The 119,989-nt window shown below is 43.8% G+C and overlaps 1 protein-coding gene and 3 long non-coding RNA genes across 4 annotated transcripts; 2 read left to right on the top strand and 2 right to left on the bottom strand.

The window, feature by feature from the left end:
- Window positions 1–5,460: 5,460 nt before the first annotated feature.
- On the bottom strand, window positions 5,461–25,386 carry LOC309328350. Its single transcript, XR_014150805.1, has 3 exons — window positions 25,309–25,386; window positions 6,698–6,821; window positions 5,461–6,195 (listed from the first exon to the last, which is right to left on the bottom strand). It is a non-coding gene; the product is annotated as an uncharacterized lncRNA (long non-coding RNA).
- LOC309328324 lies at window positions 6,830–10,529 on the top strand. Its single transcript, XR_014150776.1, has 3 exons — window positions 6,830–8,503; window positions 8,865–9,062; window positions 9,724–10,529. It is a non-coding gene; the product is annotated as an uncharacterized lncRNA (long non-coding RNA).
- EPOP (elongin BC and polycomb repressive complex 2 associated protein) lies at window positions 19,328–84,533 on the top strand. Its single transcript, XM_081837862.1, has 4 exons — window positions 19,328–27,228; window positions 66,923–67,021; window positions 75,599–75,706; window positions 83,885–84,533. The coding sequence occupies exon 1, from the start codon at window positions 25,298–25,300 to the stop codon at window positions 27,194–27,196; it is 1,899 nt and encodes a 632-aa protein (XP_081693988.1). The 5' UTR covers window positions 19,328–25,297; the 3' UTR covers window positions 27,197–27,228; window positions 66,923–67,021; window positions 75,599–75,706; window positions 83,885–84,533.
- Window positions 78,367–80,425, bottom strand: LOC309326549. The gene is made up of 2 exons (XR_014150331.1): window positions 80,348–80,425; window positions 78,367–78,588 (listed from the first exon to the last, which is right to left on the bottom strand). It is a non-coding gene; the product is annotated as an uncharacterized lncRNA (long non-coding RNA).
- Window positions 84,534–119,989: the final 35,456 nt, after the last annotated feature.

A 119,989-nucleotide genomic window follows, 5' to 3' on the forward strand; every position in this document is an offset into this window, starting at 1 on the left:
ATCTCATAGCTGACAAATTAAGCAATTAACCAACTCTAGGCCAAACCAATCAACCAACTAGAAGGATTACTGTTAATCTCTTTTCCTTAGGGTGTCCCTATTTTCAACGGAGAAATGTTGGGGGGTATGGAGTTACCCGACTCCCAAGCCGTCTGAAGGCAATCCTGTACAGTGAAGGGGTTTTTTTCAACATTTAATGTTTTATTATGTTTTTATATATGTTGGATGCCGCCCAGAGTGGCTGGGGCAACCCAGTCAGATGTGTGAGGTATAAAGAATAAAATTATCATTATGGAATGGGGCGTCCCTATTTTCCTCAGAGAAATGTTGGGGGGCATGCTAGGTATATTTCAAAAAAGGAAAGGGTATGAAAAAATCTGGATTGGGAGAAAGAAGGTAAAGTGTGGGAACGCATTGATTTGGAAGAGAAGGGGAAGAAGAGCTTGCTATCCACATTACATAACAATACAGAGGAGTTCTGGATGTCTGGGTGACCTTGGGCCAGAAACCCAATCTCATCTACCCCATCCATGTTCTTGCTGCTCCTAACCGTGAACTCAAGATGGTGGGTGCATCTCAATTGTAGCCAAAAGGAGAGCACTGAGAAATATTACTGTGCTTGGGGGAACTTGTGTTTCTTGTTCCTGATCAGAAGGATGCAGCAGATGAGGCGTGGCTGCAATATCCATACAGAACATATACAGAAAATTTAAAACACATGGGTTTCCCCCAAATAATCCTGGGAAATGGTACTCTACAGAGCTGCAATTTCCAGCACTCTTAACAAACTACAGTTCCCAAAATTATTTCAGGGAAGCCATGAGTCCCTGCCTCTGCCCTGCCTCCCCTCCATTTTTCCTTTCTCCTCTCTACTGAGGCCTTCCATAGAGAAATGTTTGGGGTGGGGAGAAACTGGGACAAGAGCTAGAATGATTCAACTGAGAATGCCATGGAATATAGATTGGCACTTGTGTGTGTGTGTAACACACTTGGAGGGAATAGCTGGCTGGAACCCTAAACAGAAGCAGCAGAATGCACTGCAACATTTTGTTGCGGCTTTTGGTTGGCATGCATACTTATGGTATGATAAAGTTAAGATCAATAAGGCCTTTAAGAACCATATTGTCAGGAAAGCAGTGTTTAATGTCTGGACAAAATACAAAGACTTACTGGAAAATAAAACTCCAAGGTGGCTCTCACCTCTGGAGGCTAAGGCCCTAAAAAGACCCAATATGGAGGCTAAATGGCCAAAATATTGGGAAATATTAGAAAAAGATGGAGACAATTGGAAATTGCAGAGTTTAGAGAAAATGAAGGATAAGGTGCGAGACTGGTTACATTATGCTCAGATTAAAGAAGTTTTTAAAAATGATAAAAAGTTAGGGTTCCAGGTGGAGAAATCGAAGTTAGAAACTGAATTGTTAGAACCAAAGACTAAGGTATTATCTAGAATGTATAACTTGCTGTTAAAATGGAATACACAAGACGAAATGGTTAAATCGGCTATGATAAAATGGGCACAGGACATTGGGCATAACATTATGTTTGAGGACTGGGAAAGGTTGTGGACCACTGGGCTGAACTTCACCGCATGTAATGCTCTGAAGGAAAATGTAATGAAAATGATATATAGATGGTACATGACCCCAGTTAAACTTGCCAAAATATACCATTCGTCTGATAATAAATGTTGGAAATGTAAAGAAAACGAAGGAACATTCTTTCACCTCTGGTGGACATGCCCTAAGGTGAAGGTCTTCTGGGAAATGATATATAATGAGCTGAAAAAGGTATTTAAGTATACCTTCACTAAGAAACCAGAGGCCTTCCTTCTGGGTATTGTCGGCCAGAAGGTGTTAAAGAAGGACCGAACATTTTTTATGTATGCAACAACGGCAGCAAGGATACTCATCGCAAAAAACTGGAAAACTCAAGATCTACCCACACTGGAAGAGTGGCAGATGCAACTGATGGACTATATGCAACTGGCCGAGATGACTGGCAGAATCCGTGACCTGGGAGAAGAGAAGATGGAGGAAGACTGGGAGAAATTCAAGAAGTATCTACAAAAACATTGTAATTTGGTTGAATGCTAAGAAGGATGCTAGATTATAAAAAACTGGCCACCACTAAATTAGATTTGAAATTTGATGATAAGTGAGACTAAAGAAAATATAAAATTTTTTGGAAGAAGTGCTAGATTATATTTGAATGAGTGGACATGAGATTGTAAACAAGTTGATAATTTGTTTGGAAAAAACTTTTAACGATGTAAATGGGAGCGGGAGACGTGAGGGAGCCCAAAGAAGTGATGAAATTATGTCTGTGATAGAAGTAAGACTGTTTATTATTTGTGCATTTATATTTAAAAACTTTAATAAATATTTATAAAAAAAAACAAAACATTTTGTTGCGGCTCCCATTTGTGATTTACCACAGACGAAGTCCCCACTTTGAAGCACTTACCGTATAGAAATCCTCCTCCTCCTTTTGGGCTCACAATTGTAAAAGCATGAGACAAAAGGAGCTGTAAGGAAAGAGGAAACTTTGCACAATCTGGAAGAGAGTGAAAGAAGGAAAGAGTGGTAAAGGAATTAAAACAAAAACAAAAAACCTGAGAATAGGTGTGCGGGGATAAGAAGAAAAGTCAAATCAAGAGGGAAATACGAGAGAGAGAAATTGGTTTTTTAATTTATGAAAGTGAGATTGGGAAGAGGTCAGCCGAATATTGAGAGGGAGAGAGTTTGCCGTGTAAGGGGCCATGAGAGAGAAAGCATGGAGAGGAAAAACAGCACAAGGGAATGCAGGCTTAATGAGAAGATTAGTATTTGATGAACAGAGGAACCGAGGACAAGAACAGGGAGAAAACAAGAAGCAATGAAGGGAGATAAGGAGGAGTGAGATCATGGCAAGACTGAAAGGTTAAAAGAAGACTTTTGAATGTGATATGGAACAATAGAGGAAGCTGGTAATGGGAAACAGATAGAGGTGAAACACTCGAAAGAAGAAAGAAAGAAAGAAAGAAAGAAAGAAAGAAAGAAAGAAAGAAAGAAAGAAAGAAAGAAAGGCCTAAATGAGTAGAAGGGTTGAAAATAGAGATAAGAGGTTTAAAGCGAGAAATGGGAAGCTAGACGAAACACTGCGGTACAGAAGAGAAAATGATGGTCTGTATTAAAATTTTAGTTGATTTTTTTTTAAAAAAGGATGAATACAAATTCTGGAAATGTTATATGGCAAAAATGTGAGCAAACAAAGGGGGTAGGGAACAAATCACTGGTAAGACCCAAATGCTTTGGCCACTTCCAACCCATACATATAAAACGCTACAATGCCACTTGAATAGTGTTATAATAATTTTAAGGTCTTAGATATATAATAAATGTTCATAAATGTACCAAGCAAACATGTTGTTAGACTATTCCTCTCACAGAGCTACAGTTCTCCAAGTGGCTTAACAGTCAATCCTGGAGGAGCATCTCCACCCCCATCGTTCAGCCCAGACACGGAGCTCCAGCTCTGAGGTCCTTCTGGCAGTTCCCTCACTGCGAGAAGTGAGGTTACAGGGAAACAGGCAGAGGGCCTTCTCGGTAGTGGCACCCGCCCTGTGGAACATCCCCCTGTTTGTTGTCAAGGAAGTAAACCACCATCTGCTTTTTAGAAGACACCTGAAGGCAGCCCTGTATAGGGAAGTTTTTAACGTTTTATTGCATTCTTATATTTTACCGCCCAGAGTGGGTCAGGTGAACAGCATTTAAATAATAAAATTATTATTATCACTTATCCCTCTTCTGAGGGAAATCTGGAAAAACGGTAGCTCTGTGAGGGCAATGGCCTAACGACTCTCAGCAACCTTAGCGCAGTGCAGCCCTCCCAGGATTCTTTAGGTGAAGCCATCAGTGTCAAAAGTGGTATTGCAGTGCTTAAAATATAATTTTGTGGATATGGCCTGTGCCCTGGATGTACAGTGGTACCTCGGGTTACATACACTTCAGGTTACAGACTCCGCTAACCCAGAAATATTACCTCAGGTTAAGAACTTTGCTTCAGGATGAGAACAGAAATCGTGCAGCGGCAATGTAGCGGCAGCGGGAGGCCCCATTAGCTAAAGTGGTGCTTCAGGTTAAGAACAGTTTCAGGTTAAGAACAGACCTCCGGAACGAATTAAGTAGGTACATAACCTGAGGCACCACTGTACTTTCTTTTATCCGTCCTGAATCTTCCAGCTTCAGTGGGCATCCACGAGTTTTAGGGTTAGGAGTGAGAAAGAAACACTTCTCCGCAGTTCTCCTTCTCCAATGCCATGCAGGGCTTTATAAACTTCTGTCGCGTCGCCTCTTACTCCCCTCCGATGTCTTTGCCTGCCTCCCTCATTCCCCTTTCCAACGTCTTCATTCTCTCGCTCCCAGGCACTCGGCTCTTCTCTCTTCCTTCTTGCTCTCTTCCTTTCTTTTGGCCGCCTTCCCTTCCAGCAACCCAGAATCCTCCAATCCTGGCCTTTCTCCCTTCCTGCAAGTGGAGCTCTTCTTCACCTCCTCTGTCATCCGCTTGGCACCTTCTGCTGGTGTATTTAAACGCCTAATTAAAAACTCTACACTCTCGTTTTTTTCTCTCTTTAACAAGCAGGCGTCTTTTTTCTACCTCTCTTATGTGTCTTTTACTTGTAACTCTGAAAGCGAGGTCTCTTGTTTCTTAGTGTATGTATGGTGGGGTAGGATACTTTTTTTTTTAATTCTGAGGGCCACATTCCTTTCTCAGGCAAGCTCCTGAGGGGCCACTGGTGGGCGGAGCCAGGGGCAAAAGTAGGTGGAGCAACCAATATTCCTTTACCTTTCCACAGTGGGCTAGTTTCCATACATACTTGCATATATGCCTACACACACACACACACACACACACACACACACACACACACACACAATGATGTGAAGCAAAAACTTACTGAGCTGGACCCATGGCATATTCTGTGTTTCTCACACTGCACTCTTATATGTACTTTCCTGGTAAATAAACACTGCTGGACTCCAAAGGGCTTACATCCGAGGAGAATTTGTGTAAGATTATGCTGTGTGCTGCTCTGGTGCCGGTTCGCCAGAGCAGCTTCGTCATGCTGGCCACGTGACCCGGAAGTGTCTGCGGACAGCGCTGGCTCCCGGCCTCTAGAGTGAGATGAGCGCACAACCCTAGAGTCGGATACGACTGGCCCGTACGGGCAGGGGTACCTTTACCTTTACTATGCTGTGGGTTAAACCACAGAGCCTAGGACTTGCTGATCAGAAGGTCGGTGGTTCGAATCCCCGTGACGGGGTGAGCTCCCGTTGCTCAGTCCCTGCTCCTGCCAACCTAGCAGTTCGAAAGCACGTCAAAGTGCAAGTAGATAAATAGGTACCGATCCAGTGGGAAGGTAAACGGCGTTTCCGTGCACTGCTCTGGTTCGCCAGAAGCGGCTTAGTCATGCTGGAAGCTGTACGCCGGCTCCCTCGGCCAATAAAGCGAGATGAGCGCCGCAACCCCAGAGTCGGTCACAACTGGACCTAATGGTCAGGGGTTCCTTTACCTTTACCTGTGCTGGAATCCCAGTCTAACATTGGTGTGTTTTTAAAGAGTCCTTTCATACATGGTTTTTATCATCATTTAATCAATTCATTACTGTCCTGAGAGTACCCCCACCACAATCACGAGGCAGAATATGCTTTCAAAATTTAGCATTATCATTTGTTTGTTCCTTCATTGAAAACTGTATTTGTATGCCGCTTTTCCACACACACACACACACACACACACACACACACACACGAACACACAAAATTGCTCAATGCACATCACAACAAAGGAAATGTGAATGTATTTCAAAATCAAGCAGCACAAAAACATAATAGTAATAATAGTAATAATTTTGTTATTATTTGTACCCCACCCATTTGACTGGATTGCCCCAGTCACTCTGGTTGGCTTCCAAGAGAGATTAAAAACATAACAAAACATCAGACATTAAAAACTTGCCTATATAGGGCTGCCTTCAGGTGTCTTCTAAAAGTTGTATAGTTACTTATCTCCTTGGTATCTGATGGGAGGGCGTTCCACAGGATGGGCACCACTACCGAGAAGGCCTGGTTCTCTGTAACTTCACTTCTTGCAGTGAGGGAACTGCAATGTCTTCTAAAAGCTGTATAGTTGCAGTATTTATCTCCTTGACGTCTGATGGGAGGGCGTTCCATATAATAAAACAATGACACAGTAGGAAATATAACAGCATATAAAAGCAACAGAAATTCAGTGCTATAGATATAACAAGGTTGCATCGACAACATCCAATCATAAAAAAATAGCAAGGGAGCTTGACAGTTTCACCCTGGTCCTAGAAAAACCTCTCCTGTGACGTTGCTTACAGTTCCTCTCCCGCAGCAACTTTTTATGGGGCTTCCAAAGATAGGCAATGGGGTAGCTGGGAATACCGTATTTTTTGCTCTATAAGACTCACTTTTTCCCTCCTAAAAAGTAAGGGGAAATGTGTGTGCGTCTTATGGAGCGAATGCAGGCTGCGCAGCTATCACAGAAGCCAGAACAGCAAGAGAGATTGCTGCTTTCACTGCGCAGTGATCCCTCTTGCTGTTCTGGCTTCTGAGATTCAGAATATTTTTTCCCCTTGTTTTCCTCCTCCAAAAACTTGGTGCGTCTTATAGAGCGAAAAATACGGTACCTCTTCCATGATGTTGTTGAAAAGGATGGCCACTACTCTTAGCAGCAACTTGTTACGGATTGAAACAATGCAGCCAGGGAGCGCATGACATCAGTCGAGCCTGGACCATCTTGTTTGTTAACAGCTAAGAAAAGAAAGCTGTGTTACATCAATCAGGCCATTGGTTCATCCAGCACAAGTCCCACACTGCTGTTTCAGGAGGCGTGGAGCCTGCAGGCACCTGAGCCACTGTGTCATTCCCAGGAGAGACATGTGGCTCAGGTGCATTGCAGGCCCCAAGGTAAGTGCCCGCAGGAGTGTATCAAGGGTGTGTGTGTGTGCAGGCGTTGTATATGTGATATAACGTTGTGCCACCAGATGGCAATGTGGAGTCCCATTTTTCTCTACCAGTTTTCCCTGTTTAAATGTACACTTTAAACTCAAATGCTTCTTTGATGTGTCTAGATGCAGCCTAAGTTCATCTAACTCAAAGGCTTTTTTCCCAGCTCTGCCTGAAGGTGTATCTGCATCTCTCTCCACCCATCCTTTCTGAGATCCCTTTAAATGTTGGAAAATGACCACCATGTTTCCTCTCCCCACCCTTCCTCTTTAATCTCTCTTTTTAATATCATCACCATCACATTTATATCCTGTTTTTCCTCTGTGGAGTTGAGAGTCATTTATATATGTTCTCATTCTCCTTCCCATCCAGGTCCAAACCTGCTCATCTTCAGAGATGGACCACAATTCATGGTTTCAGGGCCAGAACAAGACATTTTGGCACCTGAGGAGAACCACAAAATAGCGCATGCATGCGCCAGAGAAAGTCTATATCAGGAACAATCCAATGCAAATAACTTTATTGAACTAGCCATTGGCCATGAGAAATCTGAATCAAAAATAAATACAAGCAAATGGGATGATGTGCCACAAATAATAGTCTCTATTGAGACCTCTGCGTTTCCCTTACAGTTCAGTGCTATATTGCCCAGGGTCTTCTTTCTGATCTTTTTGGCTGCCAAAGCAAAAAAATGACTTCGTGAGTCACTGAAACGTTTACATTGCTAAGAAGCCATAGGACCTTCTCTGCCAGGGAGAGACATCTTTCCTGTATGGATGGATGGTAGGGCGAGAAATTGCCTGGGTCCGATATATAGCGGGCAATATAGTAAATAGTGCAAGATGTCTTCCACCTGCGTTGCCCACATATACAGAATCTGTGTTTGTATGGTACCCTGCGGTATTGTCTGTCTAGGATGGCGAAGAGCGTAGCTTGAAAACGACGCTCTGTAAAAGTGAATCTTAGTGAGGCTGGCTGGAGATTCTGCAGGTAACTGGTTCTAAAATGAACCATTTTTAGTAGGGGGAACAGGGGAGAGCATTTAGATGATTTGGTTGCTTTCAGATCACGTAGTGATTCTGTCCAGTGACACCAATCCCTTAATGATAATTTGTCTGTCTATATAATCTCCTCTAACTCGTGGAAATAATAAGAGTTCAAGTTACGTTGGATGTTAGATTGACACCATCGGTTGTTCTCCAATTCCGCATAGCACCAGGCTGGCAAGCGCTCGCATGGCATGGAGGGCAGTCTTTTCAGGTAATTAAATCAGCTGTACAGTCAGCTGTACCAGAGAGAATAAAGATCTACATTGGGAAGCCCGTCGTCTTCACAGTTTTGACTTCTGGATCCTTGAGTCACCTAGTAGCTCTCTGCTGAATCCTTCCCAGCTTGTCCCACAGTATACTTGGAACTGTGCTGTGCAGCGTCAATCACATAACTCCCAAGAGATGTTTCCTTCCCAAAGCCCAGCAGCTGATAACCAGGTACTGTGCTGTGCAGAGTCGATCTGAAACATTTCCAATGGGCACGTGCATATATTGGTGAAAATCTCGCTTCCTTATCCTGCCTTTCCCAAACCCCACCTCCTGCTCTGTATAGTTTCTCCTCCCTCCCTCCACTTCCCCAAACTCCATAAAGTCTCCCATCGCACATCTGAGCTCAGCTAAGCTGGCCTCGAGTGCTCTAGGGGTCAAAGGGTCGCTGTGGAGGCAGTGGGGGTCAGTGTATAGCCATCCCCGGGTCAATAGGCAACAGATCACACTCCGATTCCAAATCGGGACTTAAAGAAGACAGAGAAATGAGGGAATCCATTCAAGCTAAGAACAACCTTGTCAATCAAAACAGGCATGAGAAATACTGAGGAAAGAAAGAAAGAAAGAAAGAAAGAAAGAAAGAGGAGGAAGCCATACCCTAAGCAGAGTGGGACAAGATGAAATTCTGCCCAGAAAATACACCCATTCTCTTCCCACCACCATTTCAAAACTTTAAAGAATTCTCAACAATATCTTGCAATATTCTCCCCCCGCCATTTTATTTTAAAAGGTACATTATAAATGGGAAGGAGATGTAGTGCTTAGAAACAATTAAATCTCTAAATCAAAACAGAACTTTAATTGTACCGATTGTAATTCTTCTGCACAAATTTATTTCAGGGGCTGATTTAAAATACGATATATCCGCCCTCAAAGAGATAAGGGAGGCTTTGCATTTTACAACATTAGTCTTTAAAAATGTGTTGGCACTTTGAGGATAGTTTCAATTCTGCAGATGCGAAACAGTACACTTTCTTTTTGTTTCTGGTTTGTTTTTGTTTTTTTTAAAAAAACCACAACTATAAAATCAAAAGAAAGTAAACAAGGACGTACAGATCTGCCTTATATGGGAATGCTGCATTATGATACATAGGAAACAAGAATCACTCCCCCACCCCAAAAAAAAATATTCTCCCTTTGGCTGACTTCTGTTAAAACATACAAAACTCATCAGTTCAACAATGATAGCAATGTCCAGAATTCTGGAAAACCAATTTACTAAATGTTGCACTATTTGTTTGCATTCTAAATTGCTTGATGCATTTAGACTGCCATTCTCAGAGCACTTATTAAGAAAAGTCCTGTTAAATCCAGTGGAACTTACTTCTATTAAGGCATGTTTATTTCTCCATTTAGAACATATTTTAATAAAACATTTGTTACCTTTTCAGATGCACACAAGCACCTAAAAAGAAACCAAGGCAGAAAGCCTCAGTTAACTGGAGGGGATACAGCAACAAAGTACATTCTGAATATAAGAAACTGGGAGTGGTGGATGGGAGAGAATACCGTTGTGATGAAAGGAATATTCCCTTATGACAATTGAACATATGGTTTAGAAAACTTCTAAACTGTCTTCCCACCCAACCAGATGCAGGCAGTCAAGAATCCTGGACGAAGATGGAAGGGCGTTTTCACAAGTGATGCAAACATCTGGGTCAGCAAGTTCCATTTGTTCATCAAATTAAGAAGCAAGGTCTGTGTGAAAGCACTTGCAGAGACACAGCTGTGTATGGATCTAAATTTTCATGATGGAAATAATAAAAAGGCACCATCCGTCTGGAAGTTCTGCTGCAAAAGCTGAACTGAAATGAATGGGAGTTGTGTGCAGGAGTGTGCCTGCTCAGGAGAACTCTCTAGCAGACTGGGCCCAGGGTTCAATAAGAAAATTAACAGGGTGTCGGGGGGGGGGAGGAATACATTTTCATCTGGACTCAGTATACAAAGTCGAGAAACACTACCTCTGAAGTGAATGTATTTTCTAGTCTATATAAGTTTTTCATTTTACGTACAGACATGGGAAATATGAAAACAAAGAGCCCCAAGGCGATCTAACGTGTCTCTTGTGAATGCAACCCAGGTAGTGGAGAGTGATCAGGACACTTTTAGGATTCTGTTGTAATTCAAGTTATGGAACAAAGATAACTTGTTAAAATCAAATTAATGATTTCAATGGAATAAAATGCCTTAGACGTTTCACCTGAACCTTTGCATTCTCATCTGTCTGTGTGTATACACAGAAACCTCAAAATACAATTTTCACCTGAAAAAAAAGAGTTGCAAAGAAAAAGGTCTGTTTTTATCATTCTTCATAATCTGCAAGCCTTCTCTTGCAAAAATAAATGTTTCTTTCTATAAGAAGCTGAGGCAAAGCTTTTTTTTTTTAAGCAGAGAAACAAATCACTGTGTAATATGGAAAATGTCAAAGGGAGGCAGAAAAATGGTACAATTTTTCCCCCTGTCTTGAAGACTGATGCATGAATGTTTTTCCTTGGGAATGTACAAACTCATTCTTTTTAAAGGCGGGTTGCTATCATTTGGGGAGGGGAAGGCAGAATAAAGCTATTTCTGTTGGGAACTAGAGGAAAATACAGAAATGAATGAAGATAAAAATAAAATCCTATTGGAAAAAATGGGGGAGGGGAATCCCACAGAATTTAATGAACATGGCTGGATTTTATATATATGGTAGAAGTATTTATGTTAGTTATGGAATTCGATTTGGTTATGGAAAGAAGCTGAGCTACATGGACACAATTAAGTCGCCCCCCCCCCTTTTATTCCCTTCAGGGGATCTATACAGAAAAGTTTCTCGAGTATACAGCCAATTGTTTGTAAAATGGAAGAAAGGTGGTGTGGTAGTTCACCCATATGCTATTTTGTCCCTAGCATGTACACTTGGAGTGCCTGAGGTTTCGTATGGGGTAGCCATCTCCATGCATCACGCAGTTACTACTGGAAGCTTTTCCTCTTCCTGCCAAACATTTTTGCACAACAAATCTAACGGATCCACCTTCTGGAATCCCTTTTCCAGGTGCAGACTGCATTCAGCAACATCTGGACAAATAACGAGGCCATTAAACCTGATTTTATATATTTCACGTTGATGTCAGCATTCAACCCATTTTGGATAGACACCGCAAGACTTCCATTTAACCGTTAAGGAGGGCTGAATGCTGATATTCACATTTTAATACTGACCGAATTTTGTGATTGTGGATTTTGCAATGTAGTGTCCTCTCTCTGTGGGTGGGGGTGGGGGGGACACCCGCAACACATTTAGGAGACTGTCAACGTCCACAGTGGTGTGTGAAACCTTTGGCTTCACCACTTAATGATCACCCCCACCTCAGACAAAGCCTGAATATGTGTGAACTGCTATTCATCTCATAACTCCTGCCTCTCTCTTCCTCCCTTCCCCACTATCAAAATGCGGGTTGTAAGCTCCTTGGGGCAGGGCTCTCACCTAAATCTCCAGCTTTTTTGAGGGGTGGGTGCTTTATATTACTTTGCAAGGTGCCATGTAATTTGATGGCTCTATAACAGCAATTCACCAGCCGCCGGTCGTCTTGGGTCTTTGGACAATTCACCCATATTGTCTTGGCATATTAATATCATCCAGACTCATTACATGTTTGGATACTCACTGTAGCAAACACATTACATTTCTAGTAATGAATTGTGTTGTGGGGTGCAACAGCCCAGAGAAGAGAGCTCTCATTTGGTTGAGCTAAGATAAAAATAAAAAGGTTTTGCAGAGCAACCTTACACACATATTCTCTAAGGAGCAAATCTCATTCACACACATGAAGCAATTATATCTGAAACTCTTGCTCCTATATTAAGCATTCAGAGAACAGAGTGCCAGAGTGTCTTGATTGCCAAACTCATTTATGATTAATGTTGTTGTTGTTGTTGTTAAGTTTTTCTTGCCACCCTTCATAGGAAGATAGCAGTGGTTTACAACATAAAAACACACATACGTAACATTGTAACAAATGCAAAAGTCTCAAGGCCACAATCCTTTACTCACCTGGGAATGAATATCCTTGAACTCAATAGTACAGGATTGCATTGTGGATCCTGAAAAGGACTGCAATTCATTCTGAAAGTGCCTGCAGAACTGAATTTGATACTAAAAAGGACACTTGGCAAAGCTTTCAAACTACCATGCGGGAGGTGGGTGGTGCTGAGGTCTAAACCACTGAGCCTCTTGGGCTTGCCGATCAGAAGGTCGGCGGTTCGAATCCCTATGACGGGGTGAGCTCTTGTTGCTCTGTCCCAGCTCCTGCCAACCTAGCAGTTCGAAAGCACACCAGTGCAAATAGATAAATAGGCACCGCTGCGGCAGGAAGGTAAACGCCGTTTCCATGAGCTCTGGCACTCGTCACAGTCCTCTGTGTGCCAGTAGTGGTTTAGTCATGCTGGCCACATGACCCAGAAAGCTGTCTGTGGACAAACGCCGGCTCCCTCAGCCTGAAAGCGAGATGAGCGCTGCAACCCTATAGTCGCCTTTGACTGGACTTAACCATCCAGGGGTCCTTTACCTTTACCTTTCCCCCCACCCCATGCACTTTAAGTCTCACCGCTTTGGCACAGTCTCCTTTGAACTGAAATGACATAGCTCAATGGAGCTTTCATGTACGGGCTGAAGATGCGTATTTTCCTCCCAGCAATTCCCTTTTCCTTCTCTTCAAGCAAAATGCACGACTTCCTAACACCAGACTTTGATATCCATGCAAAGCTTCCATTGGACCTAATGGCACCAAATTCCGTGTTAAGTGTTTACAGAGCTACAGCCTAAATCTTCAAGGTTTCATAACAAGAAAATGCCCTCCTAGGAGAAGGAAACCTCAGGCTCCAGGTGTGGGGAGACTGAACACAGCCCTCCAGGCCTCTCTGTCTGCATTTGCCTAGCTAGAATGCCTCTTGCTTGCCTTGACCGAAGTGTAGAAACTTTCTCACTTTTGCAAGGGTGCAATGGAGCCTACCACACGGGGGTATGCATCACACACATTGCTCCACCCACTTTTCCTTACAGCCCTGCCCACCAGGGGCATGTAGCCCCTAAAAGGCTGCCAAGCTTGAATGCCTTTTAAAAATAAATAAAAAACAAACAATAAAATCATAAGAAAGTAAACAAGGACATACAGATCTGCCTTATATGGGGATGTTGCATTCTGACACATAGGAAACGAGAATTCGTTTCCCCAAAAAAGTTAATTCTCCTTTTCGCCTGCCTTCTGTTTTAAACATACAAAACCCAACAGGTTTCCAATGGAGGAAAGTGACCCTAGAACTGAAAAAAATTAATAAATCCCGACCCTGTTCTAAAAGCAGAGTTAACTAACCAAGGGATTGTTTCCTGGCTTCCTTCTGATCTGAGGTTGTCATCCTGTGACTGAGCCATACCTCTTCAGACAACGATCATGTCAGAGATAAGGCTATGCTGTATTTCCCCCCGATGTGAAGTTTTCCATGGGAAAGGGGTTTCATTTGTTTTTGGGGAGGTCTGGTACGGAAGAGCATTTGGGTGTTATGAGCCACCCACCCTCCCTCTGAAAATAGTCCAAATACAGGTTTTCCCAACTTCCTATGATTCCCATAATTATTAATTTTATTTCCAGAGTGCCCTTGCGTCCTGCAGAAACCAAGTCTGAGTCATTGGGAATTCCCAGAAAGGTCTAAAAAATTTATCTGGGTGTTTTTGATGAACCTGAGGATGAGGTTCCCTGGAAAGCATTGTCACTGCAAACCACACTGGTTTAACCTACCTGCTCTGGGCAAGTTCCAGACACGGAGCAGCTGTTCCTTTGGAATATCTTAGCAGAAAATAGTTTAGAAAAATGCCCTGCATTTAGCCATTTTAATTAACGCAAGAGAATGTAGACACAGTTTGAAGGGATGAAATTGGGGGGGGGGGGGGAGAACATGGAAGATGTAATGTTATTTTTTATGATACTGAAATTGACCACATGTGTACTTTGTGCAGAACTCTGAACTGGAGGGTATTAAAAATAGCACCATCTTCTTTGGCAAGATGCAGCTGCTTGCCTCAAGGTGAACTCTTTCAAAAAAGGAGATACATTTCACACGCATCTGAAACTTCCCTCATGTTGAAACTTCCCAAATCCAGCCCCGACAGCATTTTGAAGCTGAGTCTGACATCCAGCCACATCATGATGGATAAAACTGTCCAGCAACTTCTTATTTATTTTTAAGTTCAAAACTTCTGGGACTTTCTCTCTACCTCATCCCTTATCCCTCTGACAGGAGGCATGCTTTTATAATATCCTGCAATTGGGAATCGTTTATATAAAGTTCCAGGATATGAAATTTTTTGCATACCCCTTCATGTGATGAAGAATGAGAAGGGAGATCCTGATCTATTGATAGATCTCTGAGAGATTTGAAGTAGATTGGAGATATTATTAATGGCTGGATGGATGGCACAGCCATCCCACCTTTTTCTCGAAGGAGCTCAAGTTGGCATACATGGTTCTCTCCCTTGTCATCTGATCCCCACAACAACCCTGTGAGGTAGGCTAGGCTGAGAGGCAGTGACAGGCTCAAGGTCACCCAGTGAGATATATAGCTGAGTGCAGGGATGCCAATTTCAATAAGATATTGGGGTTGGGGACAGGTAAAGCACTGCTACACATAATCTTTTGTGTGTGTGTTTTGGAGTTTTATTTATTTATTAACATTCTTATGTTACATCGGTAAACATTATCATATTACATCACAAGGCTTATTCTAATATAATTTTCAGCATGTATACAAAGTTAATACAGTGGTACCTCAGGTTACATACGCTTCAGGTTACATACGCTTCAGGTTACACACTCTGCTAACCCAGAAATAGTGCTTCAGGTTAAGAACTTTGCTTCAGGATAAGAACAGAAATCAGGCTCCGGCGGTGCGGCAGCAGCAGGAGGCCCCATTAGCTAAAGTGGTGCTTCAGGTTAAGAACAGTTTCAGGTTAAGAACAGACCTCCGGAACAAATTAAATACTTAACCTGAGGTACCACTGTATACCTAAAAAAACAAGGACAAAAAACTATTCCAAAATCATGTATGCACCAACACATTGGACTTCCTGTCTATCCCGTTGTATATTCCTTTTTTACAAATGAATGTACTCTTATTATTGTATATTTCTTTACATTTTATCTAATACATTCCTATATCAACATGTACCAGTCTGCTGACAGAAAATCCAAGGAATGTGCTGCCCTCTTGTGCCACCGTCACCGCACTTCCACCTTGTTCCCAAAGCAGTCAGTCACTCCCCCTTTGTTCCTGATGTAGATCTTCATTCCTCCCCCCCCCCCCCCGTTCTTGATGTAGGACTTCAGTCGCCCCTTCTTCCCTGGCGGGTGGGTGAGGCACTGTTTCATGGTTCGCCTCAGGTGCCGCAATGTCTTGAGTCAGCCCTGCCTATCTCAAATCAACTCCATATGTCGGGAACCCAGAAGCTCAGGGACAGAGGCAGGGATTTGGGGAGATGTGTGCAAATGGCAGCACAGTACCAATTGGCCTGGAAACTGGGGACAATCTGGGGAAGGGGGAAGGCCGGGGAGGCAGCTGTCATGTGCATATGCCTCAGTCCCACCATACAAGTTGCACCACGACCCTTTCACGCCCATCAATTAACTTGCAGGGCAGGAGTGTATTGATTGCCTCCCCTACCACAACAATCCTGTGAAGTTGGCAGCTATTGTTCTTATTTTACAAATGGAGGCAATGAGGCTTACAATAGTCCCCTGCTCCCGTAAAGGCAGAAATCTACTTGACGACCCACGTTTACCACAAATCTTAAAATCCCACTGCTTTTCAACATGTTCAAGATTTTGTTCATCCTGATACAAACCCTGCAAAAAGAATCACCTCTATTACACCCATTTAACAGACCAGAAGACTGACGCCAGGAGACTCAAACACCATCATTTACTTATTTATTATTGTTCCATTTATATACTGCTTTTAAGACCAGCTTAGGCTTCTGAGCTGTTTATGAAGTATAAAAACCAGTCACACAGAAGTTAAAATATAAACATTCTTAATTAAAATACACACCCAACAAATCCACAGCTCAAGCAGTGTTTTAGACCCCATTTCTCAAATCCAAAGTTATTGGAGCAGTCTATGTGGAGAGGTGCCTTAGCTGAGCACAAGAAAACCAGGTGGTGAGCCAGAGGTGAGGCACAATTGCTTAAAAAAGCTAAATCAATCTTTATGGTTGCATAAAGTGAAGTGCAGTACCTAGATTACAATACGTAATCTAGCTCCATTTTGTTCTGTGCTGGTCAGGCTGCCTCTGGAGTGCCAATTCGAGATCTCAGTGCCACATTTTAAGAAGCACACATACAAAAGGGAATATTGAGGGTGGGTGGGGGCCTGGAAAACAAGTCCTCTGGGGCATGGCTGAAAGAGCTGGGAATGTTTAACCTGATGAAGAAAAAGTTAAAGGGAGACATGGTCATGGCCCTTCACACATCTTTGGTGTAGCCACAGAGAAAGTAGAATAATAAAATCGTAAGAGTTGGAAGGGACCATGAGGATCGTCTAGTCCAGTGGTTTTTCAACCAGGGTGCTGTAGCATCCTGGGGTGCCTTGAATGATGGCCAGGGGTGCTGCAGGCAACACTGGCCTCTGTCCCTCTTTCCTTCCTTTCCTTCCTTCCTTCCCTGCTCTGATTCCCTCTGACATTTCTGCCTCCCAAAGATTTGCACAGCTGTTTATTGCAGCAGCCCTGGCTACAAGCTCCCCAGGTGAATGGTGCCTCTGGAAGGCTCCTCTCTTTGGGGTGGGGGCAGCTCAAAGACCAGGGATGGCAGCGGCTTCCCGGAGGACTCCCAAGGAGAGGGGAGGGAGGCAGAGGGAACACTTCACAAGGGAGGGTGTTCAAAAAAGAGTAAGAGGCTGCCAGCTCTGCAGGCAAGGGCTGGCATAACTGGGCTCCTGAGCCCCACAGGAGTGCCACAGAAAGAATGTACCGTATTTTTCGCTCTATAAGACGCACCAGAGCACAAGACGCACCTAGTTTTTGGAGGAGGAAAACAAGAAAAAAAAATATTCTGAATCTCAGAAGCCAGAACAGCAAGAGGGATCGCTGCGCAGTGAAAGCAGCAATTCCTCTTGCTGTTCTGGCTTCTGTGATAGCTGCGCAGCCTGCATTCGCTCCATAAGATGCACACACATTTCCCCTTACTTTTTAGGAGGGAAAAAGTGAGTCTTATAGAGCAAAAAATACGGTAGTTGGTTAAGGGAGCCATGGACTCAAAAAAGTTGAAAACCTCTGATCTAGTCTGAACCCTTGTAATGCACGAACATGCAGCTGTCCATGATGGGGATCGAACCTGCGACCTTGGTGTTATCAGTACCACACTCTCATCAACTGTGCAGACTTGCTTTCTGCTGCTCCAGGGGGCAATGGGTAGAAATGACAGGAAAGCTTTAGATCAGGGGTCAGCAAACATTTTCAGCACCACTGTCCCTCAGACCTTGTGGGACTATATTTTGAAGGGAAAAAATGAATAAATTGCTATGGCCCACAAATAACCCATAGATGCATTTTAAATAAAAGGACACATTCTATGCATGTAAAAACACACTGATTCTCGGACTGTCCATGGGCTGGATTTAGAAGGCGATTGGGCCGGATCTGGCCCCTGGGCCTTAGTTTGCCTACCCATGGTTTAGACTAAGCAGCAGGAGAAGCTTTCTAATAGCAAGAGATGTTCAACAGTGGAACTGCCTGGCTCAGGAGGTGGTGGACTTTTCATTCATTGGAAAGTGCAGGTCAGTTGGGCATCTGGCAAGAGGTTTGGTAGCTGCATCCTCCACTGAGCGAGGAGCATGGTGAGGCAGGAATGCTTCTGTGACTGCTCACAGGAGTGTTTCCCCAACTCGATTCATGCACATATTCTGCTTTTCCCATTTGATTTTCACCACTCCTTCAAGATCTAGTATAACAGAGAACTGAGAGACAGGACCTATGGAACTATGCTGCCCCTGGGTTCAAATCATACCTCTCCAGAGACACTAGATGGTTTTGACAAAACAGTGATTAACCTCAGCATGTTCCATCTGTAATAAGGGTATAACAACAATGACTTACGTTATGGGGTGCTTTCAAGGATGAGCAAGATAATGTTATAGTGAACACATAAAGCGCTTTATAAATGCTAAATACTACTGTGGTTGTATAAGTGTCATTGGAATCAACAGGGTGAATAACCCATCTAAACTTTGCAGGTTTCTCAGTTGTATAACTCATTCAAGTCACACCAAGGCCTGAAAACCACCACCATTCAGAATCTGGACTAATCTCTTGAGCTGCTGTGGTTAATGGACAATTTAAAGGGACACAGCACTTGTGCTGTTTTGGGTGGGATTCTTAATCCCAAATTCTGCATGAAAATTGGCCCCCACCCTTGCCCACCCACCAAGACGTTTGCAAGAAATGAGTGCATTTTAAAAGAACAAGTTGTCACTCTCCATATATTTTTTGGAATGCATGAAGAACAAACACGGAGGTGTAAGGAACTCTTTTTACACTGTTGCAAACATATGCAAGTCAGCCATTTCCGTATGAAACATAGCAAAATACGGGTGCATTGATTGACTCTCTTTATTAAGGAACTTAACGAATTAATCATAATGAGTATGGCTTCATTTGCAGCTCCCATCTCAAAACCAGGTGAGCAGCCACACAATCCTATGTCCAGTCAAAATCGATGAGCCTCACTCCAATGGCAGCAGCTTTAGGACTGGATCAAGGTTTAAAGGACACTGTAAAAATCCACTTTCCAGGTGAGCTCTCTGTTAAGGTGAACATGAGCCTCTGGCATCGATGCTTCGGCTGTTCCCAAGTGCTTGCAGAAGGAGGGGGCTAAAATTTGACCCAAGATCGACTGCAGAAAACTTTTGACGGCTGGCAAAGAATCCTGTGGAATCCTCAGTTAACAGTCTTGGGAATGATTTAAAAAAAATGGTTTCCTTTAGCAACGGCCAAACGTGACAGGTCTATAAGGGAATGACACTCTCCTGGGGTAGATCTGGATTAGCACTGAAGAGTATGACAGCGAAGTAATAAACTCACACAAAACATCTCCTGCGGCACCCGAGGGCCATTTCATAAATACTGCACAGGGGGCAAAGACAGGCTTCACACAAGGGGACTGCACTCAGATGCAGACAATCACAGCTCCCAGCAGAGGAGACCTGTATCATGCAGCCTTCACCGTATTCTCACACTTACATGTTTTTAAGTACACACTTGAAGCAAACTTACAGGGAATCCGCCAACTCCCACCAAACAAAAGCAGCAGCAGCAGCAATTCTTGGATCCCGAATTGGTCCCGACTGGCTTATTGCTACAAGCAAAATGGATGTGACAGATCTGTGCGTTCCAGCCCAGATCTGTTCTGAACACAAAGAACGGGGTGGCGGTCCAGTTTTATGAGTAAATGTCTGAACCAGAGGAGAGGAGCTGAACGTTACCTTCTTGTGTGCATTGCTCCAAGCTGCTCCCCACCCCAGGATCACCTCTTGTATTGGAGCCCAGCTGCATGCAGAAAAGGGGAATCTGAGCATCGCTGCCTGTGCATCCCCCACTGTTTCATTCTGTTTAATATCCACCTGCTTTCTCTGTGCATGGGGCATAGTTGGGTTTTGACACACAGACCTGCTCCCATCACGTCCAGTTCGATCCCTTCGTAGGTAGCCGTCATTGCTCTCCGTGCACAGAAAAGGAGGTTGTCCTGAATTGTGTGTTGGCAGAAGCTCCCCAGGGCGAGAGCGGCTCTATTAAACACATACCAAGCATGCAGGTTGAAATCAAGGACGGCTACAAGTGCTTCAGTTGTGGTGGGGCAAAACCTTGTGCTCAGATATGCACTTGAAAGTGTGCACAATTAAGAGAGCCAGGGGGAAGGGCGCATTTCTCTACCTGCCCGTCTCCAAAAGTACAAATTACAAGGGTTCTCTCTCTCTTTTTTTTTAAAGGAAAACAATCCCATGGAGTTTAAGGCAGTCCAGTGTACGGCACAGCCACAGAGGAAGCTCTCCTGCACAAAATGCGCTGAAATAAGATGGCACTGCAAAAGTATGCACATTTCAGGAAGGCTTGTGCAGGAGACCTTCCCAGAGGATTCTGCCCACCGTGAGCAAACCAGCATCCCTCCACCCTTGTTTTACTTTGATTAGGCTGCCTGCAATTTGAGCATTCTGCGGGAATAAACAAACAAACAAAAACCCAATCAGGGATCCTCCTCTTCACATCTGCAAAAAGGAGTGGGGAATCTTATTTTAAGATGCCCATCCAAACCTCTGTGTCATGCAACAAGTAGAACCCAAATGGATGAAACAGTCAAACATGAACACATACACACACGCAAACACACACAGAGAGAATTTTTTCTTCTGGGAGAATTAGAGGCGGATTTTTATTTAGGGGAACATGGTCATTTTCTTAACCAATGAAAGATTTCTGAAACCTTCATCTTTGTTAATGGCATAAAGGCATCTCCCATTTATTTCCGTTGGTTTTTTTTAAAAAAGCAGCAGAAACAAAAGTCAGAGGTTTTGGGTCACTGACATAATTGATGAGAAATACATGCAAATAAGGTCACATGCCCCTTACTTCAAATCTCTCCCTTCTTCTTTTGCGCAACTCATAAAGTTGTCAGCTATCAGGGACTCCTCCAATGGTTTGGTATATTCCTAATCCAGTGTTTCAAATTTTAAAGATTGTGTTCCTAGCCACTGCCATCCCTGCCCTAAACACACAATTTGCTTGGAAGCTAATAGTGCAAATCAATAAATATGTACTAAGAAGCAAATCTCATTGACTCCTGAGAGCCCTACTCTCAGGTAAGTGGGGACAGCCCAGGCCTTGTTGACTGAAATGAAATTCCTGAAAGTAAACATATATAGTATGTATTGTATCCTTAAGGAGAAAATATTTCCAAGGGAAGGACAAGCTACAGGATGACAAAAAAGTGTTTCAGTTTGCGATGATTGGAACTGCTGCGTTTTTCGGTTTGTGAATTCTTGAGAAAAAGAGATTCAGATTTTTATTTTTGAAAAACATATAGCAAGGGCAACATTAATAGCCGCATTCAAAATAACAACATGCTTTTTTTTAATGACATAGCTCACTTTATCCTGAAGGTTGGTGAATTCCGTTTATTGTTAATTTTTTTTTACAACAACAAAGCACTGTTGAATTCAGATCCAATCTAGGGATGTTAAGTCCCCATATCAAATCTGCATTGCTGGGCTGGGTGGGTGGGGGGCAGATCCCATTACAAAGGGAAACAACAACATGGGTAACAATAGCAGAGAAAAGGGGTCAGATACTGAAGTGAATAAAAGATATAGAGGAAGGAGTGGTTGGATAATCATGATGTACAAAGGTAGGCAGCGTGGAATAGATATGAGAGACAAGGAGAGACAGTAAAGACAAAACTGATGAAGTATGGTGAAGGGACAAAATCTGGGGATTTCTGCACCTAAAGACAATTTTACATAGGGAACCCCCCCCCCTCAAAGGTGACACTTTTCCTCTGAGTCCATTTTACCAAATCAGGAGTAAAAGAAGGGAAGGGTACAGTCCAGAAGTTCTCCTGCGCAAATACCACCGCCCCCAATCTTAATAAATGGAGCTTGTGCAGGAGAACTTCCCGCTGGGTTGTGCCTTCACAGAGGTAGAAATCAATGACTTAAGATCAACTTCCGAAACAAAAACTTTTTTTTTTTTTTTTTGGCAATACATGCAAAGAAAACATTTCCCTCGGAGGATGTTTTAAAGAAAGGTGGAATTAAATGAAAGTACGTAGATTAGTGGAAAGGGAAAGCATGCATATAAATTTAGCAGCAGCAACAACCAAAGGATGCCGCCTTCCCACCGGAAATCGTCAGGCTAACTTGAAGAGAAACAGTGCAGTTAAACAATGGGCTGAAAGGTGTTTAGCTGTGTACTGGATTGTGGCCCCTGGCTCCTTTCCAGAGAAGTCAAGGAGAAGCAGAGGGTTACATCATGCCCACCGCAGAACATAAGAGCAACTGCAACACCCATTTCCTCATAGAGGCAAGTGAGGAATTACCCATGTGCTACAAAAGGGTTGGGATGTGCAGCTCCTTGTTCTTTGCTCAACAGTCTTCTTCACACTTGGTACGGAAAACACACACTTGGAAACCTATTCTGGCACACCAATTACGTTGGCTGCCCCAAGATCTACGGATGAAGGGTGGCATACAAATTTAATAAAATTAATGAATTAATGGTACTTATACATCTACGCATCCTGCCCTGCATTGGACAAAACTGTTGCTTAAGCATCCTGACGGTTATGATACCCTGAGCATATAAAATATATATATTTACCTACTTGAAAGCAAATTCCATGGAAATCAGTAAAAATCCACCTCCAAGAATTGACAAAGGAAGAGATTCAACTTCAAAAGACCAGATTGCAAACTAGCTTTCTTCAGGCACAATTTTATACAGAAGCGAATACAGCTGGTTATTTTATATAAAAACAGGATCAATAATCATTTCTGACCCCACAGAATGGAACGAACTATGATTCTTTGATCTCGGTTAATTCCGACAACCTGTAGGCTTAACAGAGGCAAATGCGAATCATATGCAAAAACTGTATATCAATGGCACTTGACACCTTACAGATTTATAAGACATATACACATCAAAGTGGAGAGCATTCATAGACAATGCTGAACTTTTTACATGTCTGGTGGGAAACTCCCTATGTTTTTTCCTTTTTCTTTTTTAATGGACCGGAAAGAGATTTTATGGAATATTTAGAAGAGAAATAGAATCAAACCTGCCCTTTCAATTGCAATGCAATTGTGGCTTGGATATTTTAATAGTTAAGACCAAGGCTTTGTTTGTGAATCTTTTGTACAGCAACTTGTTTACTGGCAAAATACAGGAAATCACCTAAGATGCTTAATGGTTGCAAATGCAATGGGCCATTGAATCAATTGAGAAGTCTAGAACATACTACAGAGAGCTGAATTTGAAAACATTTGGTCAGTCTTTATGTAGCAGTGTAGGCATGAAAAGTGTGGAGGTATCTTTTGTACCTAACCACCAATTTTAATTTTAATTTTATTTTTTTTGGGGGGGGGGTCGGGGTGGCAGAAATGGCAGTTGTGAAAAGATACAATTCCATGTAAGAACAAAAACCTTTCTTACTTCAAAGAAAATAAGCTGGTTTTTCACTCTGGTTATTTTGTTTGTCAAATCTCTTTACATACTGTTTGGAGCTAGAAAATGCAACCCACAGATTTTTACATAAAACCCACAGAATCAGCGCCCTTAGTTCTTGCACAGCTCCCATTCACTTCAAATGACATTGGAACTGGACAACTTCCTGCTGTATTGCGACACATATATTGTTATAAGTAAGTAACAAAACGGTTGCCTCCCCAATACTCTCCTATTTCTTAAAAAAAAAAAGGTGAGGACTCAAGAAGAGCTCATTAAAAAACACAATTCATTCAGAAGGTTGGCGAAAGGAAGAAAACATATCTGGGAAAGGTACAAAGAGACAAAAGATTCATGGGGGGAAAACAGTAATGAAAGATGCTTAAATAATAATAATTATGTTATAGAGGGTGTAATTATTGCAGAGCAAAAAAAATATTGATCTGGTTTTTAAAAGAGCAAGCCATTCTTGTGCAAACTGATGGGTGCCTGTCATTCTTAAGCTTAGCGGGGGGGGGGGGGTTAAATAAAATTCTAAAGGCTATCACCCTCTCCCCAGTCCAAAAAGCATTCCCAAAGACAGAAAGCTATCAAAGAACATTGTATTTGCCTCCCAATACAGCAGCTTTTTAAAAAAGCCTATCACAATATATAATCCTAGCTAGAGATTTGGTAAGTGGGGGAGGGGGGCCTTCAAATGTAATACAGTTGGCAAGTATTAAAACATTAAAAACGTTCGAAGGAAATATCAGATACTGCAGATTTTATTTTATTTTTTAATGTAAAAGCAGTACTTTGAAAAGATTGCAGAGATTGTGTAGAGAGCAACGGCAGGGAAATGGCTGTATGGGCTACATACGTAGGCACATACATAAAAATCTTTTCACAACCTCCGCCTCTCAATTCACATGTATATACGAAGCTCCTCTTACTTCTTTGGACAGTGTCAGATCGACTCTTAAATGAAAGGGTTTTTTTTATATGAGGGTTTTACGTGGGGGTGGGGGTGTGTGTTCGATGTTGGGGGTTTTATGACATCACCAGGTTAAAGTACCCAATCAGCTCGCGCTCTGGAGAAAATTATTTCGTGGGGTGTTTCCTATAATATACTGTACTTCCAAGTCTGTCTTGAAGAAAGAAGCCAAAGGGGGGTGGGGGAAAGGTGGACATGACAAGGATTTTGGTGTGCAACCTGGGTGCTTTTAAAAACCTCTTTTACGGGTTGTGTGTTTTTTTTAATGTGTGTGCTACTGTCTCTCTTTTTCTTCGGCTGTGGACTTCGTTGGTTTTAAAGATCTATCTGCAAATTCAAAGGAGAGCTTTTTTTTTTAAAAAAAGAGGCACGCTGAGAGGGGGGAGATTCCTTGTTTCTTCCCTCCCTCCCCTCCCCACCAAACACACACCGCTGGACTAAGATAGGAAAGGTACCAGGAAGAGGAGGAGGAGGAGGGAAAGGACCATGGCAAGACCACAATCTTCTCCTTTGCAACCCTCTCTGGATTTCTAGAGTGGAGCAAGAAAGAAAGGCAGCGAGAAAAGGCGGCTCTGGAGCCTCAAGGGATGCCTTCGAAAGGAAAATTCATCACTCAACGGCGGCGGGTTGATTTTGGGGGGTAGGAGGGAGCATGAGGAGGGGTTGGGAGAGGAACCCCTCTTTCTAGCTCCCCCCTCGCTGGTGGCTGCGAAGCCCCCCCTTTCTTTTACGAATAAGCAGATAAACAAACATGTTCCTGACCTGCGGGATGGCTCCTGCCGCCGCCGCCACCGTGGATTACAATGGAGATTTCCAAGCTGGCTACCAGGAAATCGACGGCATCACTTTGGGCTACTTGCAGATCAACGGCACGCGGATGTTCGCCCTGACGCAGGTCTTCAGCGACCTGTTTAAGGACATCCCGAGGGCCACCGTGAGCAAGAAGATGGAAAGCCTCAAGATCCAGAGCCGCCGCTGCGACCTGAAGGAGCTGCGCACCCTCAAAGCCATCCAGTCCGTGCCAACGCGCGCCGTCAAGTGCTCGCTCATCTCCAAGGCGGACCTGGAGGCCCTCTGCACCTCTTGCAAGGCCCTGGCCCCCAGGAAGAGGAAGAGGAAGAGGAAAAGCAAGAGGAGGGAAGCCGGGGACCTGTTCAACCGGCCCCGGTTACTTCCCGCGTACGGCGCAGCCGACGGCGCCTTTCGCGCCAACGTGGGCTCCGGCTGCGCCAAACGGGACGCGCTCTTAGGGGCCCCGTTCGCCAGAGGCTACGAGAAAGCCGCGCCGCTGCCGAAGAGCTACAGCCGCAGCGGCCGAGAGCAGCTCCTGGCCGGCGTGCTGAGCGCTTACCCCGGCGACTTGCAGCTCCTCCACTCGGCCGTCAGGGCGCCCGGCACCGGCCAAGCGCCCGGCGAGGCGGAGGCCGGGCGCACCAAGCGCTCGGCTTGCGGGTGCCTGGGCAAGGAGAAGGGTCGCTCGGCATCCTTCGCGGGCCCCAAGAGGCAAGGCACGTCGGCCGGCTACTCCAGCGACTCGGATTCCAGCGGCGCGTCCAGCCCGGCCAGCTCCAGCGACTCCTCGGAAGAGGACGACGAAGACGACGACGACGACGACGAAGAGTCATCTTGCAGCAGCGAAGAAGGCAGCTCCTCCGGCTCGGAAAGCAGCTCCCTGTGTAGCGGGGACTCGGTGCAGAGTACCCGCTACAGGCAGGCGGCGCTTCCTCGGATCCCACCCCAAGCTGCCTCTCCTCAAGCCCTCTCTGGCGTAGCCAAAGCCTTGCGCCCTGACCCGAACTTACTCTTCTGGGCCAGGACGCTGCGCGCCTCCACTTTGGAAAGTTTCAAGCCGGCTCCTACCACCGCGCCAAAGGTGCCCCCGCGTGAGGACCCGGAACCCGGAGTCAAGCAGGAGGCGAGGAGCTCTCGCGTCTTCCCTGCCCGTCCCAGCAGCCCCAGCGAGGGCCCGCAGCCAACGCGAGGCTTTCGGGAAGCTTCGGAGTTGCGCGCCCCGGAGCGCGAAGACTTCTCCAAGGACGCCGCCTTCCTTTGCTCCAGGGAGGACCTCCACCTTGGCGAGCCGGACAAGGCTGAGGAATCAGCTCTGCACCAGGACTCCAAGGAAGGGTCCGGGAGGGAAGCTCAATTCGACAGGCTTATCAGGCAGTCCAAGCTGTGGTGCTACGCCAAAGGCTTCAATGTGGACGGGAAAGGTTTGCGCAGGGCCGAGCAGGCCAAAGGGAGTTCCTCCGCCTCCAGAGCCGGCCTCCTCAGCCTGGCCAAAAGCGGCAGCGACTTAGAAAGGAACGCTAAACGCAGGCGTGTCGAGCAGGAAAGGCAGGCCAAAGGGAGGCCCCCGAAGATTTCGAGGAAGACGACCAAAAAGGGGGCCACGCCGCCTTGCAAACGCTTGCTCCACACCAGCCCGGCTCCTGCCAGGAATCCGTTTTCTTTGATGGGTACCTTTCCCTGTACGCCCGCTTTGGTCGTCGGCTCTGATGGGGATCTGTGTCCTGCGTCCTCTCTGTGCGTAAAAGACTCGTGCGCCCTCTCCAAAACGCACCCGCTTTGGACCTGGCAGCTGGGGGGCAATGCCATCCCCGTGCCCCCCAGCCTGAAATTCCGGGGATACCGTTTAGAGGACTTCTAGATGGAGGATATAAGCTGGTTTACGTGCAACAGGTTGACTTTTTTTTTTTTTTTTTTTTGGATGGGGGACGAAGCGAATTGAATATGTAGCCAAAAAAAAGAGATGGAGAATCTGATATTGCAATCTGAAAAAAATTATTTACTCGGCTGTAACATTTTTTGTTTCAGTGGCCTTTAATTCCAAATAAGTGTGTTGGTGACAGCAGCTTGTGATCTTAAAACACAGTTTCTTAGAAGTAGGTTCTACTGAAATCAGTGGAACTTATTTTCAAGTAAATGTGTTAAATAGGGTAGGAAGAGATCCGACTTTCCAATCATGATTACTTTTTTTTTTTAAAACCTCAAGGATGCCTTGACAAATGGAATTTCTGGCATTCCTTTACTTTAAAAAGAACAAAAGCTTTGTTTTAAAGAGCTTTCTCATTCCTCACTTTCTTCAAAAGATCCCACAACTTCTGAAATGTTGAAATTTGAACCTTGGTTGGAAGTAGGCCTCAAGTGTGGAGTAACTGATGATTTAAAATTAAAAAAAAAAAAAACCACTCACATAAAAAACACAGCAGTACTGAAAGAGTGTAAAAGAGATTGGAGAACAAAATTTGGTGTTGTGTAATTTAAAAAAAAAGATATTTATGGTAGCAATACTTTGGCTTAATATGCACAACATTTTAATATGGGGAGGGCAGAAAAGGTCTGTTAGGGGGGAAAAGACACAAAGGAAGTTTGGGGCATAGCTGACCTCCCCCTTCCTTTTAATCTGGAGTGGTTTGCTCCATGCAGAGAAATTTAAAAGAGTTGTGGGTGTGTTGTGAGGAATGAGAAAGTTTCAAGGCAGCTTCCCCTCCCCCTCCCCAGTGAAAGACCCTTCTCTTCTCCCCCTCCCTCATTTGCCAAGTTAAAAGTATACTCCCCTCCCCTCCCCCACCTTTCTTCCTTAATTTGGAAGAGAAATGGCATGGCCTTTCAACCACCGCACATTAAACTCATCAAAGCATCACTCCTCCCCCCCCCCAGCCTCCATCCGTTTCCTGATTAAAACTAAAGCAAGACAAAAGTGACTGTTTTATCCCCAACAGCAGAATTTTGCAAGGGGATTTTTTTTTTTTAGTAGAATGGAATTTCCCCCCCTTCTTTTTGCCTGAATTTGGGATTGTTTGTGTGTGCGTGTTGAATGGTGCAAAAAGTGATTTTAAGCAAAATTAAGTATATTCTACTGTCTACTGAAAAGGTGCAGAAGTGGGTGACGCAACTTCATTTGGGAAAAAGAAAAAAAAGAAAAATAAATCCCTGATCTTGCTTGAACCAAAAGAAAGAAAGAAAGAAAGAAAGAGAGGGAGAGAAAAGGGTTACTTGAAACAGTTGTGTTTTTTAAAAAGGAGGTTGTTGTTTGTTGCCTAATAGAACCCTGACTTTTAAGTAGCCTTCGGTAACATTCTGTTTATTTAAAAATTTACTGGAAAAAGAAATTGGATCCAGGGGCAAATTTGCAATGAAATGCAGATGGACAATTTGATCTCCAAAGTGGAATGCAGAAAAAAAGAGATTCTCCCCCCCCCCAACCACACTGTCAGAGGAAACTACACCCCCTCTCTCCCTGATACAAACAAATGTTCTTTCCTTTTATTATTCCTCTTGGTCTTCAGAGGTTTCCCTGCCTGCCTGAAATCAAAACCAAACCTCAAGCTATATATTTCCCCCGTTTCAAAATTGGATCTCAGGGCACAAGCCAGAACTGTTACTCTGGAGTTGCTGTACAATCAGTGGAGGTCACAGAACGGTTTTTTAATCAGTGCAAAGAAAGGGTTGTTCTCTATAAGGTGAATATTTCTGGAATTATTGGGAATTAAACCCAAAGGTTGAAACATGTTTATCTGGAAGTAAGCCCCCATTATAGACTTGTTTTTACTGCTCCGGGTAATTGTCATATTTTGGACAGTCTTTGTTCCCACCGTCCTTCTATTAAAACAACATTTTCTCTTCCTCACCTCCCCAAGAATCTTACCTGGGGAAAATAAAACAAAATAAATAATGGATTAAAATTGCAGATTTCAACTTAGGGGAAATTCTGGCTTCTTGAGTTTCACGGATTTTTGGAAGTGGCAGTGAATCAAAGTGAACTTGGAACGGAGAAAATAAGATGCTTTTAAAAGGTTGCAATCCTGGACACAGTTGCAAGGGAATAACCCCATGTTGCAATTTCTGGTACTCACTTCTGATTAAACATGTTTAAAATAGCGAAACCATTTTTCCCCCCCTTCCCCTGGCCAAAATATTCTGCCTTCTGCAGGCAGCAATCTTGACACTCTTTTTGAGAGGAATAAGGGTGGAATTCCAGTGGAACTCAGTAAATATGCTTAGTGTAGTTCTGTTGGTTTATTTTTTCCCAACCTGCATTTTTGTTGGAGAGAAAAGGGAATTTGTATTGTTCGAATCAATTTTGAAAGGAAATGAGGAGTAGCTTTCCCATGCCCCTAAAGGGGGGAAAATGGGTTTAAATTAGTTTGTATGAATTATCTTGGGTAGAATACATTCATTTGGGCTACCTTGATGAAGGAGGATTTCCACCTTAATTGCCCCCAGATTTTTTCCCCCCAACAACAAAAAGAATGAAACCAGATTATTCCTGGGAACACAACATAACTTGGGTGCTTTGTATGTGGAGGACTAAATTAACATTGTTGTGACTGAAAACTCCCCCTTTTCAGTAACCAGCTTTGAATATTTGTTGCCTAGATCGTAAGTTGTTTTTGCTGATATCAGAAGGAAAAAAAGAGGGTTGTGGGCTTTTTATTTTTATTTTATTTTCCTGTCAACTTGTATAGCCTGGTCTTTTTGGCTGTTCTGGTGATTTGGGAAAACTGGAGGAATATGACGGGGGTGGGGTGGGGAGATTTTTCTTCTTGCTGCTGTCTTAATTTTCTTCAAAAACTGCCTCACAACCCTTCTCAGCCCTGTCTTATTGTGTTCAAAATTTGAGCCCAACTTTGCATAAAAGAAGGGAGGGGTCCTGGTGTTTGCCAGGCAGACAGCCCTGTTCATTTAACTGCACACCTTATTTTTGGAGGAATGTGGAATTCAGTGGAGGCCAAATATTGACATGTCTTCTCCCTGCTCCTCCCCCCCTTTCAATTTCTACCTTTAACTTCATTGGGAGTTTTGTAATAGTGAGCCGGACAAGAGAGAAACAGAAAGAAAGAGTGATAGGGAGGAAGGAAGGAAGAAAGGAAAGAAAGAAATTCAGTATGAAACATGCCATAGAAGGGATTTGTTAAAATGGGGGTGGGGGGAGCAGCTTCAAAAGACACGACAATCAGTGAAAGCAGTTTGTGGAATGAGGTTTCCAGAGCATATTGACCAGTATGCAGAAGGCTGTGGAATTTGGGGGTGTTACATTCAGAGAGGGAAAATGCATGTCTTACACCACAGGAGATCCCTATGCACACACACATAAATTGTGTAATTTATCTGCAGGCACTACAGTGTGCATGCATACACAGCCTTCTCCTCAGGATCAGGGCTTAAACACAATGCTCCCCTCTCCCTTTCCTTTATATAAATATAAGAAATACTCTTAACTGTTAACAAGCACGAGAAAGCAGCAAATAGAAAATTTGCTCTCTTTTTTTGGTCTGGCACAAACAGGAGATTGCAGTTAGCAGGTACATTCTACGTATCTCATTATATAAGGAAAGAATAAGCTCTTCTCTGGTTCATCTGCCCCACTTGCTACACAGGAATCACAGGCACCATCCACTAGGAGTTCCTCTTTCACAAACCCCTTTGAATGGGAGGTGCATGAGAGCCCATCTTGTGCATCACCCGATCATCTCTAGAGGGATCACGCAGGAGAACTTCCAGGCGGATTGTGCCCCATCTCATTTGTGTGTTTGTGTGTGTGTATAATTTGCATATAATTTCAGTTTCATTGTTCTTTAAAATGTACATGCAGCTATGCATAGATATGTGTTCATTTTTCAAGGCTTGGTGTGGTGGTATTCAACTCGCCAGCCCCACCTTTTTTTTACACGTTGGAAAGAGCACGTACTTATCACATGAATGCCTATGTTGTCAGCTTGTGCGTACAAAACACATGTGGTTTATGTATGTGTATGCTAACGTGCAGGAAGAAATTACGAGTACACAATGTGTGCATATACCTATCCTGATTTGTATTATTCAGGAAAGTATTAGCAGCTGCCAGGTTTGGAAGCACCTCATAGACTAGGGCTGCAGTGCTAAGCATCTTTGCTTGTGAAACAAGTCCCACTGAATTTACTTCTCTGGAAGCACGTTACAGGGGTGCAGTCCTGCTTCTTTAGTGGCAAAAATCCCATGGATTATAGGATGATGGTGATAAATTATATATTAACTTCATTATCCCACCGTTCCTCCTTAGGGTAGCAAACCACATCCTTTTCCCCACCCCGAAATAAGGTTCTGTAAAAAAACCAGTTTAAAACATCTAAAAACAGTTGCCATTAATTATTATTAATTTTTTTTAAACAGCTTCAGCTGAAAAGGTTATTTCATCCAGTGATCTGAGGGTTACCAGGAGTAGTATTCTGTAGAGCAGGGTTGCAATCTCCTTTCTCTAAATACAGAACCTCACATTTCCTCTGATGATCAGATGGAACATGTGTATACATGTATATAGACCCATTCATTTATGTGGAGGAAGCATTCGTCCAAAGTAAATTGTGCCCTGGTCTGCTTCCTCCATTGAAATTGATGAGAACACACCTCACAAGGTTTTGTCTCTTTGTGTGTGTTTCACAGATGGGAAGTTGCTGGATTTTTGTAAGCTGCAATGTACCAGTTTCAGGTGCATTCACAGACAATTTTTTTCATACATGACACTAAATGTGCATGTCATTCCTGCAGCTGTGATGCAAATATACATTCCATATTTGCTAGCCTGTACGTAAATTTAAAAAGTGACTTTTTAAAAAAATGCAGCATGGAGAACATTCACACATATGTCCAAAGAGTGTAAGAAAGATCCAAGTGTGCTTTTAAAGTTGTATGTATTGCTCTCTTATTTTCTTTGTTATTATTATTTCAAAGTTATCTTCTGCTAAGCAACAGCCCTGGCTATTTTGAGTGCATGTAAACATGGGAACTTCTTAGTTTTCACCTGAGGGATGGCCCTTTCAAAGGTGGCCATTACAGTCAGATTATTTGGCAAATGTGTATTGTCCGATCCCTGTGAAAATATGAGGTTTTTAAAGATGTAGCCTAATTGATCTGCCAATTGACACCTTTGCCAGGGAGACACATGTGTTCCCAAATGTTTGGCATGGTTTTGAGGTGTCGGAAGTTATGAAATCCAGACAGTAGCGGCACCCACTCCAGTAGTAGTAGTAATAACCACCATAATAAGAGCTTAAATAACTTGGCAATTTGCTCACCTTTGCTAGCAGTGCCATCTTTCACCAGAACCAGCCAGCTCAGTCTGCCTACTACTGGCAGGGATGACCTCTGAGCCTTTTCCTAGAAATGCAAGAATATTTACAGTTTGTGTAGTGGTAGCTGATGACATTTTGGACAGTCAACACTGTCCACAATAGTCCTTGGAGCCTCTCTTTCTTCCCCCTGCCACTGTTGGCATATGTCAATGTTATCAGTGCAAGATAGGATGTGAAAGTGGGGCATTTTCAAATCAGTTGCACATTCTAGCCCAGGAGTTCCCAGACTTTGGTCCACAAGCTCCATTCAGTTGGCCTGATATTTAAAATTGTATTTGTCTTTCTTTTGTTTCTTCTATTGCATTTTATTGCATTACAGTTTTAATCGTACGGAATAAAAGAAGCAATAGAAATACAATTAAAAACCATACAGCATCTGGCACAGTGAATTCCCAATTGCTACAACAGGCAGAAAAACCACTAAGTGGTCTGCCAAGAGCCTCAGCAATTTTCAAGTGGCCCATGGAGGCGAAAAGGTTTGGGATCCACTGTTCTAACCAATGATAGGTTTCACAATTGCATTGCAGAACTAAAAATGCATGAAATGCTTCATGCCGTGTACAAACACTTTATTCTTGTGCAAGAAATTTAAAACAAAAAACGATTTAAGCCTTACTTGTAGAAGCCAATATCATCTCTGCAGCACTGTTGCACTTTCATCACAGGGTTCTATTTATGCCTTATGTGTGTGTGTTTTTGCTAAGACAGATACTTGTAGAAAACAACAGTAGTTGGAAGAAGTTCCGCCTGCTTATTTTGCTTAAACTGAGTCTAGATTAAAGTTAGCCAATTGAGGCTGCAGTCCTGAAGCTGTTGTCCACAGCGCATTTACATAACTGGGAGTAAATCCTACTGAGATTTACTTCTGACTTTGACTTTAAATCACGCCCTTGTAAGTTGGTTCCACTGAAATGGATGAGATCACACAGTGCAATCCTGTGCATGTCTCTGCTCAGACGGAAGCCCCATTGAGTGCAGCTGGGCTTACTTCCAAGAAAGTGGTGTCTGCAGCCTATTAACAGATGGGAAGAAAGCATATGGATGAGTGTGTAAAATAGATATACATTCTGGAATTGCATTCCATGAAATGCCTAAATATTCTCTCTCGTATCCCTTAAGCAAGTTCTCAACAACATGGAATTATTCTGTGTGCAGAATATAACAATCCCTCTTCTCCCCATCTGTAAATGCCCTTTTCACATCCTTCTAAAATTCCTTGGCAACTTGCTATATGTTTCTGAAAGATTTTTGGTAGTGTTTTGCAATGCTATAAATAGACACAAATAACTTAAGATCTTAAAATATTTGATAGAAGCTGAAGATGAGCAAATTGAACACATCAAAAATTTCCAGTGGGGGAATAGAGAAGCAGTCATTGGTATTATTTTTTTTCTGGGGCTTTAAAGCTAATATCCTCCTGTGTGAGTTCCATAAGCCTTTCCCCCCTAGATTGTGTCCTTAAAGCACCATGAACATATAGGAAGAAAAGCAAACAATGGGTGTATGTTTACCTACTAGCAAATTCCAATGTACCGTATTCAATGGTGCTTAGTCCAGGTTACTGTAGCATTGCAATATTGCATCCAGTGGTATTCATAGTCAAGAGTAGATCCACTGAAATGAATAACTTTGCTCTTTTAATTATAGTGTTGCAATACTGTATCCAATGTTAGTCATAGAGGAGACCCGTTGAAATGAATGGATATGACTAACTTGGATCCTTGAATGGATCTAGCCTGAGTAAAATTTTAGTTGGATGCAACACTTTGGCTATGGGTGGGGGTTTTCCCCCCCCCATGCACAGGGGAGTAAACCCACTTGAACTCAGAAAGAAATTGAGTAAACATGCCTGAGAATTGTGTTAGTTCTTTCTACAGCTCCCAAAGGAAACTCATATTTTAGCAACATAATACAATAATTGGTCACAACAGAGTGGTGGCAGCTTTCAAATTAGTTCAAAAAGGGTGATTGGAAGACCCACTTTTTACAAGGGAGAGAGTGAGCAGGCCTCCTTAGATTATTTGGGGGAAGAAATGGACAAAAATAAGTAAAATACTTCCCAAAAAAAATCAGCAACAACCTTTTGTAGAGTGCAACTGCTTTTTGAAAAGGTAGGAAAAAAATTAAAAACCTCACACAAACAGAACAATCTCTAGTGTGTTCCCCTACCTGCCAGACTCAGGTGCTCTCAGTTCAGAGATATATATAGACTGTGTTATGTTATTACTATTTTTAGTGGAGTTGTATGGAGGGGGGAATACAAAAGTAGAGGTGAGTTTCTCAGGTTCCCTTCCCAGTTTTATCCCCCCCTTTTTTTCCTTGCCTTGCATAATTAGCTTTGAAATGTAAAGCAGAATGAGCCTTCAGGTAAATCAGTTGAACTGTGCAAGAGAGAAACATATATTTGGGCAGACTTGAGGGAAGGCTGAAGGGGGCGGGGAGAGGGAGAGAGAGATGGTTGGAAGAAAGGGAAGGGGAAATATGCAGTCACCACATTGACCATCACTTTCAGGTTTTAAAGAAGTGCTTCTCTATTTTTCAAGAAGGAAAAATAAGGAAAAACACACAAGTAAGGTGCTAGTAATCTGGGAATGTCTTTATTAATTAAAGTTTCTTAGTGCTGAACCAGAGAAGAGGAATTTCCTTAGGAAAAGACCCCAAACATATTTATTACTTTTTCCCTCCAAAGGAATTGGAAATGGGAGATGGAGAGAGAGTGAAAAATCAGCTTTTCCCAGTGAATAATGTCTATGATTTGCAGTGCAATGCAAAGTGGAAGTCAGGTAAACATGTACAGTATAGGATTGTAGCCTTGGTTACATGTAGCTACAATTACCTGTACATCCTCTCTCCTCAGATGAATTTCCTTAAAATTCTGCATTTCCTATCACCATTTTTATTCTTTTTTTAAAGCATCCTTTCCATTTTTGGAACACACCTTGGAAAATGAAAGACACGGAGGGAAGGGGAGAGAGAGTTCAGTTTTCCATCTCCTCCCAACAGCCTTCCCAAAATATACTTGACTTGAGAAGAGGGCAGGAGAGAAAGGGGGAGGCAGCGATATGTACCTTTATTTATTTTAAGTTGTTGTATGTACTGTATATAAGGGAAAAAACTGTAATCCCCAGTGTGCAATATGGATCCTTGACTGAGGAATAAAAAGACATTTTAAATAAAACAAGCGTGTGTGTATGTTACTGTTGTTTTTAACAGAATATTTCCCCCTTCACAAATTACGTAGCTTGAGGAGTCATCATGTTTATGGCTGTTTGGCTGTCTTGTTCTGCTTTCTGCAGAAGATAATGAAGTAGCAAAAGCTATATATGTTTTATTGGCTGGGAATAGTTTGATGGGTTTAAGCTAATGCAAGCTTTCCAATTTTGTGTGTATTCCACCACCACAGGCTTCTAGCTCTTCAGTAGGCAGGCGAAAAATTAATTCTTTGAAAGCTTGCACACTCCTTCCCAAAATATATCATTCATCCTCCATTCTAGCTCCTCTTCTTCACAATCTTAGTAGTAGCTGAATAGTTCCAATGCTACAAAGACTCATGTTTTTAGACCAACTTTGACGCCCGTTTCCTTCTGTGCAGACCTCAAGAGCTGTGAGTAGCAAAATTCCACAAAGTAAAATGTGCATATCTTACTTTCCTGCAATGAAGTAACCCAAATTCTGAGCCAAAGAAAGCTGAATTCTTCCAACCTGTGACAACTAAGAGGGCTCAGGGATATTCCTGCAAGGAAATATAACAGCAGCAATCAAAGCCAATGGCTACCTGAGGTTGGTACAGGTGGCAAAAGGACTCCGCTTTAACACCATGTCATTGTGAAGAACCAAACATTGTCTCTTTCACCAACACTACAGCTCTGCCATTGGAGTCTTGTCACAAGTGAGGTAAAACTGCAGTCTTACACCAAGCCCCACTGGAATTTACCTCTGAGGGAATCTGGCCACTTATTTATTAAATTCCCCTACCACCCATTCAACAAAACCGCTGGGTAGGTTCACTAAACAATGTAAAAGGGCACCCAGACACATAACATAGTAATGTAGCCAAGATGGCAAAACATTGGCTAAGACCACATTAAAAACCAGCATAAAACAGTGTAGAATCAAAATAATACAGCCAAAAAACTAGCATGGGGGAATGCTATTGGTGCCAATAGCTAAATGTGGCGCTAACAACTAAAGCTGTGTACTTTACATCTTTCAAAGAATTCTGGGCACTGTCTGTTAAGGGTTGTTGAGAATTATATCCCTGTGAGGAGAAAACTAGAGTTCCCAGAATTCTTTGCATCAAAGTGTGTTCTTTGCATGTGTGTATTGTGCACACACAGCCAAAAACCATGTTAAGTGGCCAATCACTCTCTCTGGTCATTCTAATCCACCTACCAGGATGGGTTGTTAGGGTAAAATATGCACCCTCCCCACCCCACCGAGCTCCTTGGAGAAAGGATGGGACAAAACAAATTATAAACTGCATATTTACTCAGAAGTTAATCACACTAAGTTCAGTTCTATTTACTCCCAGGCAAGTGTGCTCAGGATTGGAAACTTAATATGGTAAGTAAATAAAAAAAGGAGAACCACTTTTGAATCAAATGTGCATTCTAACAAATGTAGGTTTTTGATTCGCTTTGAAGAGCTGGAGAATGCCGTGAAAAGTACCGATTTAAGCATCTTTGGTGGAGATTGATGTTGGATTCCTTCAATTCATGGTCCTTTGACCCTGACTGTCAAAACGATGGGGCAGTTTTTACCCAAGGGTTGAGAGCTACAGATGGAGAGCATACAGCTATAGGTGGGTGTGAGGGACTTAGGCTAAGTCAATTATTGGGGGAGTGATCTAGCCGCGCATTCCCTGATTGATTGTGCCTGCCCTTTTTATGACACAGAGTTGCAGTGGACAAATGAAACATTTAAACGGAAATCAATAGACATTTCCGCCTAATTTTCAGCCCAAGTCTCAAGGAGATCTTTTACACTGTACCCAAGTTTTTCCCGCCAAAACCTCATACGACCACCTTCCAGACATGTTTCACATTCAGATCCACTGGAGGAAGAGGAAGAGGATCAAAGACAGGCGAGATCTGGCATTATCATGATCCAGTGTGGGCAAATATCAAACCCAAATCTTAGATCTGAAGAAAATTAAAGTGTTGTGTTGGTGGTTGTCTTGGGTTGTTTTGGTTTTGGTTTTTTTGCTATATATAATCTTTTTAAATTTTATTTTAAACAGCATATATTTCATGTGTCTGCTAATGTGGGGACAGAAATTGGGGTCTTCATCATTATCGCTAGGGAAAGGGAACTAAAGTTCTGTGTCAACTCTGAGTCAAGAGTAGGATCTTTTGAGATTAATGCTGCCTCTGCCCCCAAAAGCGTGTTTAGTAACACAACGAACATCAGGAAGAAACATTTGAAACTGCTGGAGTAGGAAAGGGTTTCGTGGGCAATGCTGGAATCAGTGGACAAGCAGGATCTAGAAAACATTGGCTTCTCCTACAAAGCAAGGGGTGAGATGACCGCCTTTAGCTGGCAGGTAAGTTCTCCTGCACAAGTCCCAAGGGCACAATGGCACGTTGTACTTCTGGGAGGCTACTTATCATTGCTGGCTTCATAAGAAAAGCCCTGCTGGATGATGCCAAAGGCCCTTTTAGTCCAGGTTCCTGTTCTCACAGCAGCCAACTAGGTATCATACATAAAGAGTTGGAAGGGACCCTGGGGATCATCTAGTCCAGGCTTCTTCAAACTTGGCCCTCCAGATGTTTTTGGCCTACAGCTCCCATGATCCCTAGCTAGCAGGACCAGTGGTCAGGGATGATGGGAATTGCAGTCTCAAAACCTCTAGAGGGCTGAGATTGAGGAAGCCTGATCTAGTCCAACCCCCTGCAATGCAGGAATATGCAGCTGTCCCATTCGGGGATCGAACCTGCAAACTATGGGAAGCCCAATGGCAGGAGCTGAGCACCACAGCACTCTCCTCACTTGTGATTCCTAGCAGCTGGGATTCAGAGACATACTCCCTCCAACGATGACAGAGGTTTGATCACAGTCACTTTGGCTAGTCATAATAAATCAACATGTATCCTGCAATATATTGTGTTGTTAAAGGCTGGTGCAGTATAAAATAAGGATTAATAGGCTGCCAGTTGCAAAGTCTACGGATTGGGTCATAAGCTCCCTAGTCAGCCTTAGGGGCAGCTACAAGTTCTGCAGCATCATGCACTGAAGTCTGGCCAAAGCTGGTGCTTGATATTCACAATAGCAAGCACAGGAAGACAGAATTTGGGGAGGGGGCAGAGAAGCATGAAGAGAGGAGGGCCTGAGGATCCTTCCCCCCCACACTCCTCCTTTCCAAATGGCTCTCAAAGGTGGGAAAATGGATTAAAAGCTCCTGTTCCTTTCATTTACAAATCTCCTCCCTCGAAGCATCTTGCAGCAATTTCACAATGAAACAAAAACAGCTAAAAGTAGGGGCGTTTCTACAATTTCCAAATCCAATTTTTAAAATCCCCGCTCTGAAGGGATGTTGAAAGCTGCATAGGAAATTCAAGAGGTGCATCTGCCATCACCCTCCTTAGGAAATTCCCCCTTCTGTGTAGCTACCAAAGATATAGAAGCCTTGTCCTCACTTTTCCTTCTGTGGGGAACCCTTGGCCCTCCCGAGGTTGCTGAACTACAACTCCCAACAAGCATGTCTGTTGGCCATGCTTGCTAGGGGTGGTGGGAGTTGTAGTTCAGCAACATCGGGAGGGCCAAGGGTTCCCCACAGTTGCTTTAAGTCTTACAAGGTTTGGGCTGTGGGCATAGCCAGGGGGTGGAGGGGCAGCTGCCCCCCCAATCAAATAAATAAAAATACTTAACTAAAAATAGAAAAAATCAGACTATTTGAAATGGTTTGACAGATTTTTCTGAGCCCTTGGGGTCAAAAGAAAGTAATCTAAAACAGCAATTTAAAATAGTTGTTGAGACTTTTCATTCCGAATCTGTTAGACAGAGCCAGACAAAGCAGGATGACAGGTGGGTGTCCTTCCCCCCAACATAAATCCTGGCTACGCCCATTATTTGGGCCCCCAGTTATTTGAAAGACCACCTCCATCCAATATCAGTCTGCATATAACTGCATATTGGCAGGAGGAGCCTTACTTACCTGCTTGCCTCAGAGAATAATTTGGTTGGCCAGCATGAGGGGAAAGGGCCTTGTTTGCAGTTGCCCCGCATCTCTGGGACAATTTATCAGCTTCACTCCAATGGGACAAGTAGCTCAGTGGTAGAGCATCTGCAAAAGGTCCAGGGTCCAATTTCCTGACAACTCCAGGTAGGGCTGGGCATGTCCTTTGTCAGAAGTGCTGGAGAGCTGCTGCCAGTCTGTGTAGACAGTACTGAGCTAGATGGGCCAATGCTCTGACTCAGCATAAGGCAGCTTCCTAAGAGGCTTCATCATTCCAGGTGTTAGGAAAGCCCTGAAGACCGCCCTCCCCTTTTGTCTAATTTTTAAAAAGTTGTGTTCTATTTTATTTTATTTTATTGGCAGGGGGGTGGTAGCAATAAACTATACTCTGGTATTTGTGAGGCTGAATATTTATGGTTTATACATGTAGTGTGGTATATTTTAATCATATGTTGCCTCAGGACGGTTTTTCCTCTTAATAGTGACATTAAAACTGATCTGCTTTACAGGGCTGTTGTAAGGGCAACTGAGATACTTAAAGGAAACACTTTGAATGCTTGAACTATACTATAGAAGTATTAAGTTTAATTTAACTTTAAAGAGAAATCTGTTCTTTTCAAAGAAGCAACACTATTTATCCTAATAGTCCAAGCATGCAAATATTAAACCATCCTTTGCAAGAAACCACACACAGTTCAATGAAAAAATATACACTGGAGTATTTTGCTCGGTTTTGAAACTTTCCTTTGCAACCAAGCCTTCGAAGGGAATTTGTATTGTTCAAATCAAACCAACTGAATTTGAGCTTTAAAAAAAAAAAAAGCACTCCATATCGGAGTCTCTTATGCCCTCAATTACGTTCTGCTTTGAAACATATTGAAAAATAAGAACAGAAGAGTGAGATAGGATCAGATGTTAACCCCGTCTGCACCGAACATTCGAACCTAACCATAAACTATGTTAAATATTATACAAAAGAGATGTTTCCAATTTCATACACCCCGCCCCCCCCCCCGGAAAAAACAACAACTGACGAGAGAGGATTCTTTCTTGAAATGCAAGTTTTCCTCTCCTCTTCAATCAAACCCGAATAAAAACTTGGAGTAGTGGTATTTAAATAAGTATACACTATATATCTAAAGCACATTATCCCACTCTCACGCCCCTATTAAAATAATCCCAGGAACTGTTAAGGGTGCTGGAAATTGTTGCTCTCCGCGGGGTAAAATTCTGGCGAAATCAGTTCCTTTCCTCTTCTGTATTTTATAGATCTGATTACTAATAATAAATTGGCTAGATGTATAGGAAGAGGATCAATAAGGAATTAAATTTTGTATGGGCAGCAGCTCCCCTATTTAATAACTTTCCGGAGCTAAGGCGTCATATCCCTGAATCCTCTTTTCTCTGTGTGTGTGTGCGCGCTTGCTTGCGCTTGTGTTATTTCATTTAATAAACGTCAGGGGAATAACTGGGGTTGGGGATATATATATATATATATATGCGCGGCGGGATGAAGCACGGAAGAGAAGTCTGGGAAAAGGAAAGATGAGGCGAGGGTGTGTGTGTGGCTGCGGATTCCTTGATTTTAATGTGGTGTCAAAGTGTCAATGATAAATTAGATAAAAGCAAGTTAAAACAGCAAGCCTTGGTTGGAGGGGGAAGGCGAGGCTACAGCTCCTTAATCTGGGATCTGGAGGGGTGGGTGGGTGGGGGGAGTTGAAGCCTGGAAGGGGGTTGAAGGATTAGCCCTCCTTAAAAGTCTTCATGTATTATGTTTACATATAGTCAGCCGAGAAGAATGGACCAGGGTTTCTGGCGGGGGGGGGGGGAGAGGAGGGCTTGGGGTATGTTTTTTTAAACTCTGGTTTATCAGTCTCTGAAGAGCCTGAAAGGAAGGTTCTTTTCCCTGGAAAATTTCTTTTCTTTTCTGGGAGATAAGGGAGGGGAGGACACCCACCAAACCTTAAACGCCCCCCCCCCCTAACCACAACAATCGGCCTGGAATGTTAACTCAGGCCTGCCAAGGTGACACTATGAATCTCACTGTGCTATTAACATCTGCATGTTAATGGCTCAGTGGATGCAGTTCAGGCCAATCTTGGGGAATTTACCTTAAATGAGGCCATATGGAAATAAAGGGGAAAACTTGGTTAACTTAAACGCTTTTTTTTTAAATGGCCCTCCAGCAAATCTGCCGAACAGCAAGGAGAAAGGCAGGTTGGAATCCTTTGAAGAAGGACTCTAGAGAAATTTCGGATGCATTTTATCAAGTTATAGGGAACAAGAAAATAGAATGCGTCACTTTGAAAATGAGAGAGAGAGTGTGTTTTCCTTTCATTTACTCCCACCCCGCTTTGTCTTTCCCTTTTCTTTGTATCATTTCCATTGTTCCCTTTTTTTCTCTTTTAAATATCTTTTTAATTGTTTTTAAAAAATCAGTTTACCGACTACAGCATACAAACATTAATCATTGCCCTAACTCAGAACCAATTTCAGTTTGAGTTACAGAAGCGAGTATACAGGCCCTCGCATCAAAGGCCTAATTGAAAGTAAAATATTCAAGGAAACACTCAAATCAACCACCGCAACTAAAATCCCTTTTTTTAAAAAAAAATCTGACCAGCAACCACACTCTTCAATTCCCAAATTGGGGTTTGGGAAAGCCTATTACAGTATTATCAGATAGAATCAAGAAGTAAATCACAGTCTCTAATATACAACTGTTGATGAGGCAGCCATATGAAACCAGTAACACAGATCCATACACATTAAGTACACAATTAACAGCCCAGTATGCCTGTTGCCTGTTTACTCAAAAGTAGGTCCCACAGATCTCAGCAGTGCTTTCTCACAAGTAAGGGTTCACAGGATTGCAGCCACAACCGATAAACATAGCGTAAAATATTTATTTACATACCCCAGGCACTAAAACTAACTCTGGCCTCAGCAACCTGATCATCACCACCCTGGTTTCATAATCTCATAAATATTTTACCCTCTTCTAAAGAACAAAAAGATACTGTCTGCCTTTTATAGAAAACACTCCTTTTGAAAGGAAATGCTGGTGAACCCCCCCCCCCAAGCCTTTTCCTTGCCTTCTTTTTCTCTCTTGTTGCAATTCAGCCCTATCCCCCCCCCGCCCCTCATCCGAACTCCTGCGATCACATTTATAGCTCAATCCTAACCATGTTAACTCAGGAGCTAGTCCCGCTGCTTTCAATAAACGTAATTCTAAGACACTGTGCTTAAGGGTTATTTCCACACCACCCTTTCTTGAAGTCATCGACACTATTTGCGCACTCGGTTCTTATGAAGAATCTGAAAGATGTCCTTCTGACTCCTGGAATAGCTCGGTCAATAAGAGCATAAGATTCTTAATCTCAGGGTCGTGGTTTCAAGCCCCACGTTGGGTAGGGTTGCAACACGTCTGGAATTTCCCGGACATAGCTGGGATTCGGCTGTCGGAAACAGGGCCCAGGTGGAAAGTGGTTGAACATCCGGGAAAATCTGGACGATGTATGACAACCCATGTCTGAAGTGTAGATTTTGGCGAATTTCCTTAAAAATAGCTTAAAAACTTCATTTTTTTTGCAAAAAAAAAAAGAGAGAAAAAGCTGAACAACTTTGGCCAAAAGAATCTCAACAACTTTTGTGTCCAGATTTTCGCTTTTTGAAATATGGCAACCCTAATTTTGGGCAAAAAGATTCCTGCATTGGAGGGGGTTAGACTAAATGACACTTTTGGTCCTTTCCCACTCTGTGATTCCCATTTGTGCTCACCCCTCCTGTTATCCTCTGCCTTTTCATTTTAAGTGCTGGGTTACTGCAAATGTTTAAATCTTCCACTGTAATTGTAATGCAAGCCTTTCAGGCATGAAGTAACTAGCACAATTGTCTGGCCTGGTGTGTAGAGGAATAATCGGTGGCATGGATGGGTGTTGGTTAGCACAAGGGGACTAGATATTGTGCAATTGCCACAGAACAAGAAGATGGTGCCAGTAATAACACACACTCAAAATGTCTTTGTGGGTGTTTAGGGAAGTTTTTAATGTCTGATGTTTTATTGTATTTTTAATATTTTGTTGGAAGCCACCCAGAGTGGCTGGGGTATAAATAAAAAAATTGTTGTAAATTGTTGTTGTTGTTGTTGCTGTATCTTGTTTATTTGTTTTGCAGTCATCCAGAAGCACCCAAAAGAAGATGCTTTGCTTTCAGCAGCTTCTGTCTTAGGAAGGAACACAGGAAGCTGCCTTATACAAACTATGGGTCCAACTACCTCAGTATTATTGGTGCTAAGGATGAGGATGTCTGTGGTTTTCCAGGTGCTGTTGCACTCAAACTCCCAGCAGTCCCAGCCAGCATGGCCAATGGTCAAGGATGATGGGAGTTGTAGTCCACCAAAATCTCGGGAGGGGCTGCAGGATTCCTGTCCCTGCTATCCACACTTACTTGGGAGTTACGGAAGCCATGTGTCCTGCTTTGTAGATGACATGAAGGGCTATCAGAAGACAGTCCTCTATTTTAAGGTACCCCTCTATTTGAAGGGTTGTTCAGAACATGTCCGGCTGAAAGATAAATAACTCTGAAAGCACCAGGGGTCTGGAAGCTGCCTATCCACAGCTAGCAGCAGCTGGCCGGTAGCACTGTTCCCCAGTATGGTGAGCTATGTTGTGTTTCTATTTAAATTATACTACCAATATCTAAATTTGAATCTATATGCGTAAATTAGTATATGCAAACTTTCTGCAAAGCTGTGTCCCTATTTTTTGGGTAGTGCATACCATAAGTTGTCACCCTCCGGGGTGTAAGGACCTTTCTCTGCACAGAAAATTGCAATAAATTTTCCATTGTAAAACAACAGCTCTAACAGAGTTTTAGCTGTTGTTTTTTTAAATAGAAAATTTATTTTGGTTTTCTATGCACAGAAAGAAAGCATTGAAGAGTTATGACGATAAATGGGGGGGAAAAGACATTTGTATATGGGTTGAGCGAAAGTGCCCAAGTTTCAGAGGACAGAAGTGAAAATGAAGGTTGTTCTCATGTAAATAAGGCAGATTCACATCATGAGCCATTAAGTATAGTTCCGGATTTGCCAGGCTTGTGGAGAAGGTTGTCTTGAGAATGTTGGTTTTACTGACTATACATCGCCTCCGACATTTCTCTGGTGAAAAGAGGGACATCTTATTCCATCCCCTCCAACATATCTCTGATGAAAATAGGGACGTCCTACGTAAAATCATATAGAATGTGTCTGGAGGTTCTAGTGCTTGCCTGAATCTAAAGTTACAAATAATTTTCTCAACAGTAGCTTTCTTTGGAATTGCACAAAAGTCCAGGTCAGCTATCACAGCCAAACTATGGTATGACTGCAAGGAACATGCTATGGGTGTGCATGCTCTGCTCCCTAGTTCCTATCAACTGCAGCAGCTGCGTCAGGCAAATTAAAATGAAAAGGCTTTACGCCAGAAGTAAAGCCTTTCTGGCTGACCTTGGGCCAGTCACTGCCTCTTAGCTTAACCTACCTCACAGGGTTGTTGTTGTGGGGATTCATTGAGGAGGGGGAGAGACACGTACATCAGTTTGAGCTCCTGGGGCGGGGGGGGAAGATATAATATAAACATAATAAATAAAATAATAAATCGTGAAATTTAGGAAATCCTCTCTAGAAATGCAGAATGCTGACTCTTTGAACTCTTTGCTTATGGGTGATTTTTAATTATTTTTAATTATTTTTTTTTTAAAAAAACACGCCTGTTTTTAACTGTTTATTGATGTTTTTTATTTTTTATAAATCGTTTAGACAGTTTTATTTTTGATTCTGATTACAAGCAGTGTTAGAATGCTGTTAAATAAATAACTAAATAACTAAATATTCATTTAATCAAAACACACACACACACACACACACACACACACACACACACACAAAAGCAGCTATATTCCAAAAGGTGTAGTACTATCTATCCAATGAGCTGTTTTCCCATTTAGTGCCAAACTGAACTGCCAGAATCATTTATAAGACTAATTCTTTGGGTAGTTTGTCTGCATTTGTACTATCGAAAGTACTCAGCAACATTAGTTTGGGGCAACAAATAATAGATTCAGTAGCAAAGAGGATAATTTCTGCCAAAATGAAATTCCAGAAATCTTAAAACTATGTACAGTCCTACCATAAATGATAATACAGTATGTATCAGTTTCATCGCAATCTTTCAAACAAATAGGTGATATGGAGAACTCTTTAGATATTTGTAATGGAGTGTGTACTACCCACACAGTAATTTTAATGAGCTTTCCCTACTAAAGTTTTTAAAAGGTCTGGATTCCCTAATCTTTTTCAAATCATTAGTTTGTATTGATATGCCAGCATCCTGTTTCCATATTTCTTTTGTGGGGTTCCACAGATCCAAAGACTACATTAAGTAATTTAGAATATAATTAGGAAAATTTCCTCCTCTTTTTCATTGAGTACAGTAAACTTTCAAATTTTGTCAGATATCTAAGGGCTTGTATTTTCACTTGTCCTTTTGTAATAAAGCTGTGAATTTGGTTAAAATAAATCTGATTTGTGTTGGTGTCTGTCATTTTCATTTGAGAAATAAATGTAGGGTAATTATTAGCACCAGAGGCTCGTGGGAGTACAGAGACCTTTAGATTCCCAAATTCAAAGTAGACATCAGACTCACCTTGGCAAAAATTTGGATGATGTAATATTGGGATAAGTGGGGAAGTAACAGGTGTTAATTTATGTTGCCAAAGTTTCTAGGTTAGAACTGCACAGTTAATAAATGGATTTGTATTTATTTCAATACTTTTAAGAGAGAGAGCTTGCAGTGCGAGGTTTGTAGAAAGCTTAGATTCAGTATTTACCCAATGTTTACTGTAATCTCGTCTTATTCTATAGACTTGTTTCACCTGGAAAACAAACAAACAAATAATAATAATATAAATTGGGTATACCCCATCCACCTGATGTTGTCCTGTGGAACAAAAAATATTTACTTAATCTAGTTTCCTCTCTTTGGAAGTCAAAATTCATTATCACCATTTGAATTTTTTCCAGTAATTTGTCAGAAATATAAATAGGTGGAACTTGAAATAAAAATAAAAAGCATGATGAAACTTCATTTGGATTGTGGCTATTGTTCATAAAATTGAAGGTATTTAGATTTCCACATTTTAAGCATGTGTGTAGTCTCCATATAATCTGTTTATAATTAATATGAAAAGGTTTATTTAGGGTTTTTTATATGTCAACCCCAACATAATGAATTAATTTGGCACAAATTGAAATTCTGAACATTTAATGAATTAATGCCTTTTAGGATCGAACTGTATAAAGAGGGGTTTAGATCTGGAGTAACTGACAATTGGTCAGTAAAGTTTTAAATCCCAGTATGCATGAAATCAGTCTGAAATAAAAACATCCAACACAAGCAAACTGGTTCAATAAAAATTAGGAAACAAACTGAAGATGTATCTAATAGAAACATATACTAAACAAGAAGTTTTGGAAATACCAGAGATATTGGAAAGCCTCTATGTATTTGAATCAATTAATGCTAAAGGAAATTGCCGCTCTAAAGTGGCAACATATTAAAAAGAAAAACTACTAAAAATTGAATCTGGAACATTTGGGGGCAAATATGGATACAGTACTTTTGATACTAAGGAAATTCAAACCACCACCAACACTACCACTAATCTGTATATACGAGATATATATATATATATATATATATATATATATATATGCAGGTTTTGGTGTCCTCGGGTGTCTTCCCGTGTAAAAGTTGGGGTGTCTAGGCGACGTTTCGACGAGGTCTCACTCGTCATCTTCAGGCTGGTGCTTTCGGCTTCTTGTTACTGGAACAGAGCACAGAGCCTGAAGATGACGAGTGAGACCTTCAGGAACAGAGCCTGAAGATGACGAGTGAGACCTCGTCGAAACGTCGCCTAGACACCCCAACTTTTACACGGGAAGACACCCGAGGACACCAAAACCTGCATTCCTGTACCCGTGAAAATCTACGAAAGCAAATATATATATATATATATATATATGTGTGTGTTAGTAAAAATCACTCATACATTTTTTTACAAGTTAACATTTGCCAGTGTTGTATAAAGAACAAAACAATAAACTTCATTTGAAATTTATTGAAGATAAATAATAAAAAACATAAGAACATAATAAAAAAATGAAAGCTAACAAAATGCCAAGCCCAAGCAGGTTTCCTTCAAATTTCTACAAGAAATTTCTAAAGACCTACTTCAGTGAATAAAATACCAGACACTTGGCAATCATATTGAATAATTTTATTTATTAAACCAGGCAAATATATTACTGATGCAAATTCCTACAGACCAATTAACTCATTAAATCAGTATCAAAAAAATATTTATGGCTGATAGTTCAAATCCATCTAAAACCAAGTACAACCACCTCTGATCATGCCACTCTTGGTTCACTGTCAGACAGGAAAACGGTCTCTGAGAAATATAGATCAGGCATTGAAGGTGGACAAATACAGTGGTACCTTGGTTCTCAAACTTAATCCGTTCCAGAAGTCTGTTCCAAAACCAAAGTGTTCCAAAACCAAGGTGCGCTTTCCTATAGAAAGTAATGCAAAATGGATTAATTTGTTGCAGACTTTTAAAAACAACCTCTAAAACAGCAATTTAACATGAATTTTACTATCTAACGAGACCACTGATCCATAAAATGAAAGCAATGAACAATGTACTGCAGTCACACAATCAATCAATCAGTAGTTGAACTGGGTTCCACACATTCACAAAAACAAAACAAAAAAGAGCCGCAAAAAACAAAAATGCAAAATAAATAGCAAAAACAGACAGACCTCAGTGTAACACTGAAAACGGAAGTGTGGCACTCAAAACAGCATGTTCAGCTTCCAAAAAAAGTTCGCAAACCAGAACATTTACTTCTGGGTTTGCAGTGTTTGGGTTCCAAGTTGTTTGAGTACCAAAGCTTTTGAGAACCAAGGTACCACTGCATCAGACCTATTTCGCAGTCTTCAATATTATAAGGGATAGCAAACGCCATAGTAAGCCTGTAGCCATTTTTAAACTAGATGCATTGAAAACTTTTGATTTTTTTAAACCGGTCTTCTCTAAATGCAGGAGGCATAGCTAGCATAAGATTAAATGCCTTCGGAAATGGCACTATTGAAAGGAGCTGAACAAGGATGTCTTCTTTCACCACTACTTTTTGTACTCATCACGCAACCGCTGGTGAAAGAGGACTTGGATATTAAAGGTTATGAAATTGGGAACATGCATCATAAAAATCAGTTTGTTTGCAGAAGAGTTGGACTTACTTTTGCATAGACATACCTAGGATTGCACCATTAGATACCTTTGTCTATGGCAGGGGTAGGCAACCTAAGGTCCGGGGGCCGGATGAGGCCCAATCACCATCTCAATCCGGCCTGCGGACAGTCCGGGAATCAGCGTGTTTTTTACATGAGTAGAATGTGTCCTTTTATTTAAAATGCATCTCTGGGTTATTTGTGGGGCATAGGAATTTGTTCCTCCCCGCCCCCCCAATATAGTCTGGCCCACCACGTGGTCTGAGGGAGGGTGGACTGGCCCACAGCTGAAAAAGGTTGCTGACCCCTGGTCTACGGCATCCTTCCTCCTAAGAAGGGGCCAATTGTTATTTATATATCTACATCTATTTATCAAGAAACAGAATTGTTGGCCTGCAGTTTAGCCTCTGCAAACCTTTGCAAAAAGCTTGTCCATTATTGTAATATTTCATGCTGTGGACAAACATTCTTTGCAATTCAGGAACTATATTGAGACAGAAGACGAACCTCTGGGACAGCTACAAGCTCTCCAGCTCCTAATATTGCAGTTTAGGTGGCCTCTCCCTAGGGTTGCCATATTTTCACAAAGTTGTTGAGCTTCCTTTCACACACAAAAAATGGTTTTTTAAGAAGGTTTTTAAAAGTAAAATAGTCCAAAACAACACTGCTGATATGGTTTGTCATACATCCAGATTTTCCTAGACATCTTTTTTTTTTTTTTTTTTTTTTTTTGCCGGTTTTTGCCCAGACATGTTTTCTGACAGCAGTTTACTATGCATGTCCGGAAATTTGGGGTATATGGCAACAAAATCACCTCAAAGATCATCTTGCCCTGAGGGAAGGCGAAAACTACGCTATGTACACACCATACATTTAAAGCAAATAACTCTCCCCCCCCCCAATCTTTGAAATATTAGTTTGTTAAGGGCGCTGGGAATTGTAGCTCTTTGAAGGGCAATCCACAGTTCCCAGGGTTTTTCGGGGACATGCTTCAAATGTTATATCCACAGCCTAAAACAGGGCAAGGTTTCCTCCCCCCACCCCCCAAGGGCTATGGTGGGAGGGTGAAAAATGTTCTGTGGAAGGGGACATGCCAGAGATGACTGAACATGTGGCCCAACATGTGGAGGGCACCACGTTGGCTATCTCTGGTGTACCAGATCGCAGGCGGCTGAAGGTGTAGACAATGGTCTGCAGCAGATGTTAAGAACCAGTTTAGGGGCCAGACAGGAACAAACACATGGCGAAAACAATCAGAGCCATTGCATAGATTACAGGAGGCAGTTTAAAATATTAGATTCTAATCAGGGATACTCAAGAAGCAGAAGATTCAGGAAGCAGAAATATCTAATTTGATGTGGTCACTACTTCCCTCCTTTTCTCCTTTATCAGATTTCCTTTCCTTTCTTTTCTAAGTGTAATTATTTTCCAGTGACCCCCATATTTTGAACTCCCGTTCCCTTAAAAAAAAAAAGGAGGGGGAGGAAGAGTAAAAAAAAGCAATTTTCTAAAAAGAAAGTTTTATTTTGAATTTAAAGAATAATAATAATAATCATGCTGTCCTTCATCCAGAGATCTCAGGGCTGTTTGCAATAATTAGAACAGTCACATTACTCAAAAGAAGAATAAAACAACCACAATCCTTGGCATGCTTACTCGGAACAAAATTTCCCTGAATTTAGTGGGGCTCATTCCCAGTGAAGTACCGTAGGTAGAGGACTGCAGCCTAAAGAAGGGAAAAGACTACAAACAATGGGCCAGGGAGTGAGCAGAAGACTTAAAATACCAACACCTACAGGCTAAAAGTCCTGGAAGAGAGTGACAGGGTCATGTTTGTGTGATGCCTAATAAGCCTACAGAATTTCCTTGCCTGCAAAAGTTGCCTGCATTTTCTGGCTGACCACGGAAGAGGAGAAGCCCAACAGAAATGCAGACTTTCAGTCTCCTGGAAGACTAGTTTTTCTTTTTCTAAAGTCTTCTATCAAATGGACCACTCAATTCCTCCTCCACTAGCCCTCTGCATTTCCATGCAGGTGACGAAAGGTGTTTTTGTTCCTTCATGGCTAGCACAGAAACCCAATGGGCTGCTAAACAGAAGGCTTGGCATGATCCATCTCTTCTCCATGAGCCCTCTCACTCGCCTGCGTGGAATTCCTGCTCGCCCCTGGCAACCATGTGAGTGCTGAAACACAAGGCTGGCCTAAAATGATAGTAAATGTGCCAACAGGTGAATTTCTGTGGGCAAAGGACTCACTATGGTGGGTTAGAGAGCTAGTTGTGTGGTCAGGCTAGCTTCTTCTGTACTCTTCGGATCACTCTTCGGGACAACGCTCATGCCAGTCAGATTTCAGGAAGCCCCAGGTTTGGGTTGTAGCATCTCCAAGTAGAAGGATCTCAGGAATTAGGTCCAGGAATGACCTTGGAATCAAACCCTCCAAATGTCCCTATTTTCCATGGACAGTTCCAGATTTACAGAAGCTGTCCTGGTTTCTAATTTGATCCAGGAACAGCCCGCTTTTCCTTAGGATGTCCCTATTTTCATCGGAGAAATGTTGAAGGGTATGGAGTCCTGCTATATGCGCCACCTACTCTCAGATCTCCTTTCCCCTTCACACCAAATCTTTTTAATATCCTGCAGCTTAGACTGCAGTATGGACTTTCTATAGCCAGCTGAATTCAAACACGGTAATTTAGGTAAATTTGAAGTAATAACTTCTACTCAGATTTTCAAACCATTAAAAAAATGTTCTTTTGGAGCAGATCCTTGTAAAAGGTAGCCTAACCTTGAGCCAGAACCACAAATTTCACAAGGTCATGTGCATGCATCTTGCAGCGTGTTAAATGCTGGAGAATTTTCTCTTGTCTCTGCACAGAAAAGTGATGCATGCAGGCACGCCAAGCAGAAGTGGCCCTTATTTGAATAAGCTTCCCACATCTTAGCAATAGCCTACGAAGACTGAATCTTCGCCTCAGAAATATTAATGTTTGGAATACGCACACTGCCTGCACGGCTACTTGCAACCCATGCAACCCTTTATTTCCTCTAGAAAATTTACAGCTCTGTGTTCCTTAACCCCTTCATTTACTAACTAGCACAGACATGCATTGTTAGGTTTGACTGCAAAATCTCCCACACTTGAAAGATTTGGGGCACAAACCTATGCTGCAACATTGCACAAAATGTGCACATGCTAATTTTTATATAGAGATACACTTTAGGCTGTTTAATCAAAGGGGGGGGAGGGCAGGAGAGCCTGGGGCTCAGGCTCTCCTGCCTCCCCTAGCAACACCTTGAATGAGGCTAACTCACAGCCAAAAATACCTATTTAAGGACAGGCAGCAGCTACCGTAATTTCTCAAGTTAGGAGATACTGGGGCTCAGTCATGATCAGCAAGATGCCCTTCTTATCATGGAAGCCTTTTCCTCTCTTTCCAAAGGTGTGGGAGAGAAGCATAGCTCCTGAATGGCAAAGGAAAGCTCTCTTAGGGCATGCTATTTTAGGAGGTGAAACGTAATTTTTGCAAATTTCTTCAATGAGGGGTCTTAAAAATATACTTTTGAGCTGTGAGGAATTCAAATCTGGTATTATTTTGTGACTGGACAACATTTAGCTCTGCATATGTTTGATGATAGAAGAACAAAAACTGCTTTCAGAAAACCAAATAATTTTAATTTTACGTTCTGAAAATGCCAGGTAATGCTAAATAATAAGAATAAGAATAAAGAATAGTACTTGGCAATCATTTTTAACAATTTCTATGTAATTTTACACACATTTTACTTACCGAGCAAAACTAAAGTATACAGTATTAATTAACCAAATTATCTTTTGAATTCCCAAGTCATATTATAACTTTTTAGCAAAGTTTAAAAATTCAACATGCCCTACTACCTGTTTCCTATGTGGAATGTTTCAGAGATGGACTCTGGTACTGAAAGCAGGTTCTGTGGCTCAGGCCCATTGGCGAAACTACAGAATATTTTAAAGAAGCTATGAATGCAACAGAATAAAAAGAAAAGCAAGCGTGAGACATTTATTAGGCTGGGGAGATTTTGAAAGGCAAATATTTTACAGCTTTACAGCCCTGTAGGAGTCTTAAATTTCATTTGTATTATTGAAACATATAAAAGAGTCGGATTCCACCGAGTGGTAGTTTTTCTTTGGAAAGCATGGGAGGGGCTGTGGTTTTCCCTAGCTAGTGATACTTTGCATAGATGGATAGTTTGTCTAGATAGATAGATAGTTCACACAGGTATCTATAATGGGTTTCTGTCCTGCTCTGGGTGCATGCAAGTGTCCAAGTACTGTAACACAGAGCTATTTGTGAATAAATGATAGCTAACTCACAGCTCTAAGAGAGGGAGAAACACAACTTCTCCACATGCAGTACATTTGTGCTTGCAGTGAATGACAGCTGCACATCTAACAGAAAAATAGTATTTTCTTGTCAGATGAAGACTTCTGTCCATAGCTAGTGAAATAGTGAAGTGCCTGAATAGAGGGATGGGGAACTGGTGGCTTGTGGGATGTTGTTGGACTACTATTCCCATCATTCCTGACCATCAGCCCTTGCTGGCTGGGGCTAATGGGACTTGTAGTCCAACAACATCTGGGGGGGGGGCACCAATCTTAACATGTGGCCCCCCAGCCCAATTTGAAACCATACCAGACCCTCTTTTGCAAACGTGCTCGTTTGTCAAGGGTGCTAAGAGTTCTTAGGGGACCCCTATTTCCCTCGCAGAGCTACAATTCTCAAGAGTGGTTTAACAAACAACCCCTCTGGTGAAGTGCTTCTTGATAATCCATGAATCATGGTAGGCTGCAATCCAGAAATAAAACAAGTGCACTGAATAAACTAAAATTATGTTTCAGTCAAGCACATGCTCAGATTTCTCCCTCTGAAATTAAAGGAAAGGTAAAAAAAAGAAAAAAAAGGGGGGAAAAAAGGTGATGACTAGTTTATGCCTGTTTACTTGTAGGTTTTCCGGCCAGAGAAGGGTGAGTAGGTACATAAATATGCCGGCTGGTGCTAATTCAGATACCACCCCCAAAATGTCTTATATTATACCTTTCTCATTTCGGGGGGGGGGACCAAGGAGCCCCCCACAGTTCAGCTACACACAGTATTCTGTGTGCTGCTGAAGTGTCCAGCGCAGGGTTGGCTCTGGGTTTGAGGGGCGTTGGGCAGAAGGCACCCTTCTCTGGCAGCACTGGCAGGCAGCAGCGCTCTGAGCAGTAATGGGCAGCTTGGCAGCTAGCCATCATTTAGATTTCCCACAATGCCCTGCAGTGAGGCTACCTTGGGGCACTGTGGGAAATTATGCTTGTTAGACACAGCCACCCAGTACTGTTTGGAGTGCTGAGGTGGGTTTTCTTTTTTAATTATTTTAGTTTTAGGGTTTTGTTATTATAAGGCCAAGTATCAGCAGAGGGGTCTTTCTGGGAGCTGTGCTCTGGTGGTTGCCTCAGGAAGCCAGGAGCTGGCCGTGTCCCTGGTTCAATGGCCCATACAGATCACACTAGTTCGTTCTGACTATTAAGCTAGGATGCAGAACTGGTGGCTCCCATTAATCTATACCGGCTGGAGCTGGTGACAACTGGATCCAATGATACCTAGAGGGTGACAGGTTCCCCATCCTTGACCAACAGATGTGACACAGGAGAGATCAGCGATCTGATCTCCCAATATCTTTATTTTATCGTATTTCACAATTACATTTCTATTCCCATTTTCCCCAAGGAGCTCGTGGTAGCATACAGGGTTCTCCGTTTTACCCTCACAACACCCCTGTGAGGTAGGTTAGGCTGAGAGATAGTGGCTGGCACAAGATCACCCAGTGAGCTTTCTGGCTGAGAGGGGATTTGAACTGCAGCCTCCCAGGTCCTAACCCAAACACTGCGCCATGCTGGCTCTCACTGGGGGAAACTTTTAACTGGGGTGCAGAGCTATCGAGGGGCTGATCATCCAGCCCTTCCCTTGACCACTGTCCCCTAAAGTTGCAAGCAGTCTGCTGGGAGAAAAGTGTAGATGTTCTGGTTTCCCCTTCATAAGCAAGCATAGTAGCACAGGTAGTGCTATCCTTTGGGCTAGGGACACTGGATTTTGCATAGACCAAGTCAGATAATTGGCCCCTCTCTCTATATAGTAGTACCTCAGGTTCCATACGCTTCAGGTTCCATACGCTTCAGGTTACAGACTCCGCTAACCCAGAAATAGTGCTTCAGGTTAAGAACTTTGCTTCAGGATGAGAACAGAAATCATGCTCCGGCGGCGTGGCGGCAGCAGAAGGCCCCATTAGCTAAAGTGGTGCTTCAGGTTAAGAACAGTTTCAGGTTAAGAACGGACCTTCGGAATGAATTAAGTACTTAATGCGAGGTACCACTGTATATGACACTGACTGGCAGCAACTGTCTTGGGCTCCAGACAGCCCACATTCCTAGCCTTACTGAGCTAAGATTTTCCTCCAAACCTACATCTTCCTGACCCCACCTTCCCAAATCTCCCTAACAATATATGCAGACACCTCCTTCTTTTCTTAAAAATCCTTTTCAGTGGAAAATGCTGCCTCCCCCATTCCCTAAATCACACTCAATCTTCCAGAAAGCCTCTTATGCATAACAGAAAGCAGGATGGATCTGCATACCAACAGGTAGATCTTAGTAGCTGATTGGTTTCACAGCAGTCAGCCTGCAGCTGTTTCAAGTTAGCTTCTGAACATCCACAGAGTACAAATTTGAGTATAATTAAAAGGTCCTTTCACCTCAAAACCCCTCAGGGGATCCTCAGTGAGGGGCAAATTCCCCAAGTCACATAGTTTATGAGCTTAAGCAAGAGGCTATTAACTGAATTCAGGATGAGACTCCTCTGTCCATTTCCTGAGAAGCTTGGCTCCCTCTGTGGGTAAGTTGACAGCAGGAGATGAAACCAGGATAAAATTTGGGTTTTAAAGTATTCAAAGTTCTCCTTTGTTTCACCAGGTACCATACAGACAGTCCTAGTTCTTAAGCCAAACTGGTTGTGGCCTACTGACTGTACCCAACTGAAACTGGGAAGAGATTAAAAGGGCCTTTTATTGAGAGTAAAGGAAGCTCCCATTTTCTGAAGAGATCTTCGCGGAGCCCCAGCAAAGGGATTCCTGCGTCCAGCATTTCACCTCTTGCTGTATATGCTAATTACTTATTTTGAGGATTTGTATCCTACTTTTCCAGCTGAAAAGGATCCCCTAGTTGCTTGCATGAAATCAAAATTAAGACAGGCCCAGCCGGTAGGCTTTTACAAACACAGAATCTGAAGGAAGGCTTCTGCGCACAAATGAGGCACCTAACCATAAGCCTGCATTTTTATCAAAGCTTCTATATATTTCAATCAAGGCTTGTATTTAAAAATGAGCTTAAAAAAAGGATTTTCAAATGTTTCATGCCAGGCAGAGAAAACCTTGGCCATTCTCCTAAGACAAGAGGGCCCCATTGATTTATAGTAGAAAAACAATTCTCAAAGTCATAAAAAGGGAGAATTACATATGCTGCCCCAAGGCTGAAAAAACACCATTAGGAATGGGGAAAGATAATACTAATGTGCCTCCCAGTAAAATGAGCCAGATCTTCTTTCTAAGGTTCAAAGGCCAGGAGCAAATGGAAAGAAAAACATTTAGCTAGAAGAAAGAGAGCATTTTTGGGGAAGTCTTTTTCTAAAGCCATTCTTTCTTAAACTGAAGAGGCTTCTTTTAAAAGCTGTTTTACTGAGTTTCTTCCTTTTTACTTTGAAAAGCTTTATTCTTTTAAGAGGCTACCTATGATAAATGTATGAAATATATTAGCTTAAATATATTGGCTTAAATGTAATTATGCAAAGGATTTAAGGAATGCTAGATTCTTATTTCATAGAGTCATATTGCAATAGGAGACCAGAGGGGCAAATGAGCCTAGCCCCCCCCCCCCTGCCAGACAGAAGACGCCATCCAAGCAGTCTTGATATATAGTTGTCAGGCATTTGTTTAGAAACATTAAATGAAGGAAATCTTTCAATGTTGATGTGAAACTCAAGATCCTTGACATCTGTTGAACATAAAAATGTAAGATTAAACATTTGTTTTAGAAGGCAATAGGGCAAGAAGGGCAAGAGGTGAGCTGGTAATTAAGATTCCATGTAAGATATATTATTACTTATATGTCATATATATAGCTCTTTGTCTCCCTTATAAGGGCAAGGAAATGGGTGTATCTTTTGTGGGTGTATTTTTTGTGATTGGTTCTAGCAAACAGCCAATAGGAATTTCAACCAGGCTGATTGGACAGAGGCAGCCACAGGAGGAGCAAAGGGGGCTGGATTAAGGGAATATAAGTGCTGGCCAGAATGGCAGGAGGCCAGGCCAGAGCTTGGTAACCATGTACCACTGTGCCTCTTATTTATTTGTCTGACAAATAAATTACTATTTTAATTTCTCTATTGCTGCGTTGAATATTTCATTCCAGCTAAGCGTTAACCACAAGCAGGGTGCTACATTTTATGGTGCCCTGTGACTCGGATAAGTGGTCTGCTGGAACGCAGCCCCTTCGCCCTACTGGGCAGGGTACAAGAGAGAGGACAACTGCTTACCCAAAGCGCGCACTGGTAAATTTTTCCAGGGGAACGCAGAAGACTCGTCTGTCTGATACCCTGCTCACTGGCGGCGACGGACCGGGGGAAACAGGGAACCAACCAAGGGTAAGTGCACAAAGGGATTTTTGGCCCTCCAATTAATTAGGAGGAAGAGAAGTCTTGATCAAACTTCTGCGTCTCAGTAAGGGGAAACTGAGTACGCTAGGTGGTTGGGTACATCAGATGGTGATCTGGTGTAGGGAAAGGGAAGGATTGGGAGGTAGAGTGTGGTGAAGTATCCAGCGCATTGTATGTGTGAGAAAGTACAGAGCAATCTGTAGCTGACCTGAGTGTGGAGTGGGCAGTACTTCGGTTCCTAGTAAGGCGACTTCACTAGGCAAGGAAACCCACGAAGCGCGTCTGTGAGTGACTGAGTGGATACTTCACAGGGCCATACAATGGGAGTTGGGGGTTCAAAGGGGGAAAATACACCTCTTGAGTGTATGTTAAATAATTTTAAGAAAGCCTTCTCAGGGGCATATGGAGTCAAAATGACGCCAGAGCGCTTGAGAACGTTATGTGAACTAGAATGGCCAAAACAAAATACTGGATGGCCATCTCAGGGAACTTTTGATATAAATTTAGTGAGCAAACTTTGGACTGATATCGCCAAAGAAACTGGAGGGTGCCCAGAACAATTTCCATATATAGATTCCTGGCTGAGCACATTAAATAAAAATCCTCCATGGATAAGGGAATGCAAAGTCAAACGATGCAAATTATTGGCTGTAAAAGCCGAAGCTAGGAAAGGAATCTTGCCAAATAAACTCAAACCCATTTTTGAGGGGCCAGAGGAAGAGGTGCTTCCACCTCCACCCTATGCTCCACATCGAAGGGAGCTTAATCCAAACACTCCACCAGTTGTAACCCCAAGGCAAGAAACTGGAATGAATAATGGGAGTGGAGTCACAGAGTTTGATTCCTTGATAGATTATGATAAATATCTTCAGGAGGCATTGGAGTCCTATAATAAAGCCCAAGCAGAAGTGGTTATTCCACCTGTGACTCCTAATAGACCTCCATCTACAGTCTCCTTTAGTGGAACAACTGATTGCCCACCCCAAACCCCTGTACATCCAAGTCCCAGGGAAATATTACAGAAGTTACAGGGAGACCTTGCTCGGTCAGCAAGCAATACAGCCAGGCGTATAAAGCTGCTAAAAGAACGCCTTGCGACAGATACCATCCCCTATGATTTGAGGCCCCTAGAGCAAAGTGAAGAGAAAGGTCACGTAGTAGCCCCTCTTAGAAGAGTATTTGATGCACTTGAGGAGCCTGCGCTGGTTAATGGGCAACCCGGACCACGGCCACCTCGAACTTCGACCCTGCAATATATTCCATTCACAACTACAGATCTGATGAATTGGAAAACACACACCCCATCTTTTGCAGAAAAACCTCAGGCTATGATGGACTTGGTGACTTCAATAATAAATACTCATAGTCCTACTTGGACAGATTGCCGCCAGCTCCTGAATACTCTGTTCACCACTGAGGAAAGGAGAGACATAATTGAAAAGGCACAGATATATTTGCGTGAGCAGGCCAGAGGGGGAAATATTTATAATATTGACCGTCATCTCCAAGATAACTTTCCCTTGGAAGATCCTAATTGGGATCCAAACAATGTAATTCACCTGGCCAGACTCACCACCTACCGCCAGACACTTGTGCAAGGTATCCGCAGGGCATGCCAGAAGCCCACTAATATGTCTAAAGTCTCAGAAGTAGAACAGAAACCAAATGAGAGTCCGGGAGACTTTTTAGAGAGGCTGCAAGAAGCCTATCGTATATGGACTCCTTTTGACCCTGAAGCCCCTGAAAACAGTAGAATGATTACTGCTACATTTGTGGCCCAGTGCGCTTCTGACATTCGTAAGAAAATTCAGAAATCAGAAGGATGGGAAGGGATGCTGATGAGCCAAATTATGGCCATTGCACGCCGAGTATATCGGAATAGGGATGAGGCTGAGAAGCAAGAGAAGAAGAAGTGGCAGAAGGAAAAGATGGTAATGCTAGCCACAGCAGTGAAGCAAGACCACCGCCCCTTAAATGGAGGGCGAGGGCGAGGAAGGAATCCACCACTGGGAAGGAATCAATGTGCAAATTGCAAGAAGGAGGGTCATTGGAAGCGGGAGTGTCCTGAACCCCTGAGGTTGGAAGAAGTACGCCCAGGCCCAGGCCCAGGCCCAGGTCCAGGCTCCGGCCCAAGAAACCAGGGACGGGGACGGGGAATGATCCGAGATGGAAGATATCAGAGACCAGGACAGGGACGGAGTAGAGACAATTTCATTGGACTGGCAGAAGAGGATTTTACTCAAGACTAGGAACGACCGGACTCCATAAAGTTAGGCTTCCAGGAGCCCACGGTCACGATTCAATTAGGGAGCCATTTAATAGACTTTATGATTGATACTGGGGCTGAATACTCAGTACTCCCAGAACTATTGCAGAAAAAGGCATCCAAAAGTGTAATCATTAAAAGTGCCACTGGACAGTCAGCTAAGAGGTCTTTCCTCCAACCTTTGGAATGCCAGATTGGGGGACATCGTTTAACCCATCAGTTTTTGTATATACCTGAGTGTCCAATACCTCTCTTAGGCAGAGATATGCTGTCCAAATTGCAGGCCCAAATCACTTTCACTCCTCGAGGTCCAGAAATGAAACTGCCATCAAAAGCAGCAGGAATAATTACCCTCTCAGTACCTAAGGAACAATCATGGCACCTAATGTCAGCCTTGCAAGTCCAACCCACATTGAATACAGAATTAAACAAGCTCCTCCGAACTCTACAGGTGCCACCAGGAGTATGGGCCGAAAATAGCCCACCAGGAATGGCTAAGAATATAGCTCCAATTGTAGTAACCCTAAAACCTATGGCTACCCCTGTATCTGTAAAGCAATATCCCTTACCCCGGCGAGCAGCGGAGGGCATCCAGAAACATTTGGACCGCCTATTAAAATATGGTCTGCTTAAACCTTGCCAATCAGAATGGAACACACCCCTTTTGCCTGTTCGAAAACCTGGGACAGATGAATACAGGCCAGTGCAGGACTTGAGGCTCGTAAACCAGGCTATCGAGACCTTGCACCCAAATGTACCAAACCCATATACCTTGCTGAGTTTGATCCCACCAGAAGCAACATTTTTTACTGTATTGGACTTGAAAGATGCATTCTTCTGTTGCCGGCTGGCACCACAGAGCCAACCTATATTTGCCTTCCAGTGGGAAGACCCTTTGACAGGAACAAAAGGCCAGCTAACCTGGACAAGATTGCCCCAAGGATTCAAAAATTCCCCAACTTTATTTGGCACTGCCTTGGCGAGGGATCTAACAAGTTACCCCTCAACACCGGGAGAAAAGGTGGTTCTGCAATATGTGGATGATCTTATACTAGCTGCAAAGGATTTTGATACCTGTAAAGAAGGGACAGAGGAACTGCTCCACTTGCTCTGGGAAGCTGGCTACCGAGTTTCCCAGAAAAAGGCACAGTTATGTTTAGAAAAGGTCAAATATTTGGGCTTTGACATCTCACACCAACAACGAGCATTGAGACCAGAGAGGAAAGAAGCTATTTGCCTTATCAAGGAACCTACCACAAGAAAACAACTTAGGGGATTCCTGGGAACAGCAGGGTTTTGTAGACTATGGATACCTGATTTCAGTAGTCTGGCCAAGCCCTTACATGAAAGCACTCGAGGTGCAGAAAAGGACCCATTCGTATGGGGACCTGAGCAGAAACAAGCCTTTTTAGTTATCAAACAACGACTTATGGAGGCACCAGCCCTTGGATTGCCTAATTCGGAAAAACCCTTTCAGCTGTATGTACATGAACAGAATGGGATTGCAGCGGCAGTCCTGACCCAGAGATTAGGAAGTTGGAACCGTCCAGTAGCTTATTTGTCTAAACAATTGGACTCAGTAGCAAAAGGATGGCCTCCATGCCTAAGGGCAGTAGCGGCCACTGCGAGCCTTGTCAAAGAAGCTGATAAATTTACCTTTGGCCAGACAATGTATGTGAATGTACCTCATGCTGTTCTGACACTCATGGAATATAAGGGTAGTTATTGGCTAACGAACCCAAGGATGGCTAGATACCAAGGCCTATTGTGTGAAAATCCCAGGATTCATCTACGAGTAGTGAATATGCTCAATCCAGCGACTTTGCTGCCCCTACCAGAGGTAGATGATGAAGAATCACATGATTGTCTCCAAGTAATGGATGAAGTTTATTCCAGTAGACCTGATCTGAAAGATGAGCCATTGAAAAATCCAGATGTTGTATATTATACTGATGGTAGCAGTTACCTGCATGAAGGTGCCAGACGAGCAGGATATGCTGTGGTCACCAATGAGGAAGTTGTGGAAGCTGAGGCTTTGCCGGCTGGCACCTCAGCACAAAAGGCTGAACTTATAGGTTTAACTAGAGCTCTGCAATTGGCAGCCGGATGTAAGGCAAACATCTATACTGATTCAAAATATGCCTTCTTAACCCTGCATGCACATGGAGCTCTATGGAAAGAAAGAGGTCTAATCGGAGCCCACGGGAAGGCTTTGAAATATGGACCTGAAGTAGAAATCCTGTTAGAAGCAGTATGGGCTCCAGAACAGATTGCTGTAATGCACTGCAAAGGTCATGGACGAGGAAGGGATCCAATAACCAGAGGAAATCATGCTGCTGACAAAGCAGCCCGAGAGGCAGCCCAAAAGCCTGTGGGAGGATTTATAGCAGCCCTCATACCAGAGGTAGTTCCAGAAGATGTTAAACCTCACTATACCCCAGAAGAGAGGAAGTGGGCTGAACAGGAAGGAGCAGTTGTGAAGGACGGTTGGATGATCCTGCCGGACAATAGGATTTATGTACCTCATCATCTAGCAGGCACAATTGTAAGAAATTATCATGAATCTACTCACCTTGGCGGTACTGCAACTAGAGAGAGTCTCAGTCGGAAGTTGTATATTATTAATCTATCACAATTAGCAACTTGCATTTCACAGAAATGTGTTCTTTGTGCTAAAAACAATCCCAGGCAGGGACCGGTACAACCTCCTGGAATTCAGCATGTGGGATACGTCCCCATGGAAAGCCTAATTGTGGACTTCACAGAGCTGGTCCCTTCTAAGGGATTCAAGTATCTCCTTGTGTTTGTAGATACTCTTACCGGATGGGTTGAAGCTTTTCCCACCCGAACTGAAAAGGCACGAGAGGTAACTAAAAGACTCCTCACTGAATTGATCCCAAGGTTTGGATTACCTAGATGCATTGGAAGTGATAATGGGCCAGCGTTCATTGATCAAGTAGTACAAGATGTATGTCGAGTCCTACAAGTAAAATGGAGACTGCATACAGCATATAGGCCTCAGAGTTCAGGGAAAACTGAAAGAATGAATCGGACTCTGAAAACCCAATTGGCAAAATTAACCCAGGAAACGGGATTGGGATGGGTAGATGTGTTACCCATAACACTGTTTCGTGTTCGGTGTGCACCCACAAAAAGACTTAAGTTGTCACCTTTTGAGCTCCTGTATGGGAGACCGCCCTCCTTTGTTCAGGATATTCCAGCTGACCTTAAACAAATAGGAGATCATGTGACACAGGGACAAGTGCAATCTCTCCCCCGTGTTTTTGTTTCTCTTAACAGGTGGGCCCTCGAGCGCACGCCGTGCAGCATTGCCGAGCCGATTCATCAGTTCCAGGCTGGCGATAGCGTATGGGTGAAAGAGTGGAAACGTGATCCACTTGCACCTAAGTGGCGTGGACCTTACACCGTCTTGCTCTCTACTCCAACAGCGGTGAAGGTAGCTGAGGTGACCCCCTGGATTCATCACTCTCGTTTGAAGAAGTCTGAAGGCAGTTGGACGTGCAAAGGTGACCCCTCTAATCCTTTAAAACTAACTCTCTCCAAAAACCCCTGTATCTAGCCCTACCGGGAACGGGCTAGGTCACGGGCAACATTTGACGACCGGCCTGCTGCAGCCACAACCTGGAAGCTGGCTGACCTGCGCACGCCTGAAGCTTGAGGAGCGTCTGAACCAGCGACTGTGAACGGAAAGATTCTCTAATACAATTGATTGACTGCCCCCCTTGTGGAACAATTATCAGAGATATTACTCATTGGGGATCCTCGGGATATATGTTTTGGTCTTGGTGGTTCCCCATTTCTGTCACTGGGGGAATTATATTGGGGCTAATAATTATTTGCTATCACAATAAGGTAATCTTTTGTGGAAGGAATGCATATACTAGACATCAACATGATTTTATTATTAATCCTGATCCCTTGGGAAGGGGAAGGGTCCTTGAATCTGACCAAATTGGCTAAATATGGATTCAGCCATGACCACAATATGTGGGTAGGTTTAGCTGAAATGGTAGCTAATGTTGCAAATAGGACCAATTGCCTTGTTTGCTCTCTTGGGCCAGATGATTCAGAGGGAGGTATGCCCTTATTACCGATACCATTAGATGCTATTGGTATGGTAAGCGAAATGCCACACCAAACTGAAATACAGAATTTCCCCGGATGGAACTCAACTAAACCATTACGAGTTATACCTGTACAAGGGGAATTCTGTGTACATAAATCATCAGATGCAGCTGATTCTCCCATGATAGGCTCTTCTCATTGTCACTATACTTGGGATTATATTAAGAATAGTCATACCTGGGCACACGGTACTACCTATCGAACTCGGAATACCTTGCCCTGTGCACCTCCTTTTATTCATGCATGGAAAGTGGTGTGGAACATAACTGTGACAGAAAAAGGCAATCTAACATACTGCACTGTAAATTCTCTACCCCTTTTGGTATTTCGCCTTCTGTATTCCCCGTACCAAAAACCTCAGACCCGATGGTTGTGGTGGATATGTGGAGAATGGGCGTACAAGAAACTCCCTTCCAAATGGAGTGGGACTTGTTTCTTGGGTTGGGTATTACCACCAATGTGGATTATGCCCACTAGTTCGGCCAGGCGAACACGAAGGAATGCTGATATTTCTCATATAGCAGGAGGAAGTACCCAAAGTTGGAGCGGTACTGATGATTGGCCGCCAGAGCGCATTATAGCCTATTATGATCCTGCCTCCTGGAATCCTGGTGAGCTCATACAAGGGGCACGGGATCCTATTTATAATCTAAACAGAATAATTCGATTGCAAGCAGTAGTGGAACTTGTAACCAATGCAACGGCCCAGAGTTTGAGACTTATTGCACAACAGTTGGATGAAAGTAGAGCCGCCATTTTGCAGCTGAAAATGGGAATGGATTATGTACTTGCCAGGCAGGGAGGCCTATGTGGAGTCTTGAACTTGACAGGGAATGCCTGTTGCTTTAACATTTCTGATAATGGTGAGGCAATCCGTGTGTTGGCCACAAAGATGGAGAATATAGCACATGTCCCAGTACAAACATGGGAAGGATGGGATATGGGATGGCTCACCAATTGGTTACCTAATGTCACAGGACTCAAAGGGATACTATTGTCTTGCTTGTTTTTCTTGACAGTAGTAGTATTGGTTTTATGTATGATGCCATGTATCATTTCATGTTTTAGAAGTACAATTAGCAAGATGGTTTCAAATGAAACTCTACCTCATATCATGGCCCTATACAGAGCTTTACCTCAGGAATATGATGAAGGTCAAGCTATCAAGGACACTTGGGATGAAGGTCCTTGAGCTTGAAAGGGGGGAATGAGGCACCTAACCATAAGCCTGCATTTTTATCAAAGCTTCTATATATTTCAATCAAGGCTTGTATTTAAAAATGAGCTTAAAAAAAGGATTTTCAAATGTTTCATGCCAGGCAGAGAAAACCTTGGCCATTCTCCTAAGACAAGAGGGCCCCATTGATTTATAGTAGAAAAACAATTCTCAAAGTCATAAAAAGGGAGAATTACATATGCTGCCCCAAGGCTGAAAAAACACCATTAGGAATGGGGAAAGATAATACTAATGTGCCTCCCAGTAAAATGAGCCAGATCTTCTTTCTAAGGTTCAAAGGCCAGGAGCAAATGGAAAGAAAAACATTTAGCTAGAAGAAAGAGAGCATTTTTGGGGAAGTCTTTTTCTAAAGCCATTCTTTCTTAAACTGAAGAGGCTTCTTTTAAAAGCTGTTTTACTGAGTTTCTTCCTTTTTACTTTGAAAAGCTTTATTCTTTTAAGAGGCTACCTATGATAAATGTATGAAATATATTAGCTTAAATATATTGGCTTAAATGTAATTATGCAAAGGATTTAAGGAATGCTAGATTCTTATTTCATAGAGTCATATTGCAATAGGAGACCAGAGGGGCAAATGAGCCTAGCCCCCCCCCCCCTGCCAGACAGAAGACGCCATCCAAGCAGTCTTGATATATAGTTGTCAGGCATTTGTTTAGAAACATTAAATGAAGGAAATCTTTCAATGTTGATGTGAAACTCAAGATCCTTGACATCTGTTGAACATAAAAATGTAAGATTAAACATTTGTTTTAGAAGGCAATAGGGCAAGAAGGGCAAGAGGTGAGCTGGTAATTAAGATTCCATGTAAGATATATTATTACTTATATGTCATATATATAGCTCTTTGTCTCCCTTATAAGGGCAAGGAAATGGGTGTATCTTTTGTGGGTGTATTTTTTGTGATTGGTTCTAGCAAACAGCCAATAGGAATTTCAACCAGGCTGATTGGACAGAGGCAGCCACAGGAGGAGCAAAGGGGGCTGGATTAAGGGAATATAAGTGCTGGCCAGAATGGCAGGAGGCCAGGCCAGAGCTTGGTAACCATGTACCACTGTGCCTCTTATTTATTTGTCTGACAAATAAATTACTATTTTAATTTCTCTATTGCTGCGTTGAATATTTCATTCCAGCTAAGCGTTAACCACAAGCAGGGTGCTACACAATGATTGTGCTTTGGGTGTTAAAATCAACAGGGGAGACCCTCCTTGCACCTTCACTGACTGTGCTTTTGCTCAATTGTTCAATATACTTCATGAAGGCCTTTGGTCGTGGGATTATCTTCCCTTCGCTTATGTTGCTGTGCACTGTTATTCTGGTACTGTATTGGCTGTTTCTTGTAATTTTTTGTTATTTTAATTTCTACCTTACACTTATTTTAATTGTTAGATTTTTGTGTGACTCGACCTGGGCCCAAGGAAAAGGAAACAGGAACAAGGAAAAAACTCACGCTTACAAATAAATCCAACCACGTCTGCTCAGAAGTAAGTCCTGTTGAATTAGTTGGGGCCACCTACTTCCACATAAATGGGGTTAGGATTGCAACCTTAGAAAAACGAATTATTTCATTTATCTCTATGGATATGTTACAAGAGGGGGTCTTCATCCCCTCCTTTGTTTTGTTTTTTGAAAAAAGAAATTGGCACAAAGTTCAAATCCTGTGACACAGGCCAACCAATACCCCTGGAAAGTGCATTAGCAGGACATGGAGAGAGCCATCCATTGCTCTATGTCCACAACATTAAGGTTGGAAAATCATCTCTAGCAGACTCTTACACCAGCGAAGGGCTTATAATTTAAAGGAGGAGGGGCGTTCAGACACAGAGCTTTAAAGAGGGTCTGTGCCTGGAAAGAGTGGAGAAAAATTTGTGGATAAGCCCTGAGTGGGATTCTGCCAGAAAATATTTATTCTTTACCATTTGGCAGCAGTAATTCATATATATAACTGACAGAGGATTCATTTACATTTTTAAAAAATACAAGGGGCACAAACCTGCCTGGAAACCATACGGTCTGATCTTGCGCCCTAATTTCAGATGCATGGCAGTATCTCTGAAGGTACTGTGCCAGCACTCAGAGGCACACTCACATTCAAGGAAAACCCATGCATCTAAGAGAAAATCCGGGACAATGAAGGCAGGTTTAAAGCTTGAGCCCTAGTAAGTTCTGGTTCAAATTAAGATTTCAGAAGAGACAAAAAAAGTTTGTCTTCTAAAAACCCTGCAAAATCCAAACCGGAACTTTGTATTTGGGCAGTTTAGTGCCATCTTGTGATCACCAGCCTCAATTGCAACCAGGAAAAGAAAGAAGGTGATACTTTATCCTGAGCTTTTGCGGAGAGAGCCTTTGAGTTTCTCCTCTTTCTGGGTTTAGAGACTATGAGGGTTGGATGGAAAGCCATGGGGGTCTGTAAATATTTTATTTATTAGAAGTCTATATCCTAATTTTATAGAGTTGGCGGTATTAGATGTTCTTTATAATTTAATCACTTATGGACTTAAAGGTATAAGTGCTCTATAAAACCAGCCTGTACTATACTGGTATGTCTGCATTTATTGCACATTATGTTCTATATAAGATGATGGCTGCGTTCCTAGCCACACTTGTGTGAGAGTAAGTCTCATTGAGCTCCATGGTATTTACTTCTGATTAGGTAGGCATAGCATTACACTGTTTATTGAAATGGCCTTTCAAAATGGCACAGCTCTCATAAGAGTATTAAAAATTCAGTATTTATTTGTTATTTTACAGATTTATAAAGTGCATCAAAGCCAGAATCTATGAAAGGGTTGTGCAGTAAAGTAAAATATGATAAACTGCAAAAGTTAACAGACCCTAAAAGGATTACTACAATGTACAATTAGTACTGTACTAGATTGGCAATAAATTGGCTGAGTAACAATTCAGGGAATACCTTCTTAAACCAAAATGTATTCCCCACCTGACTAAGCATTGAGGTACTTAGGCCATATGCAATGGGATTTAAAATTTTAAATTTTTGCTGTGTGTATGGGATGTTATGTGCTGGTAACTCAACCTGAGTTTTTAGATGGAGTGGGCTATCAGACTAAGTACCGGTAACTACATCAGGGGTCTTCAACCTATTTGGTACCTGGGAGCACACTTGGAAATCTAAAGAACAGGCACCACAAAATGCCATTTTCATAGAAGAAAATCTGATGATGCTCAGAACCTTTCTCCGAAACAGTCAGAACACCAAGACCTGAAGCAAATAAAGGACAGAGGGAATCAGCAGACAACACCTCTAAAAAAACAGGTACCCTCCCTACCAAAGAAAAAACAAGTCACAAGAATGGCTGCAGCTCAGTGGTACAGCATTGGCTTAGCATGCAGAAGGTCTCAGCTTCAGTCCCCAGCATCTTCAGAAGGACTGGGAAAGACTCCCTTCCTGAAACCCTGGGGAGCATCTGCTGGTCAGTGTAGACCTGTGTTTCCCAAACTTGGGTCGCCAGCTGTTTTTGGACTACAACTCCCATCATCCCTAGCTAGCAGGACCAGTGGTCAGGGATGATGGGAATTGTAGTTCAGAAACAGTTGCAGACCCAAGTTTGGGAAACACTGGGACTAATACTAAGCTAGAGGGATCAACAAGCTAACTTGTATAAAGCAACTCCTTATGCTCCTAAAAAAGCTCATATAAAATAAAAAATAGGGGTGGGCAAGGGGCCTTGGAGTGTGCCAGGAGGTGTCTGAGGTTTCATGATGCCAATGAATGCTTTGTTGGGGACCCCAGAACTAAACTAACGGTGTTGCATCCACAACACGGTAGGCTGGTTGTGTAACTTGTGAATCCAGAAATGCCTCCAGCCACATAGTTTCGACATGCTGAGAACTTCTATCTGGAATTGACCCTGTCTGGCTACACACCTGACTTGGTTATACAAGACCAGCGTGGCCGGTGCAGAGATGAAAAGTATGAGAAGGCTGATGTGTTCAACTCTCTGAAGGAGGGCAGGATAAAGCAGCAGTGTGGAGGAGCACAGCTCTAGCAGGAACAAGAAAGTAATAATAAATAATAATAATAAATAATTTATTATTTATACCCTGCCCATCTGGCTGAGTTTCCACAGCCACTCTGGGCAGCTCCCAGTTGAGTGTTAAAAACAATACAGCATTAAATATTTAAAAAATCCCTAAACAGGGCTGTCTTCAGATGTCTTTTAAAAATAGGATAGCTGCTTATTTCCTTGACATCTGGTGGGAGGGCGTTCCACAGGGTGGGCGCCACTACCAAGAAGGCCCTCTGCCTGGTTCCCTGTAACCTCACTTCTCACAATGAAGGAACTGCCAGCAGGCCTTTGGCGCTGGATCTCAGTGTCTGGGCTGAATGATGGGGGTGGAGACGCTCCTTCAGGTATACAGGACTGAGGCCATTTAGGGCTTTAAAGGTCAGCACCAACACTTTGAATTGTGCTCACAGCAATGTGTAATTTGCTGGAGTGGTTTTTTTTACCTGTGATGTAAGTTTGAGGGGCAGGGCAGGTAGCTTGCATATGTTCCCTTGCTAGGTAGGCTGGGCTCACAAAATGAATGGCCTAGGGTCACCCAGATAGCTTCCTGTCTGATCAGGGATGTGAACTTACGTTTCCCCAGCCAAGTCTAACATGCCATATCACTGCACTACCCCCTGCCAACTCATCTATGTTTCGATTTTCCTTTTGGGGTCTGGCTATGGACTCTTTAGGGATGTGGCTTGGGCGGGACAGGGGGCTGTCATGATGAACTCCCAGACTTCCAACATGTACCACCACACCACAGGAGGGGAACCCAGGCCATAGGTCAGAGAACAAGCTGCCTTTAGAGCAGAGAACACTAGATGCCCGTCTTGGTGGGCTGTGATGAAAAGGGAGAGATGCTTGGCAGGGCTCAACCTCACACCCCAGGATCAAAGAACTGGAGAACTGCAGAGCTCGTAGGAACCTCAAGGGTCATCTAGTCCAACCCCCTGCAATGCAGTTCCTTCTGCAATGCAGAAACCCTTCTTTTACCTCTGGAGTAACACAGGCTGGCAACAGCTTCCCAGGATCTCAGCTGGTGGCTTTTCTCATCACCTGTTACCACTTTTAATTAGGGAGGTCAAGGGAATGAACCTGGGACATTCTACATGCAAAGCATGTGTTTTGCTAATGAGCCAGGGGCCGTCCCCTGGTTTGCATGTTCTTTGGAGCCTTGCTGCTACTGCCCTCTATCTTCACCCAGATAAGGCCAGCAGTGCTGGGACTTAAAGTGGGGGGTGCTATTGATGTATGGTGCCAACTCAAACAAGCCCAGTCTGGCAATCGGGTACCAACATTTATTTGGGGGGTGGGGGGAGAGGTAAGATGAAATTTTAAAAATTCTGAATGAACTGAGATAAATAAGGTGTGAGAACCCTAAAGGGCTAACTTAAATGCTGTCTAGCCCCAAAATGAACCACACAATGTACATTGGCAGAAAAAAGATTTTATAGACCTCCTAAGAATGCTGTACACCTGATCTCTCTTTCTCCCTCTCTTTCCTTGCACCAGCGTGATAAAGGCTTACAAACATTAGTTAAGACAACCAATTTACCCATTGGACTCTGCAACGACCTATAACAATTGATTAACTGTCTGATAAAACACCCATCTCTCTTTACTGAAGCCTTTATAAAGATTTTATAAATGGAAACTTAATGTACTCATTCACAACCAAGGAAGGCGTAAGATTAAGCACTGCACTTCAACGTTAGCAGGATTTTGCTGGTTCAAATGGTTTTGGATGCAGAGAAAGATTCCCCTCCGCCTCAACTGATCTCTTCTGGCAAATTTTGCAAGCAGGGATTTTCGAGGGACATATATCAAGCAAAATAGCTGAACCACCACAGTACATTGTTGTTGTTGTTGTTTAAAAAGGTCATGCCATAGCTTAAGACTGACTGGAAACCATGTTTTCTAATGTTGAAGCTTGGCCTCAGGACCCCCAGAGTCAGAGTTGGTGGTGGGAACTGAGGTGCTTGCTGTTACCAGAGTGGTGAGTAGAAAGCAGTTCAGAGGGAGTTTGAGTCCTAGGAATCAAGACCCTGTCTGGTCTACATGAAAATGGGTTCAGGAGCGAGCCAGCAGTGAATCACACTGTGCAAGTTGGAGTTAACTCTTTACTAGCAAGAACACGATCTGCACAGGAGTGTCAGGCCTAATGAGCATGGCTACTCATCCCCAGTAGGCCTTGCCCCTTTGAAACAGTTGCTGAGTCCTCACCTCCCCACAGGTGTCTTAAGTGTCCTACTGTCCAGAGTTTTTTCAAAGCAAATCAGAGACTGCACCTGCATGTCACCAATCTTTCCTCTGCCCGCTTCAGCCCTCTTCTGGTTCTGGGAGACCAGTGGGGAGCGGAGCTTGTTGCGGTAGGAGGGGGAGACGCACACGACTCTTCATCAGCCTGACCCATCTCTGCCTCTTGGCATCTCCTTTCCCACTCTCCAGCTTCAGCTTCTGCCTCTGATTCTGAACTTCTCTCTGCCACAGACTCTCCCACTCACTGAGTCCTGTTACCCCTCCAGCTTCCGACACCTCCTCCTCCCAGTCTTCTCCCTTTGACTACTCATCACTGTCCCACTATCACCCTTGGGGCTCTGAACCTTCTTCCCCTGGTGGTTCCCCAGCTGGTTCCTCCCACCATTCCTCTGCGTCCAACCAGCCCATGACATCAGCAACCCTGGAGAGAATGACAGCGAAACCCAGGTGGGGAATGCCTGAGGAAACACAGCTGTGCCTGGTCAGGCTAAGATAGGGCTGGAAGCACAGAGCATGTGATCCCTGCACCTGAAGCTGACTCAGATTGGAACCTGCCTTAATAATAGCAGTGACCTATTTAAGGAGAAGAGAGGCAAACCCCAAGCTTTGGCACAACTCTCCAGGAGAGGCTTGAGGAGGCGTATTGTGAAAACCAAGGTGGTGATGTAGGAGATCGAAGCGCAGAGGAGGTTGGAACCACCTGTGTTGACTTAAGGTGCAGCAGAGGTGACGGAAGCGAGGCGCACCGAGGGACCATCACGCACTAAGAATCAGCAAGGGCCAAGGGGGACAAAGTACCACTAAGAGCAGCCAGATCCAGGACAGGTGCTGGGGTGGGGGGGGGGCGGGAGCTGGAATTTTCTGGGACTTGGCGCTGCACCACCCCCATCTCAACCCTGCACCAAACTCTAACTGTGACAATAGGCCTGAACAGTGCAACCATCTTCCTTAATAAAGTCCAGGCATTAACCACTTACTTGTGGGTGCAGGCCAGTTTGTATGTATACCTGAATTAAATATTTTGCTACTGCATGGGTATCTAGTGGGGGCAGATATACTGTGGGGTAGGCGCAGGGAGGATCGCTCCCCCAGCATGGATAGGAGAGCTGATAGGGGAGTCCTATCACCTGATGTGGGTGGTGCTGTGGTCTAAACCACTGAGCCTCTCGGGCTTGTCACCAACTTAAGACTTTTTTTATAAAGGGGGGGGGATTAGATGAATTCAGAGGATAAAGTCATCCATGGCTGCCAGTCAGAGTATTTATATATTGCCTCCAGTATCAGATGCAGTATGTCTCCGAATACCAGATGTTGGGGGAAAGAAGCAATGCCTTGGCCCATATTGTGATTATTTATTGGTACTATGGCTGCAAAAGGGATGGGCGCTGTGGTCTAAACCACTGAGCCTCTTGGGCTTTCTGATTAGAAGGTCAGCGGTTCAAATCCCTGTGACGGGGTGAGCTCCCTTTGCTCTGTCCCAGCTCCTGCCAACCTAGCAGTTCGAAAGCACGCCAGTGAAAGTAGATAAATTGGTACCACTGTGACGGGAAGGTAAACGGCATTTCCGTGTGCTCTGGTTTCCATTAAGGTATTCTGTTGTGCCAGAAGCAGTTTAGTCATGCTGGCCATATGACCCGGAAAGCTGTCTGTGGACAAGCGCCAGCTCCCTCGGCCTGATAGCAAGATGAGCACCACAACCCCATAGTCGCCTTCAACTGGGTGTAACCTTCCAGGGGTCCTTTACCTTTTTACCTTTTTTTAACCTATCGCCTGAATCTAATACATTGGTGTTAATTAATTTCATGGGCAGAATGATAAGCATCAGCCTCACAATGCAAAGTAATCTTCCCTATTTTTGGTGAGGAATTATGCTGGCAGCTTTTCAACACCAGTAAGTCCAAATAAGGGTATACTTTCACTTGTGCAACATAAACAAATGTTGTGTTGTTGTTTGAAGTGACTTCTGTTGATATGGTGGCTGTGTCTTGTTTTACAGACATCCACCCCTCCAGTTGCATGGGGTTGGGCTAGATGACCCTTGTAATCCCTTCCAACTCTACAGTTCTATGGTTTTTGGGCATGTTGGTCCCCACACAGCAGACTGAGTGCACAACACAGCTCACCTAATCAATCTTCCCCACTAGGGTAAGATGTATTTATATTTAAATTACATCATTCATTTCTGTGTTTGCACATGGACATATAAATTAGCATATGCAAATATTCTGCAAATCTCCACTCTTTTTTTGACAGTGCCTTAGTAGCCCTCCTACTTCTGTTATTAGCATAGCTAGCTTTCAGCGGGCACAGGAGACTTCATCGGACAGAACAGAAACCCAGCTGGTTTTTCATTGCACACTAAGGAGGATGTTTATATACTGATTTAGTTAGTTCTGATGGAGAATTTCGCACTCTCTAACACCAATGGAATAGCTACACACGTCTGCAGGGCTTTCACAGCCATGATTTAAATTAGTTTTCTTTGTAATTTCCCTTTTTCAAAATGTCCATACGACAAGTTGGCAGTACCAGTGCTGTCCACTAAGCGGCAATATATGACTGAAAGTGTAAAAAAATTGAAATTGAGTGAGCGATTGAAGTACTAATCGATGTGGTTCTGAATACACCATGTTCAGGTTTGACTTTTTACTTATCCTTTGCTCAAAAATCTTTTAGCACTCCTACTATCATCTCATTTGTTTCTAAGAAACAGCAGTTTATTACAAAGACAAGTCAGTATTTGTGCACTGGAGAAAATCTTTTTTAAAAACATTTTTTATTAAAGATTTCTTGGTTTACAAAACTATGTGCGATGTCTCTTTTTTCAAGTTACAGTCATCTACAGATCAGTTTCATTTGTTGAGACATTAGTGTTACATTAGGATGAAAATGGGGAAAGAGGTGGAGGGGGCCATGGTGAGTGGGGTTGGGGTCAGGTGGCAATTTTTCTTTTCTACTTTGTGTGGGGTTTTGTGTCGGCATCGCTTGTGCGGGTTCTCTTTACTATTTTCTTGTATTCCGTTGCTGGTGAGAGAGGTTGGGGTTGGCCTAGGGCAGGCTTCCTCAAACTCGGCCCTCCAGATGTTTTGAGACTACAATTCCCATCATCCCTGACCACAGGTCCTGCTAGCTAGGGATCATGGGAGTTGTAGGCCAGAAACATCTGGAGGGCCAAGTTTGATGAAGCCTGGCCTAGGGTGTGATTGTTTGTTTGTGATTGGCTGTGGTGAACTTTGTTTTCGTGTGTGAGTGGGGTATGTGTGTGTATTTTTGAATCAGGTTAGCCATATGATTCGTATGCTGTTGGTGGATTCTTGTCGTTGTCTTGTTGGGCTGTGTATGTGATAAAAGGGAGCCATACCAGGGTGAAGGCATCTTCTTCAATTTGTCCCCATGTCTGTTTCAGTTTGTTGGTTAGTTTTTTTCTAATAAGGCTGTTTCCCATACTATTTGATACTATTTGTCCATGCTTACTCCTGACAGATCTCTCCAGTGTTTGGCTATGTTGTTTCTGGCTGCTGAGAGTAGGTGGGTTATGAGCTCTATGATGTGAGTGGGCATTATTCTCTTGGAAGGTGTTTAGTAGGGCCAGTTCTGGGGTGTCTTCTAATACTTAGTTATTTTGCATATTTCTTGTATGATTGTTGTCCAGAATAGTTGTTTTTTGGGGCATTCCCACCATATGTGGAGGTACATGCCTGTGGAGAAAAACTATTGATGAAGAAAAACCTGCTGATAATTTTATGTTGGAGATGAAATATTCTTACCCACTTTTTTTTCATATTCCTAGGTAGTCAGGTTAGAATTCTAACTGAATGGCAATAACAACAAAGTTTGGCATTTTGATCAAACTCTGCGCATGATCTGCTAAGAAAGCCTACCTGAATATCTGAAACAGGTAGGAACTTTGGGAAATGAACAAGCATATTAAGAATAATTGCATAAATGCTAATTGCACATTCTGTCCTGATTCTAATAGCTATAGAGTTGCGTGGGATAAAAGCCATGCAGAACACTCAAGCCCCACCCTCTGCTTATTTCAAGTCCTGCTTTGTCTGGCTTCTGAAAATTCAGCACATACTGCCTATGTATCTTTTCAGTCATGAGGGCTAGAATCATCTTTTTTTAAATATAAAAGTTGAAATTCTCAGAAGGCTGAATTCTGTGTCAGCAAGTGGAAGCTCTGTGTGTGTGTGTGTGTGTGTGTGTGAGAGAGAGAGAGAGAGAGAGAGAGAGAGAGAGAGAGAGAGAGAAATGGTAGATGAATGGAATGCAAACAGTCCTTGTAGAGGTGCTCATTTAAGAATGATTAAGCTGGAATAAAAAACGTTTGATCTTTAACAATCCCAGCCTGCACAGCAGCTCATCCCTCTCTATATGAAAGAGGAGCCTGTGGCCATCAAAAGGGGAATAACTGGAATAATTTTAATTGCTACAGTTAAATGATTTTTAAATGGTTATAATATTTTTCATCTTTTCCTCATCTTTTCCTATTTGCTGTTCTAGTGCTTTATGGCTGCTGTATTGTACTTACTGACGTCCTAAAAAATTGTATAATGGTTTTAGTTTTAACCTATGCTGGGAATTGTAGTTTGTTAAGGGTCTGAGAATTTCAGCTTGGTGAGGGGCAAACTACAGTTCCTGGGATTTTTTGAAAGGGGGAGGATTAGCCATGTGCTTTGACTGCATTGTGGTGTACTCAGTGATAGCTAGGCCTTTGGCTTTCCTTTCTGCCTGTTTCCTTACTGAAAACATGAGGCTGGGAGAGATGGGGCGGGCCTTTGCCCGCTCTTCAATGCCCAAGGCGACCTGGTTCCTGGTAATGAACCCATGCCTCTGTCCCTTTAGAGACCATACTTTTCTGCCTTTGGAGGGAGAGAATAAACACTTCTCAGGGAGGGACCTCCCTTCTGTCTCTGGCTGATTCATTAATAGAAAGATGACTTGACCTCTTTCCACATGAGATTTGGAGTTGATTCGCACGTGCATGTATATGGCGTTTGAAATGTCATCACTCAGTGACCCACTGCTGAGTGTGTGAACCGTTTCTAGTTAAGTCAGGCAACATGAAATCGTTGCCTGCAGTGTTTGGCCTGAAAGGTCCCCTTGCTCTACATGCTGCTTAAATCTCTGACATTTGTGCGGAATATTTTTTGGGGGGTGGGAAGCAAAGGCTTCCTCAGTCCTCAAACTGAAATAGATGTTGTCAGACAAGAAAGGACACCATGGTGCTCTTGTATGAGACTCAATGTCAGACAGCGTGGTCCACAAGAGAGGATCTGGTGCAGATTCTGGGGCTAGACATTGGCTGAGCTAGGCCTCAAGCTTATTTACTTATTTAGCCACCTTTCTTCTGAGGAGTGTAAGGCAGTACACATGGGCCATTGCCAAATGAAATGGCTAATAAGGCACTTGCTGCAAAGTCTTTTTTTCAGAGCAGTTGTTCGAGTCAGAAACAACCAACCATCATTGCACAGCTAGGTTTCCCCTGCCCATGTCTTTTTCAGAAACACTGATTCTGTATTGCCAGGGATACAAGAACATAGAATCTCAGTCGTCTCCCTGTCCAAAAGGCAAGAACATTGTCCTAATAAGAGACCGTTCCTCTGTCAACCAGCCCCAGCCCCCCCTAACCTGGTGCCCTCCAGATGTTCTGGACCAGAATTCCCATTATCCCCAGCCTGACCAACACCCAACTTGGCTGACCAAAACAATCCATAACACAGGGTGCCCATGGGTAGAGATCACATGTGCTGCAGAACTTGCATTCAGAATTAACAGCTTTGGTTGACTCTTGCAAGTAAGTCAAGCTACATATTACTCAAGTCGTTTTATTACGGTCAGTGACCAGTAGAGCTACATATGAAGGCAAACACATTCATGCTGTCAGGGTCCCTAGCAAATCTGATTTGGAAGAGGGGAATTCCTGCTTCCGGCATGGTGATCAGACCCCAAGTGAAAACAAAACACATCCAGGAGAGGGTTTAACCTTCATGGCTTTTGCAAAGAATTCTGGTTAGTTTGGTGAGGGTGTTGACAATTTTCTCTTGGAAATGCCTAGTCCCACTTGTAGAGCTCGTTAGGGAGATGAACTTACAATTAAAACAGTTTAACTTGTTGAGACATCCCAACGGATAGCCATTCCATGTGTCACCTGGCTTCTTTAGACAGATCTAAATGTTGAAAAGCGGATGGATCAGAGGCAGCCTTGTAGTGGCACTTAATTTTCTGTTTTTGAATGGCTGAAGTCTACCAGCTGAGACGGCCACTGCCCTCTGCCTGAAGAATAGGCAGTTATCAACTTTATGTACAAGCACACACATTCTTGCCAGTTTCCAAATAAGACATACTGTACCCCCAAATGCAAAAGAGTAAAGTTTTTGTTTTTGTTTTAAAAAGGAGGGGGAAACTAAGCACATGAATGCCTTCCTAAAACACAAGCCCAAACTTCACAATGTAAGAATAATAATAAAAGAATTGTAATTATTATTATTATTATTACTATTATTACTACTATTATTATTATTATTTATTTTGTTGTACTGATGAAGTCAGTGGCAGAGATGAAATATGCATTTATAGGAAATAAAACCGCAGAGGGGCAGGTGGCTGACTGATTATTCAACAGCGCTCCCAGCAGCACAGGCAGAAGGAATTGAGACACTCGGCAAAACCGTAGCCCCAGATGGTACCCGCTAGATTGGTTAATCAGCCATGATCTTTTTCTAGCAAACACACGTGGGGTTGAAGAAATGCTGCTCTCTAGCCTCTCTCCTCTCGCTGCAGAGAAAGAAAGAGCGAGCATTAATGGTCTTTTTGTATAATACAAAATAAAATAACAGCCTTATCCCCATCCCCCCCCCCACTCCAAAGTGCACCAGCCATAATTTATATTTAATGCAGCATGTCCCCCAAGGGCTGACACAGCAACAGTAGAGCAATGTCTTGTCTTGCTGGAGGGGTGTGTGTGTGTGTGTGTGTGTGTGTGCGCACTCTCTCTCTCTCTCTCTCTCTCTCTCACACACACACACACACACACACACGTTTTCTACTGCAAACAGCTATGGTGAGGGGTTTTTTTTGGCGCTTGCCTGAATGAAAGCAATTCATTTCCCTGATTCAGGACCAAACTGAACATTAACAGTTTTATATTTAAACCCAGGTCAGCCACAGGTCACATGGAAAGCAAGGAAATTGAGAGAGGTTTCATTTTTAGGCACACAGTTTTCACCTTCTCCTTCAAGTGGTTTCTTAGCTAAGCTTTGACACAGGACATAGGCTCGGGTGAGAGGTTATACAAGGGAACAAGCAGCAGGAATGGGGAAAGTTCACTCCCACCCCCCACCCCACCCCATCTGCATGCCCCTTTTGCTCTAAGATCAACCTCCATCTCCCTGCTTTATTCATACTCGGATTCAGAATTTAATGAACACATCTGCTTCTGTCAAACATATTATTTCTCCTAGTCCATCCCTTTTTAGTAGCATCTTCAGAGTTGTACGTAAAGGCTGTGTGCATACCATACACTTAAAGAACATCGCTCCCTCCACCAAAGAATGCTGGGAATCATGGTTTACCCCTCACAGCTACAATTCCCAGCATGCTTAGCAAACTACAGTACCCAGGATTCTTTGGGGGGGAAGTTATGTGCTTCAAATGCATGGTGCGCCTGCAACCAAAAGCAACAGACCTGCATGCAGGAGAGCTATAGTAAGGTTACATCCGCATCATACATTTAAAGTACATGTAAAACATAGGGCTTTCCCCTAATAATCTTGGGAACCGCACTTTGTTAAGGGTCCTTGCAACTGTAGCTCTGACAGTAAAACTACAGTTCCCAGGATGCTTGGGGGAAGACACATGCTTTAAATGTATGGTGTGGATGTGACACAAGTCTTTTTGTGCTCGCTGTGCATATGCTCCATTGCTCACAGATGCAACACCCTTTATAGAAACTCAAGACATTTTGAAGCAAATATATATTCAGGAGCTTTAAAAGCTTGCAAGTTTTAAAATTCAAAAACACGTCATTCTTAAAGTTTGACCAACGCAAGAACCAGCTTCGTAAAGTAGCAGAGCGCATTTCTCTCCCTTCACATCTGTGATGAATCTCCCCAGCCCAGCCCAACTCCATAATGCCAGGCATCTCTACTCCTCAGAGCACTGAATAGGGCCTTATACAGCCGCAGGCTATCAACCCATCTAGTTTCTTGCTTACATTGTTACGATTAGACACTGCACTGGAATCCATTGGATGAGGGGAGGTCTAGATCAGGGGTCAGCAAACTTTTTCAGCAGGGGACCGGTCCACTGTCCCTCAGACCTTGTTTGGGGCCAGACTTTATTTTGAAAAAAATAATGAACAAATTCCTATGCCCCACTAATAACCCAGAGATGCATTTTAAATAAAAGCACACATTCTACTCATGTAAAAACATGCTAATTCTCAGACTGTCCGCTGGCTGGATTTAGAAGGTGATTGGGCCGGATCTAGCAAGCAAGCAAGCATAATACACTGAAAGCAATACAAACCACCTACTATTAAGAGGAACACTGCCCTTTGTTGACCAAGGTTGCTCAAGGTAAAGGTGACACCCTCCATCGTGACATGCCTGCCTGCTGTGTGACATACCAGAGAACTTTGGTAAGAGCAGATCTTTGAGCGAGTAAGGCGAGAGAGCAAGAGGTGGCGAGAATTAGAGGGGGGCTGTGAAAACAGCGGACTTGTAAGTTTGGCAAATATTGGGGCAGTGTTGGAAGCCGCCCAGAGTCGCTGCTCACCCCCTGACCCACATACCAGCATGTAATGCATGCTACCCTATGAACAGATCTCAGAAAAAGCCATCCCCACTAAGGTCTGTTTCCACTGTCCAGTATCCAAAGTTGCAGTTCCAAATGTAAGAACATGCCCATTGCTTGCTCCTGCCCATGCCTACTGAAGTTCAGCTGCATGAAGGATGTTAATTTATTATCAGTCCCATTTCCAAATCCTCAAAAAGGCTTGGAGTTAGTGAGTGTTAGACAGCAAGTTGAAGAGAGAGTGGGGAAGTTAGGGAGTCATTTTATTTGTTAGAGTACCATTTGTTGGGGAATTGTAACATTAGTTAGTGATGCATAGCTGTGCAGAAAATCATGACATCTTTTAATATGTAAGGAGGACTTCTTAGTAGTCCTTGTATTCTGATTCTATTAACCCTAGGAGACAATGCCTCCCCAGTCATGGTTGGATTGTTTCAAAATGAATATCATCAGGGCCAGTTTAAATGCTTCAGGTGAAATGCTTGCCTCTTCTTTTGTTGGTATAATTATTACAACAAGGCCATCTCCAAGTTTTGGAGGGCATTTTGACAATATGTGCTTTGAGTCCAGCTCTCCACGAGATGCGCATGATAGCAAATTCATGTCAAGTCTGATGGTGTTGGACGTCCCAAGTTAACAGCAGCATGAAAGCACTACAACCCTGGTTTCTCTCCTATTCCCCATTCTGTCCTTGGTTGAAAAGGTTATGCAACCTCTTCAAGAAGTGCCAAGTTCATCCTCTGGTATGTGAGAAGAAACCAGAAACCAGAGTCATTTTTGCGAGGCCTGATGAACACGACCGGTTCTAATAATTTAGGTGAGGAAACATCCTATGTGGAGGCAAGGGAATGATTGTGAGGCCACTGAGAATCTGACTAATTGGGTAAGTAGGAGGCACATCCCTGATTTGAGAAGGCCTTGGAGACATCCCTGTTGAAGAACAGAGATGATAATTATTTCGCTTTACTACTGACCTTTCCCAACAGGGTCGCTCGGTTCATCTATTATTTTGCTAGTGAAGGAACCAAAGAAAAAACTACCAATTAAAAGTTTTCCAGAACCTTAAAACCTGGAGGAAAGGTACCACCTCCAACTTTCCCACTGCTTTTAAAGTGAAAGCCTTGTAGTGTCAATGTAGTTCAGCAGTTAGATTAGAAGGTACCACTGTGCCACCCACAGACACACATGTGCCCACGGGGTCCCACCCCACTGAAATTAGGCTTGAAACAAGCATTCTCTTGTAGCCAACAGATGGCTATGGGAAGCATACAGACAGGACCTGACAGAGTCACAGCACTCTCCCCATCTATGGTTTCCAGCAACTGGTATTCAGAAGTATACTGCCCCCAGCGGTGGAGGCAGAACATAGCATCAGGGGTAGTAGCCATTGATAGCTTTATTCATTGAAGTAAATAAACAAGAATTAATGGTGAAAGGAGAAGTGAGTCTAGAATATTCCCCCCTCTCACACACTGTCATGAACTGGCAGGACACCAAGGAAGGGGAAGAGGATCCTGGCAAGGGGTGTAGCCACGATTGGGACACACCAGGACAAGCTGAAGATGGAGAACGGGAGGTTGGGGATTTAGAAGGTACTCAAAGGACACCAGTGGATGTTGAAGGGGCACCTGACAGTTCACAGAAGCCTGGGAAGGCGAACACATTACCAGAACAGAGGTGCCCCCGTCTCCACAAACAGCATGGGCTCTGAGGCATCAGGAATAATGGGAAGAGCCTGAGGCAGGCAAGAGACCACAGCCCAGCTTACTCATTGCTCAGGTGAAGATCCTGGGACTTGTCCTGTAGGAGGTTTGTGGGCACCAAGCTTGATTAAGCGCAGGTGAAGATCACGTGCTTTGTTAAGTGGAGAGGAGACACAGCTACCCAGCTGGAGCAAGCTCAGGTTTATCATTAACATTGGGAGGAATAAAAGAGAAGTCAGGCAGCAGACCCACTGTTTCTGATCAACTTTCACTGTAGGTGGACCACGGCTTGGCTGCTTCAGGAACTCCAATAGATTCCAGCCCTGGATCATCTTCTGAGGTGGGAACTTGGCCTTATGGTTTGACTTTGAACCTTTCTCATTGAATTGGACCTGCACCTGTATTTGTCCATTGTCCTGACTGCTCTCTTAACATTGCCTTTGGGACGGTGTGCACTATCAGGACTTAACTCAGAGTATTTTCCTGCCTTCTGCCTTCATATCAGAATAACAAAAATACAATAAAATCCATTTACTGAGAAGTTTCTCCATTTACTGAAAGCCTTGCTGGCTACTGCTTGGTCTCAGTCCTGGAAGAGAGAGGAAAAACTTCTGCAGACCCAAAAGAAACACCCCACCCCAACATCCATAGAATGAAAATGTACCTGATAGGTCAAGATGATTGAAATGGAAGGCACAATGCACCTGATTGGTAGGCAGCTCTTCAGAACCGCAGCACATCCCCTCAGTTACTTTATGGGCCCTGAGGGACTCCTCTGATTGGCTAGTGCTACTGATCAGGGAACTGAAGGGCACAAAAGGATAAATGGAAAAGCGGGGAGTCCTCTAGCCCTGCTTAACCCTTTCCTACCTATAAGTGAGAGTAGCTTCTTCTTCACCCTCGTCTTCTTCAAATGGGAACTGCTCTCCCTAGTAATGTTTTGTGATTGGCAGTGCTGTTCAGCCAACACCCTTTAAACTTCTGGCAACCCTTGAAAAACCCTTTAAAAAACCCAGCAGCACTTACCAGACTGGCATGAATGGTAGCAATGGTGATTCTCAATCTTCCTCATCACTGGAGGACACTGTACAAACAACAACAAGGGGGAGTAGACCAGTACCCCAAAGTGCCTGGCTGTGCTTCAGACGGGTACCCCAAAGTGCTTTCTCAAGGGCCAACTCTTCCATAGGTATCTAAGGTCAACGCAAAGACTCATGGGGTTTCTAGCTATCTTCCTGCTATTTTTGCACCATTTTTGCAGCTTTCCTGCTCTTTGAGGGCCATTCTTGCCCTTTTTGCAGTTTAAATTGATTGATTTAACTATTTCACGGCGCGGTGTGTAAGTGGGGAGATGCCTGTATGTGAGAGGGGAGGTGGCTGAAGGATGATTTTTGGCTGAGGGCTGGCAGTGCCCTATTTGCCCAAATGGATCAGCCTCCACCGTTTGACACAATACGGGTGCCTTTCCCAAAGCAACTTGGAGATGCTGAGCAGAGAATGGTTGGGAGCTGGGGGAGGTATTCAGAACCTGTGTAGAGAGAGGCTGGAATTAAGACTTCTTTGTTCCTTTCCAGTGATCTGTCCATGGTCCTGCAAGCCTTGTAGCTGGCTGGCCTTCATTAGACACCCTACCAGGATCCCTTTTCTAGGAGTTACTGTGTCTGAAGCCTCTGTGACCCTCCCCGCCCCAGGCTCACTACTCTTTCATTGATCCCACTTCTCTCCAGGACCCCAGACTGTTAACTGGACCCCCTAACTCACTGGCCATGTTTGAGCTTTGCCTCCTCCACCCAGCAGTACACAATGTGTATCTCTGTGTGTGTGTTTTGTGTAATGTATTTTGCTTTTACTACTCAATTGGAAGAACACAAGAGATGTAAAGGGTACTCAAGTTCACATTGGACTGTTGAAATTTTTACTTAGTACCCCTTACCTACATACAGTGGTACCTCGGTTTTTGAACGTAATCCATTCTGGAAGACCGTTCGAGTTCTGAAAGGTTTGAAAACCGAAAACTCAATAGCCGACAGCTAGGCCTCAGGATCTTGCACTTAGTGGAAGCTGTGTGGCATGTTTGATTTCCGAGGCGTGTTTGAAAACCGAAGCATTTACTTTCAGGTTTATAGCGTTCAAAAACCAAAATGTTCATCAACAGAGACGTTCAAAAACCGAGATACCTCTGTATTTATTTTGCTTTGAAAAATAATCAGATATGCCACCCCACTCCATCCACTCCATATGTGATTTGGATATGGCTGTCTTTAAATGAAAGTATCTGTCACTGTAATGTCTAGTTAGGCTCTGGCTCAATGGAATCATACCTAAAATAAAATAAACTATGCATTGCTTACATACTTTCATTCCTGCGTTTGCAGACTTTAAGGACTAGAATACTGGTGTTTGTTTTTTAAAGAGGACAGTCCATGTTTCTCTTAAGGGCTCTGCCACACTTGTTTGATGTGGTCATGTAATTGCAGCATATACAAATCCTTGGTCGTACCCAATTTGCTGTCAAGATGCAGATGGAGAAGAACTGGCAACACGTGAGCAATGCATCATAAGGCTATAGATCAGGAGGCAGCATTCCATTTCACAGTGCCACCTTTACTTTTGTCAGACAACTGTGGACTTCTAGACCACAGATTTAAGTTCTGATTTTAAGAATAAAAACCTCAGGCCTCATTCAAAGGTCCAATTCCAGCCACCCTGACACCAGATCAAATAGGAAAGACCTTGCAATGTTTCTCCAGTGTGCGTCGGCTTAGTTGCGTCTCCAGTGGAAAGAAGATTCATATCCAGAGCACTTGCTTTCAGGGCTAAATTTTCCCATAGCACATATATACGGCCAGTGCTACCATTGGGCAAAATGAGGTTGCTGCCCTGCCCTGTGCCTCCTAAGCTGGCCTACCGCCCTCAGCTATAGTAAAACAGGCTGTCCCATTACCAGCCTGGTACAGGAAGATTCTGGAATGGGAGAGAACCATCTTGTTCTTTGCCTCAGGCTGCAAAATGTGTTTGGCCAATCCTGAAAGTTAAGGATGAGCTCTACCACCAGGTGTAGGGAACCTTTGGCCCGCCAGATATTGCTGAACTTCATCAGCCACAGTAAGCATGGCCAGTGGCTACGGATGAGGGGAGCTGTACTTCAGCAACACCTATAAGGCCTCAGGTCCCCCATACCTGGTCTAAGAAATAATGCCGCAACACAGGTAACCCACTGGCAGGGCTTGGGGAGAAAAGATGTATATTTCAAAACCGTAGCCCTCCAACATCAATATTTCAAGCACTTGCTCTCCACAGCAGTGAATAAATATTTGAAACAAAAAGACCTGCAGCCAACGATTTAGCTGATTTGTTCCAATCCATATGAAATGCCGGCTCCCTACTCCTGTGGCCTCCCTGCCTGTTCGGCTCCCTGGCTCAGAAGTCTTGGTCTCCAGAGCTCCCTCTCCTCTCCTCTCCTCTTAATTTCTCTTAGCATACAGCCCTTCCTCTCTCTGTAAGTGAGGTTTGCAGATGCCATCCTTCTTTCTCCTTGTAACTTCTTTTCCCAACACTACATAAGAAGAGCCCTGCTGGGTCAGAACCAGAGGCTGATCTAGGCTGCTTCCAGACAAGTGTTTACTGTAGGATTGGTGCTCCTCATACATGCAAGTTTTTTGCCGCATTTGCACAAGATCATTGCCTCCTTGATCATTGAAAAAAATCTCCATGCCCTTATTTAATTCTGCTGTCTATCATCTATTGCATTTATAGCTCATCTTTTTCTTCAAGGATCTCAAGGTGTTGTACATGATTCTCCCTCCCTCTCATTTAATCCCCACAACGACCCTCTGATGTAGGGTAGGCTGAGATGATGATGATAATTTATTACGTATACCCCGCCCATCTGGCTGGGCCTCCCCAGCCACTCTGGGTGGCTCCCAACAGAATATTAAAAACACAATAAAACATCAAACATTAAAAACTTCCCTAGAGGCAGTGACACAGTCACCCAATGAGTTTCATGGCTGAGTGGGGATTGAACCCTAGTCCCCCAGATCCTAGCCTAACTGCACCACACCTAGTTCACAATGGCACACTATATTGCATATCCTATATTGTGATATCTCAGCAACCTGTTTGCAGATTAAGCCCCTGTACCCAACTGCCTTCAGTTTGTCAGGTTTCTTACCCAGCGGCCCATCTCTCATGTCTTCAATTTTCAGATCAGCAACTGTTATGAGATTTAGCTGGATTCAGGTCTTCAGAAGGTGCGACCTCTCCTACAAATTTAATCCAGTTCTACCCTAAAATATTAGACTTTAGAGGTGCTCAATACAAAAGCTGCAGGATCTATTTCTCTGTACTAGAGCAAGCTTCACCCACTCTGGAGGGGCTAGTGTGTTTGCAAATTTCATCCATTTCTGCCAAAGGGGGGGGGAGTCAAAAGTGTCCCCTCCCCACATTTCCCAGAAATGTATTGGGGCGGGGAAAAGGTAAAGCAGCTTTGAATGGACCCCTGAGTTAAATTTGGCAGTCTACAAAGTGATTTGGACTTGGAGGGCTATTTTCCAAAGCACCCAACGGAGGTCTGAATTGAATCTTCTGGTCAGTGCGGACCCTTAATTCCTATTTGCCAACATGAGATTTCTGGGTGCTTGGGATCCCTGCCCTCACCAAGTCAATCCCTTCCATCTCCGCATTATTATTCTATCCACTTTTCTCCAGAAGGGAAGGCGGAGCTCCTGTTCCATTTCTTCCTTGTTCTGTCCTTTTTCTACCAACAAGCTCATCCCAGCAGTCATCCTACGCATGCAGCAAGAAAATCCAGCTGCTTTGAACAAGATTCACTTTCTTCCTGGAGTTTTAAGAGGATTTTCTCATTAGAACGTGCAGCTTTGCTGATTATGGAGAGGTGGCTGAAGACTTAAATCCTTGGCTGACCATCCAGACCCCAGGTCTGTCCGTCTGGGACCAAAGCATGTTACGAATTTTCTACGAGTGGATTTAGGTGCTCCTAGTTTGACCTTTTTTTACCATGTGGCTTAACACACACCCCTGTTATTGAAATCCACCCTTTCCACTCAAGGCTTGCACAAAGATGCGTTTCCCTTTTCTTGCAAACTCCCAAGCCGCAAACAGGAAAAAAAACCTGTTAAGGTGCTGAGAACCTCTCATCCAACCATTTGCTGTCATCACGTTGTATAAGATAGCGGTTAAGAAAAAGGAGCTCAAATTAATTTAACAGGCAAATTGAATTTCAACTCATGAACACAGTAGCTGCTGAGATGTGAATATCCCACAAGGCTGAAGCATTTGAATTCTAACCACCAACGCTACACCATCTCCCCATCATGACATTTTGTCACATCTTCAGCACAACGGTTGAGCTCCATTTTCAAGTTCAGTGGGGTTTTCTTTTGAGGGGGCGTGTCTTTGGACAATGCACCACTTTCTTTAGCCTGGAAGAGTTGGAGTGCACAGACTCAGAATCTGCTATCACTGCATTTGACCATCCTGGGTGCTCGGTGCAAAAGCAAGGACGGTGGTGCTTCTGGGACGGTCCTGGCATGTAGCCACTTTTGCCTACTTCTGGAGTGGGTCCTGTTGAACCTAGCCAAATTTGGGAGCTGATGTAGTGTGGTGGGAACTCCCACATAAACAATCCTTGGCTGGCTCTGATCTAGGTCCATATCAGTGGTACCATCTTCTTCAGATGGTAGTTTGCTTCAAAATGTGGTAAGCCAGCCCTGATGCATTTGGTGGGGGCTCCTCACTGCACAGAGTCGGCCCTGGACATCTGCCCCAAAGTATTGTCCTGACAGTAGCATAAACCGTCTATCTAGTCCACCTTCATTTTTCCAGCAGTGGCTACTCAGGTGCCTTCGGAAGCTCAAAATAGGACATGAGGACCACAGGCCTCCTCTGTTCCCACCATCTGACACTCAGAGGTATACTGCCTCCCTTCATGAAGGTTCTATTTAACTGCAGATAGATTCGTCCATCATGAAATTTGTTATTTTAAAAAGTTATCTATGGCATCTCTAGGGGATTTTAATATATTTCTTTAGCAAACCCTGATCTGCATGGCACCGTCTTCATTCTATATTTGCTGTCATTATGTTGTCCCTTTTTGCAGTATCTAGGAGTGCAAAATCTGCAGGTTCTCTCTCCTTGCCTTCTACCTTAGCGGCCATTCCAACGAAGCATTTCTTTCTTCAGAACAATGTTCTTTTTGGGGGGCAGAAAGAGATTGAGTTAAAATAGCCATTGCCTCCGCCATTTAATTAATTTAATCTGTGGGCTTGCAAGGGAAGAGATTCTGATAAGATTACGAGTGAAGGAAAGAAAGAATGTGATCAGTATTTCTCCTATAAATGCCATCTTAACAATGAGCTCTCTGCAGCAGCAAGATATCAGAGAGCACATTTTGGGTCACCCTGTAAATAAATAATCTTCTTATGGTCCAGCAGTCATTCCTTTATTATTATTATTATTAGAATCAAAAAGTATGTTATAAAAGATACTAAGATGTGGAAATTAAGACTCTAAAAGCTAGCTGAAAAAGCAGTAATATATGCAGACCATCATTTTTGCTTGTTGCCATAGTAAAGGCTGGTTATCAGGGTTAACTCCACACCACAAACTTTTTAATGACTAAAAATGTTGATGCAGATGTGATCCATGGGATCTTTGGTGTAATACTTGGCCTTTATCTAGCACTTTATGACTTTTCAAAGTACTTCACATACATTGGCTTGTATCCAATGCTAGTCCTACTTAGAGCACACCTGCTGAAATAAATAAACCTCAGTTAGACGTGTCCATTAACTTCAGTAGATCTACTCTGAGTAAGACTAGCACTGGATAAAATCCATTGCCTTAGCAAAAATTGCAGGTAGATCAGTGTTATGTTGCAGATGGAGGGAAGGGAAACTATGGTTTGCCACAGAGTAAGTTTACAGCAAAGGCAACATTTGAACTGGAGATGTCAAGGTTCTCACAGCCCGGTTACTATATTACACAGGCTCCTTTGCATATGATTGGGTTACCAATCTCACACAGCTCACAGCACACCCAGCACCCTTCTCTGTAGCCCTTTCAGTAGCTTTGCGGTGTCTGTATCTGTTGGAGTTACAACTTCAGTGGAAATAGTTCTGATTCCTCAGCACTCAGTGGGGATCCTTTGTTCTGACTTAGGGTGCTTCCAGGAGAATTTTGTGGCTGAGATTCAATCGCATATTGGCAAATTCAGGTTGCACAATGCGGAACTGTTGCTCTTGCACAACTAGCTTGCTTCCACACACACAAAAAGCGTTAGGGGGAACACTTCTTGTAATAAGAAAAGTGATAGGAAAATGTGCTAGAATAACAATGGCTTGTTGCAATGCTTTATAACCTCCCCGCTAACAAATCAGAATGCTCAATAAGTAGTGGGCATCATATAACCTCCCCACAAACCTTGTGCAAGCAAATCATTATGATTGCTCAAAAGTAGGTACTCTGGAAGATCTTAGGCAGATTCCACAGTACAGTGGTGCCTCGCAAGACGAAATTAATTCGTTCCGCAAGTTTTTTCTTCTTGCGAGTTTTTCGTCTTGCGAAGCACGGTTTCCCATAGGAATGCATTGAAAATCAATTAATGCGTTCCTAGGGAGACCGCCTTCAGACCAGGTCCGGGGACAGTCTTTCCCCGGACCTCTTCTGAAGGCTGGTGGGGGGGGGAGGACTTTTCTCCCCACCGCCAGGCTTCAGAACAGCCTTCTGAAGGCTGGCGGTGGGAAGAAAAGCCCTTCTCCCGCCGCCAGCCTTCAGAAGAGTTCCTGCAGGGCTGCCTAGGCTGCGAATAGCAGCCTGCTGCCGGGTGCGAGGGACGCTCTGAAGCAGAGCGCCCCTCGCCCGGGGCAGACATCTGCAGCTTGGGGAGCCCTGCAGGACTTCCCCACAGGGCTCTCCAAGCTGCGGATAGCAGCCTGCTGCCCCGCTCGAGGGGCGCTCTTAAGCAGAGCGCCCCTCGGGCGGGGCAGACATCTGCAGCTTGGGGAGCCCTGACTTCCCCACAGGGCTCTCCAAGCTGCGGATAGCAGCCTGCTGCCCCGCACGAGGGGCGCTCTTAAGCAGAGCACCCCTCGGGTGGGGCAGACATCTGCAGCTTGGGGAGCCCTGACTTCCCCACAGGGCTCTCCAAGCTGCGGATAGCAGCCTGCTGCCCCGCACGAGGGGCGCTCTTAAGCAGAGCACCCCTCGCGCGCGGCAGACATTCACAGCTTGGGGAGCCCTGCGGGGAACTCTTCTGAAGGCTGGAGGCGGGAGAAGGGCTTTTCTTCCCACCGCCAGCCTTCAGAACAGCCTTCTGAATGTTGGCGGTGGGGAGGAAAAACCCTCCTCCCACCGCAAGCCCCGGGAAGAGAGGAGAAGCTGCGCGCCTTCTCCTCTGTTCCCGGACCTCCCACCTCAAGCCTTCAGGACAGGTCCGGGAACAGAGGGGAAGGCGCGCAGCTTCTCCTCTCTTCCCGGGGCTTGCGGTGGGAGGAGGGTTCCCCGCTGTCCCCGGAGATTTCCCTATGGGCTTTCGTTTTGCGAAGCAAGCCCATAGGGAAATTCGTCTTGCGAAGCCGCTAAAAAATCGGAAAACCCTTTCGTCTTGCGGGTTTTTCGTTTAGCGAGGCATTCGTCTTGCGGGGCACCACTGTAGCTGATTCCCTGCTGCCCCAAGAATGGAATACCGGTAATTTGTACATATAGTTTTTGGAGAGAATTCACACAACAACATCATAGCCAGCCAACTGGATCCGAGTTTCCTCTGTTATCTTCCTGTCTTCTTTTGTAACTGATCCACAGTAATTTTCAAAACGTAAAACACAGTTGTATTGCTGACATGTCTAGTGTGGACTGGCAAAATGCCCCTGAAAATTCCCCGGGCTACTGCTCCTATAAGTAATAGTTTCCTCCTTGTTTCTTTTCTTTCAAAATGGCTTTTCCTTCTTAGGTTTCTACCCCTTTAAGTAGCTTCTTCCTGTTCACCAGCATTCCAGAACTGGTCCTTAATTAGTCAGTTCCTGTTCATTGTTTGTATTTTGGAGCAGGGTGGTGATGGTTGGTAATTATCAATTTCCTCTTCACAGCCAGAGAAATTGCTCATTATTTTATTAAGACGGCATTACTACACACGACGGAGTCTTAAGAGAAGTGAAGCTCACTCAAATGAAATACATGAACCAAGCACATTTCTAATCCCCTGAACAGAATACAGGCAAAAAAACCAAAAACAAAAAACACTGGGCAGATTTATGCATTTGCACCAGAAAATTAGCTTGTGTGTGTGTATTTTTATACTGCATTCTCGCTTTCCCTCTCTCACCTTTTGATGTTCTTCCATTAGAGCACCCGGCTAGTTTCACAAAAAAATGTCCGTCCCCCCTTCTATTTCTTGGCAACACAAAATTGCTAGCAATTCTGCCCAGCATGACATCTTAAAATAAAAGCAAGCATCACTCTGCTTCTATCTTCTCTATCTCTTCTCCCTCTGATCCTCACACACATCTCTGTGTGTCTTCAGAAGCCCCTCTTTTTGCCCCCCTTCATTTTTCCTCCTTGACCATACAAAGTCCACCTATGTGGGTAGATGGGAGGAAAACGGGAAAAGATGACTGTTCCCACTCTTCTCCTCCACTGTGTCCTCCTCTCTATCCATGCATGTGCATTGACAGTGACACTGTTCTTGCCAACGGAGCAACAGAAGTGAGTGCTGAAGGGCGGGGGGAAGAGAAATTGGACAACCCATCAAGAGCAGAATGAGGCAATTTCCTTCTCTATTTGATATGGGAATTCAGGTATAGATCTCGGCACAATAACAAAATTGTTCATCTCCCTCGCTGACCTGCAATTTTTTTTTCACAGACTCCCTTACCAAACATCTTTTCAGTTTTTATTAATGTACAGGTTGCTTATTCGTGCACATTCCAAACAGACAGAGCAAAATGCAAATCATAAACATATGCTTAAATCAGATGCAGGAATCCCTTTTTTCTGTTAAGGGGGCAATTTATCAGGGGCTGCATGCCAATAGCAAGTGGGGCTTGAGTTACCCGCTTTTCCAGGGGCATCTGCTGGGGTGGGTTGTTGCCACGGAGGTGGTATCCCGGCTGCAGCATCACCACTGTGGACCTCAATGGTGCAGGATCAGGGCAGGGTGGTGGCAAGGTCAGGGTGATGCCGGGTACATTGGCAGAGCTAATGCTGCACTCCGACCAGTACACCTGTACCACCCCTCCCTTGGCCTTAAAAGGTAAAGCGGCCCCTGACCATTAGGTCCAGTTGTGGCCGACTCTGGGGTTGCAGCGCTCATCTTGCTTTATTGGCCGAGGGAGCCGGCGTACAGCTTCCGGGTCATGTGGCCAGCATGACTAAGCCGCTTCTGGCGAACCAGAGCAGCGCACAGAAATGCTGTTTACCTTCCCGCCAGAGCGGTACCTATTTATCTACTTGCACTTTGACGTGCTTTCAAACTGCTAGGTGGGCAGGAGCTGGGACCGAGCAACGGGAGCTCACCCCGTCGCAGGGATACGAACCGCCGACCTTCTGATCAGCAAATCCTAGGCTCTGTGGTTTAACCCACACGCCACCCGCTTGGTTTTATTGCTGTCAATGGCAGGGATGCTGGTGTCAGGAGACCAGATCTGTGGTACCACCTCTCCCTGCTCTTTTCTTTTTTCTGCCACTCCCTTTTATCTCTTCCTCTCCTCCTTTCCAAACCAGAGGCCTGCAGGGGCAAGGGATAGATCCTTCATGCCAGAGGTTTGAACTGATCATTTGCAGAGAGCTTTTGAAATCGGGCTCTCTTAGGTTCAACTCAGACAGTACGCCAAGCCACAGTTTAGAAACCAAGCCAAGGTGATCTTCCAAATATACAGGCAAAACCAAGGTTTAGAACAGGGCTCAAGAACCTGAGACCCAAAGCCCACTTGCAGCCCTCAGTCTAACTTCATGGGGGGTGGCAAGAAAAGAAAGGGGGGGCACAGAGGAAAACAAAAAAGGAAGCGGCAGAGAATGAAAAGGGGTGTCAGAGAGAGAGAGAGAGAGAGAGAGAGAAGAGGGCTGCCCCACCCACTTCTGGTTTTAGCTCATCCACTTTTAGCTGAGCTCACCATTATGATTTACCAATAAAAATATATTGTAAGCCATAGCTTAAAAAAAACATATTTAAGTATAAAAATAGAGAAATACAATATCCACAACAAAGGAAAGAACACAAATATAACCCCAAGTATGAGGTGACGAGGTTATTGAGACGCAATCAAGTAGAAGAAAAGAGAAAGTCCATCCACAATGGGAAGAAATAAAAATCTTGCAACATGCAGATATTCTGCCTGTTGCTAATGTATAAGACCGTTCATACAATGTGCTGGGATACAAAAATAAAGTTCTACCAAATAGTGTGGTTATGGGGTATTTTAGGGCATCCCCCCGCCCCCAGTACAACTGTAGATCATGCCTAGCCATGGTTAGCTCAAACATGGTTTGCAAGCCCACTTTTGGTTCTGGTTTCCTGCTAACAAACCACAGCTTATCATTCCACACATTATACAAAATCACAGTTAAGCTTTCTTAATCACACGTCTGAACTGGGCGTTATTACCTACCGGTTGTTGCCAGCTCCATCACTACAGAAAGGGAATCAGAGCTCCCCCCCCCCGCTGCCCCCGCCGCCATGTTGTTTTTTGGGTCAGCAGGTGTAACACAGCTTTCATTCTATCTGCTATCACCAAAATGGATGACAGCCTGACTACTAGTGGTCTAAAGTTGAAAAGTAAGATAAACACAGCAAATCCCCTAAAAGGAAAGGAGAGGATCATTTTATTTATTTATTAAATTTGTATACTGCCCTGTACCCGCAGGTCTCGGGGCGGTTACAGCCTAGAATCACAATATAAAAACATGATTCAGAGCCTGCTGTTTCACCATACATCGGATCCCTGCCTGGAATTCTAGTGAATAAAGACAGCAGCCAAGAGACTCTGGGTGGGTGGGTTTAGACACCCTATCCTGGAATCTCTTATCTGTCCATTCCTGACTGGGCTTGAAGGGGGAAGAGGGCTTGAAAGCACTAGGCTGTTTCCCCACTAACATGCACTGAACTCACTGTGAAATGCCCACCTTCTCCAGAAATGACCACAAATAGCCCTTCCTTCTGATTCCATCCTTGTGGGCAGGGCCTTTGCTACTGGACCTGTTCCTCCTTGATTCAGGAAGTGGAGAATAGAATTCTAGGCCTTTCTTTGCATCCTTGTGGGATGGTAGGGGGCTTGTTTGGGGCTTTTGAGTTTGCCCTTTTGCTCCTTTCCAGAGATAGGTAAGCAGGAGGTGTTACAGTTCAAGGAAGACGTGTGGCTGTGAGGGGGAGGGCTTTTTCAATGATAGCACCCCAGCTGAGGAATGCTCAGCCCAGAAATGTCCACTTTGTTGTTTTAGGACCTGCTTATCACCTCAGCCATCCATCTTAGACTTAATTTTAACCCTACTGTTTTGTTTCTAAAGGCATTGCTGCCTTTTCAAAGTCTTTGTATTTTGAAATCATTCTGGTTTATTTTATTTGCACTTTAACTTGTTTTTGTATCATGTTACAAATAATTTAGTTTCAAGCCAGAGAGGTAGAAAGATTTCTACAAAGATAAATAAATAGCTTCCAAGTATGAATGCATGCAGCAAGACACACACAAGCAGAGGGTTGTTGGGGGGGGGGGAGGAGTATATGCAATAATCAATCTATATGACAATCTGTATGTGAGCTCCATAGTATTCCTACACAGTATTCCTTACACAAGTTGAAATGTTGCAGGGTTGAAGAAGCCCTAAGAGGGCTGGGGTGGGAAGTTAAATTTCGCAGTACAGTAAGTCGATGTAAATCGGCCTCTTTTTCGTCCGTTCTTTTTGACTGCAGGTCTCTTGTATACTTGTATTCGTGTCTTGTTGAACACAACGGCTCTTGTTCTCAAGTGGAGAGCAAAGACCACTTCTCTTTATTTTCTGCACATTTCTTTATTCCCATTTAGGGGAGGCTGGTTCGGGGTATATATGCATGCCTGGCACGGAGGTGACCTTTTATCCAGGGCTGTGCAGCTGTGAGCAGCTGCTCTTTTAGGCTGGAGGTGAACAGAAGATTCCCCCAGCTGCAGCTGCAAAATTGGGGGTGGGAAGGGAGGGTGACGGAACCCAGAGCATTGAAGAAACCTTCATCAGGGTTCAGAGAAGGGACAACTCTTGGAAGGAGGATTGTGGTGGAGGACAGGTGCTAGCAATAGGCCATGTGGCTCATCCAAGGTTGTAACCGCACAGTAGCTATTTGTGAAGAGAGTGGCTCTTCCAAGTCTCTTCCTCAAATTGCATGTATTTCTTGCTTTTTTGAAGTCTCTTGCAGCAGAATCTTACACATATCTTAGCAATAGGTGAGTTCATAGGATTGGACCCTAAACTTATTAAGGCTGCAGTCCTTGCAGTGATTTATCTGAGAATAGGACCCACTGAATTCAACTTACTTCTGAGTTGACCTGTATAGGCTTGCAATATAACTTACAAAGACATAAGACAAAGGTATTTTCAGTACCGGGGTGACAAATTGCTATAATTTTAGATAGAAATAACAATGCATCTCACCATTGTTGCAGTAACACCATAGAGAGGAATGCTTGGGACCATGAGACCTGCATGGCCTTCTCAGTTTGCTGTCGAGGAGGTAATGTTGATGGGCAGCTTCAAGGTTCCTGCTGCTGTCCATTTTAGGGTCCTTTCTCTTTAAACTGGGCTTAGACTGAACATGGGACGTGGGTGGTGCTGTGGTCTAAACCACTGAGCCTCTTGGGCTTGCTGATCAGAAGGTTGGCAGTTCGGATCCCCGCAACAGAGTAAGCTCCCGTTTTTCTGTCCCAGCTCCTGCCAACCTAGCAGTTTGAAAGCACGCCAGTGCAAGTAGATAAATAGGTACCGCTGTGGCAGGAAGGTAAACAGTGTTTCCATGCGCTCTGGTTTCCGTCACGGTGTCCCATTGCACCAGAAGTGGTTTCATCATGCTGGCCACATGACCTGGAAAGCTGTCTGTGGACAAATGCCGGCTCCCTCGGCCTGAAAGCAAGATGAGCACTGCAACCCCATAGTGGCCTTTGACTGGACTTAACCATTCAGGGTTCCTTTACCTTTCCTCTAACACACTTTCTAATAAGGGATCGTCTTCCTCTATAATGCAGGATATGTGACTATCCAAAGGATTGGGGTAGTATTATTGCAGGCACCTTCATTTTAATTTCCCCCAATGCCTAAATTGGACCCTCCAGGGCATGTGGGAAATTTAAAATGCTTCCTGCCTGGATCACCATTGTCGGTGAGCATCACTGCAGAAGGCCAGAGAGTGGCAGTGTCATCATCTACTGGCATAGGAGAGGGCCCATAGGAAGGCTTCTAAATAAATAATATGGTTCATGTGTGGATACAGGTGTTTAGAGAGACTCTGGCTGTAATGAATGCGAAAAAGCCTGCAGCAAGGCAATGGTGGGGAGAGGATTATGCCTGAGAATTTCTGCCCACATTTTAAAGCAAACTGACCAGATTTGCAGGTCCTGGACTAATATGTGAATTGGAATGCAGGTGTTATTTTTCACAGCTTCTCCAAATTTTGTAATTTTAGTTTATGGCTGGGGGGAAAAAAACTCCAAAGTGCAAATAAGGTTAATGTGCATACAAAAAAAAAGGTGGGGTTGTGGTAACATGCATGTACAAACGCATATTTTGTGGAATTATGCTAAAAATAATGCAAATTTTATAGTTTTTTAATGATAAAACTGGGATGTGATAAACTTAAGAATGAACATATTTGAGACAAAAGGCAGGGGTCAACAATTTGGTAAGTGTGCAGGGATCACACTAGACAGCCAAAACTTGTGCAAGCAGCACTGGGTTTTTCTTTTTCTTTTATAAGGACAACCATATGCATCTTATGCTGCTCATCTGGCCTTTACATCTGAACCTTTGTTTTAAATGCTGGGCTGCTGTTTTAATATATTCTGTGCGAAGAGCCTTCATGTAAACAGTTCCACAATTGGAAGATGTAAATAAAAATAAAACAAGGAAATTCACAGCCCTCTTCTGACTAAACTGTAATTGTGCTGGAGAGTTGGAGAACTCTGACCTGTGTTATTGCCCTTATGGCTGGTGTGTGTGTGTGTGATTGCGTGTGTGTGTATCTATCTGTGGTGTGTCCATATTTAGAATGCTGCATGCTGTTCTTGTCTTTCTAAAAAAATACTGCAGAAGTAGAGAAGGGACAGAAGAAAGACTTCTAAAGTCATCAGGGAGAATGGAGAAAGAAAAGCCTTTTAAAAACTGGTGCTTTTTCAGTTGGGGGAAAAGAAGGAAGGTTTGTGATCGAAGCATGTTGCTGGGAGAGAGTGGATAGGGAGGAATTATTTTCTCTCTTTTTTTAGCACGTCAGAAATAACATTTGGGGTTATCCAATGAAACACTGGTAGGAGGTAAACGGAAGGCAGTGCACCTTATTGACTTGTGGGACTCATTGCTACATGATGTAGTGGTGACTATTGGCAAAGCAATTCTTACCTTCAGTGTTCTCCTCCACCACTTATAACAGAGCTTACTGAACTGAAACCAGTTCCTGCAGGATAGGGGGGTTCTGGGCACTGGCGGAGGAAGGGGTGGGTAGTGAGTGCGGCCCGCCATAGGTGTCATCCCTAAGGGGGGTGACATCACCGCCCTGCCCCCTGGGACTCTCACCATGGGTGGTGCACCCCTGGGATGCTAGCCCCACCCCTGCGGGCAGCTAGCCCCGGCCCTGGGTGTACAGCATGTGCACCGCTCTGGGTGCTGGAACAGCTAGCTCCGCCTCTGATTCAAGGGATAATTTTCCTAGCATCCTGCATTCCCTGTGACACTAACCATAGGTATGGAAAGCGTCAAGCACCTCTGGCAACCACACAACCACAGATGCCTTTTAAAACCCATATACTGCCCTGTATCCACAAGTTCTCAGCTTTCAGTTCTTACTCAGTGGCCTTGGGCAAGGCTTTATCTAGTAAACAGAGTGAATTCCCGTGTGTGTGTGAATTCATCATTCAGTAACTGCAACAGCAATGGATGCAAGAAGAAACCAAATAAGAAACATCCTAGCCCAGACAAAGCTCTCCTGTTGCCAAAATCGGCCTATCAATGAATAAATGCAGCTCATAAGCTATATACTATGCCTGATGAACCTCAGATTTGTCTGTATGTCTGAGATTGCAGAAATAAGAGGATTGCCAAGCACCCAGCAGGCCACAAACCTCAAATGCAAAAATGTTCTGTGGAAACTGTTCACATAGTCACCTGCTCACAAGGAGTATCTGCATGCCAGATGCTGAGCGATGCATTTGTGAATCAGCTGTTGCAATGAATGAATGATCAGGCAGCGCTGAGAATAGGGCTTGAATGGAAATGTGAAGAATTTTGGCAGCGTGTAGTGTAGAGCTTTATGCAACCGCTTGGCCACCCACCAGGCCTTCAGCTCAACTGCCTTCACCTGTCTTGATAGTGGCAACGCATGCTTCCAAAGGCAGGCTGAGCTGTGCTTTGGTAAGTGGGTATCCCAGAGAATTTTGCACCCAAACTCCACAGATCCACCCAGTGCACACTGCACCTCAGTTTGGTTGTGGGCTGCAGTTCGTAAAGGAACCCAAGCATTCATTATTTTGAGTTTTTGCTGGGTACGCTGGAGATAGGGCTGGGTGGGCAAAAGTTGTTTGGGCAGCATCAAAGTTCCAGCTCCCATGCCGCACCAGAGGACACTGCTGCCAGGCTACATCTCTCTGTCTAAATTTCTGAGACTTGTACTGCTTGGCAGGAGGCAGCTATGAAAGAGAATTGCTAATTCAGTGCAGTTGTTTGGGGGCGATTCCCCTGAGGCCTTCTTGCTTTACTACGCTGTGTGCATATCCTTTACCTTCCAGAGATGCTGAAAAACTAGGTCAGTGGAGGGAGAGAGAGAGAATACAGTAGAATATTCACAGAGAAGGATATATGAATCGTGCAGGCAGCATGACACTCAAAACGCAGCACAGGTCTGGTACCTGCTAGCAGTTGGAAATCTAAAGGAGGTCATTTTAGTCCATGCTCATGCCAGCACTCATTTCTACTTAATAGATGCTCATGTGCTTTAGCATGTGTTTTGGGGCTGCAATGCTAAGACACAGTGACACTTTATTAAACAGAAATGAGCATTCACTTGAGCGTAGCCTAAACTAACCTCTCTTGGATTTGCAGACATTGGCTGGTAACTGGCCTGGGCTGTGTCTGGACGAACACACTTCCACTTGTCCCATGCCTAATAAGCAGTTTTTGCTTGCCCCATGCTTTCTAGGCATGAGTCTGAGTGGTTTTGCCTTTGTTCTGCAACTTTCCCACTCTTTAGTGCTCAATCGGAACAAATGGTAATCTGCTGAAAACCCAATTGTTGTTTGTTCCAGTTCAGCTTTAATGTAGTGGGGCAAATGTTTGCCCCTTCTCTAGGGCCTATTTCAGCAGTAGCAGATGGCATGGTAGGGTGCTGCCTCTCACCTGACACCTGAGTTGCTCTTACTTCTCAGGAAGGAAAGGGGGAGGTGGGAGGTGGTGGGGAAGCCACTGTGGTGCAAATGCGCCAGCTGGAGCCCCAGCTTGGCTTTGCTGGTGCGTTTGCACCATGCTAACTTCCCTGTCACCTCATCCCTCCTTCCTGGGAAGCACCAGAGACTTAGCGGTTGGGGGAATCAGGTGAGCGCTGCTGCTGCACCATGCTATCCACTGCTGAATTTCAGGAGTAACAGCTTTGCTTCTATAATGTTCTCATGCTACATACAAAAATATGAATTCCGTGCCAGAAAGAGCATGTGTGTTCTGGGCAGGTCATGGAAGGACATTCCAGGGTTCTTCATTGTTCTACTCAGTGATGGAAAAGCTGTGGCTCTCCTAATGTTGGACTCCAACTCCCATCAGGCCCAGCCAGCATGGCCAGTGGTCAGGAATGATGGGAATTTTAGTTCAGCAACATCTGTAGGGCTACAGGTTCTCCACGTCTGCTCGCTCTCCTTTTTGAATGGGACAGAAGCTCCCTGGAAAGGCACTGTGGGGAACGTAATCTTGTTGCTGTCCACATGAACAGAGTTCATGAGGAGGTGTATCACGTGGCCCTAAGATACTCCAGTCAGTCCTTCAGGGGGCATGAGGAAAATTTGAAAAGGAATTAAATCTGCTGTTAGCAATTCCCCAAAGTTGATTATTGTATCTCACCCCTTGACTTGCAACACTTCAGTCTGATTTTAGTGAATGAAAGTGGTTCATTGAAGTGAAGATAAAATGAGATAAGGAAGAAGAAGAAGGGTTTGGATTTGATATCCTGATTTATCGCTACCCGAAGGAGTCTCAAAGCGGCTAACATTCTCCTTTCCTTTCCTCCCCCACAACAAACACTCTGTGAGGTGAGTGAAGCTGAGAGACTTCAAAGAAGTGTGACTAGCCCAAGGTTACCCAGTAGCTGCATGTGGAGGAGCGGGGAAGCGAACCCGGTTCCCCAGATTACGAGTCTACCGCTCTTAACCACTACACCACACTGGATATGGAACAAATATAAGGTGTGGGGGGAGGGAGGATTTAAGCTACATTGTGCAAGACTTGAGTGGTAAAGTAACTTACTGACATACTAACCTGTGGAAGGCTAGGTTATGCTGCTACTCAGAAGTTAGGTATGATGAGGAAAAAAGGAGGGGAACCTGGAACCCAATTTGGCTGCCATTTTGTTACTGAACTGAAGTACAGATAAAGAACAAGGGTTCTAAGTTTGTGGCACCAAATTGTACTAAACTACCAGGGCTGGCAAGCCAACAAAGGTCTGTATAGTAAAAGCTATGGTTTTCCCAGTAGAGATGTATAGAAGTGAAAGCTGGACCATAAAGAAGGCTGATCGCTGAAGAATTGATGCTTTTGAATTATGGTGCTGGAGGAGACTCTTGAGAGTCCCATGGACTGCAAGAAGATCAAACCTCTCCATTCTGAAGGAAATCAGCCCTGAGTACTCACTGGAAGGACAGATCATGAAACTGAGGCTCCAATACTTTGGCCAGCTCATGAGAAGAGAAGACTCCCTGGAAAAGACCCTGATGTTGGGAAAGATGGAGGGCACAAGGAGAAGGGGATGACAGAGGACGAGATGGTTGGACAGTGTTCTCGAAGCTACCAGCATGCGTTTGACCAAACTGCGGGAGGCAGTGGAAGACAGAAGTGCCTGGTGTGCTCTGGTCCATGGGGTCACGAAGAGTCGGATACGACTAAACAACTAAACAACAACAACACCAGGGCTGGCAATTAGGCAGCTGCCTCGGGAGCTAATTCTGGGTATCAAGAAAGGGCAGCAGCTTATTAGTTATTTAATTTATATTTATTGTGTGTTTTTTATTGCCAGGGAAGGAGAGAGATGCTTGTGATTTCCCCCCCACCTTTTTTTTTTGGCCTCAGGCTCCAAATGACTTGACTTGCGGGTGAAGGCACCGCAGGCAGCAAAACATTTGGGGCTTCCTTGTAATCTATTTACATGTGAGGATGGGGTGGGATTTCAGGTGGGTTTAAACTCTGGTAACTCCTTGTTCAAATTAAATCCCTCACTGCACCACTTTTGCAGTCAGGTTGCGGGGAAAAAAAAAGAACAAGCCAAGAGAATTCTATGTGGATGCATTTTCACAGTACATGTTCTTTGGTTTGAGAGGACAGGAGGTGGGAGGGGTTTGCTTCCCTTCTGGAAATTGAGTTTGGGGGACATTGCTCTCTTACCTGGCTGGAAGGCAGGGCGGAGCTGGAAGAGCAGCTGGAAATGAGGAGGAAAGGTGTCCCAACAGGGCAGATAGGCCCAAACCATCCCATCTGTTATTGCTCTCTCCGAAAAGGACAGCGGGGGCCCGTTTGCTACAGCCTTCTACCTTCTGTTGTGCCCATCATTTTGCCTGAGCTGTGGGATGACATGTAGTTAGAGGGAAAAGGCAAGAAAGGTAGGAGAAAGATGCCAGAGTCCTTACCTCCATCTTTCATCTTGATCTTCTTTATAGCCGGTTTCCACAGCAACCGTATACATGTATGTGTATGTCTTCTTCCATCCCCCACCACGGCCCCACCTCTCACCTGATTCGTTTCCCTGATTCTTCAGAGGCCATGATATGTGTGTGTGTGTGTGTGTGTGTGTGTGTGTGTGTGTGTATTGCCCAATCCCTAACCCTCTGATGTTGAGTCTCAAGATTTGCAAAAGGTAAATGGGATGTGAATAAGGGGTGTGTTTGCCAAACGGAGGTTTGGGCAAAGGATTAGAAATTTGTCACAACATACAGTTCATGGTGGCCTTCCCATGATTTTTCCTCTTTCATTTCCCCACATTCCCTTACGCGCTATTTCTTCCTTTTGTTTCGTTTCACTGTACATGGTTTCTTTCCTCCCTTTCCCTGTTTTCCTCTCCTTCCAACACTTAATTTCTGCCATTTGGAGATGGTGGAACTCAATCCCGCCTGGTAGCCATTTCAAGAAAGAAAGAAAGAAAGAAAGAAAGAAAGAAAGAAAGAGAAAGAAACAAGCAGAGGCAGGCAGGCAGGCAAGCAAGCAAGCAAGCAAACAAACAAACAGGGAGGTACCTGGCACCTGCTTACTAGAGGCATATTCCCTCTTTACGGTTGCATTACTTGGCCGCATTTGTTTCAAGCCTTAAAAAGGAGTTCTTGTTATTATATGTTTATTTATATACTGCCTTACTCCCAGACCGGGATTCTAGTCTGCTTACAAAAATTAAAACAGCGTGCACAAAATATAGAAAGCTAAACACATATAAAAGATAATGGTTAAAAAGTAATTAAACTACCGTATTTTTCGCCCTATAGGACGCACTTTTCCCCCTCCAAAAATGAAGGGGAAATGTGTGTGCGTCCTATGGGGCGAGTGCAGGCTTTCGCTGAAGCCTGGAGAGGAGAGGGGTCAGTGCGCACCGACCCCTCTCGCTCTCCAGGCTTCAGGAAGCTATCCGCAAGCCGTGGGAGAGCTGCTTGCATCCCGAAGCCTGGGGGGTGCTGAGCTCAGTGCCCCCCCCCGGCTTCGGGCTTTGCGCACCTCTCTGCAAGCTGTAGGAGGGCTGCACGAAGTCTCGCAGCTCCCCCACAGCTTGTGGAGAGCTGCCTGCACCCCGAAGCCTGGGGGCGCGCTAAGCTCAGCGCCCCCAGGCTTCGGGCTTTGCGCACCTCTCTGTAAGCTGTGGGAGGGCTGCGCGAAGTCGCGCAGCTCTCCCACGGCTTGCGGAGAGCTGCCTGTTCTGGGGGCTGGGGTCGGGGGAAGCTTGGGCTTTCCCCGCCCCAGCCCCGCACCTGGGGGAAAAATATTTTTTCCCCTTTATTTCCCGTCAAAAAACTAGGTGCGCCCTATGGGCCAAAAAATACGGTACATTATGAGTGGAACCAGTGGCCCTCAGCCTCCAGCTTCCTTTCACCTTCTCAGTTGGTGTGTGTTTGAGCTTTCACAGCATGGTTTCCAGTTTACTGTATCCTCTCCAGAGTTCATAAAGGAGGCAATTAGGTTTATTTTGGGACCAGGAATTGGAATGTAAGAACTGCTGTCCCCCATCAATGTGTAAGCAACCCCAAATAATAGCCTTTGTGATCCCAGTGTTTACATTCTCCCCCAGGAAGCCTTCCTTTCTGCTTCAAAGGAGTCAAACTACTTAAATAGTTTTGTTCAGTTCCCACTCTAGTTTAGCTTCAACTGAACATGGTCCGGTTTTCTTCCACTTCCATCCTATTAAAAAGTCAGCAACTAGATTGGCACACATAATGAACCCGTTCAGTTCCAGTCCACATGAGAGAATTTAAATATAAGACACAGTATTCTAAATCAATTCACAGTTGCTGACCCCTTTGTACAGCCCCAGATCAAAGCAACTTCATGTGTTTCCTTGGTATCAACCCCCCAAATATTTTTGTGAAATTACACTTCTGCAATCTTCAGGCTCTTAAGGTCAAGCGGCTTCTCTGAGCTAAGATACAGCCAGGGACATTGAATAAGAAATACTGGTTACTCTTGGCTCTTGAGCCTTTAAGCACACCCATTTAGGACTGGTTCCCCTCTTGCTATTTTGAGGTTTCTTCTTACACACTTCTCATCCACAGTTCACTGTGGGATTCTGAGATTGATCCCAAATCAAGCCTACCATCCTTCCTTAAATAGTATGAAGTTCTTAGCCTTCAAATGATGAAAGGGGTGGGTGGGTTGCCAACTATCCAGGTTATAACCCACCTGCTCTTTTAAAGGTTCTGTTTCAGGCCTGAAATCGTCTGATGATGGATGCCTTAGATTTTAAATAAACAAAGTAGGGATTTTTAAAAAAATAAACAGGTCTCAAGATGTAGAAACTTGGCGCAGGGCTAATTGAAGCTCACCCCTTCCCTTTTTGTCATCCACCTGCCCATGATAATTCTACGTTTTCTTCAGAAAAGGGCCAGGAAAAAAGGAATCACGTTTTTTTATCCAATGGATAGGAATTGACCAAGAGCTTTGAGTTGCTCTCAAGCAGAAACTGTTGGGAAAATCTGGTGAGAACTGGAACTGCGAAGAGGAGCAGCTGAGGCTAGGCACAGATGTCCAAAGAAGCATTGACAGTTGTTATAAGGAATGATGAGTGACTTGCACTAGTTGTTTTCTTGCTACTGATGTAACAGGCGAAGGGGGACACACACAGATCTCCCTTGTGGCAACCTGTGCAGGTTCCAAATGCATATGGAATTCACAGAGATCAATGTGGGAGAGAGATGTGCAAACTTCCCTTTTGCACATTTATCCAGAAGCAATAACTGAGCAAGCAAGCACAGGTTGCTTCTGTCCCGACAAGAGACAACCAAGGCCTGCATGCATCCACTGTGGGGTTGCCAAATGTGCTGAGTTGCCATGGCTGCAAGACAGCCACCTCAACTGTGTCTGAAATTTGCCTGGGAAGTGTATCTTCACCTTTAACATAGGAGTGATTTGGAGCAGAATAGTCTCCCATTCATATAACCAGCTCAGTCTGGCTCCACCATTGCAGCTGACTCCAATCCTCTCCATATGATACATGTCTTGGCCAGTTTCTCTGTTGCTGAGATCTCGCGCTTTTAACTCCTCTACTGAGAGAACAACAAAGAGAAGTTCTGCTGGAATTCCTCCATTATGTACCTCAGGTGTGCTTGAGTCCAGAATAGGCATATGGAAGCAGGCAGCCCAGGCATAAGGAGACAAGTCGGACCAACTTTCTTCAGGGAAAGAGTCCTTTTGTGGCTCAGAGGGCAGAGACTGTGTGGAAGGAGCTTTTGTTCCCTTGGATGATTTCAAAACACGAATGTTTGTTCAAAAGTAGTTGCTGAGCAGTGGGTGCCAGCTTATACCAAAACAGGATAGTTCTCCACTATGATTTTAACAAGGAGAAGTGTTGTGCAGCACTTGTCCAGAGAATATCTAGGGAGCTTTCCTGAGGTCACTTTGCTAACAAATAGGGAAGGGCAATGGAGAGTTAACTTGGAATAAGTTAGTGCTGAAAGTATTGGGAGAGGATGTTCTATGCGAGTAAATGTGCGGCGTGTGGCTACAAGTACTGGCATAAACTCCCCACCCCCTATAATAATGTGCACAAATTGCAGCATGTAATTTATTCCCATATCAACCTTGTGAAGTAGGTTACACTGAGAGAGAGAGAACATGTGCATGAGTGAAAAAATTGCCCAAGGCCACCCTGTAAACTTTATGGCTAAGCAGGAATTCAAATGTTGGTTTTCCCCATCAGAATTCAGCACTTTGATCTACTGCATAGCATAAGCCGTCTTCAGGCATTCTACTTGTGTGTAAAAGCAACGTGGCATCGGGGACATGCACACTCATTGTGTGTGCATGCCATACATTTAAATCATGTTTGAAGCACATGGCTTGCCCAAGGAAACCCGGGAACTGTAGTTGATCCTTCACAAAGCGACAATTCCCCAGCTTTTAACTTATCGTGTGTATGCAGCCTAAGCTTTGCTGCTACTCTGTCTTGCAGGGTGAGCATCTGAAACAGATAGACTCCTGTACTCTAAAGGCATATCCATACTTCCTCTTGCCTCACTGCTTTCCCCCAAGGAAAACCACTCTTTAGCTCTCAATCAGAGCAAAGGGCAATTTCTCTAGATTGACATTTGCTCCAATTTAGCACTAAAAAGCAGGTTTTTCCTGGAAAAGGAGCGGGGCAAGGGGAAAACTACTTGGGACAAGCAGAAGTGTGGATGAGCCTTAAATCATGCATGAAACCCCCATGAATACAGGAGATTCCCTGCCCTTGAGAAACCATCCCCCCGCCCAACTGTGGGCTCACATTAATCTCTTATTTGTGGCACCTGGGGTTTTTTTCACTCCTTTTTGCCTGCTAGTGGTGTTACCACATTTTGGAAGTTGGTTTTCATCAGAATCTCACTTTCTAATTCATGAAGGGGAATGGCGGAACTTAGCTCACTTATTCACACTCTTGTGCTCTTTTCACAAGCAAGCAGAGTGTCTGAAGAGGGCTATCGACATTTGGTAAAAACAAAAGTTGACTCAGTCACATCTTTTCCCTCAGTTACTGAGGGAGCAGTTTTCTTAGGTTGTTTCCAGGCGACCTGTTTATGATGCATTCGTCCTGATTTGTTTGCGGAGGAGGTTACATGCTGCATCAAGCAAATGTTACCCCACATTCTCCAGTGAACTAGGACTTGGTGGGGTTGCAATCCCCACTCAGCCATGAAGCTCACTCAGATGACCTTGGGCCAATCGCTGCCTCTCGGCCTAACCTACATCACAGGGTTGTTGTGAGGATAAAATGGAATGGGGCGGGGAGGGAACTCTGTACACCATCTTGAGTGAAAGGCGGGATATACTTGTAATAATAAAAAAGATAATTTTTTGTATGACTTGCCTCATTGCCTGGTTTTTGAGAACTCCAAATTAGCTGTAATTGCGGAATTCATGAATTTGCCAGTACATGACGGAGTCCCTTTCTCAATAGGTTTTATTGGACTTACTGGTTCTGTAACTGGATTTGTAATGGCTTTTAGTAAAATGCAATAAATAAATAATTGATTGAGTCTCTTCTAAAAATAATAAAAATCTGTTGGGAGTACCTCAAGTCTGAAGACAAGGAAATGATGACACTATCTGTGGTAGTCAGGAAAGGGCAAAGACATGGGTCTGCAACTATCCCTTGCCAGCCTATAATGAGGTCAAGCTCCGAGGGCCTTCTGGCAGTTCCTTCACTGCGAAAAGTGAGGTTACAACTACAGTAGTACCTCAGTTTTTGAATGTAATCCGTTCCGGAAATCTGTTCGAGTTCCGAAACGTTCGAAAACTGAAAGCAGAAGCCTCAAAACGGAAGCCTCAGTACAGAAAACTCAAAACGGACGCTGCATTTCCTGTTCGACTTCTGAGGTGTGTTCGAAAACTGAGGCATTTACTTCCAGGTTTTCGGCATTCAAGTTCCGAAACGTTTGACTACAGAGGCATTCGAAAACCGAGGTACCACTGTATCTGACTTTTAGAAGACATCTAAAGGCAGCCCTGTTTAGGGAAGTTTTTAGTGTTTGATGTTTTATCGCATTTTTAATATTCTGTTGGGAACCACCCAGAGTGTCTGGGGAAACCCAGCCAGATTGGCAGGGTATAAATAATAAATTATTATTATTATTATCCCTGATATTTTTTTCAACAACGTTCAGGGACCTTTACCAAAAATACATTTTCAAACCATTCCTGAACACACCAACACAGCCTGCCCTCTGTGTAGAGTCACCAAGGCGAGAAATAGATATAGATATAAAACCTGCTGGTTTGCACATGATCTTTGCCAGAAGGCCAAGAAACAGTATTTCTGTTTGAAGGGATACGCAGACACCCAGGAGTCTTCAGCTGCTCTAGGCGCCTAACTGAGAGGAGAAAAAGAGGGAAGGGGGGGAACCCTTCCAGCATGTGGCACCTCTAGAAACTGAGCTCTCCTTCAGTGGCTAAAAATAATTACCTGCATTCTGCCCTTCCTTGTCTGATGATTGGCAAAGCACTTTGCAAACCATTAATGAGCCTGCCCGACTCCCTTGTGAGAGGGATAATTATTCTCCATCTTGCAGGCTAGAGGCGAAAGAAGGGGGGAAACGTGATTTCCATAAAGGGCAGGGGATATGAATGTGAACCCAGAAGTCCAGAATTTCTCTTGCAGCCTCCGCTCTACTAATAGTTCCCATTATTCCGATTTTCATTCTTTAAAGGACTGAAAGGAGGGAGAATTTGCCATCTTCAATGGAAGTTGGAAGAAAACAAAGGCAGCCATGTTTATCCATTAAGAAAAAAGCCTCCACAATACATAATTGGACAGTACCATTATTAGGAACCGACCAGAATGTAAAAAAAAGAAGAAAAGAAAATAGTGAGCTTTTGAGTTCTACAGAGCTCTTTTGCATGCTAAATTTTAAAACAGTTCAAGAGTGAAGGGGTGGGGGAATCACAAGTCTATGCTCTGGTAACCTCTAGGTTAGATCACTGCAGTACATTATACGTAGAGCTGCTTCTGAAGATGGTTTGGGAACTTCAGCTGGTGCAGAATTAGGCAGCCAGGTTGCTCTTTGGGGCAAGACAGTTTGAGAATATTACACCAATCCTGACCCAACTGCACTGGCTGCTCATTAGTTTCTGTGCCCAATTCAAAGTGCTGGTTTTGACCTATAAAGTCTTGAACAGCTCAGGACCTCAAGTACCTCCTCTTTCCATATAAACCAACCCAGACCCTGATCATCATCTGAGGCCCTTCTTCATGTGCCCCCTCCATGAGGTCCAGAGGGTGGCAGTGCCTTTTCTACAGCAATTCCCTGTTTGTGCAATGCTCTCTTCAGGGAGGTTCATTATACATCTTTAGGTGCCAGGCGAAAATGTTCCTCTTCAACCAGGCTTTGGGCTTATTAATGTACTATGACCATTTAAATATGTTCGTGGGAGGGGGTATTTTTTTGTTTTGCTTTTGTTTAACTATTTATGTGGTGCTTTTATCCTGTATGTTGTGAACTGCCCTGAGATCTTCGGATGAAGGGCCATATATACGTTTCAATGATGATGATGTTGCATTTTGAAGGCTTGAGGGCTGCATTGGGAGACCTTCTGAATCGGACCAAAAGCCCATCTAGTCTAGCGTTCTGTTCTCTGTGTGGCCAACCTGTTGCCTCTGGAAAGCCCAGAAGCAGGACATAGGTACAACAGCCCACCTGTGACCCCCACCAAATGGTATATAATGGAGATAGTACATAGTCATTGTGACTAGTAACTGCTGATGATAGCTTTATCCGCCATGCATTTGTTAGTCTGAAGAAGGGAGATTGCAGTTTTAGGGCCCGTCTACACAATACAGTCGTACCTTGGAAGTCAGTTTGACTTCCAAAACATTCAAAAACCAAATTGCGTCTTCTGATTGGCTACAGGAAGCCCTGTCAGATGTTCAGGTTCCAAAAGAACGTTCACAAACCAGAACAGTCACTTCTGGGTTGGTGGCGTTCAGGAGCCAAGACGTCTGAGTTCCAAGGCGTTTGGGATCCAAGGTACGGTTGTATGTTTAAAGCAGTATCCCACTTCAGGCAGCAATGGCTTCCCCCAATGGGAAGTTTGCCTGGGAAGTGTAGTTTGTCAAGGGTGCCGAGAGGAGATCCTTATTCTCCTCACAAAACTACAATTCCCAGAGTTTACTGGGAAAGAAGTATTGATTGTTAAACATCTCTGGAAACTGTAGTTCTGTGAGGGGAATAAGGATCTCCTCTTGGCACCCTTGACATAGTTCAGTTCCCCAGATTATTTGAAGGAAGCCATGGCTGTTCAAAGTAGTATGATTTAAATGTATAAGGCAGATGAGTCCTGAATTACAGTGGTACCTCGGGTTACATACGCTTCAGGTTACATACGCTTCAGGTTACAGACTCCACTAACCCAGAAATAATACCTCAGGTTAAGAACTTTGCTTCAGGATAAGAACAGAAGCAGGAGGCCCCATTAGCTAAAGTGGTGCTTCAGGTTAAGAGCAGTTTCAGGTTAAGAACAGACCTCCGGAACGAATTAGGTACTTAACCCAAGGTACCACTGTAGTCTGTTCTAGGTGCTTGTAGATATCAGGTCACGCCAGCTTTTGTCCTTTTTCCTTAAAAAGGGAAATCGTACACTTAAAGTATGTCTGACAACTACTGATAGGCCTTTTCCTGAAAATCTCAGGGGGGGAAATGATCTAAACAGGTTATTCACATTGCTGGGAGCTGCTTTTTAGGTTGGAAAGGGTTACTTTCTAAAGCGTTGGTATAGATCTAGCCTCCTGTGATTTTTAAGCCCAGTGATTTCTGTCTTATTCTCAGTACCCTTTGAAATAAATGAAGGTGCTGTCAGCATATTTCCCTTCACAATAATCTTCTTTTCTTTAGGCTAAACATACGTGGGTCCTTCAGCCTGATGTCGTCAGTGGCCAGCTATCACAGGCTGCTGGGCTTCCTAAGCAGAGGAGATAGGCCCTCTAGTCTCTCTGGTCAGACTGGCTCCTCCTAACAGTTTATTATTCCAGGGGTAGAGTCATAGGGACATGGGAAGCTGCCTTTTACCAAGTCACAACATCAGTCCATCTTGCTCAGTATTTCCTACGCAGTTTTCTGGGGACATTCCCAGCTGAACCTGGCGATATTGGGGACTGAACCTGGATCTCTTGTAGGCAAAGCAGATGCTTCAGCTTTGATCTATGGCCCCAAGGAAATTACCAGGAAGGGAATGTAGTAGCCCTCAGACTGGAAACAATTCCACACTCTTAGTGCAGTGGTTAGTGTTTAGACTCTCTCTCTCTCTCTCAACCTTGCAATCAGTCCCCACATAATTGGGATCAAGGAGGAAGTCTTCTGGGCTGACTTAAGGGCACAACACTTCATTTTTTTTGGGGGGGGGGATATTAAGCATCCGTACTTCATATTTCCCACCCTCCTCCTCTGTCCCTCTTTTAAGCTCTCGCCATACATTATGCATTAGCCATCCTTTTGCCCACGCAATGCTAAGCGGAAGCGGGGGGTGGGGAGGGAACTTGGCCACCGTATGATAAAAGATAATGCCATCTCTTTAACGCTAGCATGCCGGGCCATCGGTGGGAAGCTGATAAATTCGTGGCACATTCCGACCTGCTCCCTGGGGCCTGTCCATCAAAATCCACCAAAGGAAAAGAGAGCTTTTGATAATAGCCCTGAGAGAAGCATCAGGGAAATGCCAACAAAACATGGAGCAGAAGGGAGGATTTCGGTGGTTCTAATTGCGGAGGGGGCTGGGAAAGAAAACCAAACAAACCTTGGAATTATAGACTCTTGGAAGATGTAGCTGAAGCTCATCTAATCCAGCATGCGGTGCCCCCTTCCATAGCCAAGTTCCACAGTGTACAGTATTTCACAAGAACATGCCCTAACTCACTCCTGCACCTCAGAGCGGTACATGCTTAGAATTTGTATGTGCTCATTTCAAAAATCTGAAGCCAGTTATAAATATTCCTGCTTGGGGTCAGTAATGAACTGGTTGAGGGCCAATAAACTGGAGCTCAATCCTGAGAAGACAGAGATGCTGTTTTTGTTGGTTGGCCTGACTGGAGAGGTGATGCTCAATCTGTCCTGGACAGGGTTGCCCTCCTACAAGATTATATTCGCCATCTGGGGGGGGGGCAGGATCTTCAGTGATCTAGCTTTGCCATTGGATGCCCATACTGCAGCCGCTCCTATGCATTTATCCATTCTTTGGTGAACTCCAGACTAGACTAGGCTGCTACTTGCTGTATGTGGGGCTGCTTTTGGAAACTGCCTGCAAAGCGTAGTCCAGGGTTTCCCAAACTGTTTTGGGACTACAACACCCATCATCCCTAGCTAGGAAGACCAGTTGTCATGGATGATGGGAACTGTAGTCCATAAGCAGCTGGAGAACCAAGACTGGGAAACACTGGTTTAGTCTAAACTGCTGCAGCTGCTAACTGGGGCCTGCTGTTGTGTACATATTTTACTGGTTTACCAACAGCTTTATTGGCTGCTTCTCACCACAGTTCAAAGTGCTGGTGCTTACCCTTAATGGTTTGAAGACTTAAAAGACTTCAGCTGAATCCAGGCAGGTGGTCACTGGGAAGAGAGCTTTTGGGGCTGCCCTCCCGATGGATGATTGCCTACCATAATCTCTGGCCTCTTTTCAATGCCAAGTGAAGATATTTTCATTTCCCTCAACCTTTAAAAACTTTTAGTTCATCATTGGGGGGTTGTTGTTTTTTAAATGTGACTGGTCTATTTATTATTATTCATCTTTCATTTCATGATTGTTATTTTACTTAGCCACTTTCTTAGCCACTCTGGGAGCACCTGTGCTAAAGGGTGGGATAAAAATAGGCCAAATGAACAAATATTTCCCCTGAATTTCCTGTTCTTTCTATTGATTGGAGGCATAGGTTTTCTCACATTTACTGACACCTAGGTAGTCTGCAGTTTCATTTAAGCATAAGCCAAAGTTTTAGAGACCCATACTCAACATGGCAAGAATGCTATTTTGATGTATGATAACGTGTGTGTGTGTGTGTGTGCGTGTGCCCCTGATACAATTCTGATTTTTAAAGCTAAACTCTTACATTATTTTATTCTGATGAGTTTGGTTGTCATTAGGTAATGTATTTTAGGAGACTTCCGGGTTGGCGCCATCGCCGAATGGTGGGCTCCCTCCGTGCTCCGGAGGGAGCCGGCTCGGCAGGGGCTGGGTTCTACCGCGCTGGCGACGCGGGGACCCGCAAAAACCATGGGCACGGAGCCCCATGGACATGGTGACTCGGCTGGCACCTTTGAGCCCCCCCGGCCCGCGAAAGAGCCTTTTTAAAGGCTGGAGAGCGGGCGCCTGGGGGGGGGTGGTGCTTTGAGTCCGCCGCTTCCCCTGCCGAGCGAAGCCGCATGCCATTCGGTGGAGAGCGCTGGCTTCTTCCATTGAAAATTTGGATCCAAAAGAACAACCCGTGAGTAATTGGAATATGGATTAAAAAGAGGGATAAATTTTTAAAATCCGGAGCGAGCGGGGGGGGGGGGTATAAAAAGGAAGTCATCCCCCCCCCCCCCAATTGTAGAAGAGCCAAAACAAAGGACTTAACAACTAAGATCGAGAGTGACCTTATCTTGATGAATTAGTGATTTCGCGAGGGAAAAATATAAGATTGAGCTGGAGGAGAAAAGTGGAATTTGAACTAAAAAGCAACCACCACCCCCGGAACCCCGGGAGCGACTGGTGAAAATGCCTGGGGAAGAGAAACGGAGGTTTTGACAGCTGTCAAAGAGCTGTCAAAACGGAAGAACAAAACAGAGACTTTGTTATGAGGACTTTGCCGGTTACATTGGTTATAAATTGGATATAAAATGTTTCAAATAAGGATCAACAAGCTACTTGGATTGGTGGATGTGATCTGGAAGGGAACTCAGTTACTGAAATCCATCTAGAGGAGCTGAGGGATATTGCAAGTGTTTTTGACTGGAAATTTGAACAGTTGAACAGAACTTTTTATCTCCTGGGAAACTGCAGAAATGGAACATTATTTTGTCTACAGAGGTCTACACACTACAGAAAACAATGGATGTAAATGAAAGGGACATGACGCAATGTTTTGCTCCTGAATAACAAGCCTCTGCAGAGAAACTAGAAACTTTTGGAAATAGAACATTTCGGCAGAAGAGCAGGGAAAAAGCAAAAAATAAAAAGGAGGAGTGTGATTAATAAGAATAATGAAATAACAAGATCTGGACAGAACTGGAAGTGGGAACATTTGGGACATTCAGATTTGACAAGCTTACAGAAATAAAATTGGAGTTTTTGCTCCTGGATATAAAAATCTGGATAGAAGAAATGAGCCCCTTTTTGAGATAGACTCCTTCTATGATTGGACACTCGAATTTAAAAATGACTGGTAAAGGACTAGAGAGGTCTGGGTTTAGTGAGATGTGGGAACCCCAGGAAGATATCAGATGTCGAGGGATATTGGGAACGCAACCGGGAAAGGGGGGAGGGAAATCTGGAATCCAAAGGGTGCAAAACTATTTTTTATCTTGTTTATTTTTATCTGCATTATTCTTGAAGGGGGGGAACTCGTGGAAGGGAATTAGGTCGATCTTAGGGGATGGGAATTTTCGAAAAATTGGGTTATTGACGATAAGTGTAATTTGGGGATAAGAATTTGTTGAATTGATTTGTTAAACTGGAAGACAAGAGGGGGAGGGGAGGGGAAGTCCTGGTTATTGGAAAAAGATTATAAATTGGATTTAATTTGTTTTAAATTGGAAAACTTTAATAAAAATTATTTTTTTAAAAAAGGTAATGTATTTTAGTATAATTTTTTTTGTCTACTGTGTTTTTTTATTATTAACGGCTACAGTTGTATTTTATTCTATTTTATTTGTAAGCTGCCTTACAAATTATGCTAAATTATAATATAATCATTATAATGTCTACCTGGGGCTGAGATTACAAGGATCATCACGAGGCAGAGTTCTTAACGTCTCCCTTCAAAGGAATGTTTAAAATGGGAAATGTCCTCACTTACACACACACGCACATATGAAACACCTTCACCCTAGCTTCTCTCTGTTTCTGTGATCGGCTGCCAGATCTGTTCAGAGCTTTAGATGCCTCTGAATATGCCGTGTTCACTGGGGAACAGCCTGCCCTCAATAGGGACAGAGGCTTGCGTGCTACGGCTGAGGTCATGGAGACCTCCATAAGAACCGTGCTGCCTGTAATGGCCCAGAGCTTATTCCCTCCCTTCTCGATATCCGAGACTATGGAGTAAGGAGGTAGCACACTTCAATTCATTTTCTTTTTGCCTACAGGGCTAATAACGGAGCAGTGGGTAAAGGAGGCAAAAAAGCCGGGGAGGGAGAGAGAGAGGGAGAGAAAGAATCAGCATCCTTTCAATGCAGCTCCATCTACGTGAGTTTTCCAGCTCACTTGTTCCCAGTGGAAATTAGCTATGGACAAGCTGAAAGATGGACTGTTGGTTGCTCTGCACGTTCCAGATGGGAAGGGATGAGCAACAAAGCAACCCACTCCCACTTTTGGAGAGAGTGCACAACAACAAACCTAACAAAGCAGCTCTTTCAGCCTTCCCCGATAGTCCTGATTCCCAACATCTGCCAACAAATGCATTATTTAGCAGTCATTGCAGCTTCTGCCGGTGTCCAAGGGCCAAGCGGTTGGGTCAATTGATCATATCCCGGAGGGCCGAGGTTTCATGTCTGTGGGCCAACAAATCCAGGCTCGAAATGAGGCCATGGGCGATGGCGGACTGGTTGCCCGAGCCACATGTACCCAAACAGACACATGAGATTAGCAAACCCTTAATGCTTGTTTAACTCCGGTTCTCAGCAAGGACCCGTTCACACAACAGCTGGCTATATGTCACCAGAGGAAAACAGAACTGTGCAAGGAATTGTTCAGTGCCGTCTTATACACGTTTACTCAAAAACAAGCCCCTTTGACCTACACCCAGGTACGTGTGCACAGGATTACAGCTTTAGCTGATTAGCAGCATGAGCCGTAACCCAGTCAGTTCATCAATTGCATTAGAATGAATTTTGTTACAGCTGAGCAGTAGTTCCATAGGAAAAAACCACACATGCTTTATTCCTTTTGTTTTTGGTACTGAACCAAACCTTTCACAGCAAATGCCATCCCTCCTGTGTTAAGAGGAGGAGGAAAGCACTCTTCCAAGCTGGGCCCTGCTTTGATTTAAAATAATAAATTTTCTGAAAATCATCTGCCTGGTTATGGCTGCAGGCATTTTAAAAAACCAAAAGTATGTGTGTTTGTGTGTGCGCACACACACTCTTATTACCAGTAAAGGTGGTGGGATCATGGCTTAGCTACAGAGCACATGTTTTGAATGCAGAAGGTCGCAGGTTTGATTCCTGATGCTCCCAGATAAGTCTGGAAAAACTCTTCTGCCTGGGACCCTGGAGAATCACCGCAAGTCAGTGTTAAAGCGGGGTGGAATCATTTTGCTAATCTTTTTATAGTGGGGTGAAATTGCAACCCCCCCCCCAAATAATAATCAAATGAATATTGGGAAGAGAAATTGTAGACTTTTCAATGGCAGGTCTTACTTTTAATAAACATGAAAAGGCTGAAGTGGTCAAGGGCCTCCCTCCTTTCTTCTTCTTAAGGTAAAAGGCTTGCTACTGCTCCAAGAAAAAGAATAAATCCAATTGGCATGAAGCTTCTTTGAGAAACAACACATCAAACCGTAGCATCCTGTAACAAAGTACAGAATATGTATGCATTTTGGATAATGTAATGTGAACACAGATTAAGAACCCAGAAGTGAGTGCACAGTAAACAGGAGTGTGAATGCAGCAAAGTATTTTTATGAGTTGGTGGGTGCAAGACACCCTAAATTCCAGATCGAGGTGGTGTTAGAATTTTAATCTCTGTGTTAAAACTTTGTGTCAGATTCGCACGTTAGAACCTAATCAGGACCTATGAGTATTAAGCTGTGTGTCAAACACCTCTTTAATCTTAGGGGGCTTGAAAAGTACTAAAAGCTAATTAAAAGGTAAAGGGCCCCCTGACCATTAGGTCCAGTCGTGACCGACTATGGGGTTTGCGGCGCTCATCTCACTTTATTGGCCGAGGGAGCCGGCGTACAGCTTCCGTGTCATGTGGCCAGCATGACTAAGCTGCTTCTGGCGAACCAGAGCAGCGCATGGAAACGCCGTTTACCTTCCCGCTGGAGCAGTACCTATTTGTCTACTCGCACTTTGACGTGCTTTCGAACTGCTAGGTTCGAGCAGGGACCGAGCAACGGGAGCTCACCCCGTTGCGGGGATTTGAACCAATGACCTTCTGATCGGCAAGTCCTAGGCTCTGTGGTTTAACCCACAGCGCCACCCGCCTCCCCTAAAAGCTAATTAAGTCAGGATAATTTCCTTTTGAGGTGATAGCCTAGGCGAGCCATTAAGACAACACAAAAGATAAAGGGGAAATCACAAAGGATAAAGGGCAAATCTCTTTTGCAGAGGAGTACTCTCGATGCCAGTGTTATAGGTTAGAGTTCAGGGATTGCAGTTAGGAGTTATGCAATGGAGTTAGCAAACAGCGGGCTGGAGAGAAACATTTGAGAGTAATGTTTGGGGTCTGCTTAAGTCCAAGGCTGTTGTGGCTATGGGAGAAGCCAGAAACACTTGGCGTGTTAATGCTGTGAACCCCTCCCTCCATTGTAGGTTCAGGTTGTATATATGTATAAGCAAACCATCTATCATAAAGACACCGCAGTCTCCATTGTGCCTCATTTTCCAAAAGGAAATAACAAGTCTTGGGTAAGCACGCTCAGAGATTTGGGTGGTGTGTAACAGTATTGTACTTGACCACTGAACTTTGCCCTTTCCTCAATAGTCAGCAAATGCTCAAAGAGCACTGCTGATGGTGGCATGCCGAAAATGAGTGTTTAGCAGGTGTCTGTATGACTGGCTTGCCACAGGTCGATTGCCAACATGTCCAGACTTCTCAGACTCTGTAATGGCACATTTTGCAGACATTCCCAGGCAAAATCTCAGCTGCGTTAGCAATCCTCCGAAACATTTTCCTGCAGTTGCAAATGCCAGACGCTGCCACTTGCCATCCCAGAATAGATACGCTGTCGCGATGAGTAAAGTAATTGTGCATGGCTCACTGAGGCTGGGGCGCGAGCTGGTAAAAGACGTTTTTGTTGTCGTTGTTGTTCAAGTGTGTTTCTCAAGATTAGGGGAGTCCAGTTATGTTCTTCATGCCACATCCATTAACTCTCTTGTTGTATGGCTATTTTAAACATGCGGCTTTAATTAATATTGTAATTTATTTATTTATTAAAAATTGGTGCTGAAACCCAGGACTGATAATTGTGTAATTTATGTTTCGTCTTGTGAGGCACTTTCCAAGAGGAGGGGCTTTATAAGTCTTTGCAAGGTGAGGAATAAACTAATAATAATAATAATAATAGTTCTTTTCTTTTGGTTACCACATGCCCCATGTTTGTTGAAAACAGGAAGCACTGCTCATTACAGAGGACTTGTACATTGCTGCAGGAAATGGCAGTAGCATCTTTCATTCCCTCCTCCATAATGCCCAGCTTATTTACCTGCTGCTTCCTCTACCGCATCATTTGCTGTTGTTGGTTGGGGCAGAGAAGTAGGTGTTATATATGGAGAGTGAGCTTGATGCAGACAAGCTGTTGTTTTTGGAGGCAGCTTTTCCCTCCTTTTTAATGTGTGATTCCACTCTGAGAGAGGTTAAAGTGAAGGAAAGCCCAAGAGTATGGCTTCTTCCACCCGCCTTGCTCTTCAACTATTTAGGAGCATAGGAAGCGGCCTTACGGCTGGCCATATAGGCCAGTATTGTCTGCTCGGACCGGCAGCAGCTCTCCAGACTGGGTGTGAAAGAGGCCTTTCCCATCACCACCTAGGGCCCATTCTAACTGGAGATGCCAGAGTTTGAGCCTGGGATCTACTGTGTCCAAACTGTGCCCTCTGTCACCAAGGTGTTGCCCTCCCTACTCGTGGGTTTTACAACACAGCAGCCTGCTCCATTTCTCTGCAGGTTGCCAGGAAGAAAGATGTTCTCAGGGCTTATTCACGGTAACCTTTTGCCCTGTTCTTTCCAGGCACATGTCTGTGCTTTAAAGCTTGATGTCCAAGCACTCTTTTTTCCTGTCCCCGAGCTCTCCCTGCAAAAATCCGCTTTTTAAAGCTGAAGCACAACGAATAGCAATTTGGGTGTTCTTCGGATTGCCGTTTGCTCTGATTCGGCGGTAAAGTACAGATTTTCACGGGGAAAGCTCCGGAGCAAAAGAAGAGCACTCAGACAGGAAGCTTTGGACTGTGCCTGAAAGCACAGGGGGAAGTTAAGTGTGGCTAAAGCCCTCCTCACTAGCAAACAGAACAAACTGGGGCAGCCTCACCTGATCTTCTCTTATGGGGAGAAAAGGTTGGGAAATGTGCACCCCTGCATATAAAGATTGTGTCAACTGTTTCAAACGTCAGGTGCACCCTCCTGAATAATAGCCCCTGTGGTAGGCTTAGCAGCAGCTGATGCTGTTAGCTTTCGTCGATACAGACACCTTTTCTCAAGGGATATGCAAATCTTTGTCAATTTTGATTTCCTTCGGTTTCTCATTTATCCAGTCTTGAGCTGAGTATTCTTGTATTTCCATATCAGTTTGTGATTTTTTTAAAAAGTCCATATGAATATTCACCAGCATTTTAGTGCCAATTTCTCCTAATGTACGAACCTTGGTATGCAGTTGTTCCTAATACACACATTTTTCCAATGCATTTCCCCCCTATGTATATGTAACGATGTACATCTGTGCATTGTTTTCATTAATATAAGCATTTTTGTGTGCACTTTAACCTAGTAAATACATCTTGTACATATTCACTTGGATGGAGAACTGCATTGCAAAATTTGGAGAAGGCTGAGTTTGGTTCGCATATTGTTTTGGGAAATGCAAATTACTTAGGTTCATATATATATATATATATATATATATATATATATATATATATGAGGTAGTCAAGGACAAGGTGGGGAGGTGGGGTAGATAGCCAGCT

Source organism: Podarcis erhardii (assembly GCF_964252035.2).
Source record: "Podarcis erhardii genome assembly, chromosome: 13".
Lineage (NCBI taxonomy): Eukaryota > Metazoa > Chordata > Lepidosauria > Squamata > Lacertidae > Podarcis > Podarcis erhardii.

Coding starts and splice junctions, on each gene's coding strand:
- EPOP (XM_081837862.1), top strand. CDS start 25,298: ATGTTCCTGACCTGCGGGATGGCTCCTGCCGCCGCCGCCACCGTGGAT.